Source organism: Aphelocoma coerulescens (assembly GCF_041296385.1).
Source record: "Aphelocoma coerulescens isolate FSJ_1873_10779 chromosome Z unlocalized genomic scaffold, UR_Acoe_1.0 ChrZ, whole genome shotgun sequence".
NCBI classification, from domain to species: Eukaryota; Metazoa; Chordata; class Aves; order Passeriformes; family Corvidae; genus Aphelocoma; species Aphelocoma coerulescens.
This window is the reverse complement of record NW_027184085.1, coordinates 10,354,923-10,486,018: the sequence shown is the minus strand read 5'-3', so window position 1 is coordinate 10,486,018 and position 131,096 is coordinate 10,354,923. Positions and strand designations below refer to the sequence as shown.

The following is a 131,096-nucleotide window of genomic DNA, read 5'->3' as shown; positions in this document are numbered from 1 at the left end:
TCAGTTTCTGCCCACCCTGGGAACTGGGTTGGGGACACTCACCACCAGCACATGCTCCAGCAGCTCCAGATAGCCATCAGCACACTCCTTGCCGAAGCGCAGCGCCCGCTGCCGCACGTCCCCGCTCACCTCTGGGTGGTAGGCTGCTTCCTGCAACCCGGAGACAGGGGAAACCCGGATTTACATCCAGCACCATCCCTGCCTCCACCCACAAACCCACGCTAGAGATTCACACCCGCTGCCCGCCCCACCTTGCAGGAGCGCAGCATGTCTGCAATGGCCCGGCGGCTCAGGTTGGCCGTGGCGATGACATCCTCCTGCCGGCACGAGTTGCCAGCGGCCACTGCTTTGGCTGTAGCCATCGTGATGCCTTTTGTCATACGGATGAAGTCCTCTGGGGTGGAGACCTTGGCAGGAGGCACAGGGGAGGAGAAGACCTGCGAGGCGAGAGGCAGCGGTGAGGCACGGGGCTGTGGGCAAGTGGTGCGGCAGGGGCAGCACCGCGGCTGTACTCACTGCCAGCTCCTGGCGAATGTGCTCAATTGTGGCCTCCAGCGCCCGTGTCCCCTTCGTGGCCTCGTCCTCTACAGCCTTCACTGTCTTCAGCAAGGAAGTGACGTTTGTCACCATCACCTGTGGAAAGAGAAAGACAGCCAGGTGAATCCCCACACAAGCTCTGGCCTGCTGCATGCACCTGTCCTTCCCTTGTGGATTGATCCAAAACTGTCCCATCCCCATACTCTACTCACACTGCCTCAATTGCTTCTCTGCATGCTGTGTTCCACCTTCTATGTGCCCCTTCCTACCCTTTTGTCCTGACTGCCCCACAGTTGTGCTTCTGTGCCCAGACAGGCAGAAAAAAACCTATCTCTTTCTCCAGCCCCACTGCCTCATCTGCTCCTTCTCATCATAACCAGCACAGACCTTGGCTGAGTTCTTCAGCTGGTAGACAGCAGGGTCATCCCCAGCTTTGCCAGCAGCTGCTTTGGTGGCACCGATCAGGTCTCCAAGTGCCTTGGCCACATCCTTCACAGCATTGATCAGGACCACCTGGGGAGAGCAAGACCATGGGAATGGCTGAGCTATGGTCACACTCAGGCTGGGGATGGTGTGGCCCAGTAGTAAGGGATTTGGGCACCACAGGGAGTCCAGCTCAGCCAGCACTGGCCAAAGCCCAGCCCCTTCTTTCCCCAACTCTTGGGATCCAGCCCAGAGCACCACATGACATCTGCATCCCTCAACCCCTCCAAGCCACCTAGCAGCAGCCTCTGCTCAGCCCACACATCCAGTCACACACCTGGGTTTCTGGGTCTTCAGATCCCAGGCTGGCAGCACCCAGCTTCACCACCTCTGCCAGGCGGGTGATGGTGGACACAGAGGACTGGGCAGCCTGGGCTAGCTTCTCCTGGCTGGCCGTGGCATTCTGCACCAACACCTTGGTGTCCTCTACCAGTGCCTTGGCTGTCTTTAAGATGCCCTCCCTGCAGAGAAAAAGCGGGTCATGGAGGACACAGCCCTCTACTGCACACACGGTCCTTGGGGTACAGAGGGACTGTGGACCCTGGGTTTTTTATGTACAAGCTGGAGCTTCGGGAAATGGAGCCAGCATGATCTGAGCTTGAAGCTCTCCTTGGCGCTGGAGAAGTGCTCAGAAGGACCACTCTGACACCCCTGTGTCTGGCTGAGCAGAGGCTGGACATAGCGCCTGCGTACCTGTGGTCAGCAAAGGTCTCAGAGTTCTCCCGGTTGAGGGTTCCTGCTGTAGCAAACATGATGGTGGTGTCAAGGTCAGCAATGATGCCGGAGACAGCACTGGCTGCTGTGATGCAGGCTTGTGTCCCACGGTTCCCAGCCTGAAGAGCTGCCAGCACATGAGACACCTGTGGGGTATGAGTACAGTGACTGGGGGAGCAAAGCAGGCTCAGGAACCCTCACTACATATGCCTCCAACACATCCAAGGGTGGAGCTGCTCCATATCAAGGAGAGGAACTGGGAATACTTTGGTCTGCACACTCCTTCTTAGCTTCCAGTTATTTATTTTTACCTTGCACCTATCCTGTTTGGTAGTCTAACTAGCTGGACTAGTTTTCAAATTAGTAAGATCTCTTACTAATAATGGGCATCAGAACTGCACAATATCACAGCTTGTTCCTTCTTTTAGCTCTTAAACTTAATTTTTGTACTTGGGCAAGCACTCACAGGAGAACAAGCTTCCTAATGGAAAGCAACTGTGGAAAGGAAGGACCTGCAGGAGGTCCTGCAGATGGAGGTGGCAGGCACAATTAACAAGTGCTTACTTTTGTCTTTGTGCTTAAAAGCACTGCTGCTCTATCCTTATCAACCAGACTTTTTAAGCCACACTTTCATCTGTTCTTAAGAAGTGTGCTCTGCTCTTTAGACTGGCTTAATGGACAGGATGCCAGCAAAAGGTGAAGTGGAGACTGATCACTGAGCATGAGCTGCAAGCATTGCTGCAGATGCTTTGCCCAACTCTGCAAGAACTGATCTGGAGAGCCCTGGCCTGTCACCAGTGTGTAGGTCAGTTTTCCCAGGCAGGCTGCAGCACCTAGACATCACACTCACCCACCACAAGCACCAGCTGCTGTTGTAGTGTCTAGAGGTGGATCCATCCTCCACCCCATCAGCTGGGCAGGGGGAGCATGGCCAAGAGAGCCAACAGAACCCAACAGGAGCAGGAGAGGATCCAATGTGGTAGCTCCAAGGACACATGGCTGAATCCAGTATCCCTCCCACCTCACCATGCTGTCAAACCCCTCTCTCGACCACCTACCTTCTCAGAAACCTTGCGTGCACTCTCTATCAGCTCCTTCTTGGTGTAGGCATCACTGGGGCTGCACTGCAGGGCTCCAGCCTTGGTGACCAGGGCAGCACAGCCATGACCCAGCTCCTGCACCCGGCGCTTGATGTGGGAGCCAATCTGCAGAGGAATGTATGTGTGACAGCGTCAGCAGGGAACTAAGCTCTGCATCTGTGATACCCGCTGGGAAACACCCGTCACCCAGCTCCTCTTTCCCAATCCTCCCACTCAGGAGAAGGAAAAAGGAAACACAGCTTTGCTCCTTGTTTCTATGCCATGTTTCAGAGGAGGTGTGAAAGCTGCCTGCCCCCAGCTCCAAGTGGAAGTTCAAGTGTCCCTGTCCTCTGTTCTCACGCCCCAACAGCCCCTGGTCTGCCTCACAGCACGCTCCAGCACTCCCCCCAGTTTTGTACCTCCTCGTTCTCAGCGGTGAGGGCAGCCGGCTTGGCCTCTTGTGCCAGTTGCCCATAGTCATGGGTGAGTTGGTTGGCCAGTATGCCCAGCTCATCCGGGTTGGTGGTAGATTTGGTGACCTGTCAATGGAAGAAGAGCAGGAGTTGGACAGGGCAAGAAGGACAGTAGCCTAACTGAGTATCAGGCAGTGCATTCTACAGTGACAGGCTCACTTGCACCCACCATTTCCTGCACAGTCACTGCAATAGCCTTGGCTGTCTTCACCATCGTGGTCTGGTAATCCACAAAGGTACCTTCTGGCTCGCCCATGGGCCCCTCGTCCAGCTGCAAGAGACCATCAGGACATTCTGGCTCCAGCTCTGGCCCACAAGGTCTTTAGTTTGTAAGGTTTGACCCTGACTGTTCCTCTCTCCCACACCCAGACCTGTCCAGGTCCTCTCCGTGTTCCCCTCACCTGATTGATAGCTTGGGTGATGGAGTCCACCATGCCCCCCACAACACCTGCAGCACTGGCTGCCTCATTCAGGGTGGTGGTCAGGTCCTCCACTGCTTCCTTCATCATCTGCACAGCCTCTTCCAGAGCCTCCTGAGTGTGGGCAGCTTGCTGCAAGGAGAAGCCACAGTGAGGGAATGCAGGTGGCAGCTCCCCTCCCTACAGGGATTCTGCACACTGACCTGGGGGTTTCCACGTTGGGCACACGTGTGCAGCACCCACCACCCACATGCAAAGGAGGGCATGCCCCTGACACGCACCCCTCCTGCTCACCTTGGGGTTCCCACCAGCCTCCTTGGCTGTGTACAGCATCTGCAAGGCGGATTCAGCCAGTGTTTTGGTTTGGTCCAGGAGGTTCATCTGTTGCTGGTGGTTGGGTGTTTTGGAGGCAGCACCGACAGCTGCCATAATGAGTGGCTCGAAATACTGAGCCATCTGGGACACCTAGGGAAGAGCAGTGTGAGCACCAGCAGCTTCCAGCCCCAGCTGCCTTGTACCTCTGCTCCCCAGGCACCAAGTGCCTCGTCAGCATCTCCACACCCCCATTACCTTGTGCCCCAGCTGCGAGGCCTCAGCCCTTGCTGCAGCAGCCACAGGCTCGATTAGGTTGCTGATCTCCTGGACAGCTGTGATCATCTGGTTGTGCAGAGCCTGTGAGAAGAGAGGGTGTTGCATGAGGCTGCAGCAGGGCTGGGGTCCCTGCATGCTGCTGAGAGTCAGGGGAAGGATGCCACTCCCTTAGGCTTGCCCACAGTGTGTCCCTGACCCACCTCCTGGGAGATATCTTGTCGAGGGGCCAGCTGCTGGCTGATGGCAGCAAGGGACGCCTGGTCCACCTCCCGCAGGCATCTGTTCAGGACCTCAATGGCCTCATCACACTCCCGTTGTCCTGGAGCTTTGTCCCTGTGTGACAGATAAATCAGCCAAGTGCTGGCAGCTGCTACACCACCCCTTCACCCCCAGCTTGGCTGGTGCTGGTGAGGGGCAAGACCGCTCTCCCGGCATGATAGAGCCTGGGCACATCAGTGTGTGTCCCCATCAACCCACATGAGAATTGGAGGAGCAGCTTCCAGGAAGGACAAGAGGGATAGCATCTTCCACCCCATCCCTTACCTGTCTGCAACAGCTGTGTCCAAGGAGATGATGAGCCAAAACATCCCCAGGAATGCTCACTCAGAGCAGGGGTACGTGCCAGAAGGGACAGAGCCACAGCCACAGAAACAGGACTCTGCTCACCTCATGTTGGTGATCAGCTTCTTGATGGAGTCTGAGACTGTACGCGAGTGGCCAGCGAGCACTGACCACTGCGGCGGGTCCTTGGGGTTGACAGCCAGAGAGCGGGCAGTCTGGATAAGGCCAGCAGAGCTCTCCAGCATGGTCTTGGCTGAAATGACAATAGGCTCCATGGCTCTACGCCCCTGCACAGGGAGACAACAGGCTGGTGAGGTAAGGGACTGTGCATGGGAAGTTGCTCCCCCTCCCATGAACCTTACCCTGGAGCAGCCCCTTGAAGCCCAAGGCTTGCTGCCACCTCCCCATCACACCCCCTCAATGCATGCCCCCCAGGCTTGGAAAAGGCACAGCTCCTCTCCACCCCACAGCAGACCCTGCTACAGCCAGGCTCCATCCTCCCTGTCCCAGCAGCATCCCACCTCTGGGCTGATCTGGGCAGGAACGGTGGCGAACTCCGGGTTGGAGGCAAAGGCTGTCAGGTTATCCACAGCCTCTATGAGAGGGGCGGTGGCAGCACGGCACCGCTCCCGGTTCTCCTCGTTGAAGTCGCCATCCAGGGCCTGGTGTGGAGAGACCAGAGCAGTTACCCAGCCCCCACCATGCCCCAAATCCTATCACTACCACATTGCCTCAGAAAGGACACCACACCTTGATGGTCTTCACCAGGTTGGCTGTGCTGTTGGCCACCTCCTTGGCCGACTGGACGAACTGGCGCTTGGCCACAGGGTTGGCAGTGCGGGAGGATGCCAGGCGGCATGTGTTGCACAGAGCTGAGGTGTGCTTTGCTACGATGGTGGCTGCTGACAGCACCTGTAGGGGAAAGCAGAGTAAGGCAGGATCCACCATGACCCCCTATCCCTACAGATCTCCCTTCCCACCCACCCTCTGTAGGGCACCAGTGACCACAGGCATCTCTCTTGGGACCCAAGAAGGATCACAAAGATCCTGCATGCCCACAGAGTCCCCCATCTGGACTGTGACCATTGCACCAAAGCTGCCAGCTGGTTCCCAGTGCAGCTGGTGAGGCCTGATGAAACACTAGCCATCATCTTTGCCAGCTCGTGGGATGCAGCATTTCTAACCAGCCTCATACTCCTTTTGATGAAAGCAAATGACTGTAATGGAGCCCACACCACACTCACCTGGGACTGGGTACAGGCAGGGTCCACCAGGTTCTGGCAGGCCATCTGGATGGCTTGGTTAGCTCTGGCAAACTGAGTGGGGTCCACCAAGCCCTGCTGTCCGGCCTGGCTGTTGGGGTCTGAGACACCCACAAGGTAGGCAGCCTAGGAGCATGGGAGAGGTGGTGAGAGAGAGCCTGCACACCACAGGGAGCCTCCGAGAGGGCACGGGCTGCCGAGGAGCCTGGCAGCACTGTCCCACTGATTTGGAAGGGCAAAGGTGGGATGCATATGACACTGTGGCCCTGGGGTAAGGCTCATGGCTGGGACTGTGTCTCACCTGGGCAGCTGCCTCTGTCAGCCCACAGAGAGCTTTGGAGGCGGCACTGATGGAGTCTCCAAACTCTGGCAGTTTGCTGTTCTTGGCGTTCTGGGAGATGCCAGCCATGGACTCTCCCAGCACCTGCAGGACACATGATGCACTGATTATGGAGACCATCTCTGGCTCCTGCAGTGCTCCAAGGATCAGAGCTCACTGCGCTTCATCAGTAGGGGAGGAACCACCTTTCCCTTTGTTCCCATATCCTTCCCAAGGATATCTCTGTCCTTCCCCAAACCTCCATTCAGGGCTTACCTTGGAGTTCTCCATGACGCTGTCAAGGCAGTTGAAGTAGGACATGTCATTGACAGTCTGGGTGGGGTTCTCCAACAGTTCCTTCACCGTCTGCAGGGACACAGGTGTCACGTCCAGAGGAAAGTTCTGCATCCTCCACTTGCACCTCCCCTTCATTCCCCCTTGTTCCCTGTAGTGGGGTGCAGCTCCCCCCATACCCAACATCTCAACCTCTCCAGTGCCTTGTCAATATGTGGCTTCTTACCTCCAGCTCCCGCAGGGCATTGTCACATTCCTTCTGGCCTGGGGCCTGCTGGGTGCACATGGTGATCAGCTGGTTAATGCTGTCAGTCACAGCCCTGCCAGGGACATGGGAGAAAGATCCATGAATCAGTGCCTGCGCCAGCACCACTGCTATGGCCAGCAACTCTCAGGGAGCAGTTTGTCCTACCGTGCTGCAGCTGCCAGCTGATTCTTGAGGTTGGGGGCGGCAGGGTCAGCAGAGAGAGCCTTTGCAGCCAGCAGCAGCTTGCTGGAGGACATGGAAATGCTCTTCAAGTTTGACACCACCTGTGCTCGGTCTTCCTTATTCTGCAAGAAGCCAATAAGAGTTACCTGCAGCAACTCTTTAAAGCCCACACCCACCCTGAGTCTTCTCTGGTGATTTTCAAGCTGAGCTAGGTTCCCTTCATCCAACTTGTCTGTGAACAGCAAGGATACAACAGCAATTTTTGCTGAACTAACCCAAGCCACCTTCTCTCTGCTGTTGCAGTTTTGCACAGCTCCAGTCCCCATCGCCCAGCTGCATTGGCCACAGCCACCCTAACCACCACTGCCTGACCACCTGCCTTTGGTCAGCTACCTTCTCAGATATCCCAAACCTCACACTGCACTCAGGCCCCAAGAGGTATTTGCTCTCACCGGGGACTGGCTGGCCATCTCCACTCCTGCCTGCAGGAACTCATTGAAGTCGTGCCCAAATTTGCCAGAGGACTTGGCCAGGTCTTGAGGGGTGCCACGCGACGCCTGCACCAGCTCATTGGCGGACTGGTTGAGCCCTGCCGCAGCCTGGTTCAGCTGGCTCTGTGCCTCCTGGAAGCTCTTGGTGCTGGGAGGGAACTGGAAGGAAGGAGAGGGGTTAGGAGAGGCAGAGAAGTGAGAGGAGATGGAGGATGAAAGTCAGGCACATGTTTGGGGATATGCTAGTGGAACCCAATGCTGCTGGACCAGCTTGCATCTCCAGAAGACTTCCCCCTTCCCTTCCTGCCCCAGCTCAGCTCACCGAATCCGAGAGCAGCCTCTTGCTGGCCTCTCCCACCATGCGGATGGCAGCGTCCACGTCCCGCTGCCCTGGCAGGCAGTTAACGCAGCGGTTCAGGGCCTGTGACACTGCTTTGGCCACCTACAGAGAAGCAAAGAGCGGTCACCACCTGCCAGCCAGCCTCACGCCCTTTCCACAGCCTGACGGGGCACACTGGGGTAGCCACTGTCCCAACCTGGGCCAGGCGCTGCTGGCTCTCTGGGTCACCAGGCTTGGCCACTGCTTTCCGCGCCTCCTCGATGAGGTTGTTGGCTTTGTCCATGACGTCGCTGGCGCACTCCAGCATGGCACTTTGTGCCTGCGGGTCGGAGGTGTTGGCTGCCACACCGCGGGCAGCCTGGCTGAGCGAGCGCAGGGCCTGGGCCACTTCCCGGGCAGCAATTCCTGGGGGTATGGAGAGGTCAGTGCCTGACAGTTCAGTGCCCCTTCCCCCAGCCCTGTTGTGGAGGCCAGTACCTGTGTAGTTCTCATTGCCTTGGGCCACCTCTCCCAAGAGGTGAGCGATGGCGGAGCTGACAGCTTTAGTGCTGTTACCCAGGTCCTGGGCACACTTTTCCATCTGCAAGTGGATGAGTTGGGACATGATGAGCTGCACCTTTTAGCAACTCCACTGCCCCAGAGCCCACCCTGAGCCACCCTTCTCTGCACCCTTACCGTTTCTCCTGGCAGAGGCTTGAGCTTGCCATCACGGGCAGCTGCCTTGGCTTCCTGCAAGTCCCTCTCCAGGCTCTGCACCAGACCCAGCGCAGAGTCTATCTCCAGGGGTCCGCACGCCTCCTGAGCCTGTGGTGGGGAAGAAGGGAAGATGAGTGGGTGACTGCTGAGCCCACCTGTCTCTGGCTGTGGCAGAGAGCGCAGCCTGACGCCAGGCTGTCCCCACTGTTCCCTGCTGCTCTGCACAGGTGGTGTCTCACTGCAGGATGGGACCCAGCCTCTCACCTTCTGGGCAGCTGTGCGGAGCTCAGCCAGAGCTGCGGCCAAGTTCTTGGCACATTGGCTGAGCTGCATGGCAGAGGCTTGGTCTGTTATGGTGGGGACGGTGGCCTTGGCTGCAGCTACCATCTTCCCACCGGGCTGTAGGGCCAGAACAAAAAGCAGTGAGAAAAGGACAAACATACAGTGTCTCAGCTGCCTGTGTGCAGAAGATCTCCCATTGTCTTAAACGGGACAGGCATGGTAGGAAAGCTGCAATGCCAGAGCTGTAATGGGAAGCTCTGGGCAGCATGAGTACCTGCAGGAAGTTCTGGCTGGCAGCAATGAGAGCCAGCTGGGCACTGGGGCTGTCTGGCTGCGACTGGCTTCCTCGCACACCTTGCACCAGCATTGGGATCTGCTCTGCCACCACCTGCCAGATAAAAGGGTCACTGGAGAAGATCCGTCAGAAGGACATGGATTCAACCCAGGACCAGTGATCAAAAGATCAGCTCCTAAGGGACGTAAGTGAGGGCCTCAAGATCCAGTCTGACCACTGTGGCTGAGCAGGAAGCACCAGCATTGCTGATGGGAGATGAGACAGGGAGAGGGAACACTTGAGATGCCAGGATCAGGCCCAGGCCCTTACCTTGCAGCTCTGCACCAGCTGCTGCTGCGCGGCAGGGTTCTTGTTGGAGGAGGAGGCGTGCTGCGCGGCGGCGATGGTCTGAGTGGCCGAGGCGGCAGCCTGCTTGGCTGCGTGCTGGCACAGGGAGGCACAGGTTTAACACTGGCAGTCTGTATCAAGCCCCCCTGCCATTACCAGGGCCCAGATCCCCCAAACAACTTCTCCTGTGCCTACTCCTGTGGCACCTGAGCATCCTCAGCGCCCTAAATGCCCAGCACCCCAAAGCAAGACGGTGCACACAAGGGAAGGGAGATCTCTCTGTGATGCACAATGGACTCTGGACTTGAAAAGGACCTTATCCTTCTGGAAGGTGGAGGTATATGGGGGCTCCCGGTCAGGTCTTGCTCACTGCCTGTGCTTGCTTGCCCTCTGCAGATCCTTGCCCAGCATCTCACCTCCAGCTTGTGCACGAGCTTCTTCTTGATGGCATTCTGGGCTGCGGCATTGGTTGCCATGCGGAGCCCTTCTGCTGCCTCACGCAGCCGCTGCTGCTGCTCCTCGCTGTCTGGGTGGGCTGCAGCTCCCTGGAGAAAGCAGAAAACCCATCACAGCTTTCAGGGACCATGGAGTCCCGTTTCCTCCTGAAGCAGCACCTCCACTCTGGCCTGATGCCAGGGAGTCCCCCACAAGGCAGTCTGGTTTACAGTGCTCGGGAGATGCTCAAAGTCTCGCCAGAAGAGTCCAGCAGCAGGAGAGGTAACAGCTCCTCTGCTACCACCCACAGCTCCCTGAAGCTCCTCCACAGGAGGAGCCTCACGCTACTGCACAGGTCTCTGGCTCAGTGCAAGACCTTGCTCTGTGAACTGCTGCTCAACCACGGGCTGATCATCCCCTCCCCAGCACTGAGCCAATAGCATTGGACAGGGCTGGGGCCAAAGCCAGCATCCATCCTTCCCCACACACTGACCTTTGCAGCCTCCACCATCTTGGCAGTGGCATCAGCCAGGATCTTGGCTGCACTCAGAAGCTTGCGTGAATTCTCCAGGTCTGTCTCTCCCTCAGCATCGGCTTTGATGGCATTGACAAGGTCGGAGGTGGCCTGCGCCAGAATACGAGCCTGACGCACCATTTCCCCTGGAATAGAATGGAAGTGTGGCCTGTTAGCAAATCCCAAGGGCTCTCTGATACCTTGCTATGCATTGTGCTCTGCCCTGGGTGCCTCAGTCTCACCTGCATCGCCCATGGAGCTGAATATATTCTCGGTGACATTGAGGATGGTGTCAGTGGCTTGGTCGTAGCGCCCGATGGGCTGCCCACCCAAGGCATGCTGCTTGATGTGCTGCAGCAGATCATTCAGGGCCTGGGTGACAGCTGTGGCTGCCACCCCCACCTGCTTCAGGAGCTGGTCATCGCTGGTGGCTGCCTTGGAGGCCTCCACACAGCCCTCAGCTGATTTGGCCACCAACTTGCCAGCCTCGATCAGCTGCTCCTGGCAAACTGGTGAGCTGATTGTGGGAGCGACAACCTGGAAGGGAGGAGAAAGGCTGGGCAGTGAGCATGGTTATGCTCCTTGAAGGAGCTATCCCAAACTTCTGCTCCTCCAAAGAGGATTCTCATTGTTTGGGCACAGCAGCAGGGACTCCAACCTGAGGCAGCCCACACTTCCTGTGCCAGATTTCCAATGTCCTGCCTTAGGACATGTGGTCCTGGCACACATAGGGCCCCACTGCAAAGCTGCCTCCCAGCCAGGTGAAACAGCCACACTGAGGCAAGGGTTAATTTTGCTGCTTACCTTGGTGCAGGCCACCAGCTGGGAGGTGGAGAGGGCGCACTGGGTGGCGGCTGCGATCACCTGTGTCTGCAGTGCAGCATCCTCTGTTTTCTGAGCCACGTTCTTGGCTTTGAGCACCAGCGCAGCGGCGGCGTTGGCCACTGCCTTCGCCAGCTGCATAAGCATGTCCTGGGAGGGGACAGAAAGGGTCAACAAGGCAGCCAGGGCAGTGGGAGCAGCCACAGCCATCTGCAGGGCTCTCATGAAATATTCAGATGGGAAATGTGAGCCCTCGGGGGCCTTTCATCCACTCTGTCCCAGCACCAGCAGCACTGAATACCTGGAAAGGCTGGCAACACCTTGACCCCATCTCCACTGTCTACTGCTGCTGGCAGTGAGGCTGTAGCCTGGCCTTGAGCTGCAGCCTGCACTGCCACAAGCACCACCTGCAGCAGCTCAGGCAATGCTCAGCATCACCCCACTACCCCACTCCCCAGGCAACCACCCATCCCCAATTTTTCCACAGCGAGAACCTGCTGCAAGACACTGCTGGTACTGCCTGGATTTGATCAGGTTTGCAAACATTTGAACAGAGAGAAAAAATGACAAACCCTTCCAGCCAAACAGCAGGCACAAGCCAGCCATGGCACACCCACACCATGGGCAGCTGCCAGCAAGAGGCAAGCAGGAGATGCTCCCATGCTGGTCACCCATACTGCAGGCATGACAGCTATTTTTATTTTCAATTCTGACGTGTTGGCTGACAAGCTAGAATACATCTCTGCTGTTATTCCCGAGGCTAAAAGAGAGGTATGACAGGGCAACCAGCCTCATCTCTCCTCAGTGGCAGGTGCACAACAGGTGCCAGCAGGCAAGAGGCAGGGACCAGCACATTGCAAACTGCTTTCCTGCAGGGCACCAGACATGACAGCATTCTGCAGCCTTCAGGATTAGCCCCCGTGGCACACTACTGGTGCAAACTGGCAGCACCAGCACTAAACAGCAAAAACCCTGGTAGGCAGGGCAGGGCTCTCTGTCTGCTGCAGCTGCCAGCCTCCTGTTGTGTGTGTGCTCACAATGAGCAGCCCTGTACCCGTAACAGGTAAGCCCCCCAGCCACCAAACCAGAAGAGTCACAGCATCCTCTCACCTCCTGCAAGCCAAGACTACTCCCACTGCAATCCACCACCTTTTGTGACAGGATGAAAGACCAGAGAGTGCATGCATCCAATTCCAGAGTCCCCAGACCACAGCATCTGAGCCCATGGAAGGAAGTACATACACTCGGGTCTGACAGCTGTGAGGCAGAACATCCTGCTGCTCGACTGCAAATTGTCTTCCAGATCCTAAATCTGACCTTTGGGGATATTCTGTCCTGGCACTGCTGCATGGCCAAATATGGCTTCCTGCCCTAGTCCTAGCTTTTCTGCTTCCCCTTGGATATCTGTCAAGGCCTCTCTACTCAGTTGAAGCTGTGTGGCTGCCATGAACAGAAACCCCTTCTTTCTGGAGTATTTTGGTCTATACTATATCTGGATTGTACTCCCCAGCACAGTGTGCTACCTCCTTTGTGCTGGAAGGAACAGTCATGGGAAAGCGAGCCAGTTGGCAGTTAGCTCATCTAAAAAAAAAATGCCGCACAAGGCTCCACCCATACAGGGTCTCTAACGGGTACAGGCAGGCAGCTCCCACAGGCAGGGAGCAGCAGGCAGGAGCTGAGATGGCTGCAAGAGATGACCCCCAGAGCAGCACTTGCCCCAGCAGCAACCCGAGTGCATGGACTTCTGAGAGCCAACCACCAGAAAAGTAGAATTTTGCAAGAGCCCTTCTCCAAAGATTTCAGATGATAATTCCCAGAGGAGCCCCCTTCACATTGGAGACGGCAAGGACCAACAAGCCATGCCTACAGCCCTGTTTTACCGTCTTTGGTTCAGAGGCAGGCTGGATCCAAGCACACCGGTTTTCTGGGATCTACATGGAATCCACAAGATAAGACGTGTTATATCACTCTAGAGACAAAGATGGGCAATGGCCTGTCTCCTCCCTCACAAAGTCACCCCTGGGTACTGGCCAATGTTCAGCCCGAAGCCCTCCTGTGAGGTCCTGTGCAAAGGCTGATGGTTTTAGGGAGTGGGTGTCCCTGGTTGCTGCTGGGTATGCTCACCTGGAACCGGGGGTCAGTGTCACTCTCCCCAATCTGCTGCAGCAGCTCCCCGCTGGTCTGCCCTACCAGGCCAGCAGCCTGCAGGAGATTCTGGCGAGGCTGCAAAGAACAAGGCAAAATCAACACCAGGCTCATGAACAAGCCTGAAAACCTCACTCAGTGGCTCCCCTTTGGCTTCCCCCTTCCTCTCAGTCCCACAGCCACTCCAGCACCCCACCTCAGCGCTGGCAGGCTGTGCTGTCTTTAGCAGGTCTGAGACGGCGCTCGCCAGGTTCTTGGCTGCCTGTAGAAGCTGCCGCCCATTCCCTCCCTCATCCTCCATCAGCGCAGCCAGCAGCTTCACACCCTTGGACATCTCCGTCAGGTTGGAAGAGATGGTGGTGACGGCACAGCCCACAGCGGTGTAGTCCGTGTCTGCTGGATCCCCTGCACAGGGAAGAGAGGAGTCAGCATGTGACGTGCTCCAAGAGCATCCCCACACCTGCCACTGATGTGGTTTTCCTTTCTGGGAGCAAAAGGAGTCTTTCAGCCAGAAAAGAGGGACCAAACCTTCTCCTGAACTGGACTTTCCCTCTACTCCAACCCTCCACATACCTGCAGTGAGGTTGACAACTGAGGCCGTGCCAGCAGTTATGGCATCCACTTGGGAGTGGATCTCATGCTTCGACTCATCCATCTTGTTTTTGCGCCAAGCTTTTGATGCCTGAATGGGGAGAACAGGATCAGGATGGTGATAGAGCTGATGGGTAGCTGCACACATGCTCACACAGAGAAGTGCAAAGAAGAGGATATATCGAAAAGAGAAGGAAGACCTACGACCACCCAAATTCTCTAGTCCACCCTGACCAAACAACATGGTCAAGTGTCCCCTCCATGTCTGCCCACAGAGTGGGATACAACCCCATCTCTTTTCAGGAGATCCTCCCAGGAGCTGCTTACACTTCTCCTGGGAATGTGGCCAGCTTCACCCAGCCCAACCTCCAGCAAGGTCCACCCCAGCACCCCACCTTCACCCAGCACTCACAGCATCCTGCCCAAGAGGTGGCAAGGTCTCAAAGTCATCCAGCGTGGCCTGGGCTGCATGCACAGCCTGCATGCTGGAGTTGATAGTGCCAGTCAGGGCTTGCTGGGCTGAGGTCTGCAACACAGAGACAGACTGAGATAAGATGAAGGCTTGTAATCTAGGATTACAGATTTGGCTCAAATGCTTCCGTGCAATGTGCTGTTGATGACACCACTCTAGGTAGGTCTCCACAAAGTGGGGTGCACTTAGCAAAAAGGGAGTCTCCCCTCTGCACTTCCCACTAGGAAATGCCTCATTCCACCACGATTACAATCAAGTCTCACAGTTAACCAGCTCTCAGGGAGTGGGGAGCAGATGCTGTGGGATCCCACAAGGCTTTCACAGCAAGCTCCCACAGGAGGCTGCATAGGGTAAAAGAAAGCAGCCTCCTCGAGGCCTTTTCCAAGTGCTCCTCCAGCTTCACAGTAGATGGGGGCACCAAAACACAGCACTGGGTTCTGCTGCAAACCACAGTCCTAGTGGGGCTGTCCAGTCACAGCCTGAATGAGAGGCTGCAGTCACTAGCCAGATGAAAACACTGGGGTGTAGCTCAAGTTTGCAGAGAGGGTGCAGGAGGACACTGGCTCAGCCAGACCAGCAAGCACATGAAGCCAGTGGCACAGAGCCCCTGCTCTTCACAGCAAGGCAATGCTTGGTCATAGACCCAAACAGATTGGTCTACACAAGCCTGACAGTCACCTCTCAGATTTTGTGCCCTATGGTCAGCACAAGGAGAACTTACCAGGGGAGGCATGTGCCCTCGGTGCATCTGGCCACTGGTGATTTGCAGCTGAGGCTGTGGCATTGTGCCCACTTGGAAGTTTTCTGGCCCTCCAGCCCCTGTCCGCATGATGGCTGGCAGGGCCACTGAGCCCAGCTCTGCCTTGCCTGCACGGTTGAACTGCTGCTGCAAGACTGTTGACCTGAAATGGAGAGAAATACCAGGTAAAGGGATGCCCACAGTGCTGGCACCAGGCTCTGTGGGAATGGCGGCTCTTCCTCCTTGCTGTGCTGCAAGCTTGGCTGGAGCACAGACTCCATTCTCTTCTCTTTGGCAGCTGCCTTGCTCCTGGAAGACTTACTTCTTTGGAGACACGGAGTCTTCCAGCATGGTGGACTCCTCATCCCCCTCCAGTCCGAAGTGGTCTTTACTCTTTTTCTGCAAAGGGAAAGAGAAAATGATACCCACAAGCCCTGTCCTCCTCCTGCAGCCCAGACACCATACCAGGGTCACAGGATCTCCCTGCCCTGTCTCCAGCTTTCCCAGCAGTACTGTGTGCCAATGGCTGTTTGGAGGCAGCTGGAAGGCACACCCTGTGCCCCTCTCTGGAGAGGGGCTATCAGTGCCCTTCTCAGCACAGCCTCACCTTTTTGAGGATGATATCGATGTAGCCAGCAATGAGCTGGGCGATCTGCTCCCCCTCCGTCGTCTGCACCGAGTAGTAACCATCCTGGTAATCTCCAAAATCCTGCAATAGCAGGGCACAGGGTAGCACCGGAGCAGGGCACTGGCAGCCATCCTGAGCCCCTCTGGTATGCACTAAGCACCCGAGCGCCAGCCTTCAAAGCAAGCACTGGGAGACGCACCAGAGGACGGCAAGCCTGTGCTGCCATGGGGCAACAGCAGAGACAGGAACTGGAGTGAGAGCAGCCCCGCACAGTGGCACCAGAGCGGAGGGGGTGTGGGGGACCAGTTCTGGTCCCTTACCAGGGTGAAGCTCTTGGGTGAGGCTGCCCAACGCTTGATGTTGGTCAGGCTCCACTCCTGAATCACTTCCTTGGTCTTCTCATCCACGCGCATCACGCACTCCTTGGTGATCCCCAGCAGACGTGGCACCAGCTTGTTCTTCCCCTTCATCTTCTCCTGTGGGCCACAACAGAAGGGCTGTGGGCTATCCCTGGATGGATCCACCAAGGCAGAGACATCTGAAGTTTGCCATAGCTACCAAACACTCGCAAGGCCGCACCTTCTAGTGGTGACAACTATCACATGCAGCTTAACAATGAGAAAAAGCATGAACCAAGGAGTAGGAAGGCAGTGCACAGGGAAATGCGAGAAGGAGAGGTGGACAGGGGAGATGCAGAGAAAACTGGAGCAACAGAAGTTGAGGGGTAGCAGCTGGAGACACGACAGATGGAGGGATGCTGAAGAAGCAGGATTTTGGTCAGTTTGAAGTGGGACCGGGGGGCTGCTGCTCTACCTTGACCAAGAAGAAGGAGACTCCATAGGTCTTGAGGGAACGGGCAAGTTTCACATAGCGAACTTTGGCTTCGATCTCACTCATGTTCCCACAGTTCTTGTGGGCCTGCAACAGCAAAGACAGAACATTGCACCAGCTCAACACCATTGCACAGCCTTTCTGGGCTCTCCCCACTCCACCAGCATTCCGTGCCCCAGCTCTGATCTCTGGGACCTCAGGAGCTGCCTTGTCTGCCCAGCTCCTGCTCCTGTTTCTCACCCACCAGACTGCTGTGTGCTGCCTCCTCAGACAGGAGTGCCTCAACCTTTAGTGAGGAGGAACAAAAAGCCTAAATCTCAACCTCCCCACTGCACATACCATGAAGATCTTGCGTTCTCCTTTCTGCTTGATGTACTCCTTGGGCAGGAAATCCTTGAGCCTGCCAAGAGACAGCCAAGTGAGCTGTTAGCAGCAGAGTGCAAAGCCAGTGTCTGTCCTTGACTATGAACAGGCCCAACCCAAAGCCTCAGACAAACCCCTGCCAGGGCACAAACTGGGAGTTTCTGGAAGCAGAATGAATGTGGGAGAGATTGCTGCAGCTATGAAAGCTGTCCTTGGGAGTTGCCCTAGCTGCGTGTGGGGTAAAGGTGCTGAGAATGCAGCCCTTTGTGTGGCATCGAGGCAGGCCAGAGGGTGGGCTGGGGCCACCCCCATAGCAGCTGACTGCATGTCCCTACAGGGCTGTCAGAAGGAACAGGATGGAAGGCTGGCACCCCTCACAGCTGGTGTGGATCCCCATACTTGGGCACTGTGCTGTAGGGAGGACAGGGGTTGCACCAGAGGCACTGAAACCCCCACAAGCCCCACAAGTGGTGCTGGGTGCTGCCAAGCTGCTCCAGCCCAGGGGCTTCTCAGGACACTCACTCCAGAAAGCCCGGCTTGTGCTTCTGCTCGTTGTGTGGCCCGAACTGGATCTGGCACTGGTGGCCAGCAAACTCACAGGCTTTGTCAAAGGAGACAGGGTGGGAACCGTTCAGGATGTCGTCCCGAGCCTACGTGGGAATAGAAGACACTGCAGTGGGCTGGGCAGCCATGCAGCCCTGCCACTGCTCTCTTCCACATCAAGCACAACATGTTTAACAAACTTAAAAGAAGTGGCCCTGAAAAACAGGAGTATGTAGGACCAAGCTGTCCCCTACAGGCATCAAGCCTGGGAGAGGAACAGCAGCAGGATTTCAGGATGGTTCCTACCAGACAGAGTTGACATAGGATATGGAGGATAGGGCTGGAATTGCCAGTCTTGGCTCTTACCCAGGACATAACTGGGTATCCTGAAGTACCCCCCTGTCATGGCTCCTGACAAAACCTTCAGCTATCAGCCTTGTCAGCGGCTGGCAGGAGGCAGTGGAGCCAGGTGCTCTGGGAAGCTGTACCTGCACATAGAGCAGGTTGAGCTGCACAGGATCTCTCGAGTCCACGTTCTGGTCAGAGTAGAAGAACTTGCGCCGCAGCAGCAGCGTTTCATTGTCATCGATGCCTTGCTCACGCAGGGTCCGGCCGTGGTCCAGCCAGTTCACTGCAGACAATGCCAGGGTGTGAGCAGGAACAGGCACCGAGGCACAGCTGGCCCTTGCCCTGGGGCTGCTCATGTCGAGTGAGAAATAGACGTCCACCTGGCGCATCCCAGCTCTCACCCGTCTGTCCTGGGCCCCCAGGCAGCAGACATTCCAGGGAGTGTGGGCACATGTTCCCTCACCACAGTCCTCTCCATGCCCTCTTCCCCTTACAGGGGTCCTTGCTCCCCTCCCCAAGGCCCTCAGAACAGGCTGACCCCATTCCCAGCACATTCAGGCACCTACACTCATCATCTGTGTGCAACTTCTGCTTGAGCTTCTCCATTTTCTTCTCATCTCGCAGCAAGGTCTTGTCCTTCTTGAGGGTGCCAGTAACCTCTTCCTTTTTCTCTTCCATGATCTCCCGTACAAGTGAGTACTCATCATAGTTGGTGATGCCTGCAGGAGAGCAGAGAACCAAACTCAGCAGCAGTGTTCTGCCAAATAAAGAGCATGGAGCAACGCAGGGGTGCAGAGCAGCATCCCCTCCCCTCACACACCCCTCAGATACCCGTGCTGCCAGGCCATCTGCCACAGAGCTGCTGCTGCTGCTCCCCCAGAAGCCTGTCAGATTCTGCCATTCTCTCCCCACCACCCTTCTTCTCCCCTGTTGCTGTCTTCTCCTCACCAATCCGGGCACATATTGTCATGAGCATGTCTGTGACAGTTTTGGAGTCATCCACCATCACCGTTTTCACTGTCCCATCCAGCATGCGGATCTTCAGGGGCCGCTGCTTCTTCTTGTACTCCATGGTATCCTGTGGGCACAGTGGAGCACAGCTCCCAGCAGTGGCACCAGTGCAGGGCACCCACATCCCACCGCCAGCCCAACAGCTCCCCCCGCCCAGTGCAATTGTGGGGGTGACAGGACGTGCTCCAGGACACAATGCAAGGCAGCAGGGCAGGCACCCACACCACCTCCATGCTGCAAACACATCCAACCACAGAGCAAAGGATGTAGCTGGAAAGATGTGGGATGGATACTTACCCCATTGCGAAGCATGTAGTAGTCCAGAGCCTTCCCAGCCTCCAGCCAGATCCCTTTCTTTGGGTCTTCATCCGAGAGGAACAGCCCAAAATCATTGGCTGAAAAACACGTAAAGTCTCTGCCAGGGTAGTCCTGGTAGAGCAGCACAGGGCCACCAAGGTGCTGCTCTGTGCCCAGGGATATGCACCGGTGCAGCCCAGTGCATGAAGCACAGCAGCCCTGCGAACACTGGAGCCTAAACCTAATGAGCAGGCAACAAAGCTGGCACGCAAGCTCTGAGGTTTTACCACAGTATCTATGGAAAAAAATCATCTGCAGCATCCCTACGCAACGTTGAACTTGGAATTGACAGACACAACAGAAGGAAGAGCTTGCAGTTGTGGCTGACAGCTCTCTGAAATCTTCAGTGCAATGTGTAGTAGTAGTGAAAATAAGGTAATAAAATGCTGGGGATCACCATGAAGGGTGCTGAGAACTGGCCTATACAATCTAGGCAGTCCACACGTTTGAGTATTCTCTGGTGATAGGGTCTGCATCTCCCCAGGACACGGTACAGTTTGAAAAGATACAGAGAGGCAGCTTAAATTATGGAACCTTGGTGTGAGGGACTAAAGGAGCTGGGACTCCTCTTTTTGCAGAATGAGAGGCTGAAGGAGGATGGCCTCAAGGCTTACAAGGTCTCAGAGGTGGTGAGTAAATACTGTTCACCAAATCCTGCTCCCTCAGGGTGGGGTACCTGGTGAGAAGGCTGCTGGTGGAGCCTGGGCAGTGGCTCCTCAGCTTGGACCCACAGGGACAGGCACATTTTCATGTAGCGAGAGGCAAGGACCACGCCTGGCTTTGCCCTGGAAAGGTCCTTCTCCACCTCTGCAACAATCCTGCGCCGCAGGCTGTCTTGGTTGGCTATGTTTATAACTCGTCATCTTGTTGGCAGCTCTCTTTGGGGAGGGACAAATTCCTGAGCCGCCCTGCGCCTGCCTGGCTAACACTGCCGTTGGGATCCTACTAAACAGGGAGCAGAAAAATCATGAAAGCTTGCCATTTTATTTTTGAAGTAAAAAAAAAAAAAAACACCAACAAAAAACTAAACTGTTTTCAGAGCAAATTCCAAGAGGATAAATCCACAGCACTGAAAACTGAGCAGCTTGCCCCAGATCCACGGATTGGGTGGGGAGAGGCACTTCCTGAGACAGAGCAAGAGCAGAGCTGGAAACTTACACTGAAGCTCCCCCAGCCCAAAGGTGACAAAAACACAGGGCAGCTCAAAAAAGGAGCCTGAGTGCCCGTGTGTAAGGACAGCAAAGAAAAGTAAAAGCTGCAAGGAACACATAGGAAAAGAAAAGCTGTGAGCAACTGAAAAGGAACACAGGAATAAGAAGTTCCCTTTAAGGCCTTCCCCTTGCTACTTTTTTTATAAACAGGCTGGCTCACACCCAGGAGCAGGAAATGCAATGCTCCATCCAACACCACTATAGCCCTGCGTATCCAAAGACATCCAGTCCCTCGCTGAAGCTGAAAGCCATGGTCTGCTGGACTGCTGACCAGCTGGGCACGGCGCAAGAAGGCATTTCCTTTCAACCTTAAGGAATGTGCTGCTCCCAGATGTCGCTGCACTCCCCCTCCTCTTCCCACGACTCTTGACCTCCACTTTGCTGTCTCTCCTCTGTGGCACAGCCACTTTCGGGGGTTGCAGGGACTCAGGAGAGCCCCTGAGACAGTGTCCCAGAGCTCCAACCCCCCATCCATGATGGGGACAGGCCACATCCGCGTGGGCGTGAGTCACATCATGAGCTCATGAGCCATAGGATAAATTGTGAGCCTAGCAGCTGCAAGAAAATACTGGAGCTAAGGCAGCCTAGAAAGGTAATGGAGCACCAGCATGTGTCTGGCAGAGAGCTGCCAGTGAGGACAGACCCAGTGGAGATTATATATATCCTAAGAAAGGAAAAATGAACTCAAATGGTTTACTAATGTTTACTACGACCCCTACAACTGTTTAAACTCTTGTAGACCTGGCTAGTGGTGATGAATGCAAGTAGGACAGAGGAGCAGAGACAGAAAGGGCAGTGGACTCAAATTGCTTAATGAGTATTTCACTTCCAAATGTGTTTTCCTAACTTCCAAAGCCCCAAACGTTCTTCTGGGGTGACAAGGAGGGAGTCTGAGAAGCTCAGACCCTCACCTCAACTGGGCAAGAGGACTTGGACCTTGGTCCCCCCACCCCACCACTTTCTCTGGGAAAGTGCCAGAGAGACACAGACAGAAAAGGGAGACCAGTGAAATACCAGAAGCTAAGCCAAGGCAGCCCTGGCACAGCAGCCAGACCCACCATGGACTTACACTGTCCTATCTGTGCCTCCGGCACCCGCTCACGGATCATCCGGCAGGCGTCGTACACCATGGTGGAGGGCTCAAACTGCATCGTCTTCACCACATTGCCGATGCTGATCTTCAGCGAGAGGGCAACCATGGTGGCGGCTGGGCTGTCCCCACTCCTGCGTCACCTGCCAGAGGAGATAGATGGGTGAGCTCTTTCTTCTGACCCCACCGGTGCGCAGGGTCCTCCTTCCTCCTCCAGCAGTACCTGAAAGCTGGGACTCAGCTTCCAATGGCAAGCAAAGGCTGCATTCTGTGCTGGTGAGCCTGTGAGAGGTCCTGGGACCTCAGAGCAGCACTGGGACCCTTACCTCCTTGTCCTAAGGCCCCAAAGACAATTTTACTTGCCTGTGCGAGTGACAGCAGCTGGTACCCAACAGAGATACTGCAGAGAGGAAGTGAGCATGAGGGAGCACACTAGATAAGCTGTGAGAGCATGATGGAAGAGGTTATAATTAAACCTGTCATGACACAGAAGCCACAAGAGGAAAACCAAGCTTTGACCCAGAGCTGGCATGGCCCTGCCCCAGCTATCAGGACCCCTCATGTCACCAGCAGACGGTGCTGAGCTGGCAGCCTGAGCACAGAGGGACGGAAAAGCCTGAAGCTGCACAGGGAGGCAAGATAAGGGCACCAGGCATTGAATTCACACGTTAAATACAATTACTTGGGGAAAGCACCACTCACACCCAAGGAGAGCTCATGAGATCAGGGTCTATGGCAGCAGATGCTGCACCAACCCAGGGCACAGGATGATGCACAGGAGGGCAAGGGACCACCTGTGGCAGGTCTCACTGCATGGACATACAAGAGCCACACCATGCCATCTTAAAAAAGACTCAAGCTGGGTCCAGTTTGAAGGATCAGCTTTGCAGAATACAATCACAGAATCATCAGGGTTGGAAGATCACCCAGTCTGACCACCCACGTAGCACTACCACAGTAACCCCTAAATCACTAGATCATATCGCCCAGCAGCAGATCAAGATGCCTCTTAAACGCCTCCAGGTATGGTGACTCCACCACCTCCCTGGGCAATCTATTCCAATGCCTGATCACCTTAACAGGGAAAAATTTTTTTCTAATACCTAACCTGAATCTCCCCTGTCTCAATTTAAGGCCATTTCCTCTTGTCCTCTCACGGTAGGCATGGCAGAAGAGACTGGCCCCCATCTCACTACAACCTCCTTTCAGGTAATTGCAGAGTTCAGGCTTAAAGGATTGCATAGAGCACCTTCAGAGCAGGTGCCCCTCAACAGGGCTCCAAAACACCAACTTTAATAACACCTAATCAGAACTGCAATGTCTGTATTGCAGAATAAAAGCTGAAAGAAGTAACAAAAGTAAAAAGAGGTTGTACATAAGTGCCCTGCTTGCCTGATGCAGTTTGTAAGAGTCCTTCCTTTTGGGTAAACCCAAACAAAGCAACAGCTTTGTGCAACAGCTTTCAGTGCTTTCCCAGGTTGCCAAACGCCTCGGGGTCCCTACACCGAGTCCTTTGCTCCCGCCCCACTGCTCCATGCCCTTCTCAGCATTCCCTATCGCTGCCTGGCCCCAACCCAATGCTCTCCAGCAGTGACATGCCTTTTCCTCTCCCTGAGAGCCTGCTCATGCGAAGGGAGTTCCCTGTTCTGCTGACCCAGGCTGCCTTGTCCTTAAACTCCAGTGATGGCAGGATGCAAGAGCACTGGTGGGATGCACATCTGCTTATTCTCTTCTAGACTGATTTGCTCCTACCAGGCTTCCTATTATGGCTGCCAGGGAAAGCTGATCTTGCATCCTCAGGCTGACCTGAGACGGTTCTTGGTTAAAATGTGCTGGCAGCCTTCCTCACACTGCAGCAGCACATGGTGAGTCTGTGCATCCCTGCCTGGTGCTGCCAGCTCTGGTCCCCCTGGGAGGGGGTACACCAGTGCAGGCTGTTCCCAAACACAGACCTGAGCAGCCTAGGGGCAGGATCTGGGTCAGTTTTGTCCAGGAGCAAGTCAGAGGGCAGGGGCCCTGCTTCTGCAGAGCCAGAAAGCCATGCTTGTGGTGTGGGGTGGGAGGCAGGGACCAAGGAGCGTGCCGCCTCCGCCAGCACATGGAGCGGCTCCAGCTCTGCATTCCTGAGCCGTTCTGCAATGTTTCTGCAGAGGCCCGTGGCCCCCACTGTCTCTGCTGCTGAGGAATGAAATGCACTTCGGCTCCAGAGCGAGGGAGCCCATCGGCAGAGGTAAGGAGGTGGCAGAGGCACCCATTGCCATCTATCCGGAAGCACCAGCAAAGCTGTGGAGCTGAACGAATGGGAAGCACTCTGCCATGGAAAGGGTTTTCCAAGTATTTTATATGCAGGGCGGGCTGCTGCGGTCACCAGGCCAACTTCTCTACATCTAAAAATATTCTCGAGTTGAGCATAAAGCTACTTTCCATCCCTCTGCAGGAAAAGGAGAACATGCCACTGACAGGACAAGGTCAGAGACCATGGAGCAAGGGGAGTGGAGGATGTCGGACAGTAGAGAGGAAGTGAGAGGAGCCAGGACATCTGCCACCATTTCTGCATCCTCTTCTTGCCCTCACAAAGCCACCCAAAACCAGGCACTGAACCAGAGGCACCCCTCAGCACACCCTTCACAGGGGTCGCTGTGCTTCCCAAGACCCGACAAGATGACTGCTCAAGCCTTCCCACTCCCAAACACTTAGAAAAATGACAGAGCTCAGCAGGGAAGATGCTGATGACATCAAGGAGGACCTCAGGGAAAAGGGAGATGGTTCACTTTGACTGCCATATTCCATGAAAAAAGTCCAGGCTCCAGCAGCTGAACTTTGCTGACAGCAGGGTCTAGAGCAGAAATGCCCTCTGCTGCAAAACAACACCTCCTCAAACCGGAGTGAAGTTTGTTAGCAGAACACGAGGTTTGCAAATCTGTTGCCTGGTGCGAGGGCACCAATGCAGGGCTCAGCTCCTACAGACTCTTCCCCCCTGGGAACCATGTTGAGAGGGAAAAGCTGGACTAGATGCAACAGATGAGACAGCGTGGGAGCCTGGCAGTGCAAACCAGAAAAAGGAAAAGGACAGTGAAACTCAAGCTGTCCCCCTCAAAAGAAAAAAAAAAAAACACAAAAAACCCAAACAAACCAAGTCTTGATGAACACACACCAAATTTTTGCTGGCTCACTTCCAGAGAAAGCAAACCTATTCTCAGTCAAACCTATTCTCAATCACATTGTCGGTATGCAAAGTCAGATAAGGCACTGGAGCAGCCGGATTAACACATTTCTGCATTTTATAGCAAACTGTGTGCAACCCTTTTTGAACCATGGGCATGTTTCTGAGCCAATCCCAAGATGATGAGGGGGCAGGGGGTAACCTTGATGGGGTCCCACCACTTCCCCCAGGAGCGGTTGTGGCTTCCTCCATCTCAGCTCATGCAAGGTGAGCTAAACAGAGATGGTGGTGGAGGCCTCCAGGTTCTGCCTGAGGGCAGGGACAGTGCAAGCAGGGCTGCAGGCAGACAGCACCGTGTGGCCCAAGGAACCACTGTGTCATTGCCGGGGACAAATGACAGTGAGTTTTCCGTCAGGTGATGTAACTGCTATATTTGTGTCAGACGAGTTCACTGCTGCAATAACGGTTACAGGGGAGGGCTTGCGTCTTAAAAGACAAAAAAAACCCCACCAAAATTCAACTGAGGACAGCTGGAACACTTGTGGCAAATTTCCAGAACAAGCTGCAAATCTTCAGATGCAACAGTTTTGCCATTTTTGTTATGCTCTCTCTTAAGGGATACTCTGAAAGAAGTTTGGTAGTAGTATTTGGTTTTTTTCTTTTTTTATGGCAATACCAAATTTCACCTGGGAAAGGCCCCACTGCAGACCAGGAGCTGGCTGCAGGAAGCTTTATCAGCTGCAAACTGCCCCAGTGCTGGGGTTTTCCACAGGCACGGCCCAGTCAGTACAGCCACTGGCACAGCCAGGAAGATACCAGGCCACCAAAATGTGATGCCTGCAGCAGTGGCTTGGCTGGCATGTCAGCATCTGCACTCCAGCACCATCAACTGGGAGAAAAATTAAGCTGGTGAGAAGCCAGACTAGGCTCTGGCTGGGTTCTCCTGCATTCTCCAGTATGGGACCAGTACACACAGCCACAGCAGGCACTGAGGCAGACGTGGCTCAGCCCTGCACCAATGGGAAGGCTGAGCCAGCAGCACCAGCTGGTTTAGTGTCACACGCTGCCGAGCCCAGTTCCTCTTTCCCAGCTGCATGTCCACGTCGGATGGGAGGACAGTTTCTTCCAGCTGAGGCTGAGCTTGCTCCTGGGTAGCATGAGTGGCTGCCAAGGACAGACACAGCACCGCTGTGACCACTCAGCTGTTACCCATGGCTAGGGCAGTAGCATCCTCTCACCCCTGCAAGGAGGGCAGCCCTGCTCTGCGTGGGAGGTGGGTAGGGGCCGGGCAGCTGGGCTGGAGGATCACAGCCGCAGCCTGTGCAGTTCACACACACTGAGCTGAAGCAGCGCCGGCCATTAACTGCCCACATTTCCCACATACCCCACATCCTGTCTGCTCCTGCTCGGCATTCCCCGACCTCCAAAGGCATGGAGCACAAATCATGGCACCTCCAGGCTGCCCATGATGAAGGCAGGCATGGGGGCAAGCGGGACTCCAGCCGCAATCCCTCCTGCGTCCTTAGCAAGCTGGCCCTCTGGCACAGGACCCCAAAAGCAGGGGTTGAGGTGCAGTAGATGCTCTCATGACCTCTGGAGAGCACTGGGTGCTCTGATCCAGACACCCACACTTTCCACAACGAGCAACTTGCCCAGCACTGTGCTGCTGGACAGGCAGAAAGGTGAAAGAAAGAAGAGAGCATGGCTGTGCTTTGGGGTCATTTCATCCAGCAGCCAGCAAAGCTCAGTTCTGAACAGAAGGGTGCCCCACAGGACCCTCCTCCCTTTTCCTCACCCTTCCCACTCCACCCTTCCCCAAATCTGCTGGGATGTGTCACTTTGGGAAGCACCAAATGCCTGCCACTGCCATTCAGCAAGCAAGCTGAGTGTTTGACTGATGCTCCCCATGCATCATCACAAACTCATTTAGCACCTGGGGGGTTTCCCCCCACGGCCTGGGGGGAGGCAGGTGGTCTGGACCCTTTACTGGGCAACTCGCAGGTTTTGGCAAAACTAGAGATCCCAAAAATATGTGCCCTCCCCCTCTCAGCAGCGAGGCTCGGGGAGAGAAGAGAAGGGAGTAAACAATTATTGCTACCAAATATGGATCGAACAGCCAGCGATGAAGCCACGGCAGAAGCATGTAGACATCCTGCCGGCAGATTCAAAGGGATGGGGAGCTTGCAGGGGCTCGAGCAGGATCCGGCAGGGAACAGGCAGAGAATGGGGTAGGGTTTCCCCCTGCTTAGTTGCTTCGGCCGGGACATGGTGGGATCCAGGCCTTCCCCGATGGGGGCCAGTCCCGCCTTGCATGGGAACCACCCCAGCGCCCCATCCCGGGGGCCCATGGCCAGCTGTCTGTCCTGGTGGGAACTGCTGCGGTGACCTCCCTGGCTTCGGTGTGGCCATGGGAAGCGTGTCCCCTCGCGTCCCCACCCAAAATCACGCAGCAGCACACAGACACCCCTGCCACTTTTCGCCCGGCACGCTGTCCACCCTGCGCTTTTCCCCACGCCCCGGCAGGGTGGACAGCGTGCCGGGCGAAAAGCTGCGCCTGGCCTGCCTCAAAGGCTGCCCCACGGGCCGGTGGCCACGGCCAGGCTTGTCCAGCTCGGTCGCCAGGGCCCCCCAGGGTGGGGGTGCCGGCCCGGGCCTGGCCAGGGCAAACTCCGTGCCCAGGCCCGGTGGGGCAGGGCAAGGGCAGGGCCGGGGATAACGTGGCCGGGGATAACGTGGCCGCGCCAGCCCGTGCTGCCCCGGAGCCTCCGGTGGGCGTCGGTGCGCGGGTGCCGCCCGCCCCGGGGGCGAGCTGGGCACGCCCCAGAGTCTGAGTGAACCCCGTAAGCCCCCGGGTCACCGCGGACAAGCTCTGCCTGGAGCAGGGAAGCCCCGGTAACTGGGAAGCTGCTCCCTCCCTGCCTCCCCGCCATTTACCGGGCGGGGTGCGGGGGCAGGGTCCTCGGGACATCCGTTTCCGGCAGCCCCCCAAGAGCCAGGACGCTACCGGTCCCCAGGATCCCACTCCGAGGCCCCCCCTCCCCGGTTACCGGGACACCATGCGTCCTCCGTCCCCTGCCCCCGTACCTTTGCGCGGGCAGGAGCAGCGCGGCGGCCCCGCGACGCTGAGGGGAGCTGAGCGGGCGGCACCGCCCGCTTCCCGCCCCCCCGCCGCGCATGCGCCAGGGCACGGCGCGCCGCCGGGTGACACGGCACGGCCCCGCACGGTGCCCCGGGGCTGCGCTCCGCCCGGACGCCGCGCCGCAGGCATCCCGCTCCCGCGGACAACGCTGCTCCGTACCCGCGCGGCCCGGCCCTACGCCCCGGGGCTGGGGGCGGCTCCGCGCCCGTGTACCGGGGCCGTGCTCCGCCCGCTGCTCACACCGCACCCCCGGGCACCCGCCCGACCCGGGACACCTCCGAGGCCCCGCATGACCCCGGGCCCACCGCCCTCCCCTCAAGCCGTCTCTTCCATGCCCTCCTCTCCCCTCCCTTCCCCGCCCGCCCGCGCTCCCGCCGCCGACGCGCTCCCCCCACCCCCCAACCAATGAGCGAGAGGGACGTCAGCGCGGGAGGGGCGGGGGCGGTGCGCGCGGGGCCCGCCGGGAGGCGGGGTGACGTCACCGCGGTGCGGTGGAAGCGGCGGGGCTGAGGTGAGGGGCGGGAGGGCGCCGGGGGTCGGGGCTCCGCGGCTCCGCGGCTCCGAGGAGCAGGGGGCCTGGGGTCCGGCTCGCGGCCGGGGCTGAGAGGGGCTGTTTGGTTCTCCTCGGGTGGGTGTCCCGGCGTGGGGAGCGGCCCCTGCGCTGTGGTTGCCCTTCCTTCTGCCGTACCTGCTCCTCCTGCCCCCGTCCTCCCCGCGCTGCCTGCTCGGCGCACGCTTCTTGGGGAGACACTCCTCCGAGCCTGTGGAAGCGATGGGCCCTGGCATTGCCCTCGTTTGCCCGGCTCATCTTCCTCTTGCTGCTCCACTTTCTGCTGGCAGCCCTGCTCGCAGTAAGCTGGCACAGCCGCCCTGTGGCTGGGGAGGGCCCTGGCCCTCTGGTTTTGGGTGGGGTTTCAGGTGGTTTTGGTGGTGTTCTATTTTTTCTGTTTTGGTTTTTTTTTTCAGACCGTGGCACTTGACAGCTAGATATGAAAGCTTAGCAGTGCTGATGGAGGGGTGTGATGGATGCCCGCGCTCTGACAGCCTGAGCGGTGCCTTGGCTCAGGCATCGCCCACGAGCCGGCCGGGCTGATCCCGGTGAGAGCCATGCGAGGCCGCATCTCCTCAGGGATCGAGGCTCCTGGGCCATGTCTTGTCAGGACATAGCAGCAGCCCAAGCCGGGACCAGACAAAGCTGAAGCTGCCGCAGCCACAGAGGTGCACAAGCGCCAGGGCAGCGCTCGGCTGCGAGTCCCTCGCTCTGCCCTCGAAGCGCCTGTGGCTGCCCCGAGCCGCTGAGCTCTGCTGCTCTCGTGCTGCCGGGCCCTGACCTCCCTGGCAGCAGGGACGGCTCTCCAGGTCGCTCCTCAGGGCTGAGAGACACTTTACCAGTGTCTGATCTCTACAGCGAGGTAAGGAGCATTTTACTTTCAGCCTAAAGCTATATTGTGCACTAATGATATTCATATATATACAGCTGTTTATTTATTACAGTATCCACTCATTTATTACAAGTGTGTTAAATAGTGCAGTGTTTGACAGCTGTCTGAATTACTAAATCATCATTTGGGCCTTTGTCGAATCACTCATTAATTACCCTTCAATGATCACTTAATCACCATTTGATTACCATCTAATTTCTGTTCAGTCATCAATTACTTAGAATTTGGTCATTGTTTAATCATTAACAGAGTCCCTTTAGTTAAAACTTCAGCAATGACTGTTCTTAATAATTTTCCTGTGTCCGGAAGTTCTCCCTGCTGGCTGCACACCAGGGAGCATGGCACCTTCAGGCTTTTGTGGAACAGCAGGATCTTGCATGCTCTCCACACCATTAAGTCTGGGATTGTTTCACTTTTCCTCTCCTTCCTGCAGCTTTTGTGCTCTGGGTGGAGCGTGGCTCTTGTTGCTGGGTCACAGTAACCTTGTGGGGAAAATAGTGTATTGTTGTCACCGGTGGTGCTGTAATAGCCTTGCTGGGGAAGTAGTTGTGAACTGGCTGTCCCTGCTGTTGACATTTCACGGGGATGCTTTGTCTGTAGGGTCTAAGGGACATCTTAAAGCAAGGCTGGTGTCTCCCCTTGTGCCTGTGCTCACTTTGGGTGTCCTGCTCAGATGTCGTGCCCAGAGGAAGTGGATGCCCTGGCAGATGTGGATCTGCTTGACTTTCTCCTGAAGGATGATGCTCCCTGCCCTGAAATCCCAGGGGAGCAGAACGGTCTGCTGGAAGACTGGGGCCTGCCAACACCTGAGGTAAGTTCTTTGTGAGGAATTGATGATGAGCTGAGGTTTAGGAGGTTTGTCTCTCTGCTGAGTAAAAGCTGTTCCTCCGCAGCTCCTGGACAAGGAGATGGATGACTTCATCAGCTCACTGCTGAGCCCTTTAGAAGATGAACCAGACAGGCTCAGTTATTTGCCTGCCAACAGTGACAGCAGCATTTCTGAGGATCAGCATCTGTCCCATTGCCTTGGTAGCAATTTCGCCAGCCAAGATGTTGTGCAGGTTGACCACAACTACTCCCTTCACCAGGACTGGCCTGTGCTGGAAAGTGTGAGGTCTGACATGGCAGTAGGAGATGTCACCATTGAGCTGGGTGAGTGATGTGTATGGACTCTTTCTGCCCTGGATACAGGCAGAAAAGAGAAAAGCAGCCCCAGATTGGTTTATTTTGGTGGTTGTCAGGCTATTGATGGAGAGAGCCAAGAGCAGAGGCTTTCTGCTGCTGTAAAATTGCTGTTTCATGCTTCTCAAAGCTGGCTGGTCAGGTGCTTGCCTCACTGAGGCCTGGCATTTGACTCATCTTTCCTTCCCCAGGGGCATGGGTGGGTTTGGAAGGCACAAGCAAGACACTTGAGGAGAGCAGCAGTTCCCCCATTGCTGTTGCTGTGGAAGACGAATCCCAGCTTGTGCCTGGAGCCATTGTGCAGGTACTGACTCCCATGCCTGTGGACCCCAGCCTTTGCTTCTGTTCACATCTCTCCTTCTCCTCTGACTTGGCTTCTGTGAGGGATATCTCTGAGGGAAAGCATGACTCTGCCTTGGGATAGCTGATTCCAGTTCTCTGTGTTTGCTGCATGCCCTCTCTGGCCCTGGGTGGACTCCTTGTATTCCAGCTGAAAACCATGAATGTATTTGCATTCTTAGTAAGCTTATTTTTGCTGTTTTCTAGTCTGACTTCCCAGAGCTGGTCCTCACAGAGGAGGAGAAGCAGCTCCTGGAGAAAGAAGGTGTTACATTACCAACCTGTCTGCCACTAACCAAAGTGAGTCCTCACTGGAACCAAACAGACTCAGACCACTCAAATGTGTCAGGTAGTGCAGGGGTTGGAAACTACAGGACGGTGCCTTGATGGGAATACTGTTGAATTCCCAAGGTTCACGGCAGTGTTCATCCGAGTCCTTTTCTTCCTTTGGAGTCCAGGTGTTGTCCATGTGCACAGCAGCTTGTGGCTGCTGTCAGTCTCCCTTCTCACGGCTGCTTGCAGGAGGCAGTTACACCACAAGTGCCTCCAGCTATTTTTTCCTGCTTGCCTAGTAGCTTGTGAGCTGTATGTTTTTCATTTCCCTTAGACATGCTTTCCTTTTGCTATGCCATGGACACTGCTGGCTGCATCAGCAGGCCAGAGTCTGCCTTGCAGTTTATTCAGTGTTACGGGAAGGACAGAGGACACAAGCACTCAGGCTGGGCACTGAGATGTGTGTGGAGTTTGGGAGGGTGGGATTGCCAACACCCTGGGGTTGCTGTTAATGAGATGCTGCTTGCAGGCTGAAGAGCGAGTTCTGAGGAAGGTGCGTCGTAAGATCCGGAACAAGCAGGCAGCTCAGGATAGTCGTCGCAGGAGGAAGATCTATGTGGATGGCCTGGAAAACAGGTATGGTCACACGGCAGTGTCATCCAGCACTTGAGGGACCCATATGTTCTTTTAGGGATCCTTGGCAGAATGATGATGGCACTAAATTGTACTTTCAATCAAAACTGAGTTTTTGTATCATGTTACGATGGGTGTAGCACAGGATTTGTGATTAGAATGGCATGGTTGTTCTACAAGCAGAATCAATGTAGTACAATCTATAAGCAGTGTAATACAGGATTTATCATACAACTTAACTTACAGTTTCTAATCACCTGCATTCTGATACATCTTAGCTTACAATTTCTAGCCACCCAGGCCCTCTGCAGATTGGATCAGATCTTAATAGACACTTCTGTATGTTAATATAATGATCATAACATAGATTCAAAAATGCTGTAAAGGAATATGAGTCTCTCCCTTAGTCATGGCAGGAAACAGGCCTGAGCAGGGAGTTCCTGAGCCTTGCTGTCCAGCAGAAACTCTACTCCCAAGGTCCCCCTTAGGATTTTCTAATTGCTTGATTTTGTGGACAGTGCCCTCTGTGCTGTTTTGTTCCCCTGCTCTGTGATAGGGCAGCAACACAGAGCTGGCTGTGTGCCTGAGACCTTCAAGGCCAGTAAGGGAAGGGCCTGGTGCCTAGGGACTTTCAGTAAGGGAAGGGCCTGGTGCCCAGGGACTTTCAGGCTGGCATGGAGGAGAAGAAACATGAGAAGGTGCTCTCTGGGCTTTGCTGTAGGGGATACCAGGTAGACCCCAGGACCAGTTTTGTCTGCCCCAGCTACTCAGAGGTGGTGACTGATGTGAAGTCTCTGCTGTTGACCAACAGAATCTCTGTTTTTCCCCCACTCTGCTTGTCCTTTCTGGAAGGGTGGCAGCCTGCACAGCTGAAAACCATGAACTGGAGAAGAAGGTGCAGCAGCTGCAGAAGCAGAACACGTGAGTTTATCTTGTTGGGTTTGGCAGGAGATGTGGTGAGGAAGGCTGTTCCTCTTCTCGGGACTGTGGCCTGTCCCTGGCTGCAGAGGGTGGAGGGAAGTGTGCAGCTCTCGGTTCAGCTGCTGTGCTAACCTACATTTCCTGCTCTCCTGCAGGTCACTGCTCAGGCAGTTGCAGAAACTGCAGGCCTTGGTGAGACGGTCAGCCCCCAAAACTACCAGAAGAAAAACCTGCACCATGGTAAGTGGCTTCAAGCCCCAGTGCCTGTGGAGGAGTCTCTGCTGTCCTCACAAGTTTGGGAGAGAGGTGTTTATTCCATCCAGTGATGCCTGTCCATCTCCTTTGCTAAGATCTGTGCTGATCTTTCTGTTTCCAGATCGTGGTTCTGTCCTTCTGCCTCGTTCTGTCCCCCAGCATCCACTCACCTGGGAGCGTAGAGCCACAGCGGGAGCTCAAGGGTGAGTGCCTGAGTTGGGGCTGAGGTGCTCAGGTTGGGGCTGAGGTTTGGCTCCAGGTGAAGTGCTGCCCTTCACAGCACAGCAGCTTCCCCAGAGACAGCCTGAACTCTGGGGCACTTCCAACTAAGCTTCCCCTTGCCTGGGGTGACCACTAGGTTTGGGTTGCTGTCTCACCCCAGCTCTGGACTCTTTCTCAGCCTTGTTGCAGAGGTCTGCCTGGAAGCAGGGCCCTGTGCCAGGGGCGGTGCAAGGACAGGGGAGATCCGGTCCCTCTTGGAGCACAAACTGTGCTTGTGCCTGGCAGCTGTGCAGCGTCCTCTCCCCGCCTCCCATGGGAGGAGGAAGTCGTGGTTAAACAGTTTGTCCTCTCTCTGGGCTCTGTGGTGGCTCCATACTTAGCACAGGAGGGTGGGAGGCTGGAAGTTACAGGGTTGGCTCTCCCTCTCTTACAGTGCTGTCACGGCAGATCCGCGAGTTTCCGAACCATGGAGCACCTGATGTGCAGCACAGCACTGAGCTGGAGGGCTTCAGCCCTGAGCCTGGAGACCTCTTGCTGTCGGGCAACCTCAGTCAGTCATGGGAAGAGGGGCAGAGTCCACTCAACCCCAGTCCCAGATCTTTCAACAGCAACTCATCCTCTGACCCTCCGGCAGCAGCAGGCTCTGAGCCGGACCCACCCCAGAGTGACCCTTTGCCAGCAGCAGTGCTGGTGCCATGGAAAGCCAAGGGTCAGGAGTGGGTGGAACACCCTGACAGAGTTCTCATCCAGCAGCACCATGCCAACGAGATGTGACCAATGCTGCATCCTGCTCCTTGGGATGATACCAGGCACCCTGTGGGGCAGGGACAGAGCTGCACTAACAGATTATCTATCCAAGCATTCCTTCTGAATACTCTTCTGATTGCCAGCAGCTCAGAGGGTTTACCAGGGAGGAATCATTCTGACATTTATGTTTGTATCAGGCTCCATCTGAGATGGGACAGGAAATTCTGAGAACTTCACTATGGCTGCTGATGTGGCTTGCAGCCCAAAGCACATCTGGTGGCTTGTGGGGATGGGCTGTGGCCAGGAGACTGGAGCAAGCTGGGCTGAGTTGCCGGTACTTGGTCTGACTGGATGCAGTTGGTGGTGGAGGCCGCTGCCCTGCTTCTTCACTGCTCAGCTGGAGATGAACAGGCACTTCTTAGTCCATATTGTGGCCCCAAACATCTGTTCCATGTCCCTGCCCCTTAATCCTGCAGTGCTGCCTGATTTCCAGGTGTGAGGGAGTGAGTTGACCTTCAGTGCCCTCACAGGAGTGGTCCTTCCTGCTGCTGTGACAGACCCAGCATGTCGCCTGTTCCTGCTAGCTTTTGAGCCATGGCCACAGCTCCCAGCCTGGCTAGAGAAGGTAATGTGGAGTCCTTCCTGAGCCATGTGTGCTGTTTGCCTACTGTAAGGGCTGAGCCTTTCATCTCCTGCAGGCTTCTGGGCCTCAGGGAGCAGGCTTGCCTTGAGCCAGACTGCTGAGGTAGCATGTAGCAGAGAGCAGCAGAGCTGCTTGCTCTTCTGAAGGCCTTCATGGCCACAGGACAGTTTCAAAGCCATATCCTTGTGTGCCCAAGCCTTGCTGTGCTGGCTTGTGATGCAGTCAATGGTTCTGGGCTGAGCAGAAACACTTTGAGCTGGTGAGCAGTGTCTTTGCCCCAGAGTGCAGCTTAGTGGTACCTGTAGAGATCTCCTTGTCCTACTTCAGGACATTATTCATAGAGTCCTATAGAATGGTTTGGAAGGGACCTGTAAAGGTCATCTAGTCCAGTTCCCCCTGCAACAAGTAAGGGACAGCTTTGGTTGGATCAGAATAATCATGAATAGCTTCTTTATTAATAAGGGTCTAAATAAATATTAGTGGTGTGTGACTGTGTCTTCTCTGGTTGTTTTGGCGAGGTGCTGGGTGAAAGCTGGGGCCTGCACCTGGGGCTGGGAGCCTTGTGGGAGAAACCCAGCAGCGGCTTGGGGACCGTCACTCTCAGATCGGTGCAGGGGAACTCCGCGTGGCTGTGGCTGTGCACAGAGGCTTGTTGGGGCCTGGTGTGGGTTTGCAGGGCTGCTGCTCTGCTCTCACCCCGCTTCAAGGGTGCGAAAGCACTCTTGGAGAAAAGTATATGTGGTGAGCGCCCAGCATCCACCGTGCACCCCCAAGCCCCCAGTGCTGCGGAAGCGAGCAGCTTCCCCAGGAGGAAGTGCGAGGAGCCGGTGTCAGCCCCCACCGCTGCTTTTGTAATGAGGAGCTGCACAATCGCAGGAAATGGAGCAGAGCTAGGGTGCTGCAACAGCCACCGGGTGGGCCCTGCCTGCTTCAGGGTTGCTGAATTCAGGCTTGTCCCTGGGTCTGGTTGGGATCACTGGGTCCATGGGGGGTACTGGCAGACCTTGAGCTTGGGCTGCAGAGCCCAGAGTAGGGTTTGGGGGCATGGCAGCTCAGCCAGGCAGTGAGTGCAGGAAGCTTCATGCTTGCAGCCCATGCAGCAAACATGGTATGAGACAATGTTGTGTTGCGAGGAGAGACAAGCAAGGAGGGGCTTGCCCTGGAGCTCTGCCTCAGCACAGGTAGCAGCATGGTCCCAACAGGGCCAGGTCACAGCTCTACCCTGGCCAGAGCTGACAGCCCTTGAGCATCACCAGGGAATCACTGGACTTTTTTCCTCAGGGAAATGCTGTGCATGGCATCAGGAAGGTCAAGGACGCTGTCTACACTTCAGTTTTTTGCAGTTCAAGGCCAGGGTGGGTAATGCCTCTCCCCACTTGAGTCATTTTTTTGCAGTTTGAGACCAAGGTGTGTAATGTCCTGTTCCCACTTCACTTTCATTTTTGCAGTTCAGGGTCAGTGTGTGAAATGCCCTGTTCCCCCTTTAGTTTCATTTTTTGCAGTTCAAGGCCAGAGTGTGTAGCGTCACAGACGTTACATGGTGTCCCCGACCCAGCACTAATCAATATTGAATGAGCCATGTGAGGTAGTACATGGTGGTGTTGCCAGCAAAGTTGGGAGCAGCCACGTGAGCTGGTGTTTGCCTTGGGTGTGATGGGGTCAGTATTGCTCTTTGTAGCAGTCTGGCTGGCTTGGCCAGATGTCAGGAAGGGAGACAACTCTGGGAGAGCAGGCAGGGAGCCAGGAGTTGGGAGTTTTGGGGAGGATTGCTCCATGGCCCAGCTCATAATGACCCAGATCTGCTATTTTTCATTGCTTTCTGTGTTGTCGTGCCAGTCCCACAGCAAGCAGCTCTGAGCTGGGGAGAGGAAGGAAGCTCAGCCTGGACCTCACGCCTTGGGTTAAGGGGCAGCGATGATAAAAGTGCCCATAATGAGTCCTTTGGCTGAGGACTTTATTATATCAAGTGGAGGAGCAGGAGCCACCTGCTATTCCTGCCATCCTCCTTGTCCTCTTTGCTGCAAATCCCCATTCTTTTTCCTGGCATGCTGCAGGGATCAGAGTATGGTCTGCGTGTGCATTTTTGCTGCTTTCACATGCAGCCCCACGCTCTGCCTTAGATCAACAGTATGGTCCCTGCCTGCCTTCCCCATTGTGCTCCCTCTGTTATGCCCAAGGTCAGCCTGTATCTCCCTTGTGTCCCAGCAAGTGCCTGTATCAGCTTTGTGGGATTGCGCTGGCAGACTGGAAGCACGAGCCTTTCAGGGCAAAATGTCCTGCACAGTCCTTGGCAAGTCCCAGATGGGTGTTGCCAGATGGAAACAGAGTCTTTTTTGCTTGGTGACTCCTAAAGTATTAGTTGTGCCTAGTGACTCCTCGAGTATCAGAGTATCATCTCCTTTCTATGGTAGTGATGTACTGAAATTTGTTGAGAGCATAAATGAAATTTGCCTTCTATTGCCAAGGAAGGCCTGGGCTATGTAACCAATGCAAAACACTTCCTGATCGTGGCTTTAAAGGAATCAGGTTTCTCCTTTTTTTTTTTTTAAATGAATTAGGGTTTCTCAGAGAGATGGGAAATTCAGTCAGTAGCAGAAACAAGATATATCCACCTCTTGAAGAGTCCTGTGTCATCATCCTATTTTTATCCACTAGCACCAGCTGCTGGATAGTGGTGGAAACAGAAAAACTAACAGAATTCTGAAAACTGGTTTAAAAAGCGATGGAAATACAGTGATGGAGCCACTGCCTCCTTCCAGCTCTCACAGCTGGGCACCTTGGCCCTGGGCCTGCTGAACCCCCAAGGGTCATGTTGGGACCATTTTGGCAAAGTGTCTAAGGCAGAAAGCAGAGAGGTCGAGCTGTGATGCCTAACAGTCCAGCCAGTGCCAGATGTGGCCTTCCCCTCTTCTCTTTCCCTGGCTTGTGTGGACATCAGGGTCTTGGCTGGAGACACACCCCCATGGATTACTAAGGGGACACAGCCGTGCAGAAAGGACTCTTGGGGGAGGAGCATTTGGGAGCTTTCCCCAGGCCTGGGGAAAGGCTGGCAGCTGGCCACCACTGCACATCCGCCGGGGCTGGGAACCGGAGGCTGACAGCTCTGCCAGAGTCATTTGCGTTTGGGCGCCCGAGAGCTTCCTCTGCTCCGCTCACATGAGGAGGGCTCCGCACTACTGGCCGTGGCAGCACACTGGGGCTGTGCCTTTTCCTTCTCTCTGGCCACAGCCCGGCTTGTCCCCCATCTCTAGGGACATCTGGGAGTGACCCCTAGGGCCATGTTAGCCACAGCACGGCATCAGCTTTGCAAGCACAGTACTGCTGCACCCTGCCAGGGAGGGGAGCCGGGACAGCCCCCATCCCCAGGGACGCTGCTGCCCTCAGCATTGCAGCATGAAGCCTCCCTGTGGGAGGGTGGCTGCTGCATGAGACAAACCCCACGAGTTTGAGTCAGGGCAGAAAACAGAGCCAAACCCTGCAGACCCACAGAAAACCTTTATTTTGCATCTGGTGAGCTTGCCTAAGAAAGCATGAATCTCTGGGCCTGAGAGCTGCGTAAGTGCGGCATGTCGGTGCGGGCAGAGCCCGTCCAGGGAAGCGCTGACTCCCGGCCGTCCTGAGCCTGCTGGATTTCCCCACTTGCTGTTATTTGATCCGTGTGAAGATGCTGGTGCCAATCCTGCAGAAAACACCAAATCCGATGGGATCATGTATGCTGTGGAGGGTACAGAGGGAAACCCAAGGGGGGCATTGTGTGGTTGACTGGGGTACTACAGGTTCCAACAGCCTGCAGCAGAGGCTGTGCCAGGTGCTGGCATCTTTTCCTCCTCTCTCCCTGCTGTGGAGAGTGAAAAGATGGTCCTGGAGGGGGGCCCCCTTTGGCCAGACCCCATCCTGGGATCCCCCACGCTGAGGCACATCTGTCATGCAGGAGTGGACCATGTTACATGGATGTTCCTTAGCCTGTGCACACCACTGGTGACAAATCCATTTCACCCTCACGGTCCTCCCATGCTTCACCCCGTGGGATTTCTCCCTTCTCCAGCCTGAGATGCAGGAGACCCTGGCAGTGCAGTGGCTGGGACCCAGCACTCACCGTGTGGCTTTCCAGTCCTCATCAGGACTGTCAGCCACCTCTCGTAGGAGCCACAGGGCATGCAGGGTCTCCTCCCTGTTGGTGTCTACATAGCACTGGCCCAGGAAGACAGTTGTCCGGGCAGCCTCTGAGTCTGGAAGGGTTTAAGGTGATGTGAGTCAGGCAGTGAGGCACAAGGTCACCCTGTGTCCTGCTGGCATCCTTGCTACACGAGGATGGCCCCTGCTGCCTACCTCGGAGCCGCCAGTTCACGGTGAAGTAGAAGGTGGGTTGTGGGACCAGCCGTATGTCTTGCTGGGAGCCCTCCAGTGGTGAGGTGAGGAGTTCCACGTGGCCAGCAGCAGGTCCCGGCAGGTAAAAACCGGAGAATCTGTTGTCCTTGTCCAGGGTGGACACAACCATCCGGCAGCCGGTGTCACTCCGCCACGACCCGGAGAGAAGACACTGCAAGGCCAGTGCTGTGGGTTGGAGTGCCCAGGCAGGGAGGGGGGCCTCCTGCTCCCACCCCTTCACCCTGGCTCTGCCCAGAGATGTCTGCAGCACTGAGTGGTGTGCCACGGACCTGATGAGCCACTGGCATTGCCACCTCAGTGCGAGCGTAGTGCCTGAGCACCGATTGCCTTCAGCTCAGCCGCTGTCCAGGACAGTTCCACCCACCCAAGAGGGAGTGGGTCCCCCCATGCTAAAGCAGCAGGTGTGCTGCTTTTCCTACACTCTAGGGATGAAAACAGGAGCTATCTGTGGTATGGCACTGTTTGCCTTCCTCTGAATGATTTCCCAGAATGAAAAGCGTCCTTGCAGGAGCAGTCCCTTCCTCCCAACCTTGTCACAGCTTCCATCAGCACCGCACAGTGCTGTTCCCACCAGTTACAGCAGCCCAGCCCTGGCTCCCTGTTGAGTTATGATGCCCCAGCAGCAGAATCTGGGGTCTAGCAGGGTGTCAGCACCACATCCCCACTGTCATCTCTCCCCATACCTTCCTCTCCACGGGGGAAACACACACTGCCAGGGCAAGGGCGAGGACCAGGGCAAAAGCAGTTCTCCCCATGGCTGCAAGGCTGCTAAGAGCTCCCCCAGCCCTGCAGCCCGCCCCCCTTTATAGGGCTGTAACTGGAGCCCCACCAGCACCGGGATGGCAGCTGTGAGATGAATGGCTTGATGTCAGGGTGCCCGGGACAGGCAAGGGAGGTGAGAAGGTCTGCATGACCTGGTCAGCGCTGAAGGAACAGAGCCATAAACACGGCTGTGCAGAGGGATGGGAGTACAAGCTTTTTATAAGGCCTTGTAGTAGCCTGGAAATCAATACCTTCTTTGGGAATCTGCCTCCCATGCACGAAGGCTGGAAATTACCACCTATTTCAACATTCACCCCCTCCCGTCTTTGCTGGTGCCACTGCTAGACCAGCATCCTGAAGTGCTGCATGAGAGGGAAGGCTCACTCATTTCAGAAGCAAAAACATTTCTCCAGCCTCTTCTGGGTATCGGCTGCTGATTTTGAGGCTTTTGCTTTTATGAGAGTTAGAGGAAGAAGTAACTGCAGCAGCATTACTGAGGTCCCAGCAAGTGTGTTTGCTAAACACACAGAGCACGATAACCAGCACTGTATTCACACTTCTTCCTTGTATTTTCTGCCCTAAAGGACCTCTGATGTACAAAATGCAGTGGGCATTTTGTGTCCCTGTGCTCCTGAGCCATGCCTTTGCTGTGATGCCTGGAGCAGGCATATGGCTGTGGCTGCTGAAAATTCTGGTGGGATTCAGCTGAATCAACACCTGCTGTTTCCAACACAAGCTGTGTTTGGGGCAGGTGATGTTGGGAGGGCTGCAGTGTGCAAATTGGGGGCAGGGGAGTGTCCCTTTGGGGTGGTACTTCCTAGTGACGACTGCTAGCCCTGGCACCCTATGCTCAGCACATCTCTCTCTCATCTAGGTAGCCTCAAAAGCTGGGCCGAGCAGAAAACACTTCTCTCCTAACACATCCCTCCTCCTTGTTGTCATTTTCCAGTCCCAAACTCATGGCCTATCACAGGGGCTCAAAAAAATTCTCCTGGGGATCCTCTTGCTCTCATCCTGGATGCCACAGTCTGTTCTTTTGGCCTGACACCAGCTCCTGCCTTTCTGTGCTGTTTGGCAGGGACAAGCCACCTTGTTAGAGATCCCAGGGTGGTGGCAGGCATCCCTCCACTTCATGGCACCGTGCTGCACCTTTGCTAGAGGTGGGCCAGGCTTGATGGACTGTGTGGCCACGGTGCTGTTATCCCTCGGGCTGGGATATTTTTGTAACACTTCCACAAGAGGCTTCCTCTTCACCCACAGACCTGCCAAAAGCTTTGTGTCAAAAGAGTTGGCTAAGTCTGGCAGGTGTCCACAGAGGCCAATAGAGTGGCACTGCCAAAATTCATGGCAGAGAAGGGGAAAATCCCGAGTGTAACCCAGGGGATGGTAAAGGATGGGATGGGATGGGATGGGATGGGATGGGATGGGATGGGATGGGATGGGATGGGATGGGATGGGATGGGATGGGATGGGGGCTTTAACTTATGCACATTTACTTGGGCTGCTGGACAGCACAAAGGAAGTGCTTAATCAACATCTCAAATCTACTGATGGTTGCCTCCATTGCCCAACTCTATAGAGCATGGAGTCCCAGTACTGGAAGGGTTCTGGTGGGACTGGATGTGAAGTCACTACAAGGAAGTGAGCTGGATTCAGGATGCTGGTGCCAGTTCTGCCACCATCAGGCAGGCAGGAAATGATGACACAGGGTGGAAGTTTGGGTTTAGATGAGATGGGAAATGAGCCCAGGAAGGCGGGTGGGTGGGATCAGGGAGACATGCAGACGTCCCTGGGGAAGGGCAGTGGTGAGACCTCACCTGAGCAGGGGTATCTTTGGGGACAGAAGGGGTAGCGGGGACAGAAGGGGTAGCAGGGACAGACTTTAAAAAAAGGCAACCACAGCTGATGATTTTTAAATTTTATTCTCATTTGGGAGGCAGGTTTTTCTTGCCTTGTTGAGGGGTCAGGTTCATCATAGGGCTGACGAAGACACATCTTCACAGGGAGGGGACAAACTCGGCAGGATCTTTCCTTTTGTGGTGCGTTTGCGTGTGAAGACATTTCTGCCCACCCTGTGAGAATTTGAGAGTTCCTGTGGGATGACCCACAGACACTGCCCACTCAGAGCTGCTAGTGCTCACAGCAGTGATGGGGTGTCCCTAAATGCACCCCAATTTTCCTCAAGTGAGGACACCTCCGTGGGATTAGTGTCCCCCATATCCCACCACTACCTCGTGGCTTTCCAGTCCTCCTCAAGGGATCTGACAGCTTCACGCAGCAGCCACATGGTGGTCAGCGTCTCCTTTCCACCTGCATCCACAAAGCATTGCCCCACGAAGGCGGTGGTGGCATCTGGGAGGAAGCACTTATTGGGAGATCCATGGGGAAACTGGCTGCCATTCCCCGCTGCCCTCCCAGACACAGCTGTGTTCCTGCTCCAATGGCCACACAACTGCCAAACCCATGCTGGGGGATCCTGCCCTTCTTTATAGCTCCCTTGGACAAGGCAGGATCTGTAGCACCACATCCCACTTGCGCTAACAGGGTCTGAACCCACTGTGGTCACCCCAAAGATGTTGGGTGAGGAGGGGCTGCCCTGTCCAAGCCCAGCATTACTCCTTAGCCCCACATCCTGCAGGTGTTGCTGCTTAGCTGCACCAAAGCAGCACCCAGCTGAATTCCTGGCAAAAGAAAATTGCCACTGTCTGCATGTGTGGCTCCCACTGCCCCTGCCATGCCATCCCCAGGTGTCCCAGCACTTACTGGAGAACTTGTCCCAGCGCACAGTGAAGGCAAAGGTGGACCAGCCCTCCTCTCCAAGCTGCTGCTGAATGCCCTTCAGGGGGGAGATTTGGGCACAGCTCCCAGAGAGGGTGACTCGTGTGAGGTATTGTCCCTCGAAGTCCCCGTTGTCCCTCAACGCCGAAATCTCCATCAGTGAGCCCTGGTCATTCCTCCACAGTCCGTTAAGCTGGCACTGAAGGAATACAGCCACATTCTGTCTGTCCCCACACACAGAGGGACCCTATCCCTGCTGCTGCCCCACACCAGGAGCCACAAGCCCTGCTGTGAGTGCAGGACATGGCTATCCCTAATCCCAGTCTGGGGAAATGCTGCCCCAGAGTGCTGCTGGCTGCTGAGAGGATGGTGGAGCAAGGCCAGAATGTCCCAGCCCTGCGGCATGCACGATATGTCCAGACACAGACTCCATGGGAGGGGGTGCCACACGCATGGTGCTCCCAGGCACAAACCCCGAGGGACGGAATGCCCTGTGCATGGCTCCCTCGTGGGAACAAATCTTTCTGGAGGTGGTACCAGGTGGCTGAGGGTGATCCAGGGATACCTTGCCCTCTGCCTGGACTTGGAGCTTGAAGAGCTCTCCTGCTTGTCTAAGCCTAAAATGGCATTTAAGAGAGAACTCCTGCATCCCAGTGCCATGTCTGCCATGCTCTCATTGTCACCCATCCCCGTACCTTCCTCTCTGCAGGAGCAATACTCTCTGCCAGGGCCACGGCGAGGACCAGGATGAAAGCGCCGCTCCCCATGGCTGCGGGGCTGTGCGATGCCCGGCTCAGCTCCCTCCCTGCCCTGCATCCCAAACCCCTTTATAGGGCTGTAACCGGAGCCATGACGGCTGGCAGCTGTGGCGTGAGTGTCCTGATGTCAGCGTGCCCAGGTCAGGGGAGCTGAGGGGGTCTGCGTGACCTGGGCAGCGCTGGAGGAACGCAGCGGTGAGCACGGCTGTGCACGGAGGTGGGGATGCGGGGATATTTACACATCCACTGTCCAAGAGGCTCTGCCGACCCGTTCCTCGCTCAGTGCCGGAGCCCTGGGGGCGGGCACGGCCTGACACTGTCCCACTGCCACCGACCCAGTGCTGGCACCTAAATACTGCACCTAAAGGCTGCAGCAAGAGCAGTCCGGCCAGCTCTGCTCCGCTGTACTGACATCACCATGTGTCTGCCAGCAGGGGCTCACTCACCCTTGTGACCGTCCCCTCCTGCACTGTAAGAGTCTGCTGCTCTTTCTAAACTGTTTTTCGTCCTGGCTGTGCTGGGCTTTCCTTGGGTTTGGGACCTAAGACTGTCGCTGTAGTAGGAACTGTTGAATCAATAATTTTTCCAAGTGCAGAAGGGCTTTCCTGGAAGATATGTAGATATTAAAATTTGCTTGTCCCTGTGGGAGGGTATGTCCTGTGCCCGGTGCCTCCCTAGACCTTGCCACGTGCATGATGCTTTGAGGCTGGGCAGGGCCCTGTCCGACCCTTCCCAAGGGGCTCCTGATGGTGCAAGACTGTAATGGGGGTGCTCAGACTGCCTGGCATTGGCCCAGGGACTTGGCACAGACACATCCTCTAAGACATTGCCCTAACCAGGTGAACGTGTCACTGCCAATGCTGCAGGGGAAGACAGAGGTGGCATCTGGCTGTGTCCGGATCATGGGCTGCCCAAGCACAAGGGATGAGATATGCTTTGACAATCCTTCTCATCTTTCCTGGGCCTGAAGACAAGGAAACCCACTCTCCTCTTCCTCAGGGAGCAGGATCCAGTGTTCAAATTGCCCTTTGTTTTTAATAAAAAAATTACAGAGATGTATTCAACTCTCATCCTGGGGACTTGCTCCAAAAGCCTTTGGGATCTTGACACCCCTTGTCTTTGCTTGCTGCCCAGCTGGCTCCCAGCACCCAGGGCTCAGCACTCCCCCATGGACTCCATGCACCACCCACAGGTGCAGCCGCAGTACAAAGCAAGGATGGACAAGCGCCCTGCAGCCCACCCACTGACTTTCCAGTCATCCTCGAGCATGTCAGCCTCATCTTGCATGATCCATGTGGTCTTCAGTATCTCCTTCCTGTCATCTCTGAAGCATTGGCCTGAGGAGGCGGTGATGAAGTCTGCAGTCTGTGAAGGGATGGGATGAGATGGTGCTGAGATGGGGCTGTCCCTACTAGGCAGCCAGTTTGTCAGTGGGAAAGGCTGCTTGTGGGTCAGTGATGTTTCACTCCCCAGCCTCCTGTCCTGCTGGGACCTTGAGCAGGTGTGGGATATGCAGGGCATGGTGGTATGAGTCCAGCTGAGCTGGACACCAGAGGAAGGGCAGGAATACTCCAAGCACATGTCAGTGGAGACCAGAGGAGCTCTGAGGATACAAGAGGGAGGGAGACTGGGAAAGGAGAAGCCCCTGAAAAGCCCAAAGGTGGGTCATCAAATGTGTCACCTGCAGCAGTGACACCCACATCTCATTCATGGCATCTGGTAGCAGCCAGTGAGGTTGCCTTTTCTGTTCACAGCCAAGATGGTCACACTGGAGCCCAGGTCAGTGACCCAGTGCCCGGTCAGGATGGAGTGCAGTGGAGGGGACTCAGCACGGGTGCCACAGCACAGCCTGGGTGGGGCAGAGTGGCAGGAGTGAGTAATCCTCTGAGCCATGTAGGGCAAGCTGGACGAGATGCAGGTCCCTCATCCACACAAGGGGTTTTACTGACAAATGTGATGAGCTCAGCAGTAGGATGGGGAAGCAGAACACGTCTGGGAGGGTGCCCTGGTTCTGAACCAGCCCAAGGAACGCCTGAGAATGTAACTAAGGAGCTCCTCCAGTCTCTCAGGATGTCAGTCTGTGCTTGTCAAGGCTGCAGCTAGAACAGGGCCATGGAGAGAGGCAGAAGAGCAGAGTGCAATGTGTGGTCCTGACCAGAGGACCGCGCAGAAACGGTGGAGGGGATGGGAGCTATGTGTCCTCACTCATCAGTGAAGTTATGGCTTGAAAATCAAATTTCCTCTTTTGTCATCTTTGCAGAGTGGCATGGTACTGGGTTTTGCCTGGGCACACACCCAAACCCACCAGCCATGGAGTCCCACGAGTGACCTGGGAACTCCCTGCCTCCATCTGCTTGGGTGGATCAGCAGCTGCACTGAGAGAGATGTTGGGCACCACGATGTTCAGTGTTGAGACATCTGTAAACGGTCGACAGGAGCAGTCCCCGCAGAAACGGTTGTGTGGGACAGTTTTCCACATGTGGTCAAGACATGGAAGTGCCGGGTGGCCCCTGCCGTGCAAACTCCTTCTCCATTCTAACAGTGACTATCTGCTTGAAGGGATTTGATCCTTATGCAAGCATCACCCCATGCCAAGATCCTCATAAATTAATTTTTCGGCGTTTTTATTTAACTGATACACTGTGTGCACGAGCACCTGTGCCACACAGACATGTCCGTGTGATTGCAGGTGCCTCCTGCTTCTGCCAGCTCCCCCTGCCCCTGGAGGCATCCACAGTGTGTGAATGACCTTGACCAAGGCTTGTCAGGCAGCAGAAACAGTGGGTTTTCCTCTCAGAGTCTGCAGCAAGGCTGAAGGAGAAGCCCTGCTCACGTTTGCCTTGCTGATGAGGCCGTGCTAGATGAAAACAAATGGTGCTGGGTTTGCAGACCAGCACCGTGAGCAGTTTTGCAGCTGGATAAAACCCAGATCTGATGGATGCTGAATGTGCATGAGGAAACATCCCTACCTTTAGCCACTCCCAGATGCCTGGAGGCACCTCTGGCACACCATGTCCTACGTCCTGTCACCCCATATCTAAGGGGTGCCAGGGATGTGTTGCAGCCTAGCTGGGTGTGCTCATAAAGGGACTGGCCTTGCAAACAGCTCTGCCAGCTCATGCCCACCACACCTCTCACCAGCATGGTGTCTGCCTGCCGGGGTTTGCAGGATGCTCCAGTTGAGATTAGCATCGATGCCTTGCTGAAGCACCCTGGGAATGCTGCACAACCTCTGGAGAGCTCTACCGGGGGGAAATGTTGGCATGAAGGCAATAACAAGGTCTAGAGGATGCATGCAGTGAGGCTGAAGGCTTAGCAGGTGCCTCAATGCTGAGCTGGACATGCTTCAGGTGAGAGCAGAGTCCAGTGGTCCCTCTGCCCCTCACTTTCCCAATTCTTAGCCTCCTCTAAAAGCATGCAAAAGTTGTGTGGATACATACATGCATAGCAGAGAGCTGGTGTAAAGGCTTTCTGGTCAGAAAGGCTGTAAGGGAACTGAAAAAAGCTGGAGAAATGCCAGCAAGGCACTGAGAAGGGAACAGCAGCACCGCTTTAGAAGAGGAAGATGAACCCCAAGGAGAAAGACATGAGAAGCAAACCACATGCAAGTGTGCAACAAGGCAGATGAAAACGCAGAGCAGGCAAACTTACTAAAGCCACAGGTGCTGTTAGTAAAGCTCTCCCACACGCAGCATTCACGGCACAAAAACCAGGGGAGCAGTGGGAAGTGGCAGCCCCAGCAGCTCAGTTCTATTTTTAAGTTTGTCAAATCCCAGGCAGTATGCTCAGGGCATGCAGCACTGTCCCAGGTTATTTTGAGAATGAGAGACACAGGATCTAAGTTCAGATTCAGACCCAGAGCTGATTTCCTGGAAATCATTTGCTTTGTCTTGGAAGAGTGCCTAAGTCAGCACAGGCACTGCCTGTTTCGATCAGTCACATAATCCACTGCGCAGAGATTTGAGGCTGAATTTGCTGGTCGTGGCTTTTCCAGTAAATCACATGTTTCCTAGGAAGAATTTGGGGCTGGATGTACTGCAGCTACTGTCCCTGTGTGGCTGGTACAGAGCAGCCTTTGGCACTTTTCAGGAGTGTGGACACAGCTGAGACCAGTCACCTGCCTGCTTGAGGGCAGTGTCAGAGCCAGGGGCCCCCCAGCCAGGTTTTTGGGATGCAGAAGAGTTCCCCAGCCTACCCTCTCTGACTTTCAACAGGAAAGAGGGACTGCTGGTCACACTAAGAGTCAGAGGGTTACTCTGGGGATGCACCATCCTGTTTGGTCCGGAAAAGGGGCTTCCTTAGGACCAGTCTCTTCCCAGAATAACGGAATGAGGGTTTCATTTCACACCCACCCACCACCATGTTTTAGCCCAGATTTTCCAGGACATATCCACAGACTGCACAAGGTTGTGTTTAAATATCTTTAATTTATTTGGTGTTCTTTGTTCTTTAATTTATTTGGTGTTACCTCCAGAGCTGGTAACATCAGGACATGCTGGTACCTACTGATCCTGCTGAAGGGACTACTGTCTCCCAAGTGTGGCTAGAACAAGATGCTTCTCCCCCCTTTCAGCTCATTCGAGTGAAGGTATTGCGGCCAGTCCTGTGGGGAAGCAGTAGCTCATTGGTGCCCAGCAGGGTAGGGATACCAGATGGATTGGGGGTACCTTGGCTCACCTGGTGGCTTTCCAGTCATCTGTCTCTGAGTCGACTTTCTCCCGCAGCAGCCAGGAGGTGTGCAGGACCTCCTTCCCATCAGCCCCATTGAAGCATTGGCCCACAAAGACAGCTGTAGAGTCTAAAGCAGTGGTGGCTGTTAGCATCCCAACAGGACCCCAACTGATTTTGGAGCTTCACAAGCATCCATGGGTTTAATGCTCATGGAGCCCGCGTGGATCCTTGTATTTGCAGGGAAATTTTGTGTACCACAGATGTTGTCAAAGCAAGCCCCTGTGCTGCCTTACTCAAACATTGTTTTGGGAGGTGTCCTGCTGTCTGCTGACACCATCCAGAGGGGGGAGAGATCAAGGAAGGAGAGACAGGGGACAGGAGAGAGAACAGAGGGATTGGGATGGGCACTGGGACTTGAGCTCCCCTCTCCATCCCACTACCCCATCCAACAACAGCTGTCATGCAGCTACAGACCTGAGAACTCCTTCCAGTTGACCGTGAAGCCAAAGGTGTGCTGTCCCTTCTCACCCAGGTGCTGGGAGCCAACCAGTGGGGATGGCTGGATGGGATTCTTGGCGCTTGACACGGCGGTGTGGTACATCCCAAAGAAGGTTCCATCGTTGCCAACGTTGGATACATGCATTTTGGAGCCCAGATCATTCTTCCACCAGCCAGTCAGGTTGCACGGCTGGGGATGAGCAGCCGTGTCCCTGGGGGCTGCCTGTACACAGCCCTTACAGGCTGAGCCCCCTGCCCACAGCCCCCAGTGCCCACAGGGTGCTGGCACTCACCTCGTACAGGCTGAGCCCCCTGCCCACAGCCCCCAGTGCCCACAGGGTGCTGGCACTCACCTCGATATTCCTTGTGCTTTTCCACGGGTAGCTCGGTGAACACTTGCTTGTGGTTGCCTTTTCCTCTTTCTCGCTGGCCTTTTTCTTCTCAGGGTGATCACCTCTCTGGCAGAAGAGTTTGGAAGAGAATGAAAACACAGGTCAGGCACTGGATGGTGGCACTGCAGAGTGTTGCTGGAGTCCTGTGGGTGCTCTAGCATTCATTTTTAAAATACATGATTTATAAAGTTGCTGCTATCTCCACCATGTCAAGAGGGCCAAAAGCTGGGGTAAGCCAAGCAAAGGGGGGATGTCAAGAGGAAAAGCAAAAGGTGAGAGCCCTGGACAGGCAGGAACCTGGGCGGGACCCCTGCTGTAGCCCTGGCAGGTGAGCTATGTGAGTCCAGGGCACATCTGCCCGTGTTTGTGGGGACCTGTGCTGTGCTCAGCATACATATGGCACGACAGGGAAGCCCACTGGGATGGGCACAGACCTCAGGTCCACGGTGGGCTCAGTCTCAGCCAGAGCCCTGCACATCCCACCTGCAAGGCTCTGGCTGGAGTTCCAAGCACTGCCTGTTCTCTCCCACACCGCGCCGTCCGAGACAGGGGCAAGTCACCCCCTGCGGCAGGGTCCCCATGCTTCCCCCGCCCCAATTCCCTCCAAGTCTCCACGAGGGAAGTGGAGGATTTCCAAATGCATGCCCCCTGCACCAGGGAAAGAATCCCCACACACATCCCTCCCAGGCACACGGACAGCCCTGGAGCATCTCTTCCCTTACCTGCCTCGGCTGGAGGTCCCGTCTGGATACCCTCTGGAGCAGGGGATCCTCCTGTTGCCGAGTATCCCCCCCCGCAGAAGGGTCTTCCACACGTGTCCCATCCCTAACAAGCGCTACAGCTCCCAGATCACATTCCACCCCTCCGGTGAGTCTCCCACTCGTGTCCCTCCCCGAACACCGGGACCCCCAGGCGTGCTCCGACGCAGACTTTCCCGGAGCCGAGTTTCCCGCGCGTGTATCCCAGCAGGAACTCCCACCTGGAAGCCCTCCGCCACCGCGGCCACGGACACCACTACAGGCAGGGCGACAACGGAGAGGACGCGGCGGCTCATCGGGATGCGGCTCAGGATGCAGCTCGGGATGCAGCGGCGGCAACGAATCGCGCCGTGCCACTGACTCACAGACTTCTGTTTTTCGGCTCCGCCGCTGCTTTCCGGGAAAACCCTGGGCGGTACCGGAGGACGGGAGTAGAATAGGGACAAGAAAGGGAACGAAGACGGGAACAGTGACAGGGGTGGGGGCGGGAAGGAGTTGTAGGTTGTGGCGGGATGGGAACGGGAACTGGGGTGGGGATGGAGGCAAGGATGAGCGGTGGGGGATATGCACATGGATGGGGACGGAACAGAGACAGGGATGGGGATGGAAGCAAGGGTGGGGGGCATGGAAGCAAGGGTGGGAGGGATGGGGACGGGGCAGGGATTGATGCCTGTTCCTGGTCTTAAAATCAAGAGTCATACACGGTTAGAAGGGGAAAAGGGATTTTACCTTGGTGTTTATTTTAAGGATCCTTAGGTGTACACGTCCAGGTCATATGCATTGAACTGCACCCCGCCGAGTCTATCTATGAGTCTCTCTGTTCCCCTCCCCCAACATCGGGTATAACATTATAGGTTTTACTAATTAGCATACCTATCAAAGATTCCCCAATGAGAGGCTCGAGTGAGCCCCCCTCCCCAAGGAACCTTCCCCTGGATGGTTCTATCTTGGTTTACAGAATGTGTTCTGGAGAGGACACTGGGGTCTGGGGCACACTGATCTCTAGCTACGAAGCTTCTAAAATGTTGAGTCTCTCAGCTTGATAAACAAGTCCAAGAATGTAGGGGAAAAGCACTAGGAATACAGAAGTTGTAAAAAGGTATAACAGGGATATAAAAGAAAAGGCAAGAATCTTCATGGCATCAGGATGAGGGATTGGAGGCAGGGATGGGCATAGGCATGGGCACTGGAACAGGGTTGAACATGGGGATAGGCAGAAATAGGGACGTAGGAGGGGTTGCGTGGGGCTGCCCACTGACACCACCCAGCCTGGGGGTTTTTAGTCCCATGTCTACAGGTTGAGGGCTGTTTCCATCCTGCCCTGCAGGAGCTGTTGTGTCCTAAAGCACCCTCTGGTCACGGCAGGGGATGGACAGAAAAGCAGAGAGTTGTGAGGGCTGGATAAGGTATGTGTGCAGGGGCAGCAGGTGATCTGCAGTGGGTCCAGGGATTTGGAAGATGAAGGAAGCAAACCTGCCCCAACAGCAATAGGAAAACACCTTTTTTTTTTTTGCAGGTTTGCAAAATTGCAGGCTATTGCATAATAGGGCATTGCAGGCTGGAGGTGAGCAGCCCAGGTAGCACCTAAGGCAAGAGGAAAAGGCAAATTAAAGGGCAATAAAAGGGCAGGATCACGTCAAGGTCAGGGACAGGATGTGGCATGGTTAGGACAGCTGATGATCACAGACTGTGATAAAGAGGAGGTGCTACCTCCAGTCCTGATTTCTTGTAAACTCTGGTTTTACTTTCAGTTTCCCTATTAAGCAAGCACAGTGCTTGCATCATCCTGTGTACTACTGACTGCCCTCTCAGGAGAAACCAGGAGCCAGGGAATTTGCAGGTGTGGGGGTAATGAAATGACAAAAATCAAGTCTTATGCCCTGGGCCAACATGGTTCTGAGTCACCCTGTGCCCCACTGTGCAGGGCTCCCAGCCTCACCCTCCACTTCCTCTTGGGTCCCAAGGCTTTAGCCTCACAGATCACTCAGAGAAGCTTTTGGGTGCTTGTGGTGCTGGTGACAGCCACAGTGGGCATGTGGGGAGGGGAAGCAGCAGAACGAGCCCAGCACGACCAGGGCAGTGTCGAGGATCACTGGGGATGAACTGAGGGCTCTGTGTGGAATGCAGGTGCGAGGATGAGGATGCAAGGGTGAGGATGAAGGGCTGAGGATGAGGATGCAGGGGTGACTTTTGACCAAAAGCTGGACCACCAGGCACATCAACCAGTTGTTCTCAGTCAGTACAAGCACACCCCGGAGAGTCTCAGGTGTGTGCACTCTCTGGGAGCAGTCCCAGAGCCCAGCAGGGAACGAAGGAAAAGCGCAAAGGCTGAGGAAGGCTGGGGAAAGACAGGCACACTGTGAGAGAAAGAGGATGGTAGACAGGCCCTGACACTTTCTCGGGGCACTGTGTGCTTTCTGCCCCAAAGTCCCTGCGCCATCCAGCAGTCTCTTCCCCCAGCAGCCCTGCAGCCCACAGGCGGCATTGTCCTTCACCCCCTTTGCACCTCTCCCTGACCACACGGCTTCTCCCTGTGGTGCTCAGGAGCAGGAGCTAGGAGCTGTGCGTCATGGGTTAGGTAACTAATGAGTTGGAAACTTCATGAGCTGCTGAAATGATGGATTAGTGAGGCCAAGTGTTAGATCAGTGAAAAGGGCATGGGGCCTTTATTTAATTTGTTTCCTGTCCGAAGGGGCTGATAAAATAAAGTTTAATGTTCAGATAACATCCTGTGAATCTGAATGCCAGAAAGGATCTGCATCCTGTTCCACCCTCTGGCTGATGAGATGATAGCCAGCCAGTGGGAAGCACATTGTACACCTGCCTACATGCAACAGGTGCACCTTCAGGATCTGGCTTTAGCCACCCAGTCTGCCCAGTAGCTCTGCCTGGATTCCCAGGTCTCTCTCCTGGTCCCCGCAGCATCCAGTCTGGACTTTGGACCACCCCAACACCCCAAATTCCCTTCTGTGGGGGCTGGCACCCAGCTCTCCCCCATATGTGCACGCAGCACCGAGACTCCCATCCAGAGTAGCAGCTGGAAATGGAGTTTGACGGGAAGATGGGGCAGAGTGGGGTGCAGACACACGGGATGAGCCCAGGTGAGAGTGCTGGCTTGCCCACATGCAGCTTTCACCCAACCCTCAGCTGTGGGATATCCTATTGCCCCACACTGGGTGTGCTGCCTGGAGCCACCCACCTGAGGGCCCCTGTCAATGTCCCAAATGGGTGCATAGGCAAGAAGGCACCTGTTGAGGCCTGAAGCCATGCTCAGGAAGCAGAATTACTCAGCTACTGTCCCTCACCCCATCTTTCCCAGCCTCTCCAAAACACTTCCCTGTGCTCCCCCTCCCAGCACCTTGCTCTGCCCATGGCCACAGAGTGGCTGCTTGTATCCCAGGGACACAAAGGACACAGCTCTCTGCCGTGTGGAGGAAGTTTTATTTGGTTCCATGTGTGACGGCAGCGAGTGTGGGAATGGGGAGCCCCACTAGCAGGTTTCTGGGAGGTGCTGGGAAGAAGCAGGGCAAGGTGAGGGTGTGTTTCCTTGCCAGGAGCCCAGCTTCGGACTGTGGAGAGGCTTGGGAATGCAGAAGGACAGCAGGGTGCAGGCAGCACTGGTCCCTGTTCCCATTACTTGATGCGGGTGAAGATGGAAGTGCCGACTCTGTGGGGAAGATGCGTCAGGAGGATGGGAGGGAGGGCTGTGGGGTGAGATGTCAGGGGCAGAGCTCACCTGGTGGCTTTCCAGGTGTCCTTGTGTGACAGGACCTCTTCCCTCAGGAGCCACACGGTCTCCAGAGTCTCCTTCCCACGGTGATCCACAAAGCACTGGCCCACAAAGGCAGTGGTGGAATCTGGCAAGGTTCAAGTGATGGAGAGGGAGGTGAGGGCCTGCACCTCAAGACAGGGAAACCTAGGCCACCTGATCCTGGCGGACAGACAGGCAAACACCACCTGCTACATGCCCTGGACAGAGAGATGGACTTCCCTGGCCAGGTGGATCACTTCCACATCTCCTGGACGGAGAGTTGGGCATCAGCCCTGCCATGCCCCTTGGACAGACAGATGGACACCCCCATCACCTCTTCCAGACAACCCTGCCACCCAGCGCAGACAGACAGGTCTCCCACCACCACTTCCCATGGCAGGAGTGAGTGTGTGTGGCCAACCTGTGCCCACAGCCGGGGTTCCTCTGGGGATTTGAGGTACCAGCTGGGGGGATCCCCCTGAGCAGGGGATCACTGGCACTGCCATACCTGAGAACTGCCACTGCACGGTGAAGCTGAAGGTGGGGTGTCTCTTGGCACTGGGATGCTGCTGGACCCCTTGCAAGGGTGACACCAGGATCTGCTTGTTGGTGGCTGCCACTGCAGTGTGGTAGGAGCCTGAGAAGGTCCCAGATGTGTTCAGGGCCAAGATGATCCTATTGGAGCCCAGCTCATTTCTCCACAGGCCCTGCAGGTGACACTGGGGATCAGGAGTCATGTGGGTGGCTTGGGCAGTGCAAAGCCACAGTTCCCTCTTCCCCCCCCCCAGCTTCCCTAAGCAGTGGGATGTGTGTCCCATGGCGTGGCCCCTCCGTGTGGCAGCTGGGATCAGCTCATGGGCACCACCTGGGACAGCCCCTCTCCCTCCCTGAGCAGGGCAAGGCAGGGCAGGGCAGAGCTGGGAGTGCTAGTACCTCCCTATTGCAGGGGTAGGTGACCAACAGTACCCCCAGGGACAGCACAGCCAGAGCTGGCAGCTTCCTTGGTCATGGATACTGCAGCATGACATAGCATGGCACTGCAGGACGCAACAAGAGCAGACAAACACTCTGTGCTGGGGTGTCACAGAATAGCAGAGCATGGCATGGTGATAACATGCAACCCTGTGAGCCCTGCACACTGTGCCCCAGGGGTGGCACAGCGTGGCACAGCAGCCTGTGGCACAGCACAATGTGGCACAGCACATTGCAGCACAGCACAGCATGAAGTGCCACGGCACGGCACAGTACAGAAAGCACAGCGGGAGCAGGCAGCCCCTTGGCCATTCCCAGTGCACCACAGGGATGGCACAGCCAGTGTGTGCAGCCCCTCACCCCCACCCTGCACCCGGGACAGCACAGCACGGCTCAGCACGGCCAGACTCTGCTCCAGAGCTGCCCTTGCCTTCCTGGGTGCAGCGTCCCGGGCAACGAGCAGGGCCAGGGCGAGCAGCAGCAGCAGCCCGGGGTCCCCATGGCAGTGGCCGTGTGCGGTGCCCGGGCTCTGCCTGCGCTGCCTCCACGCCCACCCAGCCCCTTTTATGGCAGAGGGGGCTGTGGCCGGGCAGCGGCTGCCAAAGCCGGGCCTCCTGCCAAGGGACACCCGGTAGGAGGTGGGCAACCTGCCACTGCCCCAGGTAGAATGGGATCCTGTTCCCCTGGGCCAGGTGGGGGTCCCAAGGACTGTGATGGGGTGAGGGGAGCTGCAAAGGAGGACTCTGTGCCATGGAGGGTCACAGCAGAGGACACGTGTCAGGCCTCAGGTATGGTGACAGGAGGGACTGTAGGACACCATGGAGGGTATTGGGAATGTGTGTGCTGAGCCATAATGGAGTTGTCCAGAAAAACTGGATTTGTTACCTGGTGCATAACAAGGCAGTAATTACATACCCAAGAGTGACACTGGTTATTTATTTTAGTTCCATAAGCCAGGGTCCTCAGCGTTATTCCAAAGATCAAGCACACCAACTATCAAAACATTTTACTATTTACACATTTTGGCAAACAGAGGCATTAATGTTCGTTGGCTACAAGTTATTTAGTTCTCTTATTAATTACTAATCTCTCTCATATTGGTTAAGGATTCTCTTGCGTCTCATGCTAATTAATATGCATGCTCAGCCTTTCTCTTCTCTTGAGTTGGTGGGCTTCTTGACTCAGTGGGCCGTAAGTCATGGTCTGCCCCTGCCAGAATTTACCTTCTACCCGGTCGGACCTGATTCAGCACTGAGTTGTCACTGATTCAGTTGTCTTTACTAGTTTTCTCTTATCTTGGAGGTTTTGCCAAATGTCCTGTAAATTCTGCACTCATTGTGTCCATTACCATGAGACATCCTCCAGCCCAAGTTTTGTTAACCTCCACCCAGGTCTGAGATCACTGAAGCCTGTCATGATCTAAACCTCAACAAGACAGCTCTACCAAGTAATATCTCTTTCTAACCCCCTGAACATAGCTTAGAGCTTGTTAGCTGCTCTCTGTTTCACAGATTAAATCTCCTTTCTTGTTGATTAGGCTCAAAAGCATAAAAAGATCAAACATAGAAGAATATCCCTTTCTAAGGAATTTTTTACTTATCCCACATTTTGCAACAACATGACAGGAGATTGTGAGTATTTGCAGCAAAGCTTTATTGGGAGAAGCAGTTGGTTGGGGCAGGAGCAGGGACCACACCCCTGGCTCTGCCACCAGCCCGGGAACCCCCCCGCTGCCACGGTCACTCCTGCAGGCGGGTGAAGACATTGATTCCAACCCTGCGGGGACACAGAGGAGGAGATGTAAGGGAGGGACATGGCAGTGTCCAAACACCCACCAGCCCTGTATTCCCCCCTGCATTTGCACCTTGGCAGGAGCCCAGGGTCCTTTATTTCCTTTCTATGTTTTACCCATGCACAAAGCAATCAAGTGAACCTTGCTATCGAGCTTTCTTAAGTTGTGCTAATATGTGCTTACAGATATGAAATAGATATTAAACCTGCCTTTGCCAACGTGTGTGAGAGTGGCTCTGTAAGCGACCTAAACCACTCACTTGTGGCAGCCCCAACCCCTCCGGGGTGCACAGGGGACCTGTGCAGGACAGGAGGCTCACCTGGTGGCTTTCCAGTCATTTTTGATGTTCTCCATGCGTGATCTCAGCAGCCACATGGTCTTCAAAACCTCCTTTCCATCATCATCCACGAAGCACTGGCCCGTGAAAACGGTGACGGACTCTGCAGGGACACGACAGGAGGTGGGGGGGAGCGTGGCCGAGGTGGCAGGTCAGTGGCTGCCCCAGCACAGGGGACAGTAGAGCTCTGCTGTCCCCAGCTTCTGGGGACTGTGGGGATGGGAAAAGCAAGCAGGAGGGCTCAGGGGGCTGGGGGTGTCCCATGGAGATGGGCAGACAGTGCAGGCTTCAGCCCCTGCTGCATCTCCTGCAGGCTGGGACTGGGAGCTGACAGCGAGCAGGGAGCTCCAGGGACAAGGATGGGGGAGCCTCGGGGACACCAGAGGGGAGGGAGAGCAGTGGGGATAGTGCAGGGGAAGGCAGGCAATCAGCAAGGACACTGCAGGAAGAGAGCAGAAAATCTTTGAGGGCATAACAGGGAGGGCAGGGGAGGTCCAGGATACCATAAGGAGGAAGGGAAAGAAGTACCTGAAAAGCTCCAGTTGACAGTGAAGCCGAAGGTGGGCTGGCCTTTCTGGTTAGGGCCCTTCTGCATGACCCCGTGCAGTGGTGACACCTTGATCTCGTTCGAGGTGGCTGACACAGCCGTGTGGTAGGAGCCATCAAAGACACCCTTTGCATTCATGTCCATGATGGTCATGTTGGAGCCCAGGTCGTTGACCCAGTGCCCGGTCAGGGAGCACTGGAGAGGAGAGAACTCAGCACCGGTGCCACAGCACAGCCTGCAGCCACAGCCCCCTGCCCACCCTGCCCTGTGCATCCCACCCTGACAGTACCTTTTTCACGGAGAGGCTGTGAGCCCCCAGGGCCAGGAAGAGCACGAGGAGGAAGGGAGTTGCTTGCACCATCTCTGCAGCAGGCAGACGGCTGATGTACCTGGGGGTGTGCTCCTTGCAGGTCTCTGCTGATGCTCCTGCTCCCTCTCCTTTTTATTGCTAGCAGGGCTGTGGGTGGCAGCTCTGGCCAGGTCATTGTGCAATCTGGGTGTTTCCAAATCTGTGGTTCTCAGCCACATGAAGAGGTAATTGCAGCAAACATTCCCAGAAGTGAGTGCTGAAAGTGTCTGTCCTTGCTCCCCTGGCACCTTGCAGGGAGGGCCTGGCTCCTGCTGATCAGTCACTGCTGGGAAATGACCAGCAGGGAAAATCCCTCTCTGGAGCTGTTGTCCATTCTGTCATACATTTGCTACATCGTTCTGTGCCTAGTTTTTGAGGATCCTTAACCTTGGTGACCCCAGGACTGGCTGCAGTACACAGCTCACCCTTCTCTTTCTCACCAGGCATGCTCATGCAAACCCACCCACCACCCAGATTATTTTGGGACCCAGCTTTTTCCCCCCGTCCACACCCAGTACTCATGGGTCTACAAAGGTCTGATGTGAATATTAGCTGTTGTTTTTACAAACTGGTTTGTGTTGGAAGGAAAAAAAAAATTAGTTAATGAAAAGCCAACATTCACTGAATATCTTGGACATTTGATTTTAATGGTGACAAAAGTTCTATTTACACAGGATTCTTAGGTAACTCTAAGTATATATTTTTATAATTCCCCTTATGTTATATTTGTTGCTGACCAGGGAGGCTGAAGTGCATGGATTCAGCCCAGAGTTTCTCACCCATTTCTAAACTGTTTTCAAGGCAGTCTCCTAAAATACATGTTTTAGTTCCACCAGTCATCGTAACAGAAGTTGATGGAGGCTATTCATCAGAAAATAATCCTTGTTTTGTAAGCTGGAGACAAGGCAGCTCTTTGCAATGTCTCAAAAATACTTCTCTGTCTTTGCTTCCTCTTAGATTTCACATTTGAGTTCTGGTTTCTCTCTGACAGTAAAATTCATTGCTGTCCAGGCTGGGGAGCATTGTATTTCTGCTGCTGGTATCTCCACACTCCCCTCTCCTCCCTGCAGGAGCCCTGCACCCCTGCCTGGAAGAAATCCCCGCTGAGAGAGCTGGCTGCCTGCCCGACATTCCTGCTCCAGTGTTTGCCGTCTCAGAAATCAACTGCATAACAAGGAATGTTTTCCTGCACAGCTGCTGTTTGCTCTGACTGCTTCTCAGCAAGCAGGTGCTGCTCGAAGCATTGCCAATGTTTGGGATAACAAGTGAGGTCAGTTTGGGAGGGTTGCAGGGGGCAGGAGGGGCAGACATTATCCCTTCTCCACCACGCCCTCTCCATCATCCCCTCACTATCACCCCCTCACCATCACCACGGTTCAGGGAGCTCCTGCAGGAACCCTGTGGATGGAGAACACAAAGTCTCCATGCTGCTGATGGCAGCCCACAGCTCATTCACAGCTGGAGGTTTATTTCAGCACCACGCAACCAATACAGTTTATTTCTTACGTAATCTTTATTTTTCCTGTACCTAACAATCCCTGTGGCTTATCTTGCAGGTTCAGGGGCCAGCTCAGTGCTCAAGCAGGCAGATTTCTTGACTGGTCTCATCTGAGTGCTGGGGTGTCTCCATGGGGTTTGTGCCCTCCAAAAATGAGAGAGCCAAGTGACTTGGAGGTGGCAATCATCACCACGACTAAATTCTGCAATGCCATGCCTGAGCCCTGGCACAGTAGGAAGTGGAGGCAACTAGCAGGCAGGGAAGAAATCCAAAGCAGGAAGCATTGAAGAAGTTAAAATCGGCAGGCTGTTTAAAACCCATGTATGTTCAGGATGTTATGAAAAATAAGGGTTGGTGAATTATAGTAAGAAAGGGTTAATGAACAAATTAACTTGTTGCTCAAACTGGGGTTGTCAGCCTTGAAAAACAATAGTACAGGCAAATGTTGATGAAAATCACGTCTGTGACCAAGGACTGAACTCTCAGCCCTCAGCTACGTCCATGCAGAAGCTGATGAAAGCTGAGCCTATCTAATACGCGATGTATTGAGGTGATACAGCCAAAAGTGGAGGAGAAATCAGAAATATCCCTTTATAGAGACTGAACACCCCAACCTTTGGAAGGCATGTTGCCTGCGATTAAGGAACAGTATTGGTGTGTCAAAGCAATAGCCAGTCCAGCCAGAAGCTATGCTGGCTTCAGTGCCTGCTCTTGTTCCTTGTCATCTGGGTTGGGACATCACTGCTATTGTTGGAAGCTGCCAACAGAACACAAATGGAGGTGGGAACCCCAGGTGTTCCTCACTGATGTGCTGGCACCCCTGTCCCACCAGCCTTGCCATGGTGACCCTAAGGGAGCACATCTCCATCCCTTTCCATGGGCTCTGCCATGTGAGGATGACACCAGCTGCTCTGGTGGGGGCTGCATCCGGGACAGCCTGTCCTTCCTGGATATTGTTATTCCTCTACCCATGTGGTTGCAGGAACACTCCCCTGGGGCGTGAAGAAAAGGTCATTTGTCACCCGCTGACAGCGCCAGGCCACCGCAGTGATCCCCTGCCTGCACCAGTTCCCAACACAGACAAGTGGGGGAAGAATGCTCACCGCAGGTAGGATAGGCTGCTTCCCACCCCAGCCTAAAGGCTGTTAAGGACTTAGGGAACACTAAGCTCTAAAGTGGACAGAAAGAGCTTATAGCCCTTCCTGTGGTGTTCACAGAGATGCCCTGCCCTACCTGTGGTGTTCACAGAGCTCTGCTGCCCTCCCTGTGATGTCCTTCATGCTCTTTTTTCTGCCTAGCTCTAGCCGAGATCAGGTGAGCTCCCTGTCCCTGCCCTGCACAGGTTCCTTGTGCATCCCCAGAGAGGACGGGGCTGTCCTACCCCATGGGTGTCCCTTGGCAGGAGGCTCGGCCCCTCTGCTATGAAAGTGGCCGGCTGGGCGTGAGGCGGCAGCGCAGGCACAGCCCGAGCACAGCGCATGGCCACCATCGCCATGGGGACCCCGGGCTGCTGCTGCTGCTCGCCCTGGCCCTGCTCGTGGCCCGGGAGGCTGCATCCAGCAAGGCAAGGGCAGCTCTGGAGCAGAGTCTGGCCGTGCTGAGCCGTGCTGTGCTGTCCCGGGTGCAGGGTGGGGGTGAGGGGCTGCACACACTGGCTGTGCCATCCCTGTGGTGCGCTGGGAATGGCCAAGGGGCTGCCTGCTCCCGCTGTGCTTTCTGGTGCTGCTGCGCTGTTCCGGGGTGGGGGGTGAGGGGCTGCACGCCCTGGCTCTGCTGTGCCATGTTGTCTAACATGCTGTATGCTCTTGTTGTGCCCTGCAGCGCTAGCCAATGCCATCCCACACCATCCCACCCCATTCCAATGCCATGCCACGGTTCAGCGCCCATGACCATGGGAGCTGCCAGCCCTGGCTGTGCTGTCTCCGTGGCTACTGTTGGCCACCTACCCCTGGTATACAGGAGTACCCAGCACTCCCAGCTCTGTCCTGCTCTGCCGGGGAGAGAGAGGTGCTGTCCCAGCTGGTGCTCATGCAACCAGTCCCTGGTGCCACAAAAAGGGCCATGCTGGCCCCACACATGCCGTACATGTATCCCACTGCTTAGGGGGGCTGGAGCAGGGACTGTGACTCAGCAGTGACCAAGGCACCCACTAAAATTCGCAGTTCCCAGCACTGTCTGTCCGGGAACACAACAGGAAGGGCAGTAGACCTCCCTAACACCCACCCCTCCCTAACCAGGCTGGCGCAACCTTCAAATGCTGTGCTGGCATAGAAAAGAGGAAAAGGCCCCGGGGCAGAAGGGCACTGTGATAAACAGCTATTATAGCATTGGCTTTTGCAGGTAGTAAAATGTAAGAAATATTATGTATCAGAACACGTTAGGAAATGTTATGTGCAAATATGTTAAGAATAACTTTGCCATGCAGATATTAACTAGTTAATATTATAACTGGGGTCAAAGTTACAAGATGTTTTTATAACTTGAGTTATAAGATACCAATATAGCCTGAATCATGACTTTCTATACCTATATAATCTGAATCATAATGTTCTGTACAATGTAATAGCTAGTATGCGGTTATCCAATTGCTTAATGCTGAAATAAATGGAAACTCATCAGGTGAATAATCTCAAAACCAGACAAGTATAGCTGTATTGGGAAGCAGCAAAACGTACTAATGAGAAATGGCAAATGCAAAGTCAATTAGCCACAAAATGGAGAATTGAAACCAGTTAGGTCCAGAAAGTCCAAGGAACACCATAACTGCGTGTGCTCCGAAGACAAAGTTGAAAAGTTCAGATGCGAGGAAGACCTTGAGCCTTCATTGAGGAAGACCCCCGAAGACCCTTATGATCACATTACACATGCTCTAAAAAGGCAGATCAGGGGAGGAACTATGTTAATCCCTTCTAAGAAAATGTAAATTAGTTCTTAGAAAAACAATGCAAATGCATCGTGGTTTATTAAGATGTATAATGCTAAAGCATATTATCAGAAGTTTGTGTAAGTTTGTGTGCCTCTGACTATGAGCCATGCACCCAGCGCTGTCATTCTTGCTTTAAGTGAACTTTATCCCCTATAGTCCCTTATTAAATGTATAAAACCCCCAAAAGAGGAGTGGGCTTCATTTCTCGCAGTGCTCCTAAGTGTGGCCCTTCGAGCTCTCCTGGACCACTGCATGGAGCTGTGCCACCATCTCCCTCCGAGTACATGGGTGGATGGATGTGAACACCCCATAGCACGTGCAGTATGGCTACTGACAGCTTGAATCTATAACTGAGTGTCTGCTGCAATTGTGGCAAACCCTCCCAAATCACTTCATAAATGTTAAATTAGTCAGTAGTTAAGTGCTGCCAAATCCTTTAGAGAGAAACCATTGCGACGGTCTGAGACTAGGAGTGGTATCAGCCCCACCTAGGATCCATCAGTAGTTTAGAAAGCAAAGGGTACCTCCCTGAACTCTGTGATTCATTCAAAGGGTCTCACTTCTCCTTTTCCATCTCCAGCCTCCATGGAAATCATTCTAAATTGATTCTAAACCACTTTTTCCTTTCTATGTTCTACCCATGCACAAAGCAATCAAGTGAACCTTGCCATCGAGCTTTCTTAAGTTGTGCTTTTGCAAACAGATATTAAGCCCACTTTTGCAGGACCTGTGAGAGTGACTCCTAAGTGACCTAAAACACTCATTTGTGACAGCCCCAACCCCTCCGGGGTGCACAGGGGACCTGTGCAGGACAGGGACAGAGAGCTCACAAGGTGGCATTCCTGTTGTTTCTGAGTTTGTCTGTGTGTGGTCTCAGCAGCCACATGGTCTTCAAAACCTCCTTTCCATCATCATCCACGAAGCACTGGCCCGTGAAAACGGTGACGGACTCTGCAGGGACACGACAGGAGGTGGGGGGGAGCGTGGCCGAGGTGGCAGGTCAGTGGCTGCCCCAGCACAGGGGACAGTAGAGCTCTGCTGTCCCCAGCTTCTGGGGACTGTGGGGATGGGAAAAGCAAGCAGGAGGGCTCAGGGGGCTGGGGGTGTCCCATGGAGATGGGCAGACAGTGCAGGCTTCAGCCCCTGCTGCATCTCCTGCAGGCTGGGACTGGGAGCTGACAGCGAGCAGGGAGCTCCAGGGACAAGGATGGGGGAGCCTCGGGGACACCAGAGGGGAGGGAGAGCAGTGGGGATAGTGCAGGGGAAGGCAGGCAATCAGCAAGGACACTGCAGGAAGGGATGGAAGGGAGGCTGGAGTACACAACAAGGATGCTAAGAAAAGATGAAGCACCTGAAAAGCTCCAATGGATGGTGAAGCCAAAGGTGGACTGGCTCAGCATGTTTGGGAGGTGCTGGAACCCCTGCAGTGGTGATTCCTCAGTCTTTTTCAAGGTGGCTGACACAGCCGTGCAGTAGATGCCAGTGAAGTCACCCTTTGCATTCATGTTTGTGATGATCATGTTGGAGCCCAGGTCGTTGACCCAGTGCCCGGTCAGGATGCACTGGAGAGGAGAGAACTCAGCACCGGTGCCACAGCACAGCCTGCAGCCACAGCCCCCTGCCCACCCTGCCCTGTGCATCTCACCCCTGATGGTACATTTTTGGTAGAGCAGCTGTGAGCCCCCAGGGCCAGGAAGAGCACGAGGAGGAAGGGAGTTGCTTGCACCATCTCTGCAGCAGGCAGATGGCTGATGTACCTGGGGGTGTGCTCCTTGCAGGTCTCTGCTGATGCTCCTGCTCCCTCTCCTTTTTATTGCTGCCAGGTGGATGGGTGGTACCCAGGCTGCAGGTGGCAGCTCTGGCCAGGCCATTGTACAGTCTGCGTGTTTCCAAATTTGGCTGGAATCCGTGGTAATGAATCTACAGGGGGAGGGTGGGACATTTCCAGTCAGCGTAACTGGTGTGCATAAGTGTCCAGATTTTCCTGAAAAAGACAGGAATTCCCGTAACTCCTTGCAGAGGGTTCCATGGCTGCATATTTTAAACACAGCACTGCTAACATTCCTGTACCTTACACATCACAAACTAACTTTTTCATACAATTAAATCTATTATTTTATCAGCATATTTATATCTTCCCCAGAGGTCCCCTGCCCTCCCTGTGATACCTGTAATGCTCTTCTGACCTGTTGCCCTGGCCATGTTCCCTTCCACCTCCCTCAGTATACCCCTCAGACTCCATCACTGTCCAGAGGGATCAGGACTCTTCTACCTCAGGGGTGTCCCTTGGCAGGAGACTCGGCCCCTCTGCTATGAAAGGGGCAGAGCCCGGGCACCGCACACGGCCACTGCCATGGGGACCCCGGGCTGCTGCTGCTGCTCGCCCTGGCCCTGCTCGTGGCCCGGGAGGCTGCATCCAGGAAGGCAAGGGCAGCTCTGGAGCAGAGTCTGGCCGTGCTGAGCCGTGCTGTGCTGTCCCGGCTGCAGGGTGGGGGTGAGGGGCTGCACACACTGGCTGTGCCATCCCTGTGGTGCATGTTCTCTCTGCGCTATGCTGGGCTCTCCTGTGCCACCCCAGTACACAGAGTTTGTGCCTGAGGGGCTGCACGTTCTGGAGGTACCATCCTATGCCATGCCATGCCATGCTGCACTGTCCATGACCAAGGAGGCTGCCAGCTCTGGCTGTGCTGTCCCTGGGGGTACTGTTGATCACCCACCCCTGCCATAGGGGGGTACCCAGCACCTCCAGCTCTGCTGCCTTGCCCAGGCAGTGAGGGGTTCTTTCCCAGCTGGTGCCCACACCACTGGTCCCAGCTTCCAGGCGGAGGGGCTGTGTCATGGGACACACATCCCACTGCTTAGGGAGGCTGGAAGTGGGACTGTGCCTCGGAACTGACTGAGCCACCCACACAAGCCCCAGTGTCACCTGCAGGGCCTGTGGAGAAATGAGCTGGGCTCCAATAGGATCATCTTGGCCCTGAACACATCTGGGACCTTCTCAGGCTCCTACCACACTGCAGTGGCAGCCACCAACAAGCAGATCCTGGTGTCACCCTTGCAAGGGGTCCAGCAGCATCCCAGTGCCAACAGACACCCCACCTTCAGCTTCACCGTGCAGTGGCAGTTCTCAGGTATGGCAGTGCCAGTGATCCCCTGCTCAGGCTGGGAGGGTTGGGATCCCCCCAGCTGGTACCTCAAATCCCTCATGGCACCCAGAGGAACCCCGGCTGTGAGCACAGAACTGGCCCACGCATCTGCTCCTGCCTTGGGACATGGAGGAGATGTGGGACATGGGAGTGTGGGGTCATCTGTCTGTGAGAGTGTCACAAACAGAATGAGAACTTCAGACAGTGTTTATTAAAAAGGCCCTCCCACTGAATCACAAAGTTCAGAAAGGACTCCCTGGCATTCTAGAATCCTCCCCAGTGAAGAGTTTGGGCAAGCTGGATCCAAACTTAGCCCTAGACTTTATCAATGGATTATGTCTAAAGGATTGTAGAGGTCTAATAGGAACTTTGTACAATGTAGTACCACAGGACTGAGGATGGAAAATCAGATATATTTATATAAAAATAAATTATTTGTTATGATAATCAGACAAAAATTTCTTAGTAAGAATTACTTACTACAGATTAGAAGCTATAACTATAGGTATTGTATGATGCACTATTTTGGAGCACCATTAATTATATTAAAGCTAGCAAAACCAATTACAAAGACGAGCCTGAAGTTACTCATCCGTACCAGTAATTGTGGGCAAATCTCTTTAGTTCAGCCTTAGGGAGGGGGCAAACCTATTTTTCCTCCATAAAGGGCAGAATCTCCACACACATTCTGGGAAGGGGTGTGTAAGAAGATCCTGCCCTTAGAAATTGGGAGCAGGCTTTTACAGTGTAAAGTGATTGTCTGCCAGATGTCAGCTGTGTCAGCTCAGCAGCTTTAGATATGTTATCTGTAGTATCACCTTCTAGTTCCTATCAGGATGTTTAACTTTGGGGACTGACTCATTTCAGCATTTTTCAACACTGAAAGCAACATGACACCCCTTTCTCCATTCACCACTTAGCAAATAGGGAACTGCTCAAGTTGTTTTACTCCCATTCAGGCAGAACATCCTGCTACAGAAAGGGAACTAGGGTGTCCCTCTCTCCATCCACGGGATAACAGCAGGGGTGCTGACCAGCTACCTGTCCAGGGAGATCTGTGTGTCTGGGGCCACAAAGGGAAAGGCAGGGGAACTCCCTCCTTTCTTTCCCTCCCACACCAGGCTGGTACAGCCTTCAAATGCTGCAGTGGCAGAGAAAGAAGGAAAAGGAGGCAAGGTGGTAACCCTGGGCAGAAAGGGACTCGATTTAGTCAAGGGCCCGCAGCCCTGTGGCTCAACTGCTCCCCACAGAGGCCTTCTCAGGAGGAATGCTCTCGCCTCTGCGGTGTGCAAGGCAGTCCAGGCAGAGCCAGGAGCCAAGCAAGAAGCAGGTCTTGCCTGCTGTCACATCTGGGCAAGTAGGTAAGGAGGCAGATCCTGCTCCCTTTAGCAAAACTCCACAAGAGTCAGCCACCACTGGGACTCGCCCACTCCCTGCATCCCTAGCCCTCCAGCCCAACCCAAGAAGAAAAAATGGGGGCAGAAAGGATTTCCTCTTTTGGCTTGGCCTGGTGGAAAGAAGATAGCAAAGACGAACAAGAATAGACAGCTAGACAGATTTATTAAGAATTGAAGTGATTTATCCCCTTAAATGTGCTCCACTGCCTGCCCCCGGCGCCAGCAGGGAGGGGGGCCATGGTACCAGACCAGGACCTGCTTCTTGGGCTCAGATTGTCACCATCCAGGGAGCCGGGTCTCCCCTGGGGATTGTATCTGCCACAGGCCCTCCTGGGGCAGAGCCAGTCAGTATGTGCAGTGTCACCCCAGGACAACTACAGCATCCATGTGCCTGAGTGCACCAGTCCAACATCCTCACACACACATTCACCCACACCCTTTTTCTCCCTGCAGGACAGGTCCCCACCTTACCCAGCCCAATGACTGCAGCAGAGAGGTCTCCTGTGCCCCTGGACAAGGTACCAGCTGCAGTTTGGGATGGCTGGGGAACCAGCAGGCTATCAGAGCCCTGAGCGCTGGGGAAGGGGAGGCACAGGCTCCAGCAGCAACTCCTTAACCCACCCCCCTCTGAGGAGACATCCCTGCACCTCTGGTCCCCCCGTGTGCTCAGCATCAGTGGCTGGAAGCCCCCTGAGGTCAAGGGCATGTAGTGGAGGTAGGGAAGGAAAACAGCAATGCGAGTACTAGCACAGAGCGGGAGGGGAGGGTCCCTGCCTGCCATCTGCGGCCCCCCCAGCCCACGGTGCGCCCGCTGCTCTGCCCAGTGCCGCGAGGCTCAAGGGTGGGTGGGGCCCGGGGGGAGCTGGGCGGGTGCGGGTGCCTGGCCAGCCCGGCGCTCCAGGGCCAGCTGCATGCTCCAGATGCTGAGGGGCCGCATGTAGGCCAGCGAGCGGTACACCTTCTTCTCCCGATAGGCCTCCGGCGTCTGGAAAGCCATGCCCAGCCGTTCCCAAACCGTCCGGTAGCAGCCCTCCGCCGTGCGGAAGCCTTCCTCCACCATGCCCTGCAGGAGAGGAGAGAGGACCATCAGCACATCCACGGAGTGCATGGAGCACATGCTGGGAAGTGCGGCAGCAGCATCCCCGCTCACCTCCTGGATCATGGTGGCAGCCAGGGAGTAGACCACGCCAATCCACACCTCGTTGGACTGGACGCTGGAGGTGTCGGGCATGCCGTCGGGTCTCATGCCGTTCACTGCTCCCATGGTGCCACCCGCGAAGCTCATCACGTTCTTCTCGAAGATGGTCTTGAGCGCACTGAGAACATGACTCTTGGGGAAAACCTGGGCGGACAGAGACGGGCTCGGTGCTCACGTGGACCCCTCAGGCTGGGTCTGGAGCGGGATTAAATTTTCCATGAGGAAAAGGGCAACACTGTTCACTGGGTCAATAGCAATGAATTCCCATCTCAGGAAAATAACAGGAGGATATGAAATGTCTCTTTCCCCAAAAAGAGCAAAAAGCTCCCAGAGGAGAGCAGAGAGGTGCTGAACCACATTCCACCTTCCTCCTCAGGAGGCTGACAGCTCATCCAACTAGTCCATCTCCAAAAACAGCTTCTCAACCACAGTCACTGGCCAAGCCCCTTTCCCATCTCTTGGGGGTTTGCTCTGGGGGCCTGGACAACCACACCATCCTCATTTGGTTTATGTTCATCACTTGCAAGAGAAGCAAGAGCCAGGAGGCTCATCAGCACAGCCCAGGGATGTGCCAGACACTTCTTGCCAGTCTGGTGACACTAGAGCCAGGGGAAGCAGAGGCTGGGATGACACCAGGCAGGACCTTGCTGGGAAGGCTGGGCAGTCCAACCAGACAGCTTTGGCAGACTCAAAGCAAAAGCAGCAAATTCCTTCTCTCTATGCTCAAGCCCAGCAGCCCTGCAGACATTTTTACCCAGTGTGGCTCTGGAGATAAGCCCAGGGGATGCTGTAGGAATCAGTAAAGGGCTGGTGTGCCCTTCTCTGGCAGAAGCTTTTGGAGCACACTTTCTTCAGGACTGGATCACAGGCTGCTCTTACATCGCGTTTCTGACTCGTTCACTGCTGCCTTGTGCACACAGCAAGGCCACATTAATGAGGTTACTGACAGGAGTGATGCCAGCGAGGCAACGGATCAAAATACATGGAAAAAAAAACATGGAATGTCATAGTAACAGAGGAGAGGAATTCACCAGTCCCACCTCCAGTGAGCTCAGAGCTCACCAGAAAGCAGGGAGAAGTGCCACCTTCAGTGGCAGCAGTTGGAGGCTGGGCAAAGGCAGGCCAGATTTTGGAATGCACCATGTTTACTCTTTCCTCCCAAAAGAATATTACTGCAGGAGGGCTGGGCCAGATCCTGCCTGGAGCTCCAGGCACAGTCCCAACCCCACACCAGGTTAAACACAGGAGGGAATGACCAGGTAAAGTCACCTGAAGCTCCCCTCTGATTTACCAACAGACAGTGAAGTGGTTTGTCACCCTCCCACAGACAAAGCCACTCCTCCCTTCACTCAGCAGAGGCACTTGCCTGCCCATCTCCACCAGAAAGCTTTGCTCTGACAACTGCCCAAGGGGCATAAATAACCCAATGGTTCTCCACTGCCCCCCTCTCTTCCAGGTATTGCAGCACCAGCAGCTGCTCTGACCATCCCACCAGACATGAGGAGTCTGCAGCCAGTTGTCTCTTGCAACTGAAGAGCAACAGACTCTAGGGCTTGGAATAAGTCATAGTTCCCTCTGATACTAATTTTGGGCTTTTTAGGGCAGCAAATAACTTGGAAAGTTTCCTACACTTTTTTCTACCATTTTTAAACAAATAGCACCTCGTCCAGAGCAAACCTCATTGGGGCCAAAGATAACTGCAGTTATACATCCCTGCTGCATGGCCTCTCTGTGAGAAGGTTTTGGTTTAAGATGGATTCCACTGGATCCATCCAACAGCCTCCACTGGGGCGTGCACACTGGGAGAGCCGGCAGGTGCCCCTTACACCAGCCCTACTGTGTACCCCGCAACATGCACCAACCCTGCTGCTGTTTCCCTCCTGCCACAGGTCCCATCTCACCCCAACCTTACACCAGGCAGCCCCTTCTCTTACCTCAAACTCCCCTTGGTCCAGACCACAAGCTCCAAGAAACCACTGCCCAGCACACTGGTCTGACATGATACTGCTGGAGGTGCGACTTCCACTGCTATCATAGTTGTAGTATTTTCCTGGAAAAGACAGGAAACAGTTTTAAATCAATAGATCAGGATACTGGTTCATGTGAGCTGACCCTACACACCACCCTGTGTGGCAGGAGCACAGCTGCTTTTTCCACAAGACTCTTCTTGCTTTCCCACACCTGTTCCCTCCTAGACACCTGCTCCTTCCCCTCCACTCCCTTCCTTTCCCCTATCTTGGAGGGACAGTATCACCCCTTTCTTCCCCCATTCCCCACAAGGCTTCATGATCCAAGGAGGAGCCACCCCCTCCCAAGGGACACATGGCCAGCTGAGCACGGTTCCCCACTGCTGAGCACCCACCATTCCAGAGCCTCCTCTCATACGCCTCCTTGCCCTTGTTCAGGATGTCCAGATATTTCTGCCGGACCTCAGTATCCCCGAGCACCTCTGCCATCTTGCACATCATGCAGACGGCAGCCAGCCACAGCCCGCCGCAGTAGGCACTGCCGGAGCCAAAGGAGAGAAGCATCAGGAATGTGGGACACCTCAAGGGTTCCACGACAAGTGGGATACAAGGGCCCAGCTCTGAGCTGCGTCCCCACCCCACAGTCCCCATCTCCAGCCCCACCCGCCTCTCTTTCTCACCTGGCTCCATGCACCACCCACGCGTCGTACGTCTGGTCAGCAAAGCCACCGTTTTCAATAAGCCCATCGTTATCCGTGTCAAACTTCAGCTCCGACTCCATCACAGCCTGTGGGAGAGGCAGGAGATGGTCACGCAGCCCTCACATCCTGGAAGCTCCTCTCACTCTGCTTGGGAGCATCCATCCACTCAGGATGTTGCATCCATCCACTCAGGAAGTGGGAAAGGGTGATGCCTCACGGGTCTGACCTCCCAGTACCTGGCATACTGGCCACATGTCCCGCAGGTACAGGCAGTCATGTGTCAGGTAGTAGTCACGGTACACCTGCAGCACAAACTTCAGGTTGAGGTCCTTCCAGTCAGCAGTGTCGTGCATCAGGTAGGCGTTGACACGCTGCCATGGCTCATCATCTAAACCGGGACAGACCAGATGCAGCAGGGCAGCAAGCAACAAACACCCCTGCTCCCACACAGGAGCAATGACTCAAGGGTGCTGTGATCAAGCAGCACTGGAATAATGTGTTGTACCCAGTGCCATCTCATCTAGTGAGAACAGCCTTCCTGCTACTTCCCTCCGTCTCCCTTGTGCAAGCTCCATGCAGCATGGCCTTCATCACCACCCCACACCATCCAGCTTTCCACTCCCAGAAAATACAGAATCACAGAATCATTTAAGTTGGAAAAGACCTCTCAGCACTGCTAAGTTCACCACTGAACTACGTCCCTAAGTGCCTCATCTACACTTTTTTTAGACACTCCAGGAATGGTGATACCACAACTTCCCAGGCAGGCTGTTCCAACACTTGACAACAACAGGGTATCTCATGCAGCATACCCATTTCCCACAGCTTGGCACCCTCTCTGCTCCCCCACAGGCCCAACAGATCCCTCACCTGGGTCCCCAATGTCATGTGGCACCACATTCTTCATCTTCACCTGGGCTGTCTGACCACACATCAGGTACTGGCGGGGCTGGACATCCTCATTCACCACAGTGACAGCTGCAGAGGACACAGAGGAAGACACATTAGAAGGGCAGAAGAAACTGCAGCAGAAAGGTCCAAGCATAGGCACGGGCAGGGCCACCAGTACATCAGCCTGCCCTCAGCAGCTCCAAGATCACAGCCCTCTGCAAAGGGTTGAGGGGACACCAGGCTGCTCCCCATACCCCCCTCAGCAGGGGACATACAGCTGTCATCACCTCCCTAGGGCTGGGTTGGGAAGGGACCATAGTGGGTCAGCCCTTCCAGAGCCCAGCAAGGAGCTGTGCTCCACCCCTGCTTGGGGCACCACCGAGCAGCCACCAAGCCCAGCCAGAGAAGCAGGGTCTGCAAACAGCTCTGTGTGTCTGCTCTGCAAGGGGCAAGAACAGAGTTGGGAAGACCAGGGGCTCCCCCCAGGGCAGGCAGAGCCAGCTGTGCACCCCCAGCGTGGCAAGAAGGCACCCTCAGTGCTGGGCACAGAGATGCTCAGGCAGCAACATTCCAGGGCTGCATGTCCTGGGCACAGCAGAGCAGCTGACGGGGGATGCTGGATCCATGGCACACATCTCTACAGCAGCTGCTGTCGCAAATCCTCCATCTCTTCCTGAGGTGAAGCCCTGAGCACACACCAAGGCAGGGCCTCTGGGGACACTCACCAATGTCATACTGCAGGCTGATCTGCAGCTTGGGCCACAGCATGACGAGAGCAAAGGAGGCGTAGAAATGGACATCGTAGGTGTTGTACATCCGGTACTCCTGGCCTGGCAGGACAGGGCAGATGGTGAGGGACGGGGAAGGGAGAAGGGGGGCAGGTCCTCCCTCCACATGGCCCAGGACAGGGGGATCTTTCCAAGCACAGGCAGGGGCTTCCATTCAAAGTGCATTTTATTCTCTACATAAGAGCCTGGAGAATACTTTCTGCCGTATCCTACAGGGCTGCAAGGGGTTTACCTAGGAATAGCACTGCTCCCTACACACTGGAGCGTAAAAAACATCCCCATGGCAGGTTAAAAGCACATGCCTACAGTAATGGGAGGGGATGAATTAGGAGAATCCCTCATATCCCTGTGAGTTACCTTCCAAATAAGCAAACCTTCCGTACTCCCGCAGGACAGGGAGGAGGTGGGACAGCCCAGCCCCCGCCGGCCCCTGCAGGTCCTCGGCACAGCAATCCGGAGGCACCTCCATCCAGATGGTTCCCCCATCCGTCATGAAGTAGAGCTCATTGAAGAGGGCCGACTTGTACCAGGAAGGCAGCTGGCTGCAGGGAAGAGGGAAGACTGCCCTCAGTGGCTGAGGTGGTGATGCCGCTACGACAGCCAACCCCAGGAGGCCACTGGGAAAGTGACCTCATCTGCCCTACCTGTTCTCCAGGATGGGATTCTGCCACGCTTCGATCTTCCTCTCCCACTCCTCATAGTGTGTCAGGGCATAATGGGACAGGGCAGGAGCAGCATCGCCTTCGCTGCCAAAAAACCGTGTGTACCGCCTGCCAAGCGAGGGTTTGGTGAGCACCTCATGGGCTCCACCTGGGAAACCCACATGGACACCACAGAGGGACACGGAACTACACTGAACAGCAGAACTCAACTGCTACTGCGGGGGCATTGGGGAGCAGGGGCTGGACACAGGGTCCCCTCCCTGAGCTGGCAGGACCACAGCCACAGGGAGCGGGTGGTAGAAGGTCCCCACATCGTACAGAAATCAGGAAGTAGGGAAAAGGGGGCTTTGAGGGGCTTAAGCCAAACACCACTGGAAACAACCCACCTACCTGAGGTGCAGCTTTTCCTTGGAGCCAAAGTGAACACGGGGCATGTCCCAAGCCAGGGCCAACTCTAGTGTCTTGTGCCCATGGGCAGGCACCCGGCAGCTGGCACACACTGCTGCTGCTGTCACCTCCCCCTTCTCTGTCGGGCTGCTTTTACCTGCCAGGAAAAATTAAGACATTCTTAAGCAATCAAGGAACACCAAAGAGAGGGTAACTGAAGTTCACACACACCTTGAGGGAGATGAGACTGTATGGGCATACCAAAGCCCCCGTACAACCTTGAAGGTACAGCCCCAGGCCTTTAAGGGATGATGCTGCCATAGGAAAAAAATACCTTCCATGGGAGGAGTGGCTAAAAGGATTCAGTCATCCAAGAACAGGAACAAATCAGGCAGGAAAAGCCACCAGGCATGAATGGAAGCTACAGAGTATCCCATGACTCTGTAACTGCGCTGCACTCAGAGACACTGTGACTTTCTAGGGACAGTCATTGTTTCCAGCTTTTTGCAGGGTGTTTGAGCCATGCTGGTATTTAAGAAAAGCCCTGAGGTGGCTAGATAATTATATGCTAGTTCTGACATGTGTACAAGGTAAACTCATTAGAGCAACATAAGCACAGATCCTGACTATGATAATGTCTGGCAGGCATGAAGGAAAACCACATCCCAATAGCCTGGAGAGCTCTGAGTGCATCTAGGCAGGAAGCTTACTTTTCTGGAAAAAAAAAATGTATTAAACAACTTCATTTACATAATTTAAGCCACAAGAAATCTTGCAAAGACCCAGAGTCAGCATCACTAGTTTGTCAGCACCATCCTTGTTTAAAAACTGACAGACATTAGGGAAATGGTCACCTTTTATGGCAATAGGAGGTGACCAGCAAAGGCTGGAGACGCCACCCTGCTTCAAGGCTCCTCCCAAAGGAGTGAGCAGAGACCTGAGGATGGATGCAGAATTATCAAAGGAATAGCAGAGACCTTCAGAGAACTGGTACAGTAGGCAGAGGACAGGAAGCGATGGCAGCACTAAACCCCCAGCACTGTTAAACGCTGGCTGGAACAATTCTGACGGAATACAACTCGTTCATCTGGCAACTGGAACTGAGGGAAGGTGGCTGGGCAGCACAGTGGCTCCCTAGCAGAAATCTAATTCAGAGTACAACCACACACAGACTAATGAGATACTGGCACATGTAACCGATACCCAAGAGCAGTCCCAAATGTATGAACATCTTTTGGAGAACCACAGAAAGGATGACCAACAGGAAGTCTGGATACAGCCTAAAGTTGAGAACAAGCCTAAGCATCCTGGACGGCTTTTTACCAGCCAAGGAAGCTGGAGGGAGGGAACTCTGCCCTGGCTTGGGTGCCCAGAACCAGTGTGGCCACCCTTTCCCCCTGCTCCCTCTCCACCCATCCCACAGAGGATGGACGGACTCACCGGTGGGTGAATCCAGCCTGCCATCCTGCAGGAGGTCCTGCCACACCTCTCTACCCAATCCTGCGGGATTGAATGCCGTGACATGGGTGACTCCTGTGCCAGCCTGGGAAAGGGAAGAGCATCATCAGGGACTGCTACTTTGGAGGAGAAAATTAATGCTCTCCACTCCCCAGCACCACCACCAGGACATGACACTCACTTCCCATGTGCTGCCCAGCAACTCTAACCCCAAACTTATAGCCCCACAAGCTTTACCCTCAGCTGCTCTCCTGATACCCCCAAAGAGGGTGCCCTCAGGGAAGTCATTTTCCCACTCTTGGGATCAGGGAAGCGCTGAAAACCAGTGCCAACCCCAAACCCATTGCACATCTATCCTTTACCAGCTGCTGCAAGTGGCTCCCCCACATCCAGCAGGGCTGCACAACCTCCCCAGCAGCAGCCATAGCACCAGGGCCAGCCCTTTACCTTCTCCCGGGCAGAGATGGCCAAGGTGAAGGGGTTCACAGCTGGGAAGTGGTGCAGCAGGACTCCAGCAATCCGCTCGCCATCCTTCTGGAAGGTGAAGGGCTCATTCCAGTGCCCGCCGCTCCTGTCCTCCTTTGCTCCCGTGCCATTCTGCAGGCTGAACATGATGGACACTTCCACGTCCTCATCCCTCCCGTTCTCCACCTCCCAGATGAATACTCCCACTGGCAGGCTGGAGTCCTGGCAGAGACACAGAATGCTGTCTACAGGGCTGCTGCTCCACAGGCAGCTGCCCCACCACCATTTCCCCCACTGATGGGGACACCACGCAGGATGCAGAAGGAGCAACAGCCCCAGGAATAATAACTTGGTCTTGTTGCCAAGCTGAGGAGCAGCAGCAGAAGCAGAGGAATTTGGGAGGCAGGCAAGGCAAAATTCGGGAAAGAAGCCCTGGGGTAGCAAACACCACAACGGGCAGCAGAGAGATGGAAAGCGGCTTTTAAGGCTCAGCCGGGTGTCTCATCACTCATCTGCTCGGCAGGTTGATACAGGCTCACGTGCTGCGCTGGGGTAAGAGGAAGGTCAGACATGTCAGCAGTGCAGCTGCCACCCTCGCCTGGGGCTGGTAGCCAGCAGGGGCAGTGCAGCAGCTGAGCCATCCCTCAATGCAACACCGAGCTCCCGAATGGCTGCGGGGATTCCCCCCGCCTGGGACCATTGCCGAGTGTAGGCACGGGGAAATGTTGGGAAAGCCCGGCTAACGAGGAGCTCTGCCCTCGGGAATGCCGTCACCTCCTTACCTTATAGTCATGGGGGATGACGGGAGAGAGCTGTCGGCAAGTGAGCACCACGTTCTGCCCCGGCAGCTCGTAGACCAGCCAGGCACGGGGGTACAGGGCATGGTAAAAGGCATAGTGGCCACAGTAGCCCCAGTTCCAGCCCTGCAAGGTGCTGGGCCTCTCCACGGACAAGACCTGCTGGTAAATCGTCTGCCCCTTGCACCGCAGGCACACTGTGAACTGTGGAGGAGAGGAGCCAGGGATGAGATGAGCATGGCATGATGTTCCAAGTTCCCCGGCTGCTGCAGTGACACTCACTCCCCTCGCAGACCCTACCTGATTGGCGATAACCGTTTCATAGTGGTAAAGGCCAGGGTTCAGCTGCCAGCGGCAGAATTCTCCCCGCCAGCCACGGGTGATGGTGCCTCCCCCGATCCCGCCGAGCGGACACCCTGGCAAAGACACCAAAAGTTAGCCCCCATTCCTCCCCCTGGTGGGATATGGCACAAGAACTCTCCCCATGCATCTCTGCAGCGGAGGAACACTCAGCATCACCCGCACCACGAAAGCTCCTTGCCTCACTCATTCTATCTAGCACCCAGATGGCCCCATGTGAACCTCCGCCCACCCCAGGGCCCAAAGTGCAGGCTGACCATAGATCTGCTGCAGCGGAACAGCACACAAGAGGTCAATGAAGGCAGATTTCTTCTCTATGCGGGTCTTCTTTAACCACCACCTGAAGTATCTGCAAGGGAAAGAGAAGCATTAAAGAAGACAGGAGCAGGCAGCACCATCCCTTCAGTGCTACTGGGCAGGATGAGCACAGGTTGAGCTTTCCCTCCTTGTAGAGATGTACAACAGGAACCTGTGTCCCTGTGCCCAAGGGGTGACAGCCTCTATCATCCATCTGGAGCACACATTGGTCAGCAAGCACAAGCAGGCAGAGTCCAGGCAGCTCAGGACCGACTGTAAGGGCAACTCAGGAGCAGGACTCCCAGCTCATGCAGGACAGGAGGCTTTCCCAGACATCCACAGAGAAGTGGGAATGCACACAAGGACCACCACCACCTCCATGCCTGGTACACAATGTCCTGCTAAGGAAGGCCTGAAAACAGAGGTGCAAGCCCAGAGAAGCCACATACTGCTCCAGGGACACAAGCTTTGCTCTTCTACCTCCATGTCCCCACTGCCATACACTGCCACATCCCCGTGCCACATCCTCAGGGGCAGATGGCACAGGGCAGCCTTTCCCTGGAAGTGGGGATGGTTGCTGTCTGCAGCCGGCAGGATCCTGGGAACTCGCCTCCAGCCACACACCAGCTGCGCAGACCAGCACTGCCCATCCGATAATTTCTCACCCAAAGGTCTGGGAATCGAGACACCCAAACAAGACACCTGTGGCTGGGTGTGCCAGCACCACTCCAGGGAAGAGGATCAGGGCTGGGCTCCGAGTCAGTGCTTTTAAGTCCTGGCTTTGGCTAATAAACTGCCTCAAGTTAAGCCTTCTGTACAGAGACAATTAGCACACGGAAACCAGCTACCAGACCAGAAGCTGCTGAACCTTGCCCAGCAGTCAGGCAAGACCCAGCCAGCAGCTCCATGGCCCTGGGTGCCAGGAGGGCAGTGGGGACACGGGAACCCCCACGGAGGACAGTGTCCCTGAGCTACCTGCAGACACCCATGCCATACTGCCAAGCAGAAAACCACCCCGACCAGGAGCACACAGCCTGCCCTGCCCCTGGTTTCACAGGAGGCAGAGCACAGGCAATGGGCAATAATCCTCTGGGACATGTACACCCAGGAGAAAATGGGAGAGGCTCTTCCATGACACCTCTACTACTACACTTCCCCAGCAGAAACAACCCACACTTGACTTTTTGGCTGCTCACTGGGCATACACCTTTATTCACCCAACATCTAAGGTCCCCAGATCCCTCTAAGGGTGAGATTTTCTGGGCTGCAGTCTCACAGGACCTAATTGCAGCCTGCTCTCCACTCCTACAGACCCAGCTGTTGTGTTTGGCTGTCTGTGGATGTTTTGCTCATAGAGGTTCAGGGCATGATGAGAACCAGCCTGTCCTGCATGACTGCCCTGAAACAGGGCCTGCCACTATCTTCCAGCTACATCTGCTGCAACTGCTCTTCTCCAGCCAGGACAGCCCTGGCCTTACCCTGCCAAGGCGAGGTTTTGGCAGTGTTCTCTCTCTCAAGGAAATGATTATTATTCTTTTTCAACCCAGTGCCAGGGAACCAACCCAGCCTCTTCCCCAGCAGGCTTTCGGCAACAGGAAATAAGGTGTCCAGGCAGAGTGGCTGCAGCACAGCCTAGCGGGGCATTCTGACTCCTTGGAAAGGAGGCAGGAGATGGATTTCAAAAAGCAGTTTTTTCCAGGAGCACACAGTAGAAAAAAAATTGAGATTTATTTCCACTGCCAGAGTCATTTTACCATCTCAATAGCAAACTCTTCTCCTGCCAGCTTCTCCCAAAATCATGCAAGCCAAGAAGAGAAGCCCAGTGGTCGATGCCCAATTGCTGGCTATTAACAGCTCTGCCAGGGCTACAGAATAACCAGGAGAAAGTCTTTGTGTTCTGTGGCACCAAAAGCCCTGCCAGGGCTGGAGGGCTTTCTTTCCCTTCACATGGCAGTGGAATTAGAACGCATCTGAACATTACCCAGCTGATCTGGATTCATGCCATGACCCCTCTCAGCACACAAGCCATCTCTGTGGAAACCTACCTGCACCTCTTCTCCAGCCTCACCAGCCCCAGCTGAGTCCTCTACACAGCCCTTTCTTTCCAGACATGCATATGCCCCACAGTTACCTCGATGAGCCCTGATTAACAAAAAATCCTGCCCCGGGGCTGTCAACATCCCCAGCCATGTCACCTGCATCAAGGGCTGGTGCTGCAGAAGAGGGCACCCATCATCATGTTTAATTCAACACAACAGTGTCAACCCAGGATGTGGTGGCTCCTCTGCCAGTCCTGGACCTCCTGAGCCAAAGATGTGCAGTGACTCCAAGGCACTCCCAGCGGCTACAAACACCTGCACCAGGTGACTTTGCACTTGATGTATCAAGCCAGGCCAAGTTTTGAGAGCATCCCCGGCACAGGGGCCACTCACCATGGGTGACTCAGGAAAGGGCAGGCCAGTCTGCAGGGCTTCACAGATCCCTGCACCATGACACAGAACTGTGCTCCAGGCTCCTCTCGAAGCACCACCACCCAGGTTTCCATGTCATGGCAGATGCTGACGTGCCCACCAATGCCTGGAGCATGCAGCCTCCCATACACCCTCACATCCCTGAATGGGCTGCCCTTTGTCAGCCAATAGTGTTGGCCTTGGGTTTTAACTCAAACCCACACAGGTATTTCTTGTCGTCCCAGCACTTTGTCTCCTCTGCTCTTGAAGATGGAATCTCCTTGCAAGGAAGCTCTTACCCTTGCAAAAAGTACTTTGAAATGACAACCAAATTACCTCCTAAACTTGAACAGAAGAGGCAGCAGTTTGACTTTGAGCTTCTTGCTTTCAAAGACCTTCTCCTAGGTCTGACACAAGCCACTTCCAGACTTCAATAACAACAAGGCCAGGATTGCTTCTCCTCCCTGCTCACCCCACCAGAACTTCACGCTCTCCCACATGCTCAGCTCATCCCAACCTGCCGCGGCGGCTTTTCCAGCAGCCTTTATTTATCTCCAGTGCATGACCCATGCTCTCCTTTCCCTGATGTCCAGGTTCACGCCAGGGTGTCTCAGGTCAGACCAGCATGTCGTGCACCCTGAAGCAATCCAGTATTTGCCCTTTCATGCAGCTTTGCAGGAACCAGCTTGGCAAGCTGCAGCCTCCAAGGACACCAGCAGAAAATGGAGGCAGGAGACATAAATCCAGCACAAGGAAATAAGCGATGCCGTCGCTGGTCCCAGCACTCAGCCTGACGAGTGCACATACACTGCCAGCGCTCAGACTCCCGCTTTAAAGGTTAAAACAACACCCTCGCTTTCCACGCGTGCTCTCCATCGTTACTTCCAGCTCACCACAACGCAAACCGGGAGAGGTGCCCCATTCCCAAACCTGCCACAGCACAGCGTTCCAAACCGCTCCCAGCCGGCCCCAGTCTAACCTCCAGCTGCCAGCACCGGGGACGATGCGGCAGCGATGAGCCCTGGGAGTGGGAGATGGGGGTCCCCATCCCCAAGCAATGCCCCAGTCCTCCCAGCTCCCCCCGTTCTGGCCAGCCCGAGCGCCGGGTGCTGCCCCTTAGCACCAGTGCTCCCAGTGCCGGCGCCAGGAAGCCTGGAGAGTGCCGGCGGCTCCGGGCGGCAGGAGGGCGGCTCCCGCCAGCCCGGGGCCTTCCGTGATCCGCCGGACTCTGCCCTCCGTGCACTGGGACACCGCCGGCACCTCCCCGGGCCGAGCCCCTCGCAGCACCGAGCGGCTCCAGCGCGACGCTGTGTCCCCCCGCGGGACGCCCTCCCTAGTCCCAGCGTGTTCCCGGCCCCCTCCGCTCCCCCCCGTACCGCAAGACGAGGCCGATGTGCCGCAGGACGTCTCGGACCGGCACGTCCCCGGCGCCGTAGGGCTGCCGCAGCTCCTCGAAGCTGTGTGCCAAGCAGACGCGCCAGCCGTCCGCCGCCACGCCGCGGCCCCGCGCTGCCCCCTCGTAGCGCTGCATCAGCGGCCCCGCCGCCGCCGCCTCCGCCGCCATCACCGCCCCCCAGCCCGTGCGCGCCCTCTTCTTGACCGCCCCGCCCCGCCCCGCCCGCGCCCCCGGGGCACGGCGGAAACACGGGCCCGCCCCGCCGCCGGTCCCCGGGGGCGCCCGGCCGAGTGTGGCCGAGCGCCGCCGAGTAGATTCCGAGAGTAGCCGAGCGCTGAGCGAGCGCTGCTGAGGGGCGTGCGAGAGTTGCCGAGTGCTGCCCGATAGTTGCCGGGAGCTGCCCGTGAGCCGACCGAGGGCGCCCGAATCCTACCCGAGAGTTGCCGAGTGTAACCCGAGTGTTGCCGAACGCTCCCGAGTGTTGCCGAGCGCTGCCCGAGCCTTGCCCGAGCCTTGCCCGAGCGCTGCCCGAGCCTTGCCGAACTCTGCCCGAGCACTGCCGATCCTCGCTGGGTGGCTGAGGCGAGCCGGGCCTGCTGCGGTGCCGGACGGCGAGCGCGGCCTGTGCGGGTGGTGAGTGGGCCTGAGGCAGGAGTTCTGGAAGGTTTGCGGCCCTGTGTCCCTGGTCTCTCGGGTAGAGCTATCCGTGTGCGTGTCTGCGGTAGGGACCGCAGGGTTGGGGGTGTCAGGGCTGTCCTTTCTCACCCTCGCGGTGTGTCCTGATCCCCCTTACCTGTGTGGACTTGGGGGGAGGATGTATGTGCTTGTAAGGACAGGGCCGTGCGTGTTTCCCCCCCACACCTCCTGTGTGTGTATGTGTCTGTGTCCCCATTCCCCCTCAGTTACACGGCCCAGCACTCTTCCCGTGTCGCCGTAACTGCATAAGGGGGAGTGGCTTTAAACTGAAAGGTACTACGTTTAGATTAAATATTAAGAACAAATTCTTTACTGTGAGGGTGGCGAGGCACTGGCAGAGGTTGCCCAGAGAAGTTTTGGTTGCTTCATCCCTGTAAATGTTCAGTGCCAGGCTGGATAGGGTTGTGAGCAATCTTGTCTGGTGGGAGGTGTCCCTGCCCATGGCAGGGGAATTGGAACAGGGTGATCTTTAAGGACTCTTCCACCCCAAACCGTTCAGTGATTCCTTGAATCCATGATTCTGTGATAACGTGCCCACTGTTGGCTTTTTTGACAGGTGTGCAGCAGGACTGTCCAAGCCATGATTGAAGTGTTGGCCAAGCTGGGCCGTGGGCCCGTGTTCCTGGCAGGGGAGGTGCTGGAGTGTGTGATCACCTTCACCAACCCATTATCGGCCTCATCGACCTCCGCCAGCAGGTACAGGGCCTGTGCCAGTCCATGCCCAGAGCCTCCAAATGTTGGAGCTGCCTGGGTCCCTCCAGAGGGAATGGCCCCCCCTCTTTCCCTTCTCCCTCTGGAGCACTAGTCATGGCTGCGTTGTGGGGCAATGGTGCCAGCTCAGCACCCTGTGACTTCCCTACGTGAGGTACTCCCTTAGGAAGGCCTTGCACCATCTCAATTTTTGGGGCAAAGCTGAGGTAATTATGCTGATTTTGTGCCCCCAAGAAGTAGACAAGGAAAGAAGTATGCAGTTAGAGATTCTCTATGCCTCTGGTGAGCCCTCAGTGACAGTGACTGGCAGAAAATGAAGCCCAACTGGCTGTCAAAGTGGGATATCTGGTCACACCAGGGTGACAGTCCCACAGAGCAACATCCAGGCAACGTCATTATTTCCTGCATTTGTGGAAGGACCTCTCATTTGTCCAGCAGTGCTGGATAGATCAATGTGATCCCTGCCTCCAGAGATGGCAGACAAAGGGGAGAGTAGTGCCAGGGGTCTGAAAGGGACACCTTCTGTGGCCGCATTTTCTGTGGCCCAGCCTTTGAGCATTGCATCTCCCTTTATCCGTGTTGAGGAAATGTGAGAAGATGGGAGCTTCCCATACTGGCTCACGGGGTGACTCCATGTCATAAGCAATTACCCAAAGCCCTCATGTCCGCTGAGTGTGTGGCCCTGTCTGATTCTTTAGGGAGTGGAGAGTGCTTTCTCATCTTAAGTCCTTCCCGGGAAGTGTCTGTTTCCAGCTCTGTCAGGTTCAGCATGTTTTCATCACCAGTACGATACTCATATGTGATTGTTTTGGTGGGCCCACTCACGGTACCTGCAGTCTCAGCAGAAGAGGGCTTCTGTATTTGTTGCCTTTCTTAACTTTCCATCTTCCTGTTTCTTCTTGCCTGCTGAGTTCAGGTTTCAAATTCAGCTGTGGCATAAGCATCCAGCTTCCCAAAGTTTTGTCCGGTGTGATGACAAAAGCTGTTTTGCCTGCTTCTGAAACACGTGGGACTTCAAGGGTCAGGTGGCATGGTTTGAGGGGGTTGCAGTGCATTTATGAGGCCTTCATTTGGGAACTTCAAGAGTCTTGTGGTCTGCAGAAGACGGCCTCTTGGAAAAGTTCTTAAAATAATAAGAAAAACCCCAGGTGATCAATCTGACGAGACCTGGCTAAGTCATACAAGTGGCAGCAGCAAATAGATTGGTGGTTTGGAAAATGAAGCCCTGGGTTGCGTAAAGGCAGGAGCCAGATCAAAGCACAGTGACTGCAACAGGCAGATAAACCTGTCAGAGACTGGAAGGTTTTGGGGCTGACAGGTGGAGGGACAGAGAGGGTGCATATTGAGCACAGGGACCGAACTGAAAGAAAGGCAGGAAATTAATTTGGTGGTGGAGTATGAGAAAGAAATCTCTTCTAGCTGGAGACTGCATGGAGCGTGTCCTGTGTAGGCTACAGGAGCTGTGGGGGAAGGTGAGGCTGGAGGGAAGTGACCTCAGCACCAGTGCAGGATCCTCCACTGCTGAACAAGCACCAGCTGAACAAGCCGGCTCTGCTGGCAGGAAGGGACATGCAAATTTTGTTTGGACATCTGGTTAGAAAAAATGAAAACAATCCAGTGACATATTGTAGAGCAATACTGAAAAAGAAAGGAAAATAAATACTCAAAATGTGGTGTTTAAAGGTACTGTAATCACTCTAAGCTTATATAAAATTAGTAAACATTGCCTCAAGCAAGACCAGTTTTCTGTTTCCAAACAGCAGACACCTTACAACAAAAAAACATATAGCAGCCCTGATGGAAAAGCCCTGTGCTGGTATTTTTGAAAATGCAGAATTACAACTGTAGGGCTCGAAGCAACTGGGTATAGTAACTGAGGTGCATTTGGGTAAGGGCAGCCAGCACATACAAAAGATCTAATAGTGCATCATTAGTCAGCTGGCGCAAATGCAGCACGCCTTTTTCTGTGGTTCGTCTAGACCTGTAGGAGAAAGATTCATGAAGGATGTCTGGACTTCAGGCGGCTCTCTTGAAAGCTGTTTATTGCATAGGCAAAGTCACAGCAGCTCAGGGAGTGGGTATCCAGAGCCAGCCCTACAGCTGCCAGCTCCAGCTGTAGGCATACAGCCCCTTTCTGTTCAAGTTACAAAGCATTATATACTTTTCTTTGCTGAGTATCTTAACACATAACAACCAATAAGCACCATACACAATACCTTTACATTTGCCTATAGCCTATCATAACTACTACCATCACCATATTATAGTCATTCTTATCCAGTCACAAGAGTAAGTATGTTACAATTTAAGCTTACAATGGAAAATTCTCAGACCTCTCTTCTTCTTGCTAGATCGACATTTCTTGTTTGCCTGCGATAGCTCTCTTTTTAGTAAAAACATGTTTTCTATTTACTTATGCTCTTCTTGAGACTTACTTACTTGGTGAAAAACATGTCTTTGTTTGTGGTCACATACCTTTGTCCTAATCATAAAAATCTCCTTCCAACTCATCTCCAGCCTTTGTCTTCTCAGTTATTCAGTGAGCAGTGTTTCAGCAAAACATCGTTTACTCTATATCAAAACTTGCTTTCATTTCTATCTCATCCTCAGTTTCTACATTCAGAGATCTTTCTGCCAAGCTTACATATCTGTGAAATTTTCTTACCAACTTTTCATCCTCTCCAACATCTCCCCCTTTCTGTTGAACTATTAAAACATTAGAAATTGTCTTATTCATTATTTTCTGCACACACTGAAGTACACAGGGTACTACTACTATAGCCACAATTATCACTACCAAAATAATTAAGCCTATTTTACGAAGTTCCTTCAGCCAAGGTGCAAAGCTCCAACCATCAAACAAACTGTGTAGCCAGGATGGTTCATCTGTTGTAATTTGGTTAGCTAAATCTCTTAAGTTTTGCAACTGCTTATGAATAGAAGGAGAATGATCAGATAAGTTCATACAACACAATCCTTCAAAATCTTCACAGCCATGCCGATGTACTAGTAAAAGATAGTCAAGGGCAGCTCTGTTTTGTAAAGTGCCATGTTTGACAGCCTCTTCATCTGTCAGCAAGTCACTGATCATAGAAGAAGTGGCATTTACTTCTTTACTGAGCCAGCATCCTAATTTGTTTAGTTGAGTCAATGCAATTGAAGAACTTAGCTGAGGCAAAAAAATGCTTGTAACAATTGATTCTACAGAGTTTACCGTAAACTGGGTGATAAGGAGTGATGTTTAGGTGAGGGCCATTTTTTCCTACAAAATGAAACACGTAACAAGTGTCCATAGTTAAAGAGCTTAAAATTTCTCATTCTTGAAGGTCAGATTTATCAACTTTGAAATTATCAATATAAGTTTGGTGTCTTGGGCTGGGAGTTGGAAAAATGTGATGATCATCACATGGCCAATATTTATCAAAAGTAACATTACCAAAACCTTCTGGGAAAGGCACTCTGACTAAACAAGTTGAGAAAGGTTTGTCAGGGCTCATGTTGGATAAACAGATGGTGTCGGAGCCTGTGGACTTGGCTAAAGCAACCCAAACATTTGTCTTTGGTTGATTTACAGGTAAAGCTTCACTGCAAAAACAAAAACAAAAGGTTAAAGGCAACATGCATCTGCACAAATAATAATAAAACTCCATTCTTTTCTTGAGCCGTTTCTGGCAGACGATCTTCTCTCAGTGGTTTTGCCTAGTTCACATTTGGGTGCCGCTTCTCGGCTTCCACTCGGGGGGTCACTGGCTGAAGTGGAACCGTCAACGGGCTTTGATGTGTGGTATGGCTTCACGTTCTTTGCTGGAATCCACTTGAGTCCTTCATATGTAAAGATGTATGCAAACCTTTTTCCCCATATTATAAGATCATATGGTCTTTCTATTTTTCCTGATTCTAAGTTCTTAATTAAAACTGGGGAGTGTTCTTCCAATTTTGCTTTTTTGTTGTTCAAGAAATGTCTGTAAATGGGGGGGTCAGGCTCTTCTGCAGAGCTGTTCAAGAAATTATAAACATACAAGGCTTTATTCAACCTTCTTTGAGGTGTAGCGTGGGCTTCTCCCCTTTCTGTTGATCTGAAATGCATTTTAAAGTTTGATGTGCTCTTTCTAGGGTACTTTTTAGCAGTTGTTTAAAATATGGTGAGCAAATACCACTATATGTTACAGCCCTTCTCAGTTCTTTAATGTCATGAGTGGGGATGGGAGCCCATGTTTTAGGACTGCTAGGCTGTTGGCTAGCTATCACAGGCTTAGCTAATAGACTAAGACTTTCATCTTTACAGATTTGGCATCTTATTTCATGCTAGTCTGTTAATTGAGAATAATCTGAACATTTTGGAGGATTTTTTGATTCAGAAAGTAGTGCTGACAAACTCGGAACTCGTTTTCTCTTTCTGGGTTGCAAGATCCCTGTGCTGCTCGCTGGCGAGACTCTGGGGCTCATTGCAAACAAATCTGGCTGCTTTTCAGGGTTTCCTTGTGTTAGATTCAAAGCATCAGCTCTGGCAGAGCAGCTCCCCATCTCGCTTGCTACTGGAGCTGCATCGTTCCCCTCTGTTCCCCCCTGGTTTGCAGCTTGTAAGGCAGGGCTGAGCTGCGTGGAGGGATGTTGCTGGGCGGCGGGAGCAGCGCGGCCGATCTCGGTGGTGGCGGGCGAGGAGATGGTGAGGCAGCGGGCGAGGAGGCGGCGGGCGAGGGGCGGGGCGGAGCTGCGCGGCGGTGGGGGGGGCGCAGCGAGTATTTCCACTAACGCTGTACAAGCCGGGATGAGTTTTGCGGTTCTCTTGTCCTGGTGTGGTATGGCATTAAATAATTTGATTCCCACTGAGTCCCAAAAATCTCTGGTGTAGACTGCTTTAGAGTCAGCGACTGGGACGTGGGTCACAGTCCGTGCTATGAGATCTTTCAGTTCTTTTTTTGCCAAGTTAGTTGGACTGGACTTAATTAGAGGTTTTAGGTGCTGACAGACATCCTTCTGTTGGGCAGACGCATGCTGACCCATGACTCGATTACTCGGTGCTCACCTTTGCCGACCCATCGCGGCAGGTGTCTCTTGTTGAGGTCCAGTCCAGGCTCTGACCCGTCGCAGCGTCCGTCCAGCCTCCACACGCCTTCGTTTCAGGCGTCTCCTCTCATAAGCAGCTGCACACGCTTTTCTTTCAAGTGTCTCGTTTGCAGCTACTCAGGTCACTTTGTTTCAGCGACCGCACGTCACCGAGAAGTCTCCTATATGTGGAAAAATCCCTTTTTGCCCCTCTAAAACGCTGAGCGCCAATTTATAGGAGAAAGATTCATGAAGGATGTCTGGACTTCAGGCGGCTCTCTTGAAAGCTGTTTATTGCATAGGCAAAGTTACAGCAGCTCAGGGAGTGGGTATCCAGAGCCAGCCCTACAGCTGTCAGCTCCAGCTTGTAGGCCTATCTGAAGCCTTCAAGTTTCTGTAGTTACTGTTCTGAAGTTTCTGTTCAAGTTACAAAGCATTATATACTTTTCTTTGCTGAGTATCTTAATACGTAACAACCAATAAGCACCATACACAATACCTTTACATTTGCCTATAGCCTATCATAACTACTACCATCACCATATTATAGTCATTCTTATCCAATCACAAGAGCAAGTATGTTACAATTTAAGCTTACAATGGAAAATTCTCAGACCTCTCTTGTTCTTGCTACACCAACATTTCTTGTTTGCCTGCGATAGCTCTCTTTTTAGTAAAAACATGTTTTCTATTTACTTATGCTCTTCTTGAGACTTATTTATTTGGTGAAAAACATGTCTTTGTTTGTGGTCACATACCTTTGTCCTAATCATAAAAATCTCCTTCCAACTCATCTCCAGCCTTTGCCTTCTCAGTTATTCATGACCAGTGTTTCAGCAAAACATTTTTACTCTATATCAAAACTTGCTTTCATTTCTATCTCATCCTCAGTTTCTACATTCAGAGATCTTTCTGCCAAACCTACATATCTGTGAAATTTTCTTACCAACCTTTCATCCTCTCCAACATACACCTTTAACTGCTCTGATGTGTGTCTTGGGGTGACTTTATGATGTATATCCCATATCGCTGCCCTATGCCCAGAAATTAATTCTTGTGCCTTTCTATGCCTTTAAACTGAGCCTGAGAGGGGGAAGGAAAAACCAAGCAAAACTTTTTCAAAGCAGTTTGCAGCTTGTTCAGGGTCACCCAGAGATAGTGACTTTTTTTTTCCCAGCCAGCTTTCAGCCAGTTTTCCAGTTCCTTTTTCTCCGGAGAGAGACTGAGAGTTGAGCTTTTTTTAACCTTCCCTAGAATTTCGGATTTTTTCCCTTTTTCTGTGGACTGCTTCAATATCAGAACACATCGGGAGGACTTTCCACTGAGCACAGAGGGCCTGGCCCTGACCAAGCCCCAGCTCTGAGGAGACCAAAGAGAGGACTCTAACACTTTCCCAGTTTTTTTTCTTCACAGCAAAAGATTTTGTTATTTAGCATTATTTTCCTTTTCCCATGTGTTTGTTAAATAAATAGTTTTTATCTCTTTCACTTTCCTTCGAGGAGAATTTCTTTTTCCTGAACCTGGTGGGGGAGGGATGGTTGTGCCTTCCCTCAGAGGATATATCTCTAAATTTGACCAAACTGGAACAAATTTAGTGGCGCCCAACTGTGTGGCTTGGAGGAAGGTGAAAAGTCTGTGCTCATTACATTTTGGTTTGAATTTACTTATTCTGTGTTGGGGTAAAGTAGTCACCATGTTGGTTCAGCTCATAACGTTTCTCCGGCTTGGTATATTCATGTATTTCTGGTCCGTAGGCTTGTTTAAGGTACTAGTGCCTTTCTGGTCCCTAGGCTTATTTGCCTATCTACAACTTGGTCTGATCTTATCCTTTATAAGGAATTTTTGCAGAGCAGGGACGCGAATTCGGATTTCTGTTTTGCTGTGCTCAGTAATAATGATTTATAAGAAGATAACAGAGGTACAGGCAGCTGTCCGAAGTGTGTATGATATGTGGTTTCTTTGTCCTAATCCCAGTCCTAGCTTCAGTAGCCTGTTTTGGGAATTTATTAGTAATTGCACCTGGATTGTTAGAGGAGGAGGAGACGGGGTTTCTCTTCCCTTTAAATTTGATAGGTTATCTTTTGAGAGTGTTCGATTTCCTCTGAATGTTAAAGAGACCACCTTCCTGGTATTTTATCTGGTAAGCTTCCTCTATGTGGTTCGCAGCTTGTCTAGAATGAGAGCTCAGTTTTCCAGGGTGACTGCTGAGACACCTGACCCAGAGGTGGAAAATCCTGAGTGGTGCAGGGAATGGGAAGATACGGGCCAAATCCTGAAGAAATTCTTTGACCCAATGGTTTGCAATTTCCCCACTGAACAAGTTCAGAAACCAGCTGGCAAAGGTAGAGGGGCAGGAAGATAAGTCAGCAAAGCCTGCAGACACCCCAGTCACTCAGACTGCAGTCAGACCAGATAGCAAGCCCAAACCAGATGGAGAGTCTAAGCTACTGGCAGTGGCTCCTGTCATGAGGAAAAAGCACACAACCAAAACTGATCACCCAGTGAAAGATGATGATGATGCAGGGGAAGGAACCTCAAAACCACCAACTGACTCAGGTACAGAAACTGTTACTGAATCCATGTTCATAAAGGACCTTCACAGCTTAAGAAAGGACTACACACAACGGTCTGATGAATCCATAATAAGTTGGATGGTCCATATTTGGGATGCGGCAGGTGATGATGTGATGCTGGACGGTGCTGAAGCAAGGCATTTGGGATCCCTCTCCTGTGATCCAGTGATCGACCAAGTGATGATTGGGGGTGCTGACTCTGCCAGACTCTGGAGATGGGTTTTGACAGGCATAATTGAAAGATATATGTGCAGAGATGATCTCTACATGCAGCAAACCCCGTGGAAGACCATAGAACAAGGGATCCTGTGCGTGAGAGAACTAGGGGTGGTGGAGATTGTCTTCACAGACGACCCAGGATTGAGGAGTCCAGACCAGGTCAGAGTTAATCCATTCATGTGGCAAAAACTCGTACGACTTGGGCCACAAGAATACGCTTCTGCTTTAGCAATAATGAAACTGAACTACAGTGCAAATGAGACTGTGTGGAATATGGCAGTGAAGCTCCGAGCATATGCAGATTCCTTGCATGGCTAACGCAGTTCTTGTGCTCGATGCAGGAGCTCTGGCGTGCCCCAGGTCAGAGACAGCCCAGCTGTGTTCTGTGCGTTGCAGAAGCAACTTTGGCATCAGGAAAAGAGCTGCTGGCTGGGCTAGCTAGCTGGCTTCTTTGCAGAGGGAGCACGGCAGGAGCCGATGGGATCGGCTCACTTCAGCTCGGAGACAAAGGAAGAGAGAGGCTGTTCTGGTCTGGCTTCTCACAGGTTTATTGTGAGAAGTTTCGCAACCCGAACAAGCTCGGAAGGGATGGAATGCGATGGGACCCCTCCCCCAGGCTTGTCCTCAGTTTTACAGGGAATTTGAAAACCTTGGGGAAAGGGGAAAACAACCAAAGAGTTACAAGCCTGGGGGAGGATACAATTTAACAAGAACCACTGGGGGAAACCGAGAGGCGGGAGTTACAACAAAGAACCAGTGAACAGCTGAGTAACCGAGAATTTTCCCAAACCCGGGGAGGCGGCTTGGAGCCGGGCACCGCCCAGGGGGTACAGCTTAGGCTTCTGAGCCGCCCCATGACCCACCCTCTGAGTCTGCCTCTTCGGGAAACTCGATCCAGGGGATGGGCTGGGATTGATTGGCATCACGCTGCCCCAGCCCCGCAGTGGAATGGGTCACACCAACACATGGCCCAACACATGCAAGAGTCGCAGCTGTGGAAACACGTGTGCAGAAAATGGAAGATAAGATGGAGAAGAGTCTCCAGGAGATTAAAGAGTGCCTTCTCCAAATCTCAGCGGTACAGATCAGAGATTCTGATACCAAATGCGGACGTTCCCAAGAAAGAAAGTACATCCCACCAAGTGAGCTGTGGGATTTCCTTTGTGACAGTGGGGAAAACATGAGGAAGTGGGGTGGACGATCTACTTCTGCTTTGGCAGCACGAGTGCGTGAATTGAAGGAGTGCAAGGTAGAACTTTTGGTGGAACTTCTCAGAAAGGCAGTTCTACCAAAAAGGAAGTAGCTCCAGTTGCCTGTAGCCAGACTGCCGGAAATTATGGAAAAGGCGATGGCAAGTCTGATTCCCATGAAGGAACCTCTAAGATGCAGGCCCAGGGAAAGAAGGATAACCAGGCATAGAGGGGCCCTGCCTCTAGCCAGGTACAGGTTAGGGAAACTGTGTTTTTTGGACTGTGTGGATTCATTGGCCTGGTACATCAGAACCACAACAATATGATGCCTTGGTTGACACTGGTGCACAGTGTACAATAATCCCATCGCAACATGTGGGGGTAGAATCTGTTTCTATTGCTGGTGTAACAGGTGGATCACAAGATTTGACCTTGGTGGAAGCTGAGGTGAGCCTGACCAGAAATGAGTGGAAGAAACATCTCATTGTGACTGGTCCAGAGGCCCCGTGCATTTTGGGTGTAGACTTCCTCCAAAGCGGGTATTTCAGAGACCCAAAGGGACTCAAGTGGGCTTTTGGAATAGCAGCTGTGGAGACAGAGGGCATTAAGCAATTGAATACTTTGCCTGGACTATCAGAGAACCCATCTGCAGTCGGCCTTCTGAAGGTGGAAGAACAAAGAGTACCAATTATCACCTCTACAGTGCATTGCTGACAGTGCCGGACAACTTGAGATGCTATGATCCCCATCCACAAGATGATCCGTGAGCTGGAGAGCCAAGGGGTGGTCAGCACAACCCACTCACCCTTCAATAGTCCCATTTGGCCTGTGCGCAAGTCTGATGGGGAATGGAGATTGACTGTGGACTATCATGCCTTGAATGAAGTGACTCCACCGTTGAGCGCTGCTGTGCCGGACATGCTGGAGCTCCAGTATGAGCTGGAGTCCAAAGCAGCGAAGTGGTATGCCACTATTGACATTGCCAATGCATTTTTCTCCATTCCTCTGGCAGCGGAGTGCAGGCCTCAGTTTGCCTTCACCTGGAGGGGTGTGCAGTACACCTGGAACCGACTGCCCCAGGGGTGGAAGCACAGTCCCACCATCTGCCATGGACTGATCCAGACTGCACTGGAAAAGGGTGAGGCTCCAGAACATTTGCAGTACATTGATGACATCATTGTGTGGGGGAACACCGCAACAGAAGTGTTTGAGAAAGGAGAGAAAATCATCCAAATTCTCCTGAAAGCTGGTTTTGCCATCAAGAAGAACAAAGTCAAGGGACCTGCCCGAGAGATCCAGTTCCTGGGAGTGAAATGGCAAGATGGACGGCGTCAGATTCCCACTGAGGTCGTCCATAAGATCACAGCAATGTCTCCAGCAACCAACAAGAAGGAGACACAAGCTTTCCTAGGTGCCATAGGTTTTTGGAGGATGCATATTCCTGAGTACAGCCAGATTGTGAGTCCTCTCTACCTGGTTACCTGCAAGAAGAACGATTTCCATTGGGGCCCTGAACAGCAACAAGCTTTTGCCCAAATCAAGCAGGAAATTGCTCATGCGGTAGCCCTTGGCCCAGTCAGGATGGGACCAGAAGTGAAGAACGTGCTCTACTCTGCAGCTGGGAGCCATGGCCTGTCCTGGAGCCTCTGGCAGAAGGTGTCTGGTGAGACTCAAGGTTGACCACTGGGATTTTGGAGCCAAAGCTACAGAGGGTCTGAAGCCAACTACACCCCAACAGAGAAAGAAATCCTGGCGGCCTATGAAGGAATCCAAGCCGCCGAGGTAATTGGCACTGAGGCACAACTCCTCCTGGCACCCTGACTACCAGTGCTGGGGTGGATGTTCAAAGCAGAGGTTCCCTCTACCCACCACGCCACCAATGCCACATGGAGCAAATGGATTGCTCTCATCACACAGTGCGCCTGTATCGGAAAACTGAATCACCCTGGGATTTTGGAAATAATCACAAATTGGCCTGAAGGTGAAAACTCTGGTCTCGCTGATGAAGAAGAACAAGTGACATGTGCTGAAGAAGCTCCACCGTACAACCAACTGCCATCAGAAGACACACGCTACGCTCTTTTCACCGATGGTTCTTGTCGCATCGTAGGGATGAAACGAAAGTGGAAAGCAGCCGTATGGAATCCCACACGACGGGTTGCAGAAGCTACTGAAGGAGAAGGTGGATCAAGCCAACTCGCTGAACTCAAAGCTGTTCAACTAGCTCTGGACATTGCTGAAAGAGAGAAGTGGTCAAAGCTATACCTCTACACTGATTCATGGATGGTAGCCAATGCTCTGTGGGGATGGCTGGAAAAGTGGGAAAAAGCTAATTGGCAGCGTAGGGGAAAACCAATCTGGGCTGCTGAAGAGTGGAAAAACATCGCTGCCTGAGTAAGAAAGCTGGTTGTGAGAGTCTGACATGTAGATGCCCATGTCCCCAAGAGTAGGGCTAATGAAGAACACCAAAACAACAAGCAGGTAGATCAGGCTGCAAAGATAGAAGTGTCACAGATAGACTTGGACTGGAAACACAAGGGAGAGCTGTTCCTAGCTCGATGGGCCCATGATGCCTCAGGCCATCAAGGCAGAGATGCCACCTATAAGTGGGCATGAGACCGAGGGGTGGATCTAACCATGGACAGTATCTCCCAGGTGATCCATGACTGTGAGACATGCGCTGCGATCAAGCAGGCCAAGCGGGTGAAGCCCCTGTGGTATGGTGGGCAGTGTTCCAAATACAAGTATGGGGAGGCCTGGCAGATTGATTACATCACCCTGCCTCAAATGCACCAAGGCAAGCACCATGTGCTCACAATGGTAGAAGCCACCACTGGATGGCTGGAGACCTACCCTGTGCCTCACGCTACTGCCCGGAACACCATCCTGGGCCTCGAAAAGCAGATCCTTTGTAGGCATGGTAGCGCTGAGAGAATCAAGTCTGACAATGGGACTCATTTCAAGAACAGCCTTATAGACACCTGGGCTAGGGAACATGGTATTGAATGGATGTACCATATCCCTTACCATGCACCAGCAGCTGGGAAAGTGGAACGGTGCAATGGATTGTTGAAAACCACCCTGAAGGCACTGGGTGAGGGAACTTTAAAAAATTGGGAACAGCATCTAGCAAAGGCCACCTGGTTAGTTAACACCCGAGGTTCCACCTATAGAGCTGGTCCAGCCCAATCTGAATCCCTGCATACAACAGATGGAGATATGGTCCCAGTAGTGCATGTCAGAGGTCTGTTAGGAAAGCCTGTGTGGATAAATTCTGCCTCGAGTACAGACAAACCCATCCGTGGGGTTGTCTTTGCTCAGGGACCTGGTTGCACATGGTGGGTAATGCAGAAAGATGGAACAACACGCTGTGTACCACAGGGAGATCTGATTGTTGTGTGAAAACCACCTGCAGTGTGAAATGCCTGTATACCACTGCTTGCTGAGTGTGGCTGTCACTGTTTGTACATAGCTGTGTATATATATATATTAATATGTGTGTGTGTAGAATTAGAATATATACTAGTTTGGGCATTGAGCCAACGATATGGGATAAGGGGTGGAATGTCTTGGGGTGACTTTATGATGTGTATCCCATATCGCTGCCCTATGCCCAGAAATTAATTCTTATTCCTTTCTATGCCTTTAAAGTGAGCCTGAGAGGAAGAAGGAAAAACCGAGCAAAACTTTTTCAAAGCAGTTTGCAGCTTGTTCAAGGTCACACAGAGATAGCAACTTTTTTTTTTCCAGCCAGCTTTCAGCCACTTTTTCAGTTTCTTTTTCTCCAGAGAGAGACTGAGAGTTGAGCTTTTTTTTCCTTCCCTGGAATTTTGGATTTTTTCCCTTTTTCTGTGGACTGCTTCAATATCAGAACACATCAGGAGGACTTTCCACTGGCCCTGACCAAGCCCCCAGCTCCGAGGAGACCAAAGGAAGGACTCTAACAATTTCCCAGGTTTTTTTCTTCACAGCAAAAGATTTTATTATTTAGCATTATTTTCCTTTTCCCATGTGTTTGTTAAATAAATAGTTTTTATCTCTTTCACTTTCCTTCGAGGAGAATTTATTTTTCCTGAACCTGGTGGGGGAGGGATGGTTGTGCCTTCCCTCAGAGGATATATCTCTAAATTTGACCAAACCGGAGCAATGTGTCACATGGAGGGACACCTGTGTGCCACAAAAAATCCCTCTGCCACCTAAAGCTCTGGTGTTAGTGCTTACTAATCAGATCATGATGTTAGAAAACACCAGAGGAACTATTTAGTGGCTAAACTAGAGACCTCTATTGAAATAGAGGAGTGATTTGGAAATTGAAAGGTGTTAGTAGTACCATGGGAAATGCCCTGTGGAATGATTGAGGTCACAGCAGAGTCCAAAACATGAGACTGTTTTTTGTGCTGGATGTGTGGCCCTGCATTAATTCCTGTGGCTGTACAGAGAAGGGTCAAAATGACACCTCTGCCTCCCCTACTGCCATCAGCAAACCCCTTGCATAAGGAGAAGTAAATAGGTCCTAATGAAAGACCCAGAAGTGTCTTCTTTGGTCTGTCACAAACAGCAGCTGATGTTCTTGATGGGGATGATGGTCTGAGGGCAGAGGAAGCATGTCTGTGCCTACCTGCCCTGAGGAGTGTTGAGCTTGGGACATCCATGCTGTGGGCAGGGGCAGCTGAACCCAGGTTGCAGGAATTTGTTGGTTTAGAATTTGCCCACTTCCCTAGTGGTTGTCTTGTTACCAGAGTGCTGTTCTGTGTGTCACCACTGGCTTGGGATTTAGCTTGTCATGGCTGAGATTCCTCTGCCAGGGCCCACATGCAGCAGTTCAAGGTGTTCTCTCAAGAGTGCAGTGAGTGGCCATTCCCAAGCTGTGGATGATGAGAAAGATGAAGAAATGGGTAAGGCTTTGGACTGGATCTTGGAACACTTGATCTCAGCATGTTTGCTGAAAGATCCCTGTGAAATTTTGCACAGGCCTCCTTGTCTCCATGGAACGGGACAGGGGCTGCTGACCTCTGCTCCCTGTTGTCTTCTACTGTGAGGGTACAGCAGGTTTCTTGGGGCAGATGTGTTTTCTCGTGCTGTGTCAGTGCTGTGCCTATGCTGTTGTGGCTCAGGCTGCAATTACTGATGCTTAAAAAGAGTCCTTGGGCCACAGAGCCAGGCCTTGGGTGAAGCTGCTCTCAGCAGCTGGGGTAGAAGTGGCTTTGAGTCAGCACCCCAGTGTGAGCTTAGTCCCAAGCCTTGTTTGGAGGGGGACTGTTGAAAGTGGCTTCAGTGACAGTGAAGCAAGGCCTTCTTTCTTCCAGACAGACAGTCCTGCATAGAGCTGAGCACACAGAGTTGCTCTTCTCCCAATTCCTGCCTGCTGTAATTCAGGTTTGAAGCACAGATATGAGTGTTGCTCTTTGCTTTCAGTGAGATGCTGGCATGGGCCAGCGCCCAGATCCACTGCCAGTTTCATGCCAGCGAGAACCGGGTGGCACTCCCTCCCTCTGATGGCAGCAAGCACGATGTGCAGGCAGAGAATGAGACCGTCTTTGTCCCCAACAGAGGTGAGTGCCACTCCTGCCTGTCACCCGGGTAGGGACAGTGTGAGAGCATGGTGGGCAGGAGTCAAGCAAACCATAATGTGTATGTCTTGATGGCAGCATGCATAGAAGTGAGTGGGACGTCTGTGTTGCTTTCCTTGTGTCATTCCCTGGTGATGGATGTTGTGGGACCTTGTTAATACTGAAATCACAGTTACGCTAGCTTGGATTGAAACACAACAGTTACTTGTCCAGCTGCAGAGGGAACATCTCATGATATGACCAGGGTTTCCTCCTTGGCTCTCTTCTCCCTGTTGCTCCCCATGAGGATGAAGCTTGACTGGCCTAGGCACAGCCTGAGCAGCATTCATGTGTTTCTTATTCTCTTTCAGGAGAGCGGGGTCAGTGTATCCTGTCCACCCCACCAAAGATTCTCTTCTGTGACTTGCGACTGGATCCTGGGGAGTCAAAGTCCTGTGAGTTCTGTCTTGTCTTCCCCTGCTCCCAGAGCTTGTCTCTGGGGAGCTCCGCTTTCAAAACTGGCTTTACAGACCTGAGTGCTGCAAGTGTGAGACCCTGGTGCTTGGGAAAAGTGAGGTGCTTTGGTTGGAGCGTGAGTGCTGAGGAGCTGCTGCATCATCCAGAGTCTGCTCTCTGCTGCGTTAGGGCTGTGTACTGCAACATGTCCCTCAGTCCTGCCCCTGGCCTGTGGGCTTTGCTGCAGATCCATGGTGGAGCTGCAAGGCATAAAACTTCTGAAATACCTGCTTACAGCAGAAGGAATGGCTACACACACCTGCATTTCCTTGCCTTTATTTCTTCAGCCACACCAGAGTATTTTTGGAATTTAGACTGGTGTCCTCCAGAGGTTTGTGCTTCCTCTTCAGGTTGTGGCTGTCATGGGGATAACAGTCTTCTGGATGTTCTAGTTTTCCTGCTGTGAAAGTGAGCAATCCTCATCTTCTCTGCTCAAAGCTCTCCATGCCTGAGTACATAGCTATGGAAATAGCTGAGTATGCGCTGTTGTCTCTTGGTTGGTGGCTGTGTGACCCAGCCTGTTCAGGTTATGTCAGATCTCCTTTGCATTCCAGTGGCCTGTGATCTAGCAGCAGGGATGTTAGGCCTTGCAGGCTGTGCATGAAGAGCTCTGTTAGGTTGTCCCAGGATCTGCTGGGAATGGTTGATGGAGACCCCTTATGCTGTAGAGCACAGGGACTGGAGACACAGTGCCTATGCTGGGGTGGGTTCTGCTGGATCACTGAGCTCTCCAGAGCTGAGAGCAGAGCTGCAAGTGAGACCAAGCAGCCGTGGGGTTGTGACATGCTGGTTTTGAAGCTGGTATTTCCTGCCTTTCTGGCCTTGGAGGGGCCTGACTGGAGGGAAAGGTGGACGTGGTGAAACCAGGCTGGCTTGGCTTGGTGGTTAGTGGAGTGGGGCAGTGCCATCTGGGGGCTGTGCCCCTAAACTGCAGAGCCTGTTGTCTGAAGACGTTTGGTTATTAGTTTATTGTTCTACAGCAGCATGCTGGGGAAAGGAGCTGGCCATGCCAGCAGGAAGGAGGAGGAGGCAGAAATCTCAGCTGGCCTGAGGCTCACCTGGATTCTCCTGTGTTCCTTGCTGCTTGCAGGTTGGGAGCTGGAGCATCCATTCCCTGGGAGCAGAGGGAAGTCCCTTCTCCTGGCACATCTTGGGCAGGTTGGGCGGTTTCTGGGATAGCAGATCAGTGACGACAGCCCATGTTCCAGGTGGCTGGCATGGATTGAGGGATTGACTGTGCAGCGCTGGCTTAACAGGCAGAAGCTGTTCAGCCCCCAGCTAAGCTAGGGTTTGTCTGTTTTTCCCAATGAAGTTGTGTGATGTGTGTGTGTCCTCTCTGCCTCTGGGTGGCACTGGCACTAGCAGCCTGCATCTGCCTGGTGCTTGGATGCAGTTCCTCAGGAAGGACACAGACTCTTCTATTCTTTGAGGTTCCTTGGCTGTACATTGCAGCCTTTTCCCTTGGCTGTGTGATGCACCTGTCTGTTTCATGCATCACATGTGATGTGGCTGCATGTGGCACTGGTTTTTTAGCACTGAAATCCCTGTATCACAGCCCTGGTCTTTCACTGCCAGGCTGCTCACACCGATCACATCAGCCTGTGGTGCTGCTGCTCTCACGCAAGACTGCAGCTGGCACACTTGCGGATCATTCCTGGGGTCTCCTGCCAGCTCTGTGGAGGGAGAGTTGAGGCTGTGTGGGTGTGTATCTTAATTCTTCATTTCCTGTTTTTCAGAAGTTTAGAGTTTTGCTGCGCAGTTTGGGAAGGGGAAAAAAAACTAATCCAGAAACCCCAAGAAATCTTAATTCTGCTTCAGCAGTATACAATGTTATTAAACTGCAGCCAGAGCTGGCACATACAGTTGAGGTTGTGTTAGACTGTCTCTTGATAGAAGGACTTGTTTTCATTTGCTGACCAACTTATTCCCCAATACCTTACTCTTGTTATGGTGCCTGTATGTTGAAGTTGACTCATCTCCCAGCCCTTTGACACACGACCCAGGCTGAGCTCTTAAATTTGTCATAATGAAACATTTTCTCAAGTCCTCAAATCATTTCTGTGGCTGTTTTTGCCTCCACTCTGTTTTTGTAATACCTTGGGAGATCACAGAGAGGGGAGGAAATGGAAGCAGCTTGGACACAGGCCAGAAGCCCAGCCAGAGGGCACAGTGGGTGGGTAAGGAATGCATGTGTAGCACCAGGAATGTGCTTCCTTCTGGGATATGCGGGGAAGCTGGGACTTCCTGAGTCTTGGCATTCCTGTGCCAGGTAGCAGACTGCCCATCCTCCTCTGACAGCGGTGGTCTCTGCTCAGGTTATCCTCACTGGGCATGAAGGTCTTTGTGAGCATTTTTGTTAAGTTTGGTATGGGGGTTACAGGAGTCTGCTTCTTTCCTTGGAAATACCTGATTTTCGTCCCTGTCAGGATAGTTCTCTGCTTTGTCTGCACCCTGGTCCAGAAAGAGAGGCTTGTTTTAAGGTGTGACATCCTGTGGACACTACACACTAGCACAGGCTTTTTTCTTCCTTCCAATCGTGTTATTTTAAATCCAGGAGTTATATTTAAAATATAACCCTAACTTTTAATCTAAGCCTCAACTTTCAGTATGTGCCAGACGTGGGGAAGGATCTGTGGTTTCAGAGCAGGATGCTGCCCTTCCTCTGGCAGGGCGTATCTGCTTTACGGTGGGCAAGCCAGAGAGGTGGAGACTTTCCATAGTTCGCTGTTTGTGTCTTTCTTGTTATACAGCATGTGGTTTGGGAAAGCTGCAGAAGTGTTCACACTGCGTCAAGAGGCATTGGGGTTTGTGTGGTGGCCAAGGGGCTCTAGGAGGGCTGAATGTGGTGTAAGCCAGGCCCTGGTATCTCAGAGCCCTCAGAGTCAGAGGCTATGTGGTCTAAGTCATCAGCCTGTCACAGAGGACACACCACAGGTTGTTGTGAAGATCTCAGAATTGTTTCTCAATCTTTTAGATGCAGTCCTTCAAAGAAAAACACAGGAAGAAACTAACTTGTTGCTGAGTTTGAGGGTTTGTGTAAAGCAAATACCAAAAGAGGCGTGAGGTACTGATCAACACGCGCATGGGGCAGGGCCTGCAGAAGGCTGCGCTTTGAGAGCGGTGGACAAAGGAGTGCACAGAGCAAAATTGGGTTGAACTCGTGATGAGTAAGTTTAGCTCTCGTGTTTGTGTTCCTGGATTTTACATCTTTCACATTCTTTGGAGACAGAGTTTGTGTGTGTGGTTGTATGTGCTGGAAGCAATATTTGGATGATGGTGTATGTGATGTGAGGAGCAGTGTGCCTGGTGCAGGGGAGCTGGGTTGTGCTTGGCCTCTGGAGGAAAGAGGAGACAGCAGAAAGCACCAGGCACTGTCCCCAGCTCAGTGCTGCTGTTCCAAACACTTGGTGCAGGGAGCCTGCACACCACAGCTGCAGGAGCTTCCTTTTGGCCTCAGAAAGCAAATTTTCTGCACCCCTTGCAGATTCATACTGTGAGACGCTGCCTGTTGATGGCCCCCCCTCTTTCCGGGGCCAGTCCGTGAAGTACGTGTACAAGCTGACCATCGGCTGCCAGCGCGTCAACTCCCCCATCAAGCTCCTGCGAGTGCCCTTCCGTGTCCTTGTGCTGCACGGTAAGGCCACACACTGCCCTCCCTGCACACGCAGGCCAGGCTGCACCCTGCCCTGCTGATACTCTTGCCTTCTTCCCAGGGCTCAAGGATTACCAGTTCCCACAGGATGAGGCTGTTGCACCCTCAAACCCCTTCCTGGAGGAGGAGGAGGGCTTGAAGAAAGACTCTCGTCTGGCAGACCTAGCGACAGAACTGCTCATGGTGGCCACCTCCCGACGCAGCCTGCGTAGGTCATATTCCCTGCTCAAACCTGCTGTCCTTCCTAAGAAGCTGGGCATGGAGAACATCTTGGGGCCAGCTGCAAAAAAATCTCTTGCTGACAAAGCAAAGTTCCAACTGTGGCTGTGGAGCAGCTCTGTCAGGGCTGGCTTGGCTCAGGGCCTCCTAGCCAGTCTCAGGTTGTTCCTACTTCAGCCAGAGAGACCCTGTGCCCAGCATATCACAGGCAGTGTGGGGTTTGCTCTTGCCCACTGCAGACATTTCCCAAAGGGAATACCATTCTAGGGACGGTCCTTCACACCCAAGCAGGAGGGATGTCATTAACCCAGAGCACTGCACAGTACAGAGCCTTGTCCTGCCGCAATCCTTACTCCTCTTCTTGCTCCACAGACCTGTACAACATCAGCAACACTCGTGGGAAGGTGGGGACATTCTGCATCTTTAAGACTGTGTATAAGATTGGAGAGGATGTCATTGGGACCTTCAACTTCTCAGAAGGAGACATCCCATGTCTGCAGGTCGTTATTGTCTCTGGGATCATGGGGGAGAGGCAGGGTTTTAGGGTGAAGAAGAGGGAGAAGGGGCTGGGGTGGCACTGGGCTGTGAGGGTTTCTAGTGGGACGCAGCTGGGGTCTCCTTGGGAGTGTGAGGTGGACAATGGCCCAGTCCTGAGCTTGTTTGGGAAATGGAGACCCCAGGCTTTGCATGTGGTGTGTAGGAGGTTGTGAGAGCAAGCACCTTGCCAATTGCCCTGCAGTTCTCGGTGAGCCTGCAGACGGAGGAGAGCATTCAGGAGGAGTTCCAGCGCCGGCGGGGGCAGCCTGTCTCCTTCACCGTGCACGCCCGCCATCAGGAGTCCTGCCTGCACACAGCACAGAGCAGCTTCAGCCTGCCCATCCCACTCAGCTCGACCCCAGGATTCACCACCAACATCGGTTAGTACCCACCAGGGAAGGGACCCACCCCAGCTTGTCTCCGCAGGAGGACTGTGATGTCCCCAGCCCTGCATATCCCATGCTCAGCAGAGATGTGTTCCTTGGGAGGGAGCTGGCCTGTGTCAGTGGGGTCATTTGCTGTCCCCTTGCCAGGACAGACAGTGCTGAGACAGCTGCTGTCCATGGCCCTTGTGGTGTTATCTGCTGACCACCCTCTTGCCCACAGTGTCCCTGAAGTGGAGGCTGCACTTTGAATTTGTGACCTCTGGGGAGTCGGCGGGAACTTGCTTGGTTCGTGGGAGCCAGTCAGAGGCTGTCACCTGGACTGGGGTGGAGCAGATGGAAGTGGACACCTTCAGCTGGGACTTGCCCATCAAAGTTCTTCCCACCAACCCCATCCTGGCTTCCTATGTTTCTCAGTTCTCCAGCACTAACTCTATCACCATCTGAAGTAGGGAGAGGTTGTTGGCCTGCAGAGCTGCAAGCATGTGCCACCAGTAGGAATGGCAGGCAGGACTGTCACCAGTATGCTGTGGTGCATGCATCCCAGTGTCCCCTTGGATTCATCTGTGATGCCCAGCTGGGCACCGGGCAAGTCTGTCCTGTCGGTGGGTGGAAGAACACTGCTTGATGCAGTGTCTTGTGCTGCAGCCCCCAGCTGGAGCTGGGCCCATCCTGCCTGGGTGAAGGTGCAAGTCCCAGCACTTAGCAAAAAGAAATCTGCCTTCCCAGAGAACCACTGATGTGCCTTTATCCCATGTGGGGCTTCCAAGAAGGAAAGGCCCAACCCAGGGAGGGGGGAGGGGAGCTCTTCCAGTGAAGCTTCATGCCACCCGTGGATGATGGCTGTGCCCCTAGAGAGACCCTACAAGCAGAAGTCTGGCATCCAGGTGAAGCAGAGTGGCCACCTGGGCTGGGTGGGAGCCTGCTCTCCTGCGCTGGCACATGTCCTGCCTCTTGGAGAGTTGTCCCACACACATAGTCCAGTGCCTCAGCCACCCCCACCTGCAGGAGGCAGGTCCTGGCTGGCCTGCCCTGTGCTGCTGGCTTGTCCTGGTGACTTGGATGGAAGCCCTTGCTGTGTCAGTACGATCGTGATGATTCAGAACTGAGCAGCACTGAGCCCCTGGGCTATTGTCTGCCTGGGCTCCTGGGTGTGAAGGAATCCTGCTGGTCTTTGGATCCTTGAGCAGCTGTAGGGAATGCATGCTGTGCATCCAAGAGATGCATGGAGATCTCCCTGCTCAACAGCCAGCTCCCCTGGATTTTTACTAAGCCTCCCCAACAAGCTTTCCTGTTTGCATGGAAATGTAGTAAACATCTGAATGTGCAAAACTAGGCCTTCCCAAGAGCCTTATTTGTACATTGTTCCCGGTGGTGGATACATCCCACCTTCCACAGCAGTCACAGGCTGGAGACTTCCTCTTTGTTCAGTATCTTTATTGCAAGAACAGAAACGTCTACACAAGGCTCTGCACAACACGGGCATGGCACCAGCTGGGGCAGCTGCCAGGGCGGTTGCCTCCACCCTGGCACTTGAATTGCTTCTGCTTCCTGAACCCTCCTCACCCTGCTCCCTTGCTAGTGGGGATGGGGGTCTTTCCCTGGGGACATCGTGTTCTGCCACCCAACCTGGGCTGGCTCTGTTGCAGTGTTGCCCAGGGCTGGCCCACAGTGCCAGGGACCACAGGAGCTTTAGGAGCAGGGGCGTTAGTGGTTCCAGAGGTGGGTTGTGCCTGCCCCTCGTGCTCTGGGAGCAGAGAAGAGGCTGGAGAGGGTGTGGGGATCCTGCACCAGGGGCCATGGTGACTCTAGTGAGCTCCCCATGGCTGCCATGCAAGAGGAGTAGAGGTCTGGCAGGGAGTAGGGAGGTGCTTTGCTTGGGGCTGGATATGGGAATGCAGGACTGCCGTGGAGCAGGCTGATTTAGTCCTGTAGCCCTTTTTTTAGTCACCAGAGTTTTTCTGCCCACCTGGGAGGAGATCTTGTAGAATCTGCATTTCCACGGTGTGCAGAACTTCTCACAGGGAGGGTGCCCTGGTTCAGGAAGCTGAAGGCAGAAGCAAAGCTTGGTACCATGGTGTGTGGATAGTGGTTTCCCTCGAAGGTGCTGGCGGTGATGCCTCTACAGGGTGGGTGGGGCAGGTCTGGAGCATGCAGGCGGAGTGCTCTGGAAGGGGAGGATGGTGCCGAGGGGCGCAGGGCACTGCTGAGCCTCTATCTGCTCAGCCCTGCACCCAGCACCTTGTTCACCAGCGGCTCGGGAGTGCCGGCTGAGCCCCACTCGTGCTCCACACTCTTCACGCACGGCAGGCTGGGGTTGGCCTTCTGCACTACGGAGATCTGGCAGGTCTGTGAGTCATAGTGGGCCTCACACCAGTCAGGGAAGTCGATGGGGTGCTGGGTGCTGTGGGAGAGGACACGGTGCCGTCAGTCTCCCTAGTTTGTGCCCGGAAGCTGCTGACTTGGGCTGGATGGCTTCCTGCTGCCAGCCCCCTGTGCAGGATGTCTCCCAGACCAGCTCAGGCAGGCTGAGACATGGCCCCTGGCGCATCTGGGCATCTTGCTGTGCCGAGACACCCTTTCCAACCACATTGCCTCCCCAGCTCACCCCACCACCCTCAGTGCCCTGGTGAGGTCCTGCCCACCTCTGCCTCTTGCTCTGCAGGGCCCGGTGCCCCACAGCTCTTCCAGGGCTCTGATACCTGCTGCATTTGCAGCCGCCAGACATCCCCTGCTACAGGTGCAGGTGGGAATTGATAGCCCACCCCAGCACCCCTTGACCCCCTCACTCACGTCTCGCAGCAGCCCACACCAATGGGGTGCAGGCAGGTGCAGAGCAGGCAGTTGGTGCTCAGCCATGATTCCCCAAGGGAGAACTGCTTCCCTTCATACTCACAGGGAGCTGCAAAGGAAACAGTGGTGATGAGAACACATAGGCCTGTGCTGAGGGCAAGTGGAAGCATCCTTGGCACCCCTGTGCCCTGAAAGAGGGGACAAGAGCTGTCATCATGACCTCCCACCCACCTTATGGTATGGAAGATATATGGTGGTCTGTCCACCGTCCTCCTGCAGGTATGTCATTTGCTATGGGTGATGTACCCATCCATCCTCTCCTAGCCATGCCTTGTGACTCTCCCCACTACCTGATGGGTCTAGAGCAAGAGGCAAGTGGCTCTTGCTTCCCTGGAGAGGGCAAATCCAGCACCCCTTGGAGTCTGGGCATTTCTGCAGCCCTGGGAGGAGGCAGCAGAGGGTTGACAAGCCACCCTCCTCCCTTTGCTGCTAGTCCTGCACACTCGGCCGCAGGCAGGCTCCTGCCAGGAGCCTTCATGGCCCAGAAAGCTGTTTCTCAGCCAGAGCCCTGGGGAGTTGTTCTGTGGTTTATAGACTGCTCCTTCCACTCACCACTGGCCCATGATCCCACGCCTGAGCTCAGCACAGTCCCTTCCACGCTTTGCAGGCATAGGGCAGAGCCCTGCCATGCTGGGAAAGCTGAGGCCTCCTCTTCCCATCGACCTCTTCCCATCTCACCTCCCCGCTTACCTTTAGCCTGGAAGTAGCATTTGGCCTGGGAGCCTGGCAGCTGGAGGAAGAGGGAAAGAAGCAGGCAAAGCCTGCCCCAAGCACACCCCATCTTCTGTGCTTGCATGGCCGTGGTTGGTGTTGAACTGGACTTGTTCGCTTTGCTTCTCTATTGCCTTTGCTCCTTTCCCTTCTCTTTCTGTTTCTCTCTGCCTTTTTAATGTTCTTCCCCTGATCCCAACAAGAGATATTTATAAAGTTCAGCTTTACGACCCTGGCCACCAGCTGTGCCCCACTGGAAAAGTTGTAAAACTCATTTCCTGATTTGAAAGGCATGAAAACAAGAGGTAGGATCAAGATTTTTAACAAGCTGTGAAAAGCTGATTCATGCCCTCCAGAAATTTCTCCAGTTGGAAGCCCCTGTGGGTGCAAGGCTCCACAGTGAGGGGAGATCCAAAGGTCCCCAGCGGCGTTGCCCTCGTCAGCGTCGTGAGCACGTAAGCAGCAAGCACGGGAGACCCTGGCTCCTAACCAGGAGAGCTCCAGGCTCCCCTCTGGTCATGCTGAGCCATCACTGCTCCTTCACAGCAAGCCAAGGTTTTGGGAGCATCCCATGTCGCAGTGACCAGAGCAGCGCAAGCACTCTGCTAACAAACAGTGGGGGATGCAAATGGCACCATCCTCATTTGGGGATGGAGGTGCTTGCACCCATCTCCTGGGTACCACATCATGGCACTTCCACCCCAGCCTGGGCTGCAGCTGTGCCAGGTTCGTGGCCATGCATGGGCTGCGGGGGACAGCATGTTTGGAATCATGGAATCATGGAATCTGCTGAGTTGGAAGGGGCCCATTAGGATCACCATGTCCAGCTCCTGGCCCTGTGCAGGACACCCCAAGAATCCCAGCATGTGCCTGAGAGCATTGTCCAAACACTTACTGAGCTCTGACAGATTTGGTGCTGTGCCCAGAGCAGACAGTACGGCAACTGCCACTGATGCAGTACAGGAGAGAGACCCAGGGCTCATCTGAGCAGTGGCCAGGAAAGGGGGCTGTACCTGTGCACCTGGTGCACCCATGAGGTACTGGTGCACCCATGAGGTACTGGAGCTGAGCATCCTCTTTTAGAGCTGGAGACCAGCCCCAGCAAAAGCAGGTAACAGGAGGGATAAAATCAGGAGGTGAAAGTGCTTTTGGGCAACAAGTGACCTGAGAGGTAAACACACTTGGCTGGAAGGAAGGACCTGTGGGAAGATGCCACACCACCCAGGGATGTGCCCATGGACCTCACAGACCCAGAGGGGTTGCCTCTGTGTAGAAGTGATAAGGCTGTTGTCACTGCTGGCAAAGTGAGGGGATGTGCACGAGGGAGCACTGGGAGCTACATGGCCCTGGAGAGCTACAGGCAAAGGGCTGACTTGCCAAACGAAATTCTCAGCCCTTGTCAGAGGTGCTGCCAGCAGCAGGAAACAGGGCTCTGGGGATGGTCCAGCCAGGGTCTCGGCCAGTGCAGGGCCATGCCGCCAGTGAGGCAGCATCAGTAGCAGTGGCATATGTGGGTCATCTGCCCCTGCATTAAGCTCCCTGCTTTCTGAGAGTTTGGAATAAATTTACACCTTGACGCGTGAGGCTTAATATCCCTTCCAGAATTTGTATTGGCATTCACTATTACAGCTGGATATTTTTCTTTTCCCTGTAAGTGCCCAATCCCTAATTGAATCCTGCTAAATTTTGGCCTGAGCATTTTCCTGTGGCAGTCTAATTAAGCACAGAGTGAGAAAAAACCTGCTTCCTTTTATCCACTTTGGATTCACCACCTTTGGATCTGAAGGCACAGTCCCTTCCCTTTAGTGCTCTGGGCCCCTTCACCATCCCATTGCATCCCTGTCCTGCAACTTGTGCTCTCACTGCTGAGGGAGAAGCCCTGGTTTTGCATCCCTTCTTCCCCTTAGAGAATTACCCCAGCCCTCTTGTAGTGCCAGAGACAGTGCTGTGTCCCTCGGTGGGGTGGCTGGATGGCAGCAAGTGTGGGATCTGTTGGGAAAGGCTGATAAAAAATCAGAGAAATGCTCGGCACCCCCTGCTGACCACGGGGCCATGAGCTGGGATGGTGGAGTGTATCAGTGACAAATGGAACTTGCCTTTTGGTGCAGAGTTGTTACTATATAAGGAGGATAAAAGCTTTCATCGTCAGAACAGTTAATTAATATTCCTATTGTGTGTTTGGAAAAAGAAGTCTGGCACGCTAGTAACTGCAATGAAATAATCCATCATTGTTTCATCAACAAGAACAGCAAATGTTAAAAAAAAGAAATGGTGGGTTTCACTCAGGGGGCCACAGGATTTGGACAGGCTTCCAGAAGAGTGCTCAAAACCTGGGGCGATAGCATCTCTCAGCTATGTGGAAGGTCACTGCCCTGCTCTGTCAAGAACATGGAGAGGCATACTCAGGATTTCTGTAGCCATAACAGTTTATTAAATAGAGGGTTAAAGCTACGAGACCGTTCATGGCCATTGGGTTTTTCATCACAGCACTTTGCTGGGAGAATGCAGAGAAAAAGAGGAAAGAGTGTCAGGACATCTCTTGGCACATTGCAGAGGGATCTGGGCAGTGGAGCACTGTCCACACTGTGGCTCTGCATTAGGGAAGGGGCTGCTGGTGATCCTGGTATCCCACCTCCTGACCACTTTCCTTCCCCCACTTTTGCATTCCTGGGCACCTGCCTGGTCCCAGCACACACATGCCCATGGGTGATTGAGAGCATTTTGATCCAGGTTGTACAGGAAGGGGCTTGTAATTTGGAAGCAGTGCCTGGAACTGGGCTTGGTGCTTCAGAGCTTCTGCTTGGGTTCTTGAGGGTGTTGTGGCAGGAGAAGCTGACACCCTCTCCTGCTGTGCCATCCTGGAGGAGGTTTTGCCACAGAGACTGAAAGAAGGCAACTGCTTTTGGTCTCACATCTTGGGGAACAACTGAGACCCAGGCAAGTACTGCAGAAAGGATAAAGGGGCTGGAAGAGCCTCTCTGGAAGTTCAGTCACTCTGATTTGCCAGCCAGAGCCCAACAGCAGGGACCACTGCCTGTCTACATGTGCCAGTGAGGAGCAGTCACCAACTCTGAGTATTCCAGGATCCCACAGAAGGTCATATCCGTGTCTCAGCATCCCCCCAGCAGGACCCAGCTCTCCTGCCTGGCCTGGCTCTCAGATTGTAGCTGTGCCTGAGAAAAGCTGGGTGATGCACCCCACCAAGGGCACAGTGCTGCTGACCTCCTCTCCCATCAATCCCTCTGCAGAGCAGCAGAATGCCCAGTGCCGGGGATGGGACCCCATGGATGGGGAGGGATGAGCACCCAAGACAGTGGGTGCTGCGATGAGGTAACAACAGCCCACCTCAGCACTGAAGGACACTCAAGGGGGAATAAATGATGCTGGACAAGTTGCCATCAGCAGAATCCAGGAGGGTTATAAAACCTCAATCTCCTGAGCCTTCAGCTGGGGCTGCAGCTGCAGAGCAGGAAGCAAACAGGATCCCGGCTGGCATTGTGAAAGCAAACACCATAAATCCAAGGAAGTGCTGTGATTGCTGTTTTAGGCACTGGGGAGCTTGGCTCCTGTTCCCCAAAGGCATTTTATTTTCTCTCTAAACAAACAAAAAAAAAAGCCAACCAAAAAACAAAATCCCCGAAAACAAACAAACAAACAAACAAAAAAAAAAAAAAAAAAAAAACAAAACAAAACAAAACAAAAAAAGAAACAAACAAAAAAAAAACCACAACCCCAATTTATCACTGGACCAAACTGCCTGGGTGCTGCTGTGGACCCTGAGGCAGCTCTGGGATGTGGGCACCTTTGCTCTACCAGCACCTTAAGGATGCTTCTAGTGCCAAAGTACCCAGGGCACCAGGGCAGGTGCAGGAGGATGCTGGCTCTGAGTGATGACCACTCATGAATGCTCACTGCTCACCAGAATGGCCAGTCCCTGGGGAGAGGTGAGCAGAGGGGTGAGGAAGAGATAGGCAGCCAGGAGCTGGGAAGGGGAACAAGAGGAGACAAAGGGCTAGCCAGGGAATGACAGCTGGCTCACGGCATCCTTCATCCCACAGCTGGCAAGCCAGATGGGATAGCTCACAGATGCTGGAGTACAGGTGAGATCAGACCCAACCCCACCAGCAATGAGGCTGTTACTCCAAAAAGGGGACAAAGTAGAGGGGATGTGAGACAAACTTGATGTCACCTTACTCTACAGACTGGCTGCCTGCTGGATGGAGCTTAATGCCAGTGGAGAAGCATGGGCTGCAAGGCTGCCCTGTGTCTTCCATGGGTGTCCCTGGCCTCAGCACCCACACCCTTACCCTCCTTGCAGGGGGCAGATGTTCCAACCCCAGGGGTTAGACACAGTATTTCACAGGGGCTCTACAATCCTGGCTGGACGGTGTCTGGGGGTTCCCTACCATGTGACAGGACCAGCTGTGGGATGGTGTCTGCATGTCCCCAGTCATGGGATGGGCTCTATGTCCTGGGCAGTCCCATACTGTGGTTCACTCGGGCTCTCATGCCCTCTTGCCCTCTCTCACATGGTCTCATCCTCCCTTGCTCATGCCCGTACTCCATTCCTTTGGCACTTTCCCAGGTCACTTATCCTGGTTGTGGCTGCTCTGCGTCAGGCCAGGTTTTGGCATCAGTGGGTCAGCCAAGCATTCCTGCTACCCTCGGCCCTGGCAGGGTGCTGGCACCCACCCTGGCTCTCCATCACCCTGGGTATCAGCATGGGTGTGCTGCAGCCCGTGGCTCTGCCCAGGCTCCCCTCAAGGAAACGTGCCGGGAGGTCATGGGGTGTTTAGGAAAACAGGCCTTGGCACTTGCTGGCCGTACCCAGAAAATAAAAACATCCGGGCAGGCAGCTGCGTAGTGAGTGCGAGAGGCCGGCACTCCATAAATCCCCTGGAGCAGGTACTTTGTAGTCGGCACAAGGAAATGAGCATATTATTCAGCTTGGCTTAAACCCCGAAATGTTTCCTGTCCTGTGAGTCAGAAATAACCCTGGGAGATCATTCCTAGGCCACGCAGAAGCCACACCAGGCAAAAAAGTGCCAGGTACTTGTTGGCCTGGGGACTTGCTGGGGAGGTCAAGGGTCCAGGCACCCTGTTTTGGAGGGGATTTTGCCATGGCACTGTCACACCACCAGTGCTGACCTCAGAATATAAAAGGCCTCCAAAATGCTGAGGATCCACCGGGGACTCCCAGACTGGTTTTGGGCACCTTGCTTCATTAGGATGCAGGGGCAGGGAGAACCGCAGGAAACCCTGAGGCTTTGTGTCCTGGGTGGATCCTGCAGATCTCTGGCCTCACTCTGGTATCAGAAAGACAGATCCCCCTGCACAGTGCTTTGGCTGTGTATTGGCACCCACAGGGCCACCCTGGGGTGCCTCCCTGCTTTAGGGACACCCTACAGGAAAAGCTGTGGATGGGTGATGGCTTCATGTTGGAAGCCTGCCTAGGGGGCTAGGGCCCCACATGCTCAGCCTGGGCATCCCAGAGAAGCTGGAGGGGAAAGTACCATAGCGGGTGTTCCTGGCTTGGCACAGACAGCACCCGCCTGAAGGGGTTCATGGGTGACACTTCCTGTCCTGGTGCCCCGTGAGAACACTCCTAGGGTCCCACCCTGGGTCTGGGGCACAGAGACGTGTGGGTTCTAGGGGCTCTCCACACAGACACACAGGGACAACCCTGAAGTGACATAGGTGCCACATTTATCCACATTTTTCCCTTTAAAATATTTGCCTTTGTTCTATTTTTTCCATTACTGGCACACAAAGTTCAAATCCAAACAAGGAGCCCTTCAGGTTCCCTGGACAGCAGGAGCACAGGAATCCCTTATGTGAAAAGGTCACCCTGCATACCTGCACCAGTCCCTGCATGCTTTGTGCCCACCTGGCCAAAGCTTCAGTGACCTTCTGAAGGTGTTACTCTCCCATTTGGGATGGGGTGGCAACTTGAGCACCTGCAATAGAGACCCCAGCAGAACCCTGACTCCCTGGAGTAGAAATGTGAGTCCTCGGTGGCACCTTCTCCATCCCTGCCCTCTTTCCACACAACCTCCAGCAGGAAGGGGCTGCTACCCATCCATGCTGGACCTCCCCATGACCCAGCACTGTTTGTGGCCTGGCACAGCAGCGTCTGCACGACTCCTTCACCTGGCCTTGGCAGTGACAACCGTGCTACGGGCACTCACTTGTGGTGCCTGCCACGCTCTTTACAGCCACCTCCTGAGGCTGGCAGGTTTCTGGCTTCACTCTCAGTGTGGAGGTGAAGGAGACTGGCAGGGCCCTGCAGCCCATGGCCTTGTGCTGCTGCACACTGGGAGGTGAAAAAACAACTGTCAGCTCAGGGGACCAGGGGCTTGGATATGCTTGCCAGGGGAACATGGAAAAGAAGATTGGAACCCAAGGAATGTGAGCCCCCCAGGGCAGACAAGCATGGCTGTGGCCTTGGTGCCCATCATGATCTGGTGCAGTCCTAGGACCAGCACTGGTGTCATGAACAAGTGTTTGAGGTCACTTAAAAAATCACCAGCAAGGGTATCAGCATAAAACAGATTTAATATTAAGCGGCAGCACGACAATGGGGTGTGTATGGGGTGTGGGGTGTATGGGGTGTGTGTGGGGTTCATTGGCAAGATTCACTCTACAACTTGGTAGACAGTTAAGGCACACTGAGGAGAAAAAAAGCAACAACAAACAAAATCCGGGCAATCAAAAGAGAAATGAACCGGAAACCATCTAGGGTTGTGTTTGTGCATGTGTGTGTGTGTGTGTGTGTGTGTGTGTGTGTGCGTGACAAAAGGACAGTGAGGGCAAGGATAAAAAGGAATATGGCCTAAAAGCTCAACAGCACTCACACTTAATACTACTTAACTTACAACTTAACCATTTAACAGAGGAATAACCCTTAACAGCATCCAACCTGTGTAATTTAAACTTAACAACTTAGGAAAAGAACAACAGCATTTAACTTAGCTTATAACTTATGACTTAACCTTACTTACAGACCTAACTTACTTAGACTGAGGTACTTAAGCATCTAAGAGAGTAGCATTTCCCCCAGATTTGCTATAGCATATGTGTAGGGACATGCACACAGACAGAAAGTCAGTGCAAGCAAAGTACCTGTGAAAAATTCCCCTCAGAGGTCAGTGAAATACTCACTCCAGATGGTTTTGCCATCTGCTCAAGGGGCAAAGGCTTGAGCCTTAAGGAGTGAGGGTATCAGCCCAGGATCCATTGTTGTTTGGCGATCCTCCAAGTACAGCAGACTTGAGTTTGCTGGCTCTGAGAGGCGCCACACAGAGGGGTTGCAACCCACCACGATCCAGGAGAGCTCCAAGAGTCTCATTTTGCACCACTGTTTATAGGGTTGCAAGAGAGTGGGCTTTAGTCATAACAATGTTTCATCCTGGCCACAGTTTGGGTCGCCACTTTCTTTGAGTATCTGAGAAGAGGGATGTTCTGCCCTTCAGGGAAGAAAAAACAGTTTCCAAGGCTGTTCATAAAAAACCCCAGGAGCTCTATAGACAGCAGCAGTTCATGGAAACAGGCAGTATTTCTGATGAGCTCAAGAAGAGCTGAGCTCAGGTGCTGTTTTTCAAGGTTGAGGCCTAACAAGCATTTCTCAGATCTCAGTGCAGCCTGGAAAAGCAGGGGGGATGCATCACCACAATGGGTCACCATGGATTCCCATGGACCACCACGGATGGCCATGGACCACTACAGACCACCAGGACCAGGGTGCTGGGCGCAGCTCAGTGCAAGGGAAGACTGTCATCCCAAGGTGTGGGATGCCAGTAGAATTCAATGTGACACCATGGGAGGGAAGGTGCAACGGAGTTAGAGAAACCCTAAGGTATCACACGTCTGTGTGTCATGGTGAGTGTATGGTGAGTGTGTGATCTGTGTGTGGTCTGTGTATGGTGAGTGTGTGATGTGTGCATGGTGTGTGCCTAACACCACGGTGTAATGGTGCTATACGTAACAACATGTGTATGGTGTGTGCAGTGTGTGTGGGGTGTGTGTATGGGGTGTGTATGGTGTATGGGGTGTGTATGGGGTGTGTATGGGGTGTGTATGGGGTGTGTATGGGATGTGTATGGTGTATGGGGTGTGTATGGTGTATGGGGTGTGTATGGGGTGTGTATGGGGTGTGTATGGGGTGTGTATGGGGTGTGTATGGAGTGTATATGAAGTGTGGAGTATATATGGTGTGTGTCTGGTATGTGTATGGGGTGTGTATGGTGTGTGCAGCATGTGTGGGGTGTGTGTACGGTGTGTGTATGGGGTGTATATGGTGTGTGTACGGTGTGTGCAGTGTCTATGGGGTGTGTGGGGGGTGTGTATGAGGTGTGGGGTGTATATGGCGTGTGTCTGGTATGTGTATGGGGTGTATATGGTGTGTGTCTGGCCCGCGTGCGGTGTCTGTGCGGTGTCTGTGAGGCGTGTGCGCTACCGGGGCGGTGACCGGGCCCCCTCTGCCGGCTCACCCGCGCACACACGGGGTGTCCCCGCACCCACATCCCCGTCACGGGCATCCCACGCACCCCATCCCTGCAGCAGCGAGTCCCCACCGGCTCCTCCTTCGCTCCCTCCGCCCCCTCTGCTTTTCTTCCCCATATCTCTGTCTTGTTTTACCACAGTCATTCCTCCGCTGGCTGCATCCCGCCTGCCGCAGGTCCCGCGGGAGCAGCACCACCTCCCGGAGAGGTGGAGGCGGAGGCTTTTCCCACACAGTCTGCTGCCAGCCTTTCTGTGTCCCATTTGCCCCCGACCTGGGCCACCGGAGGCTCAAGACAGGGGCCACAGGGCTGGGCTGGGGTCACCTGGATGATGCAGGGTCTGCCACCATCTGGGCCCCGTGAGCAGGGGTGATTCCGCAGGCACTACGGTCTCCAGTGGGACCATCACCACCCCACCATGCCCAGTCTCACACTCCACGGAGAAGCTCTTCCAGATCCTTCCAGCTTCTCATTTCTGGATGTAATCACTGTCGGTTGGATTTCACTGTCCTTCGGCTCAGCCACCGCTGCTAGCTCCGTGCCACACCGGACCGAGCTATTTATAGCCGGCAATCCAACCCCCTCGTCTCGGGTTTTGCCGGGCTGGGTGGGCCGAGCTCCGGGACCCCACAACGAGAGGCACGTGTCGCTCGTGGTGGGGACACCTGCAGTGTGAATGGTAGGGACAGTGAGAGGGACTGTGATTCCTGGCAGCCCCAGAGGTGGAAGGACCCATGCCGGGGCACCCTGCGATGCCATGCCCACGGTGCTGCTCTGCTCTCGTGGGTACCCCAAAATCCCAAAAGACGCCCTGTCCGCCTCTCAGCACAGCATCCCTCAGGCATCTGAAGTACACAGGACCTTGCAGGGGCCACCGTGCAGCCAGTGCGCTCCCCCTGTGCTCCCACCCGCAAGCATCCCACCCACACAGCTCTGAGCCGTGGGGCACGGGCTGGCACCACCCCCAACGCCCCCCTCCAGTCTCTATCGCCCCCCACCCCCGCCCGATGGGAGCAGGCAGCAGGCTGGGAATCCCAGGAATGCACCATAGGCATGCTGCCCTCGCCGAGCCCCCCTTGTCCCACCGAGGCGCCCTGCAAACAAACGCACGGCACCTCTGTGTCCCCCCGGGCTGGGGGGGTCCCTCCATGGCAGTCCATGACATCCCCCTAGGTCCTTCCCAAATCCCCGGGAGGACCAGCAGCCCCGCTCTGCCCGCGTTATCCCGGTCCCACGGCGTCATGGGGGCTTGTTCAAGGCTCATTGCCCCATAGCCAGACCTTGCACCCCGAGCGCTCCCCTGTTCTCCCCTCAAAGGCGTCCACCCTCCTACCCCACCGCCCCACAGGCCAATGTCCCATAGCACAAGGGCTGGACCCCAAAACCCGCAGTGGTGACGTGCCCGTTGCATCCAGCCCCTGCCGTCCCCTGCCCCGTCAGGTCTTGTGTCGGCCGGGTCCCTGTGGCACGGGTCCCAGCGTACCTTCCATTATTGGGGGGACACACTGAGTCCCAGGGACGTCTGGGTCCCCAGGGCATCCCAGTTCTCAGGGTCCAACTCCCCAGGTGCCTCCCTGGCTCCCAAATCCCCGAGGACCTCTCCAACCTCCTCCCCTTCCCCAAGGGGAGATACCCACGCCCAAGGCACTGGAAGTCCCCACGAAGGAGGCACACAGATCCCGGGCAACCCCTCCTCAGAGCCTGATTCCTTCTGTATCCCACAGCCTAAGACCTCCCAAAAATCCCTTGTGAGGACACCCACACCCAGGATATATCCCTTCCCCTTTCAGCGGGCTGTACCCCACAGCCGTGTATCCCTTCACATCCTCGCACCCCTCCCCACGGTACCCCTTTGCCCCATCACACACATCCCCTGCACCCCACTGACTTCCCCAAACCCTGGGGACCCCCAGCATGAGACATCTCCTCCCCAGTCCCTACTCAGTGGTGGACCCTAGAGCCTGGGTGCTCCCTCACTGCACCTCTCCGAACCCAGGTACTTTTTCAATCCCCCACCCACTGGGGACACTCCAAACCCTAATGCTCCCTCCCCGGTTCCCCTCACGGACGCCCTAGATCCCACGTACCCCCTCCTCAATCCCTGCCCACTGGGAGCCGCCGGCTCTGAGGACTTCCGTCCTTTAATCCTCCGATGGGGATCCCCGAGCCCGTCCCCAGCCCCTCCGTCCAGAAGCCGAGCAGCCCAGTCCCTGCCTCAAACCGGTGCCCTCTTCTCCAATTCCCCCTCACCGCACCTCAGCAGAATCCAAGTACACCTCCCTCGGTCCCCCACCCACTGGGGACACCCCGAACGCGGATGCTCCTCCCTACCTCCCCTCCTCGATCCCCGAAAACACAGGCACCCCCTCCTCAATTCCTGCTTACTAGGGGCCGCCGGACGTGGGGACCGCTCTCCCTAAGCCCCCGCTGGGTACCCCACAGCACTTCGCCAACCTGGAAGCCAGAGACGGCGAGCACCCCGCCACCCCCCCACCACCCCAACCAGCGCCCCCCTCCCCGCTAGCCCCACCCCCGGCCCCCCCTCTCCAGGGACACCGCCCCCCGCCCCGCCGCGGTGCCGCCCATCCCCGTGCCCGTCCGGCCGGGCGGGGACCGGCGGCGCCGCCCCCCCGGGGGAGGGCGGTCGGTGGCGGTCGGCGGGGCGGGGGCGCGGCGGGGGCGCCGGAGCGGCGGGCGGCGGCCGGGGCGGAGGAGCCAGCGCGGCCCATGGCTCCGCCGCTGCCGCTGCCGCTGCTGGCGCTGCTGCTGCTGCCGGTACCGACGGGCGCGGGGCGGCGGGCGGCGACCCCCGACGGGGCGCCCGCCAACTTGACGGTGGCGGTGGTGCTGCCGGAGCGCAACGTGAGCTACGCGTGGGCTTGGCCGCGCGTGGGTCCGGCGCTGAGCCTGGCGCTGGAAGCGCTGGAGCGGGGCGAGCCGCCCCTGCTGCCGCGGCCCTTCTCGGTGCGCGTCGAGTTCATGAGCTCGGAGCTGGAGGGCGCCTGCTCCGAGTACGTGGCACCGCTCAACGCCGTGGACCTGAAGCTCTACCACGACCCCGACGTGCTGTTCGGGCCGGGCTGCGTGTACCCCGCCGCGTCCGTGGGGCGCTTCGCCTCTCACTGGCGGCTGCCCCTCATCACCGGCGGGGCGGTGGCCGCGGGTTTCAGCCGCAAACGGGAGCACTACAGCACGACGGTGCGCACCGGGCCCTCGGCACCCAAACTGGGCGCCTTCGTCTCCCACCTCCACGCGCACTTCAACTGGAGCGCCCGCGCCGTGCTCCTCTACGTGGACCGCAAGACCGACGACCGACCCTACTACTTCACCGTCGAGGGTGTCTACCAGGAGCTGCAGGATGGCAACAACCTCACCGTCACCGTCCACATCTACTCCCCCGAGGAGGGCGGCCCCCACACCGCCGTCCACTTCATCAAAGCCAACGGGCGCGGTGCGTGGGGTGGCGCGGCGTGGGGTGTGGGGGGGGACACGATGACCACGGGTGGGATGGGGCTGAGCGCCCGGGGAGCGGGGCCGGCGGTGTGGGGGTGGGAGGTGGAAGGGAAAGCAGAGGGGGCTCCCCTCGGGAGATCTGCGTAGGGCTCCGAGGGGGGAGGCAATATCCTCCGTGGGGCACAGCGAGGGGCTGAGGGTGCGGTGGGGTCCGTGTGGGGGACGGGGGGAACCATTGGACCCATCTGGGACACAGTAGGGGGAAGGACGGGGTGCAGCAAGGGGTACTGTGCACAACTCGTAGGGTACAGCAAGGGGTTAAGGGAGTGGCAAGACCCATCTGGGGTACAGAGAGGGGATGGGGATGCAGTGGAACCTCTACAGGACACTGCAAAGGAGTGGGAACACAGTGGGACACATGTGGGGCACAAAAAGGGACCGGGGTGGCAGTGGGACCTGTTTGGGGCACATCAAGGTGTTAGGGAGCAATGGAGATCCACACAGGGCACAGCAAGTGTCAGAGAGGGCAGTGAGATACATATGGGGCACAGCAAGAGGATGGGGATACAGTGTGACCATGTGGGGCGCAGCAACAGTCCAAGGAGACGCTGGCACCTTTGCGGGGCACCATGAGGGTGATGGGACACTGGGACCTGTGAAGGGTTGAGAGCAAAATGGCGCCCATGTGAGGCATGGCAAGGGACCAAGGATCTGCTGGGACTCACGTGGGGTCCAGCCGGGGGTGGGCAGAGTGAGACCTGTGGTGGGGCATGGCAAAGGGCTAGAGGAAGAGTGGGACAGACCCCTGTGGAGCACAAGGAGGGGCTGGAGGCACAGTGGGACCCGCGTGGGGCACGAGGATGGGCTGAGGGCACAGTGGGACCCATGTGGGGCACAGGGACGGGTGGGCAAAATGGGTTCTGTGTGGGGTGCGGTGAGGCTTGAGCACATTTTGTCACAGTGGGGCTGAAAGAGCAGCGGGACCTGCACAGGAGGTGAGTTCACAGGCGACAAGACAGGACCTGATCCCCCTGGGCCAAACCCTGTGCCAGTGGAGGGGCCAGAATGCAGCAGGAGGAGGGGGCACATTGTCTCCCTCCCAGGCCCCCAGCCTGGTCAACCTTTGCCAGCAAGATCTGGGGCAGACCCCCACCTTCGTGGAACACATGCTATGAGGGGCACCCTGTGGGGCCACCCCACCTTCTGTCTTAGCAGGATCGGGGTGACCCAGGCACGTCCTTGGAAGCCAAAGGTGATGGAGTGGATGTAGCTCTCTGAAGGATGCCATCAGCTGTGGTTACGTGCCCAGAGAACCACGGTGCCAGCATACCTAGGTGGCTGTGCCATGGTCAGGCAGAGCCCCCCAGACTGGCACCCGGGCACCTGGGCTGTGCCTGTCCCTGCTGCACCCCTGGGATGGGGCTGTGATGGCCCCACCCTGCTGATGGAGGGATAAATCAATTTGGTGCCTTGCGAGTGCCCCAGGAGAGCAGCTATATTGGGAGCGGGAGGAAATGGAGGGGCTTACGGAGGCAGCTGGAGAGCAAGGGCAGCCTGATGCTTTCATTATTGATGAGCAGGGTGTATTGATCCCGGAGTCAGCCACTCCGCAGTGCTTCTTAATGGATTCTGAGATGCTGTGTCATTAGGAAGGACATCTAGCCGGGATAAGTGGAGCCAGATGGGCCAGCCGGACTCGTGTCCAAGGCTGGGCAGGACCAGGCTGCAGGGGGGAGGCGGGGCGTGGTGCTTTGGGGTGCTGGACTGGGTTCCCGTCAGGACTGAGGCCAGTGAAGCTGAGTCCGTGGAGTGAGCATTCCCTGGCTGCCCCTCTGGGGTGGAAGCTCCTGCATGTACCATCACCAGCCGTGGCGTTTGGAGCTTCTTATGGGATAGGGGCAAAGGACTCTGCAGGGAGAAAGGCTGAAATCAGTGATTCCCATCAGTGTTTCCCTCTTTGAGCTGTAAATCACCCCAACAGGAATCAGTCCCTCCTGGTGCGGGCAGGAGGTTGTGGTTGCTGGGGGAGAAGGCCAGGCATGGGCAGAGACCTGAGGGCTTTCTAAGCTGGGGTCGTAGTATCGCAGAGTCGTGGAACGGCTTGGGTTGGCAGGGACCTTAAATATCATTTAGTTCCATTCCCCCTGCCATGGGCAGAGATGTGGAGAGGGTCTGGGCCTCTCTGGCCACAGCTCAGAGATGGCACCAGGGTGTGGGGCTGAGTGGAGCTGCGTGCTTGGCCCCACAGGTATGGGTGCTCAGGCCAGCAAAGCTGGTGTTAGGTCCTTTCCTAACCCAAGTGTGTGGGGCAGGGAGTGGGGACCTGCAAGGCTGTCCCAGGGGCTGGGACCCCTGCATGGCATGGCGTGGAGAGGGAAGCAGGATCTTCAGCTGCATCCATGTCCGTGCCCTGCAATAACATCACGTATCATCCCTCTTGGCGTCACCTTCGTTCTCCCAAGTCACAGGCAGGAGTTTGATAAACATTTCCTGGAGAAAGCTGCTTCCCTGCCCCCTGTGCATCCCTAACACTGCTGGTTCTTGACATTCACAGGTCTAATGAATGGGCACGAGGGGGGGTGGGATAGCCCCTCTCACCGAAGCCTGGGCGACGTGCAGGGGCCCACGTCTCTCCTGCCATTTGCAAAAGCACTGATATAATTAGAGCTGTGGTTGAGGGAATTACCAGAGCATCTGCCTGCAAAAAGCTCAGGTCCCCTGCCTGGGGAGGTGGCTGGGTGGTGCTGCTGGAGGGGAGTGCATTTAGTCCTCATCCCCACACTCCCCCTGGGCATGGGACAGCACTTGGCCAGTGCGATGGTCTCTGCGCTGCAGTGCCCTGTGCTGGTGAGGCTGCTCAAAACTGGGATTTGCCACCTGAACCCAGGATTTGCCCTCACTTTAGGGTTGTCTTCCATCATACAGGGGTCAAGCAGTGTTCTGCCACCTCATCTGCATGCTCCTGCCCCTTCGCTGGGGCCTGGCACTCTGCCACCTACACCAGAGATGCCCCCTAAATAAATGTCAGGGCGCTGGATGCACTCCAGCCTTGCAGAACTTCATTCCCCTTGTCCTGGGTGATGCTGAGGCTGCATTTGGCCATTTGCTGGCCCCTGGGGGGTGCGTGAGCCCCCTAAGGCACTGCTGGCCATGCAGGAGGATGCCAGCTGGAGGCAGCTGCCTGCCTCAGGGAGACCCCCAAGCACTGACCCTTGCTTCTGCACAGCTCATGCGACCTGTCCCCGGGGAGCCGTCTGGGCGCCATCCATCCCCTTGCTTGGTGGCCTTTGACCAGGCAGGCTTTCGCTGCCGCCGCAGGGGCTGGCTGCCTGCAGTGTCCCACCATCTGCCACCAGCTGTTGTGGCTCCCCAGCCCCTGTGGCTCCCTTTTCTTGGCGCCTGCAGTGGGATGGGGAGGGTCCCATCTATGTCCTTGGGGGGGACCCTTAGGCTCTGCATGCTGGGGAGGTGCTGACCTGCCCATCCTGGGTGAGAAATTTGGGGACAGTACATTTCTTGGGGCAGGACTAGCAAAATGGGGAAACCATGAGTGTTTATTTGAAGTATTGCAGCATTCAGAGGGAACCATTTCAAACCCTGGAACAGGCTTTTGCTCACACACAGCCCACGGTGCTGCGATTTCCCTCTCCCCCGTGCCCAGGAGCAGCTCCCCACATTGCTGTGGATTCCCTGTGCCCAAGGTGGCTGTGCTGGGTCTCTTCTCCCACGAGGGCTTCCTCACTGCCCCCATGGGTGACCCTTCCAGCCCTGCTGCCCACATGGCGGGGTGCCTGTGTCGCTGGGTGCCTTCCAGCAGCAGAGACCCCTTCCCAGAGTGCGAGGCTTCCTTGCTGTCCCCCCCCCCACACTCCCCGGGTCCAGCCGGGGCGCTGGGCCCCATGCAGAAGAGCTGTGTGCCGGGGCCAGCGCCCAAGCGTGACATTCCTCCAGCACCCGCTGCCGCCGCCTCCTCCGTTGCTCAATCCCGGGTTCCCAGCCAGACTGGCTGGAGCGGGGGCCCTGGTTTTCCGGGGGGAGGGAGGAGGCAGTGTCAGGATCCTCAGCAAGGGCACGGAGGGCCCCTGCTCGGGGGGGTTCGGACACTCTATGGGGCCCGTCCCCACAGCCTGTGATGCCCTGTGCGAGCGGCGTGCCGGCCCCACGCAGCGCTCGGGTGGAAATCCCATGAGGGCTGACCGAACCCCCAGAGGAGAGTGGGGGCAGGCGGGACAGCCCGACGGGGCCCGGGCACCCCCTTGCCGTGTGGGTCACACCGGCGAGATGCTCTGTTTCCAATTAGGGCCAGTGGCCGCCGAAGGTGCTGGAATCTGGGAACCTGCGCATTCCTGCCGCACGGACAGCCGGCCACGAACCCAAACATGGGTTTGTCCCATTCCACAGCTCGGGTTCCCCAGGGACCTCCGGTGCACGGCTCCAGTGCGTCTCCCAGCCCCCCGATTCCGTGGCTGGGGCTGGCATGGAGCAGCCGGGAAGCTGATGCAGGGGGGAGAGATCCCCTGGCTGGTTTTTGCTGGATCAGGGTGTGTGGGGTCGGTGCCTGCAGCATCCACCTCATGATTTGGAGCAAGTTTTTCCCTGTTCTCCTCTCCCCCTTCAGCCCGAGGTGATTGATGGGGCAAGAGTGGGTCTGTGCCAGCAAGGGCTGTGGGTCTGGCCATGGGGCGCAGGGAGGCGTGAGCCAAGCACTGCCGCATCTGCCCGCTCCATCCCCCCGCAGCCACCGAGTGCTCCCGGGGCTGCTCTGCCCCATCTGCCCCGTTGCTGGCTGTGTGCCCGGGGCGCAGGGGGGTGTCCCTGCCTCCCTGAAGCCCCTGCCTCTCTCTGGCAGTGGTGTATCTCTGCGGGCCACCGGAGATGCTGCGGCAGATCATGCAGTTGGCGCAGCAGGAGAACCTCACCAATGGTGACTATGTCTTCTTCTACCTGGATGTCTTCGGGGAGAGCCTGCGGGGGGACTCTGCCCGTGACGCCTTCAAGCCCTGGCAGGAGAGCCCGGGCCAGGATTCAGGGCTGCGTGAGGCTTTCCAGGTGAGCTGGGCCCACCTGCCTGGGGACAGAAACCTCACCAGCCTGGCCCCACTGTGTGAACCAGAGTGCTGTGCTCGGTTGCAGATGGTGCTGGTGATCACCTACTATGAGCCCCAAAACCCTGAGTACCAGCATTTCCAAACCCAACTCATCCTGCGAGCTAAGCAGAAGTTTGGGGTGCAGCTCAACTACTCCCTGGTGAGTGAGTCTCCCTGCATGCTGGGGTGGTGGGGCCCCTTCTCATGGGTCTGAGGCACGTCACCAGGATGCAGAGGGTGGGACACAGCCACAGATAGTGCCAGAGGGGTCATCCCTGGTGGGAACAGCCACAGGCACTGCCATCCCTGCAGGGTGCATGTTGTCCCCAGTGTGGTTATGGGGCCGTGGGTGGGTGCGTGGTCCTGCTGTGAAGGTTCTGGGGTGCTCCTGTGTGCGTGGCCGTGGGTGTGCTCAGATTCCCCCTGGCAGATGAACCTGGTGGCGGGGTGTTTCTATGATGGGATGCTGCTGTACGCCATGGTGCTGAATGAGACTCTGAGCGAGGGCGGCTCCAAGAAAAACGCCACCCACATCATCGAGAAGATGCGGGACCGCAAGTTCCAGGGTAACACTGGGATGGGGGCAGCTGGGCTGTGGGTGCCGTGGGGGCGGTGGAACTCAGTCCCTGTCCCACCTGGGTCTTAATTCTCCCACAGGTGTGACAGGGCTTGTGAGCATGGACAGCAACAATGACCGAGACACTGACTTCAACCTATGGGCCATGAGCGACCCCAAGACCGGGCAGTATGAGGTGGGGGCCAGCACCAGGTTCCCTCTGGCTGGGGCTGGGGGATGGGATGGTGGGGTCTGGGGGTGGCCTTATCTCTCTTTTCCTTAGGTGGTGGGACACTACTCGGGTGTGGAGAAGCAAATCCACTGGCTGGGACGACCCATCCCCTGGGTGAAGGGGGCTCCCCCCTTGGACAACCCTCCCTGTGTCTTTGATGTGGATGACCCCTCCTGTGAAAAAAGTGGGTGCCCTGGGTCCCTACATCACTTGGACCCAAGAACCCTTCCCTATGGGTGCATGTCAGCCTGGCCATCAGAGCCAGTTGGACCACCCTGACATCCTCTCCTGTCTGCAGCTCCCCTCTCCATGCTGGCCATCGTGGCTTTGGGCACTGGCCTCACCTTTGTCATGTTTGGCATCTCCAGCTTCCTCATCTTCAGGTCAGTCAGGACTGGGGAAACCTCTGTCTGGTGGGGGGACAGGCAGGGCAGGGCAGATGGGGGCCTGACCCCTCTGTGTCCCCCAGGAAGCTGATGCTGGAGAAGGAGCTTGCCAGCATGCTCTGGAGGATCCGCTGGGATGAGCTGCAGTTTGGAAGTCCTGAGCGGTACCACAAGGCAGCGGGCAGCCGGCTCACCTTGTCCCTGGTGAGAGGAGCCATCCCTGGGGCACCACCCTGCCCCTGTGCTGCCTTCCCTCCCTGCTTGACACCCACATGATTACCTCCCTGATGACAGCCCTCTGTTTCCTACAGAGACACAGCCCCCTGCATCTCTCCTTAGCACAGCTCTTGATCCTTACAGAGTTCTCCATCCCCAGTGGAGACACACTCCATTAATCCCTGGCATGACTTTCCATCCCCTGCAGAGCCACTATAGATCCATCCTCTACACGGCCCCCAATCCCCGACGCAGCACCATACTTCATCAAGCCCCTGTGTTGCCCTCCATTACCTACACAGACATACCTTATCCATGTCCTACACTCTGTGCAGTGCACCATGCCCCATCCCAGAGTCTTTGCATTTCCTACAGAGCATACAGAGCTTGTGCTGACCCTTTAGAGCCCATCCTGCACCACCCCCTGCACATCCTTGGATGTCCCTGCCCTGCTACATTGCTGCAGGCCACCCCTCCACCTGAGGGTTCCTGTTTCTATTCCCCTCCTTCCCACAGCGTGGCTCCAGCTATGGCTCCCTGATGACCACCCATGGCAAGTACCAGATCTTCGCCAACACCGGCCACTTCAAGGTCAGTGCAGCAGGCAGGGAACTGAGCCCTCCCCCTGAAATGCCCCAACTCTGTTGTGCTCCCCCTTGGCTGCACCCCCATCCTGCAGGATATTAGCACTTTCCTCCCCTTTGCAAATTCACCCAGTGGGCATTGACCTTTTCCCCTTCCCAAACACCCCAGGGCAACGTTGTGGCCATTAAGCACATCAACAAGAAGCGCATCGAGTTGACACGGCAGGTGCTCTTCGAGCTAAAACATGTAGGTTTGGGGTCTGGGCTGGGGTGGGCAGCCTGCTTGGGGGTGCAGGAACTGGTCTTGGGAGTGTGGGAGGGTAGTAGGAGCAGTAGTTCATCCCCTTTGACCTCAAGACTGTCTTGGGTCCGCTTGCACCTGCAGATGCGGGACATCCAGTTCAACCACTTGACCCGCTTCATTGGGGCGTGCATCGACCCCCCCAACATCTGCATCATCACTGAGTACTGCCCACGGGGCAGCTTGCAGGTAGCAGGGCTTGGGGGACACTGCGGGTGATGCTTAGACATTCCTGGTGACCCAGCTGGGCTGGGCGTTGTGGACAGGGCTGTGGATGCTGGTGGCCACCTGAGCCCTCCCTACAAGGCTCACAGCTGAGCTGTCCAAGCGGGCGTCAGAGGCCAGTGGAGGGGTGGGGTGGGTGCTGCCGACCCCCACAGCTGGGCACTTGGTGAGGCTGCTGTCACCGTGCCCTGGGTGCTTGGTGGGGTCCACTCAATGTGCTACCCCAGGATGTCCTGGAGAACGAGAGCATCAACCTGGACTGGATGTTTCGCTACTCCCTCATCAATGACATTGTCAAGGTACTCAGCTGAGGGGTGCAAGGGGCTGGGGGAGGTGCCTGAGAGATACGAGCTTCACTGTGTCCATCTGTCCCAGGGAATGGCCTTCCTGCACAACAGCATCATTGGTCATCACGGCAGCCTCAAGTCATCCAACTGCGTGGTGGACAGTCGCTTCGTGCTGAAGATCACCGACTACGGCCTGGCCAGCTTCCGCTCGCCCAGCGACAACGAGGACACGCATGCACTGTATGCCAGTGAGTGCCTGCCTGTGGGGACCAGGGGGATGGGGTGGCCTTGTCTCACTTCTCCATTGCTTTGTCCCACCAGAGAAGCTATGGACAGCCCCAGAGCTGCTGCAGAAGGGGCACCTGCCCACCCCAGGCATGCAGAAAGCTGATGTCTACAGCTTCGGCATCATCGTGCAGGAGGTCGCTCTGCGCAATGGCCCCTTCTACATCGAGGGCATGGACTTGAGCCCCAAAGGTGAGGGTGGGGGGACGTGTGTGGAGGTCCTGCCCCACCATGGAGATCTGGTGCTCAGTGTTGGCCACACCTTGGCAGAGATCGTGCAGAAGGTGCGTAACAGCCAGAAGCCTTTCTTCCGCCCGTCCATTGACATTGGGGTGCACACTGAGGAGCTGGCAGTGCTGATGGAACGCTGCTGGGCGCAGGAGCCGGCCGAGCGCCCTGACTTCAGTCAGATCAAGATCTTCATCCGCAGATTCAACAAGTGGGTGGTTGGTGTGCAGTGACAGTGGCCATGGGTGGGAGTGGGGACAGCCATGGTGGTGGTGGTTGGGGGGCACCTCTTCCCGCAGTGCCAGCTGACTGCACCCCGGCAGGGAGGGAAGCACCAGCATCCTGGACAACCTGCTGTCACGCATGGAGCAGTATGCCAACAACCTGGAGAAACTGGTGGAAGAGAGGACACAGGCCTACCTGGAGGAAAAGCGCAAGGCAGAGAACCTCCTCTACCAGATTCTGCCCCAGTGAGAGGGGGAGGGGGGGCGGGTGTGGGTGTGAGGGTTGGCATGGGTTCAGCATGCACCCACTGCCGTGCAAGCATGGGGTCCTTTCCCATGCTGGTGTGGGGCAAGGGTTGCAGGGGGAACAGGGGGTTTGGTGGTGATGGCTCACTGCCATCCTTGCCAGCTCTGTGGCAGAGCAGCTGAAGCGTGGAGAGACAGTGCGGGCTGAGGCTTTCGACAGTGTCACCATCTACTTCAGTGACATAGTGGGCTTCACTGCCCTCTCAGCAGAGAGCACTCCCATGCAGGTGAGAGCAGGGCGTGGGGAGCAGCGCCTCTGTGGTGGGGGTCTCACACCCTGCCCCCCTGGAGTTGGGGGAACATACCCACTCCCAGCCGCCCACACACCCTTGTTCCATCCAGGTTGTGATGCTGCTGAACGATCTCTACACTTGCTTTGATGCCATCATTGACAATTTTGATGTCTACAAGGTGAGTGGGGCGGTGAGCAAGCACAGCCCCCCAAAGTGAGGCAGGCAGCAAGGAGCCCAGGTTGGACCTGCTCCCCTGCCCCCACAGGTGGAGACCATTGGGGATGCCTACATGGTGGTCTCGGGGCTGCCGGTGCGCAACGGGAAGCTGCATGCCCGTGAGATTGTCCGCATGGCCCTGGCCTTGCTTGAGGCTGTCAAAACCTTCAAGATCCGTCACCGTCCCAACGACCAGCTCCACCTGCGCATCGGCATACACACCGGTGAGCCCCCATGCCGCCCAGCTGGAAGGTGCTCGCCCGCCCACCCACCCGTCCTGCAGCATCCCTGAGCACGTCTGTGCCTACAGGTCCTGTGTGCGCCGGAGTGGTGGGTCTGAAGATGCCACGGTACTGCCTCTTCGGGGACACAGTGAACACCGCGTCCCGCATGGAATCCAATGGCCAGGGTAAGCCATGGGGCTGGCAGCTGGGGTCCAGAGCCACAGGGTGTGTCCTGCTCCCATGGCATCCAGCCGTGTCTCTCTTGCCCCTCTGTGCTCCCCAGCCCTGAAGATCCACGTCTCATCTGCTACCAAAGAAGTCCTGGATGAGTTTGGCTGCTTTGAGCTGGAGCTGCGTGGGGATGTAGAGATGAAGGTGAGGGCACAGGGACGCCAGTGGGGTACCAGCCCTTCCTACCACAGGGGAATGTGATGGGGAGGTGGGTTGGGGCTGGAACCCCTTGTTGCCCTCAATGCAGGGGATGACACCCAAGAAGCAGTTCCAGGGGCAGGCAGGGTCTAAACTGCTCACCTCTGCCTCCAGGGCAAGGGAAAGATGCGGACATACTGGCTGCTGGGCGAGAGGAAAGACCCTTAAGTCATCTGAGCCCAGTGGCTGTGGCAGAGCCCCCAGCTCAATGAAGCCACCAGTGTTTTCCGGTGCCCTAGGATGCACCGGCACCCCCCTCCCATCACTGCATCCACCACCGCCTCTGCAGCCCCCCTGCTTCAGCAGGGCCTGGGCAAGGTGGGGCAGCGGCCACAGCACCGTCTGCCCTCCTCCATCAGCACCAGCAAAGCCCACCTTTCCCACAGCCTCTGCTGGAGTGGGGTAACCAGCCCTGATCCAGCCTGAGGGACCTTGTATCCCCCCCACCCTCTGAGGTCTGCCACCCCTGCCCTCTCCCCTGTGGCTCAGCTGGCTCTGAGCTTCTCCGGGGCCTGGCTGCCCCACAGGGCACTTTGCCGTCTCTTTTCAGTACCTGGCCCCCAGCAGAAGTTGTGTCCATGTCAACCCCTCCCTGGGGTGGGGGGAAATGGGGATTCCTGCCAAGACTGACTCCTTGGCCAGGTCAGGCTTCAATGCCGCAGCTCCCCCCCTCCCCAGTCTCCCCCTCCCCTGTATATAACCCCACCAGGTCATGTAAATACCCACCCCTCCTCCAGGTGTAAATATAGGACTCGCTGCAACTATTTTGTTGAAATACAAACTTCCCCAGATCCGTCTGTCCCATGACCTCTACTTTGCTCTGCCCCAGCATGCCAAGTGGGGAGGGAGGCCGGGGGGGGACCGCAGTATGGAACTCAGCCTGGGCTGGGGACAGCTGCCTGAAACATCCGAAGAGATCGTATCGCGGGGGTCTGTCTGCGGCACAGGGCCGCGGTGTGGGCACAGGGAGCCAGTGCCGGGCGGTCGCAGCAGCGGCTGTTGAGGGCTTGGGCGGTGCTGGGAAGGCAGGGCTGCCGTGGCGGGGTTTGCTTTGGCGTGAGGGCTGCAGTGCGTTCCTCTGAGCTCATGCTCTGGCCGCCCCGCTGCCGCCTCTTACTGGAACACACCTGTGCCTGGGGACTGGAACAGCGGCTGCTGTCACCCGCTGCGTGCGCCGGGAGGGGACGTGTCCCAGGGGATGGGGATGTGCCAGGGGCTTTCCCTCCATGCCCAAGGAGGAAGTCTTGGGGCCGTCGCATGTTTTGGGTCAACAGGAAATTGCAGCGGGGATGAAGGGTTTCCCATTTTGCTTCATGGTCCCATGGGATTTGAGATCCCAGGGACAGAGCGCTCCCTCTCCAAACATCCAGCTTGAGGATGGCCGTGGGGTGGGCAAGGATGCTGGGACCACCTGTGTCCCCTTGTTTTTTATTGCTTGTGGGGCTGGAGCTGGCTGCTCGGGGGGTCGTAGGGGTCAGAGAGGTTGAAAGGCTCAGGATGCCCTAGGTACATGGTAATGGGAGTGGAGAAGGCTGCATTCTTCTTGAAGGGAATGTTTCTGCCGAAGAGGCTGGTGACACCCTGGAGAGGAGAGAATTGGAGAGGTCTCTGTCAGCAGCTGAGACCCCCAGGGTGCTGGCAGGGCAGGGTGATGAGGGGCTTACCGGCCGTCCACGGGCTTGCTCCAGCCAGAAGCTGGTTGGATGCTCTGTTAAGTAGTTGTGAGGCTGCAGTGGAAGCAAAATGTGGGCGGGGGGGATGGCATGCTCAGCAGGACACGGGAGCCTCGTGGCCTCCCTGGAGGCTGCTTCAAGCTGAGGGGGGGGGATGTCTACTGCCTGTACCTGGGTGATGGGCTGGGGTGTGGGCTGGAAGCCCATGGCACGGAAGTCCTGGTGCGTGGTGGAGACAGATTCCATGCACCTCGGGCGGGGATGGATCTCCTCCTCCGTCTCCTTACTGCAGTCAGAGCAGACCCCACACCCCTCAGCTCTGGGATCCTTGCCCCCCCAGGTCCCCTTCTCTGGGGTGGTCATCACGTAGGGATGCAGGCTTGCCTGTATTTCTCATAGAGCATGGATGCCAGTGTGGCCTTCCGCTGCCCTGCAGAGGGGAAGGTGCCATCAGCCTCACAGCGAAGGTTCCCCTGCTGCCTTTTCGGGGTGCACGTGGCTTGGGGAAGTTCAGCCTCACCTTGCCCCAGCAGCAGGACCCTGGTAGGTGGGCAGTACTTCGGGGCAGAGCTGTCAGTGAGTGAGGAGAGGAACTGGTGGATTGGTAGTCCATGGTAGCCACGCTGGAAGTCCTCACAGCCCAAATCCTTCCAAGAGTCCAGGGGTTCCACAAGTGTCTGGGGATAGACAGTGGGGGCTGTGGAAGGGGGCAGGAGCCAAGCTGCACTGCCCCATGCCTGCTCCTGGCTTTTAGGCTTTTGATAGCCCCAGAGGCATAACCTGCAAAGAGGGGTTATGGTCTTTCTGGCCAGAAACCTGGCAAAGCTGGAGCAGGGACACGGCTTGGGCAGGGCTGACCTATCCTGCCTGGTGGAGGTCAGCCAGCCTTGTATGGCTGTCCCAAGCATCTGGGTGCCCAGACTGCCCCTGGACAAGCGCTCTTACAGCACTTGAACAACCCAATGAGTCGCCAGGCTGTGGCACAGCTTGGCCCATCAGGTGCCCCCCAGCATGGCTTGCCCAAGCAGGCATCCCCACACCACTGTGATGGGCCACGATACACAGCTCCTGCTCCCCAGCAGCGAGATCCCAGCTCCCTTCCTGCCTTACTGTTACTCCCCACATGCCTGCCTGTGCCTTTTGTGCTATTGAGTTTCATCCCTTATCTACCCTGCTGGGCTGAAGGTCATCCGGGTAGCTATTTAAAGAGAGGGGTCCGCCTAGGAGCAGGGAGCTTCACAAGATCAGCACGTGGGACACGATGAGGCCAGCTTTGAGGGGCATTCTCCCTTATGGAGTTACCTCCTTCTGCCAGTCGCGGCTCACACAGCTCCGCTGGGGCACCGACTGGCTGGGCTTCTCTGCAGGCGTGGGTGGGGTGGGGGGCAGCCCCGGCACTGCGGTGGTGGACTCCTTCTCGGGGCGAGCCCCCCACTTTCCAAGCCAGGGAGGCAGCTTTATCCCAGAGGGATCCTTCCCAGTCGCTGGGGATGGCACCGTGCTGGGCAGAACTGGTAGGGCCTCAGTAGGCAGCTCATCGGTGTCTGATACATCCTGGGGCAGCTCAGCTGTGCCTGACATCTCCTGGAGCCTCTTGGCGGTGGTGGTCAGCGTCTCACTGTGGCACGGGAGCCTCTCCACGGGCACCTCGGGCACAGGCTGATAACCTCGGACCCTGCACGGTGGCCTGTCCCCATGCCATCTGTGAGCCACATGGCTTGTCGGAGTCCCCCTGCAGGTGGGAACAGACCCTGAAGAAAGGCAGCGGGGCGCATCCCCCAATTCCAACCACATCCTCAGCCCCCACCAGCACGGGCAGGGTCTTGACCCCGGGTCCTCTGCAGTGTCACCCCCACACCGGGGCAACGGACAAGGGATTCCTCTCCGTCTGGGGGACAGAAGCAGTGCCTGCTGCTGGGTCTGTCATCTGAAGGGGTCTCCCCCTCCTTAACTCCCTTTTGTCCCCTCGACCTCCAGAAGCAACACTATTCCCACCCTCATACCTGGGCTCTGCCCACTCCCTGCTCCGACCTCCCCACAGGCCGGACCCACCATCTTCTCATCCCCCCGGCCCCTAAGGCTCCCCAGGCCCTGCCCCGACTCTCCCCACCCGGGGTTACCCCACGGGGTCTCGCTGCCCGCGGCCTGAGCCGCACCCCACGGTGCAGCCGCCTCCGCGCTCCATGGCGCATGCGCGCGGCGGGACGCGCCTCTCTCCGTGGAGACGGCGCACGGCGGCCGCGCGCCTGTGGGTGGAGCCGCGCGCGCGCGCGCCTCCCATTGGCGGAGAGCTACGGAGGGGGCGTGGCCGTTGGCCGCAGCGGGCGTGGCAAGAGGCCGTGAGGCGGGCAATGGGCGTGGTCCCGGCGGAGTGGGCGGGGCGGGGGCGCGGTCGGCGTGAGGGG

General features: G+C 55.2%; 13 protein-coding genes across 15 annotated transcripts in view; 3 read left to right on the top strand and 10 right to left on the bottom strand.

The window, feature by feature from the left end:
- The window catches only part of TLN1 (talin 1), a 35,003-nt gene extending 6,950 nt beyond the window's left edge, over nt 1–28,053 (bottom strand). The window contains exons 1-51 of one of the 2 annotated variants that reach the window (XM_069001881.1): nt 27,941–28,053; nt 21,673–21,836; nt 19,333–19,430; nt 18,973–19,102; nt 18,591–18,743; nt 18,165–18,307; nt 17,656–17,783; nt 17,110–17,170; nt 16,753–16,857; nt 16,260–16,415; nt 15,919–16,020; nt 15,634–15,710; nt 15,294–15,474; nt 14,513–14,626; nt 14,083–14,191; nt 13,706–13,914; nt 13,489–13,587; nt 13,245–13,295; nt 11,347–11,514; nt 10,785–11,079; nt 10,522–10,688; nt 10,010–10,138; nt 9,576–9,689; nt 9,246–9,359; nt 8,954–9,088; nt 8,669–8,797; nt 8,471–8,573; nt 8,190–8,398; nt 7,976–8,095; nt 7,615–7,812; nt 7,145–7,284; nt 6,959–7,052; nt 6,715–6,804; nt 6,421–6,543; nt 6,102–6,245; nt 5,608–5,769; nt 5,379–5,519; nt 4,963–5,144; nt 4,497–4,629; nt 4,276–4,377; nt 4,000–4,170; nt 3,688–3,837; nt 3,456–3,557; nt 3,233–3,352; nt 2,793–2,939; nt 1,714–1,880; nt 1,298–1,481; nt 925–1,050; nt 517–633; nt 252–437; nt 43–150 (exon numbers count right to left, since the gene is read on the bottom strand). In XM_069001881.1, coding sequence (XP_068857982.1) covers nt 43–150; nt 252–437; nt 517–633; nt 925–1,050; nt 1,298–1,481; nt 1,714–1,880; nt 2,793–2,939; nt 3,233–3,352; nt 3,456–3,557; nt 3,688–3,837; nt 4,000–4,170; nt 4,276–4,377; nt 4,497–4,629; nt 4,963–5,144; nt 5,379–5,519; nt 5,608–5,769; nt 6,102–6,245; nt 6,421–6,543; nt 6,715–6,804; nt 6,959–7,052; nt 7,145–7,284; nt 7,615–7,812; nt 7,976–8,095; nt 8,190–8,398; nt 8,471–8,573; nt 8,669–8,797; nt 8,954–9,088; nt 9,246–9,359; nt 9,576–9,689; nt 10,010–10,138; nt 10,522–10,688; nt 10,785–11,079; nt 11,347–11,514; nt 13,245–13,295; nt 13,489–13,587; nt 13,706–13,914; nt 14,083–14,191; nt 14,513–14,626; nt 15,294–15,474; nt 15,634–15,710; nt 15,919–16,020; nt 16,260–16,415; nt 16,753–16,857; nt 17,110–17,170; nt 17,656–17,783; nt 18,165–18,307; nt 18,591–18,743; nt 18,973–19,102; nt 19,333–19,430; nt 21,673–21,802 — 6,816 coding nt within the window. In that variant the 5' untranslated portion in view covers nt 21,803–21,836; nt 27,941–28,053. The remainder of the gene's footprint in view (nt 1–42; nt 151–251; nt 438–516; nt 634–924; nt 1,051–1,297; nt 1,482–1,713; nt 1,881–2,792; nt 2,940–3,232; nt 3,353–3,455; nt 3,558–3,687; nt 3,838–3,999; nt 4,171–4,275; nt 4,378–4,496; nt 4,630–4,962; nt 5,145–5,378; nt 5,520–5,607; nt 5,770–6,101; nt 6,246–6,420; nt 6,544–6,714; nt 6,805–6,958; nt 7,053–7,144; nt 7,285–7,614; nt 7,813–7,975; nt 8,096–8,189; nt 8,399–8,470; nt 8,574–8,668; nt 8,798–8,953; nt 9,089–9,245; nt 9,360–9,575; nt 9,690–10,009; nt 10,139–10,521; nt 10,689–10,784; nt 11,080–11,346; nt 11,515–13,244; nt 13,296–13,488; nt 13,588–13,705; nt 13,915–14,082; nt 14,192–14,512; nt 14,627–15,293; nt 15,475–15,633; nt 15,711–15,918; nt 16,021–16,259; nt 16,416–16,752; nt 16,858–17,109; nt 17,171–17,655; nt 17,784–18,164; nt 18,308–18,590; nt 18,744–18,972; nt 19,103–19,332; nt 19,431–21,672; nt 21,837–27,940) is intronic. The other variant, XM_069001882.1, reaches the window with a different exon arrangement.
- Nucleotides 28,054–28,449: 396 nt separating this feature from the next.
- CREB3 (cAMP responsive element binding protein 3) lies at nt 28,450–35,142 on the top strand. 2 transcript variants are annotated; one of them, XM_069001786.1, is made up of 11 exons: nt 28,450–28,506; nt 28,962–29,407; nt 30,111–30,248; nt 30,331–30,589; nt 30,811–30,923; nt 31,166–31,258; nt 31,761–31,867; nt 32,717–32,785; nt 32,941–33,025; nt 33,162–33,243; nt 33,696–35,142. In XM_069001786.1, the coding sequence occupies exons 3-11, from the start codon at nt 30,111–30,113 to the stop codon at nt 34,034–34,036; spliced, it is 1,287 nt and encodes a 428-aa protein (XP_068857887.1). In that variant the 5' UTR covers nt 28,450–28,506; nt 28,962–29,407; the 3' UTR covers nt 34,037–35,142. The 2 variants fall into 2 exon arrangements, with proteins under 2 accessions (XP_068857887.1, XP_068857886.1); XM_069001785.1 differs by having other exon boundaries at nt 30,038–30,248.
- A 3,107-nt stretch (nt 35,143–38,249) lies between these two features.
- LOC138103901 (avidin-like) lies at nt 38,250–39,799 on the bottom strand. Its single transcript, XM_069002525.1, has 4 exons — nt 39,725–39,799; nt 38,982–39,192; nt 38,749–38,881; nt 38,250–38,331 (listed from the first exon to the last, which is right to left on the bottom strand). The coding sequence occupies exons 1-4, from the start codon at nt 39,794–39,796 to the stop codon at nt 38,298–38,300; spliced, it is 450 nt and encodes a 149-aa protein (XP_068858626.1). The 5' UTR covers nt 39,797–39,799; the 3' UTR covers nt 38,250–38,297.
- A 1,945-nt stretch (nt 39,800–41,744) lies between these two features.
- Nucleotides 41,745–43,348, bottom strand: LOC138103139 (avidin-like). The gene is made up of 4 exons (XM_069001181.1): nt 43,277–43,348; nt 42,567–42,780; nt 42,035–42,155; nt 41,745–41,875 (listed from the first exon to the last, which is right to left on the bottom strand). The coding sequence occupies exons 1-4, from the start codon at nt 43,346–43,348 to the stop codon at nt 41,776–41,778; spliced, it is 507 nt and encodes a 168-aa protein (XP_068857282.1). The 3' UTR covers nt 41,745–41,775.
- A 4,420-nt stretch (nt 43,349–47,768) lies between these two features.
- On the bottom strand, nt 47,769–50,040 carry LOC138103373 (avidin-like). Its single transcript, XM_069001624.1, has 5 exons — nt 49,880–50,040; nt 48,862–48,966; nt 48,485–48,698; nt 48,017–48,137; nt 47,769–47,942 (listed from the first exon to the last, which is right to left on the bottom strand). Exons 1-5 carry the CDS (start codon nt 49,952–49,954, stop codon nt 47,909–47,911), a joined length of 549 nt encoding a protein of 182 aa, XP_068857725.1. The 5' UTR covers nt 49,955–50,040; the 3' UTR covers nt 47,769–47,908.
- A 3,251-nt stretch (nt 50,041–53,291) lies between these two features.
- LOC138103512 (avidin-like) lies at nt 53,292–55,797 on the bottom strand. The gene is made up of 5 exons (XM_069001841.1): nt 55,730–55,797; nt 54,812–54,995; nt 53,918–54,116; nt 53,395–53,515; nt 53,292–53,325 (listed from the first exon to the last, which is right to left on the bottom strand). The coding sequence occupies exons 1-5, from the start codon at nt 55,795–55,797 to the stop codon at nt 53,292–53,294; spliced, it is 606 nt and encodes a 201-aa protein (XP_068857942.1).
- Nucleotides 55,798–56,017: 220 nt separating this feature from the next.
- LOC138103129 (avidin-like) lies at nt 56,018–57,489 on the bottom strand. Its single transcript, XM_069001168.1, has 4 exons — nt 57,347–57,489; nt 57,039–57,252; nt 56,493–56,613; nt 56,018–56,157 (listed from the first exon to the last, which is right to left on the bottom strand). Exons 1-4 carry the CDS (start codon nt 57,416–57,418, stop codon nt 56,121–56,123), a joined length of 444 nt encoding a protein of 147 aa, XP_068857269.1. The 5' UTR covers nt 57,419–57,489; the 3' UTR covers nt 56,018–56,120.
- A 5,167-nt stretch (nt 57,490–62,656) lies between these two features.
- On the bottom strand, nt 62,657–63,596 carry LOC138103511 (avidin-like). The gene is made up of 3 exons (XM_069001840.1): nt 63,488–63,596; nt 63,182–63,392; nt 62,657–62,781 (listed from the first exon to the last, which is right to left on the bottom strand). The coding sequence occupies exons 1-3, from the start codon at nt 63,557–63,559 to the stop codon at nt 62,657–62,659; spliced, it is 408 nt and encodes a 135-aa protein (XP_068857941.1). The 5' UTR covers nt 63,560–63,596.
- A 2,921-nt stretch (nt 63,597–66,517) lies between these two features.
- On the bottom strand, nt 66,518–80,373 carry GBA2 (glucosylceramidase beta 2). Its single transcript, XM_069000740.1, has 17 exons — nt 80,171–80,373; nt 76,305–76,396; nt 75,988–76,103; nt 75,673–75,891; nt 74,873–75,112; nt 74,408–74,510; nt 72,971–73,124; nt 72,563–72,688; nt 72,276–72,460; nt 71,856–71,960; nt 71,110–71,217; nt 70,476–70,627; nt 70,219–70,325; nt 69,934–70,076; nt 69,506–69,621; nt 67,524–67,715; nt 66,518–67,436 (listed from the first exon to the last, which is right to left on the bottom strand). Exons 1-17 carry the CDS (start codon nt 80,356–80,358, stop codon nt 67,209–67,211), a joined length of 2,574 nt encoding a protein of 857 aa, XP_068856841.1. The 5' UTR covers nt 80,359–80,373; the 3' UTR covers nt 66,518–67,208.
- A 44-nt stretch (nt 80,374–80,417) lies between these two features.
- On the top strand, nt 80,418–102,813 carry RGP1 (RGP1 homolog, RAB6A GEF complex partner 1). Its single transcript, XM_069000741.1, has 9 exons — nt 80,418–80,898; nt 81,443–81,582; nt 96,041–96,177; nt 96,546–96,629; nt 100,175–100,324; nt 100,404–100,550; nt 100,934–101,061; nt 101,301–101,478; nt 101,705–102,813. The coding sequence occupies exons 2-9, from the start codon at nt 81,467–81,469 to the stop codon at nt 101,926–101,928; spliced, it is 1,164 nt and encodes a 387-aa protein (XP_068856842.1). The 5' UTR covers nt 80,418–80,898; nt 81,443–81,466; the 3' UTR covers nt 101,929–102,813.
- A 66-nt stretch (nt 102,814–102,879) lies between these two features.
- Nucleotides 102,880–107,596, bottom strand: MSMP (microseminoprotein, prostate associated). Its single transcript, XM_069000742.1, has 3 exons — nt 105,025–107,596; nt 104,275–104,383; nt 102,880–103,885 (listed from the first exon to the last, which is right to left on the bottom strand). Exons 1-3 carry the CDS (start codon nt 105,128–105,130, stop codon nt 103,696–103,698), a joined length of 405 nt encoding a protein of 134 aa, XP_068856843.1. The 5' UTR covers nt 105,131–107,596; the 3' UTR covers nt 102,880–103,695.
- An 8,645-nt stretch (nt 107,597–116,241) lies between these two features.
- On the top strand, nt 116,242–128,013 carry NPR2 (natriuretic peptide receptor 2). Its single transcript, XM_069001553.1, has 22 exons — nt 116,242–116,997; nt 121,849–122,048; nt 122,133–122,246; nt 122,517–122,652; nt 122,744–122,838; nt 122,926–123,058; nt 123,173–123,257; nt 123,344–123,464; nt 123,993–124,067; nt 124,230–124,307; nt 124,446–124,550; nt 124,814–124,885; nt 124,962–125,121; nt 125,195–125,350; nt 125,429–125,597; nt 125,710–125,856; nt 126,020–126,143; nt 126,259–126,327; nt 126,415–126,589; nt 126,676–126,774; nt 126,873–126,964; nt 127,133–128,013. The coding sequence occupies exons 1-22, from the start codon at nt 116,274–116,276 to the stop codon at nt 127,184–127,186; spliced, it is 3,183 nt and encodes a 1,060-aa protein (XP_068857654.1). The 5' UTR covers nt 116,242–116,273; the 3' UTR covers nt 127,187–128,013.
- A 134-nt stretch (nt 128,014–128,147) lies between these two features.
- On the bottom strand, nt 128,148–130,895 carry SPAG8 (sperm associated antigen 8). The gene is made up of 7 exons (XM_069001645.1): nt 130,812–130,895; nt 129,994–130,423; nt 129,212–129,368; nt 129,076–129,121; nt 128,863–128,977; nt 128,683–128,745; nt 128,148–128,599 (listed from the first exon to the last, which is right to left on the bottom strand). Exons 1-7 carry the CDS (start codon nt 130,874–130,876, stop codon nt 128,447–128,449), a joined length of 1,029 nt encoding a protein of 342 aa, XP_068857746.1. The 5' UTR covers nt 130,877–130,895; the 3' UTR covers nt 128,148–128,446.
- Between the last annotated feature and the right edge of the window lie 201 nt (nt 130,896–131,096).

What these genes read in the sequence shown, in the direction of transcription:
- LOC138103139 (XM_069001181.1), bottom strand. Translation starts at nt 43,348, where the DNA reads ATGGGGAGCGGCGCTTTCATCCTGGTCCTCGCCGTGGCCCTGGCAGAG. An exon ending in TTGCTCCTGCAGAGAGGAAG is followed by an intron (nt 42,781 to 43,276) that starts GTACGGGGATGG and finishes GTATTCCTTCAG; the next exon opens with TGCCAGCTTAACGGACTGTG. An exon ending in GCGCTGGGACAAGTTCTCCA is followed by an intron (nt 42,156 to 42,566) that starts GTAAGTGCTGGG and finishes GCTTCCTCCCAG; the next exon opens with ATGCCACCACCGCCTTCGTG.
- RGP1 (XM_069000741.1), top strand. Translation starts at nt 81,467, where the DNA reads ATGATTGAAGTGTTGGCCAAGCTGGGCCGTGGGCCCGTGTTCCTGGCA. An exon ending in TCATCGACCTCCGCCAGCAG is followed by an intron (nt 81,583 to 96,040) that starts GTACAGGGCCTG and finishes CTTTGCTTTCAG; the next exon opens with TGAGATGCTGGCATGGGCCA. An exon ending in CACCTCCCGACGCAGCCTGC is followed by an intron (nt 100,551 to 100,933) that starts GTAGGTCATATT and finishes CTTGCTCCACAG; the next exon opens with ACCTGTACAACATCAGCAAC.
- MSMP (XM_069000742.1), bottom strand. Translation starts at nt 105,130, where the DNA reads ATGCAAGCACAGAAGATGGGGTGTGCTTGGGGCAGGCTTTGCCTGCTT. An exon ending in ATGCTACTTCCAGGCTAAAG is followed by an intron (nt 104,384 to 105,024) that starts GTAAGCGGGGAG and finishes TTTCCTTTGCAG; the next exon opens with CTCCCTGTGAGTATGAAGGG. An exon ending in GGTGTGGGCTGCTGCGAGAC is followed by an intron (nt 103,886 to 104,274) that starts GTGAGTGAGGGG and finishes CCTCTCCCACAG; the next exon opens with CACCCAGCACCCCATCGACT.
- GBA2 (XM_069000740.1), bottom strand. Translation starts at nt 80,358, where the DNA reads ATGGCGGCGGAGGCGGCGGCGGCGGGGCCGCTGATGCAGCGCTACGAG. An exon ending in AAGGAAAAGCTGCACCTCAG is followed by an intron (nt 72,689 to 72,970) that starts GTAGGTGGGTTG and finishes CTCGCTTGGCAG; the next exon opens with GCGGTACACACGGTTTTTTG. An exon ending in ACATGACATTGGGGACCCAG is followed by an intron (nt 70,628 to 71,109) that starts GTGAGGGATCTG and finishes GTCCCGGTTTAG; the next exon opens with ATGATGAGCCATGGCAGCGT.
- LOC138103901 (XM_069002525.1), bottom strand. Translation starts at nt 39,796, where the DNA reads ATGGGGAGAACTGCTTTTGCCCTGGTCCTCGCCCTTGCCCTGGCAGTG. An exon ending in CGTGAACTGGCGGCTCCGAG is followed by an intron (nt 38,882 to 38,981) that starts GTAGGCAGCAGG and finishes AAACCCTTCCAG; the next exon opens with ACTCAGAGGCTGCCCGGACA. An exon ending in GAGGACTGGAAAGCCACACG is followed by an intron (nt 38,332 to 38,748) that starts GTGAGTGCTGGG and finishes TGTTTTCTGCAG; the next exon opens with GATTGGCACCAGCATCTTCA.
- CREB3 (XM_069001786.1), top strand. Translation starts at nt 30,111, where the DNA reads ATGTCGTGCCCAGAGGAAGTGGATGCCCTGGCAGATGTGGATCTGCTT. An exon ending in TGCCTGGAGCCATTGTGCAG is followed by an intron (nt 30,924 to 31,165) that starts GTACTGACTCCC and finishes GCTGTTTTCTAG; the next exon opens with TCTGACTTCCCAGAGCTGGT. An exon ending in GCCACAGCGGGAGCTCAAGG is followed by an intron (nt 33,244 to 33,695) that starts GTGAGTGCCTGA and finishes CCTCTCTTACAG; the next exon opens with TGCTGTCACGGCAGATCCGC.
- LOC138103373 (XM_069001624.1), bottom strand. Translation starts at nt 49,954, where the DNA reads ATGAGCCGCCGCGTCCTCTCCGTTGTCGCCCTGCCTGTAGTGGTGTCC. An exon ending in CAACTGGAAGGAGTTCTCAG is followed by an intron (nt 48,138 to 48,484) that starts GTCTGTAGCTGC and finishes CCACTGCTTTAG; the next exon opens with ACTCTACAGCTGTCTTTGTG. An exon ending in GATGACTGGAAAGCCACCAG is followed by an intron (nt 47,943 to 48,016) that starts GTGAGCCAAGGT and finishes GCTTCCCCACAG; the next exon opens with GACTGGCCGCAATACCTTCA.
- NPR2 (XM_069001553.1), top strand. Translation starts at nt 116,274, where the DNA reads ATGGCTCCGCCGCTGCCGCTGCCGCTGCTGGCGCTGCTGCTGCTGCCG. An exon ending in TCATCAATGACATTGTCAAG is followed by an intron (nt 124,886 to 124,961) that starts GTACTCAGCTGA and finishes CATCTGTCCCAG; the next exon opens with GGAATGGCCTTCCTGCACAA. An exon ending in GTGGGGATGTAGAGATGAAG is followed by an intron (nt 126,965 to 127,132) that starts GTGAGGGCACAG and finishes CTCTGCCTCCAG; the next exon opens with GGCAAGGGAAAGATGCGGAC.
- SPAG8 (XM_069001645.1), bottom strand. Translation starts at nt 130,876, where the DNA reads ATGGAGCGCGGAGGCGGCTGCACCGTGGGGTGCGGCTCAGGCCGCGGG. An exon ending in GGGCAGCGAGACCCCGTGGG is followed by an intron (nt 130,424 to 130,811) that starts GTAACCCCGGGT and finishes TCCCACCTGCAG; the next exon opens with GGGGACTCCGACAAGCCATG. An exon ending in CACCCCAGCCCATCACCCAG is followed by an intron (nt 128,746 to 128,862) that starts GTACAGGCAGTA and finishes CTTCCACTGCAG; the next exon opens with CCTCACAACTACTTAACAGA.
- LOC138103511 (XM_069001840.1), bottom strand. Translation starts at nt 63,559, where the DNA reads ATGGTGCAAGCAACTCCCTTCCTCCTCGTGCTCTTCCTGGCCCTGGGG. An exon ending in ACAGCTGCTCTACCAAAAAT is followed by an intron (nt 63,393 to 63,487) that starts GTACCATCAGGG and finishes TCTCCTCTCCAG; the next exon opens with TGCATCCTGACCGGGCACTG. An exon ending in CATCCATTGGAGCTTTTCAG is followed by an intron (nt 62,782 to 63,181) that starts GTGCTTCATCTT and finishes GTGTCCCTGCAG; the next exon opens with AGTCCGTCACCGTTTTCACG.
- LOC138103512 (XM_069001841.1), bottom strand. Translation starts at nt 55,797, where the DNA reads ATGACAGGCTTCAGTGATCTCAGACCTGGGTGGAGGTTAACAAAACTT. An exon ending in GGGCTGGAGGATGTCTCATG is followed by an intron (nt 54,996 to 55,729) that starts GTAATGGACACA and finishes GTCCCTTGGCAG; the next exon opens with GAGGCCCGGCTTTGGCAGCC. An exon ending in CGTGCAGTGGCAGTTCTCAG is followed by an intron (nt 53,516 to 53,917) that starts GTATGGCAGTGC and finishes GAACCTTGCCAG; the next exon opens with ATTCCACCACTGCCTTTGTG.
- LOC138103129 (XM_069001168.1), bottom strand. Translation starts at nt 57,418, where the DNA reads ATGGTGCAAGCAACTCCCTTCCTCCTCGTGCTCTTCCTGGCCCTGGGG. An exon ending in ACAGCCTCTCCGTGAAAAAG is followed by an intron (nt 57,253 to 57,346) that starts GTACTGTCAGGG and finishes TCTCCTCTCCAG; the next exon opens with TGCTCCCTGACCGGGCACTG. An exon ending in AATGACTGGAAAGCCACCAG is followed by an intron (nt 56,158 to 56,492) that starts GTGAGCCTCCTG and finishes GTGTCCCCGCAG; the next exon opens with GGTTGGAATCAATGTCTTCA.